Here is a 110174-nt window from a genome sequence, read left to right as displayed (position 1 = left end):
CGGTTTCTTGTTGTGGCTCTCTGACCTGGCCATTTTACATGCATACCACAACTTAATGCAACTTGTTAACGTATATTTCACAACAAAAGTTCGTGTATTATTCTCGAATGTAACCGGCGTCATCTCATTGTTTGGCAAGGGGTTCCATGGGCGGATCCAAGGGGGGGGGGGGACCAGGGGGACGCGTCCCCCCAAAAAATTGTTCAAGTGCCCTCAAAATGTCCAAGTGCCCTTTTTGTTTGTAGAATTTTTTTTTTTTTTAAGTAAACAATAATTATATTGTAGATAAATGAAATCAAGATTTTCGTGTACATGCGCAAGCTTGCAGATAATAATTTATGTGTCTGTGTTATTGAGTCTCAATGGGGCCCCATTGAGGTTCTAACGCGAGTGACGCCAATTTACTTCATTATTGCTAGTATATTATGACGTAGAACTGTAGGAATTCATATTAATTGTAAATATCAAAACTTGTAGTAAGGTGCCCTTTTGACGAGTCAATGTGCCCTTCTTTTTTGGTCCCCCCCTAAAAATATTTCCTGGATCCGCCCATGCGGTTCTATATATATATAACTGCTCCGCGCCTTCGGCGCTCGCGTTTGACGAGTTCCGTTTACATAAAATTTCGACACACACCCCGCTAATCATGCTGGTTACGGGCCTGAAGTTATATATACTATTCATAAGTTAGACCAAACATCAAATTAGGATCGTATCGGGTTGCATGGGTCTACCACTCTGGAAAAGTTGCTGCACTTTATGTTCTGTATAACCATGTACGTTATAAAAACGTGCCATACTTGCATACCATATCGATATATAGGACTACTCCCTATACTTGTAAATGTGTATTAAAGTGCTGATGGTATCGCTGACAATCTCGACCAATGTTCTCAGGTACAAAATACAAAATAGTAACCAAACACTATTGTACATACAAATATATGTTTACTTCAAACTGATCTTCATGTAAAGAAGAAGATGTCATCTTCTAAATTCTTCAACTTTGAGCCGCGTTTACTCGGCTTCTGAACCAAGCTAAGTTTTAAAACTTCGTAAATATCAGATATTATTTCAAGTGAAGTTGAATAAATGATAGTGAAAATAAAATAAAATAAAATAAAATAAAATAAAATAAAATAAAATAAAATAAAATAAAATAAAATAAATAAATAAATAAATAAATAAATAAATAAATACATAAATAAATAATTTGTGGATAGACATGTAACATTGATTAGTAGTTGTACGACTGTCTTTTTTTAATGAAACGATAAGGGGAAAATAGAGCTGTGATAAAGGTCTATGTCAGTATGTGAGTTAGGGGTTTTGTTGGGGTTTTTTAGGGGAAAGGGGAGGCATATTTTATTAAATTTTAAATACTGATACATGTGGAGAATTAAATATCACTGGAAATCCGCGTGAGTATATAACTATAATTCTAATTGTTAAAAGTAAAAAACACATTCCACTAAAGTTAATTTTATTGTATGAATCTTTTAATTTCGCGTTGTTAAAATACCCTTAACAGGCAGCTCCAGAGACTTCGTCTAAGGTAATGTTTCACTGCTTTTGGTTTTTTTTTTTCTTCTTTTTTTTCTTGTCCCAGATCACAAATATAGCAGTGTTAGGGATGGGAGCCCCAAATCACTGCTGTACATATAATAAATATACAACACATATATCCATACACAAACAAATACGTACACACGTACCCGGATGTCCTCCGATACATACACATATGTACATACATAGATTCACACATACATACACATACATATATGCAAAAAGGCATCAATGTAAGTGGGTACAAGAGTAGTAAATATACATACATGTAATTGGTTTAATCTGGGATATTATAAAGAGAAGAGAGAGGATAAGAAAGAGGAGAAAGAGGTAGAAGACGAGATAAGGTTATACGTGAGGTGTATGTTTATTTTTGCTTATTTTCCGCTATCTCCAAACAAGCCATAGACAAGAACAAACTTAAGCTAACATCATATATTTCATTTAATCGTTATCGTTAAATAAATTAGCCCATGGAGCCCATTGTTTATTAAACATTTCGTATTTGCAATTTTTATATAAAATAAATCTTTCTATTTCAAACTTTTGCTTCAACAGATTTTTAACAACGTTGATTTCTAATTATTTTTTTTGTATCTTAGTTCCATAAACATAATATTTTATGTTAATAATTAACCAGTTAAGGAAGTTAGATTTTTCGTTATTAATAATACCAAAGATAACATTATCTTTATTGAAATTAATTATAATACCAGTCTGAGTCAATATCCAGTTTTGAACTGCAACCCATAAGTTGTTAACTTTATTGCAATCGAAAAATAGATGTGGTATAGTTTCTGGATGGTTGTTACAAAAGCTACACATGTTTGACTCAACATAGTGAATAATATATAAGAAAGTGTTCGTAGCTAAGATTCGGTGAACTAGTCTATATTGAAACCATATTAATGTTGAATCCTGAGTGCTCTGAAAAGGAAGTAAATAATATTTTGCCCATTCACTTGATGAAAAGATAAAACCTTGATTGGTGTATTTAGCTTGCGATTTTGGAGTTATGGATTTAGAGTTTAATAAGTTGTACATATCCTTACATCCTCTTTGTCTTTTTAATAAATGATTAATTTTAAATGGAAGAATTGGGTTATTTTAACCATTTTAAATTTGTTATCTTTCAAATCATCTAAACTATATATGTACGTTTTTACTGCATTTGTGAAATTGGTGGATATATATATATATATATATATATATATATGTTTTTATGAACTGATTATATTTTAAAATATCACCTTTTTCGTCAATAAGGTCGTTTATAAAAACAATTCCTTTTTCAAAATAATTTTTATATAGAAATGGCTTACGATCAATGAGTATTCTATCATTCAGCCAACTATTAATACATAAAATATCATCTACGGTTTGAGGATTAAGTTCTTTCTCTGTTTTTAGCCAGCTAAGTAGGGTATCTCTCCAAAATCTATTTGCAATATTTAAAAAAAAAATTGTTAAATAATAGTCTCCGTACTTTAATATCTCCTTTGTTGTTATACCAGTAACATAATTAAATAGGTTTACCCATTGTGAATTACGTATAAATAATCTTCGTAGCCATGAGCATTTTAAGGCAGTCATAAAATTGTTTAAGTTTATCATTTTAAGACCTCCAGCTTTATAGTCTTGAGTTATTAAATCACGTTTTAATTTTTCATGCTTATTCTGTCATATAAATTTAAAAAATAACGTATTTAAGTTTTTTAAGATCGTTTCTCCAGGATTAGGTAATGATATTAAAAGATGTGTTATTTTAGGTATTATTAAAGTTTTAAGAACAACTAAAACTGTTAGTTTTCTAATAGATCACAGTTTCATGGAGTTTTGTATTTCTTTTATTTTAGATTCATAATTAACTGCAGTAATATTTTCCAAATCTACTGAAAAATTAATACCAAGTAAATTGAATTGTGTTGCGCCCCAGTCCAATTTCCATCTTGTATGGTGGTAAACATCTTTAGAAAACTTTTTGCTCCCAATCCATATAGCTTTGGATTTTGAATAATTTATTTTTAGGTTTGAAATCTGTTCATAATAGTCTAATTCCATTAGTGTACTGAGAAGGGACTCGGTAGATCCATCTAGAATAAAACATGTGTCGTCAGCATATTGCGATATTAAATATTCTTCACCATCTATATTTATGCCTTTAATAGTTGGGTTATTTCTAATAATAATTGCAAGGATTTCAGCACATATAATAAAAATGTATGGCGATAGTGGGTCGCCTTGTCTGCATCCCCGTTGTAAAATGATAGGTTGAGATAAAAATCCATTTTGTATTACTCTTGACATAGAATTATTATAAAATGTTTTGATCCAATCTTTTATTGATGATTTAAAATTGAAAATATCAAGTGCTTTGTTTATAAATGACCATGATAATGAATCAAATGCTTTTTCGAAGTCTATAAGAAGTAGTAATCCAGGAATATTATTCAGTTCGGTACATTGCATAATATCATATATTAGTCTTATATTTTCTCCCATATATCTTCCTTTTACAAAACCAGTTTGGTCATTATCTATTATTTTTTCCAAAGTTTGCTTTATTCTGTTAGCGATGCACCCTGATGCCATTTTATAAATGCAATTTAGTAGAGTCTCCAGTTTTTAAGAAATTCCTTTGGTTTATTTACTTTCGGAATACATGTAATTATACCTAATTTTTGTACATTTGACATTTCTTTAATAGAATAGCTATAGTTGATGGCCCTGGTTATAAAATGTCGTAAATCAATCCAAAACATTTTGAAAAATTCAGCTGAGAAACCACCTGAGCCTGGACTTTTATTATCATTTTTCATGGTTTTAAGATATGACAGTATTTCTGAATAAGTCAATTCGCCTTCTAATCTATTAGCTTCTTCATCAGTTAGTTTATTAAATTTTAAATTATAATTTTTTTCAGTTATATCATTATTACTTTGTCCAAGTGGCGCAGAATAAAGTTTTTCATAGACATTTCTAGTTTCTTTCAAAATGTCTTCCTGTTTTCTAATTTCATTTCCATTATCTAATTGAATTCTTGAAATTAGTTTGCTAGAATAATTCCTAGATTCCATATTCCAAAAATATTTTGTTGGCTTTTCTCCTTCCTCTATCCATTTTGCCCGTGATCGAATGTAGTGGCCTTTTGAGTTTCTCCTTCCTCTATCCATATTGCCCGTGATCGAATGTAGTGGCCTTTTGAGTTTTTCCTTCCTCTATCCATATTGCCCGTGATCGAATGTAATGGCCTTTTGAGTTTCTCCTTCCTCTATCCATATTGCCCGTGATCGAATGTAGTGGCCTTTTGAGTTTCTCCTTCCTCTATCCATTTTGCCCGTGATCGAATGTAGTGGCCTTTTGAGTTTCTCCTTCCTCTATCCATATTGCCCGTGATCGAATGTAGTGGCCTTTGAGTTTCTCCTTCCTCTATCAATGTTTTCATTTTGTTCTAGCATTTTAATTTCCTCACATAGTTTAACTTCTAATTCGTTTCTTGTTTATCTTCAGTTTGTTTTGTATCTTCAATGTTTTCATTTTGTTCTAGCATTTTAATTTCCTCACATAGTTTAACTTCTAATTCGTTTCTTCTTTTATTTTTAAAAGCCGAATACGAAATTGTCTTTCTTCTAATTTGCATAAGTAATGTTACAAGAAATAGTTGGTCATTTATTATAAATTGAATTTCGTTATCCGCAATTGATTTTAAGTTTTTAACATTATAAATTGGCACTGCATACTGACATTTTATTTCCCAAATGGTTTCTTTAATTATTTTGACGTATTCCTTACAAGTTAATAACGAATTGTTAAATTTCCATAGTCCCCTACCTTTTTTAATTTGATTAAATTTAATATGTAAAACTACACCAGAATGATCGGAACGATAGCTATTTTCAATTAAATTAAATTATTAGTTATAAGAAAAAAATCTAATCGAGCTTGTTTAGGTGGATTTCTTTTTCTCCAAGTATGTCTTTTAAGATTTGGATATAGTTCTCTAAATGGATCTTTTAAATCTAAAATTTCCATAGTTTCTGTGATTTGTTTTTGTGACTTTGGATGATTGACATGTAAATAGTTTTGAGTGTCTAGATTTGTATTTAAAACCAAGTTATAGTCCCCACAAATTATAGATTTATCATTATCCAGATCTACAATATTGTCAAAAATATTTTCATAAAATGTTTTATTGTCTATATTTGGTCCATATATGTTTACAAGTGTAGTCTTTTCACTTTCTATTGTTAAATCCAACACAATAAAATTGCCAGAATTATATATTTTGATTTTGTGTATTTTGTACTCAAAGTTATTATTAAACATAATTGCAACCCCACGCGCGTTTGCCTTATATGAATTAAATATGCATTTATATCCCCACTGAGTTTGTATATATGGTTCTAATTCTGTTGTGAAGTGGGTATCTTGTAAGCAATATATATTAAACTGTTTGCATTTTAAATAATGCAATATGTCCTTACGTTTTTCCGAATCCCGAGTCCCTGACAGTTAAGTGTTAAAATTCGTAAATTTGCCATAATGCCTTTATTTTTGTTTTATTTGAGCACTTCATTATTGTTTTAACTACAACGATGGAAATTCCAATTTTATATGGTTTAGTGTATAACTTGTTTAGAAATAGCAGGTAATGAATTTGTAGTCGAATACACCTAACCTTGTTCCAGTGGATAAGACAGAAAACAGTGACAAACAAGGATACATAACAGAGGTATACATGACGACAGTGTGTAGAGTATAAATGAGAAGAGAGAACAGAGGAGTGAACAAAACAGCTTAATGGAAGAGGTAAGAAAAACAACATAAAATTATAGAGAGGTAGTAAAGGTAGTACTATACCAAATAACTTCCGGCTGGGTCAAAGTTCGAGGTGCACCGAACTTTTGATAGAGAAGTGAACACCACAAGTCCTGTGATTGGTTATAAATGTGAGTGTGTTGGTTGTAAAAAATAATAGTTTCATCTGGGTAAAATAAATGTGCAATTTTATTTCATCTAGTACCAATGTGTCAAGTAGCCTTGTGCTTGAAACATGTATGGGGTACCTGTAAAAAAAAGTACTCAAATTTTGTGCGAAACTAGGGTAGTCATAGACGCTACCCGTTATCTCAGAAACGAGCAGCTTGACCCCCATTTTTTTCTGATTCACTTTAAGTGTAAGGGGTGGTAGTATTTATATCCGTGGCGTTTATGTCGGTTGATACGTTGCAGGTAGGAGTTTTAGCCGCATATGTTACTATTGTCGTCTATGGGATTTGATTTGGTAGTATACACCCTAAACAGTTTCGTGATTCCTTGTCCCAGGCCATCAGAGGATACTAGAATATCAAGTTACTAAAATAACAATAATAGTAATAATAATGATGATGATGATGATGATGATGATGACAGCCATGGTATCTCATTGTTTAAAGGTATTCAGTATCGGCCTCAATACGCCACAGACTCAAGCTCTGTTGTTAGTGTGTCAGTATATTAAAGAAAGCGTTCTCCATGGCATAGAGCATTGTGACTAAGTGGCCCGATGTGTTGCTAAAATGACACGTTTGGCGTCTGTGATCCGCGATCGAATACCTTTAAATGTTGCTTATATATATGCACATACATGCATATTAACTTAACTATACATGTATATCTATTCAAATATATACAATTATTCATATGCACGCCAATACACATATTCACGTAGACGAAAATGACCAGTATTTGGTCTTAAACCATTCCGATGTAAACTTTAGTAGACCGTTTTTCGCAGCCATTTTAACATCTTATACGAAATATGTACGTTAGTCGCTAGAGATTCACAGCTCCTACGAAGCTACTCACGACGCTCATGACAACTGTCGATCATGCCCCCCCCCCCCCCCATTTGTATACAGCCTCGATACCGTCCAATTCGGCAAGGGACGGTACTCTTCGCGCAAATGCGCAATGGGAATGTGAAAGAGGTCCAAAAGTGCACCCTAAAAAGGTCAGGACAAAATAATTAAGCTCTCCTCCCGCCCCCAGTATGGTGTCGTTCCATATACTATGAAACGTTCAGAGCAAGCTGTTGTAGCGCACGCCTGTCCTGGGCCATATACTAGTAGTATTAGTACTATATGTATATATATATATATATATATATATATATATATATATATATATATATATATATATAGTTAGGACAGAAAGAAAGAAATGTTTTATTTAACGACGCACTCAACACATTTTATTTACGGTTATATGGCGTCAGACATATGGTTAAGGACCACAGAGATTGGTTTACACCTACCCATTGAGCCTTGCGGAGCACTCACTCAGGGTTTGGAGTCGGTATCTGGATTAAAAATCCCATGCCTCGACTGGGGTTCGAACCCATTACCTACCAGCCTATAGACCGATGGCCTAACCACGAAGCCACCGAGGCCGGTATGGTTAGGACAGCGAAAGCCCCCTAAACAGGACATACTGAGTTCAAGTAACGTATGTCCTTTTTTTAGGGGTACATGTATATGGTTTAGAGATAATAGTATTCGTGGTTTATAACGCGTATGATGAGAAATTGCATGCTGTCCGTTGAGAACCAATCTCGTGGGAAACGTCAGCCAGTCAAAACTGCGTATTTAAATACACTCCAGGTGTGTATGTGTGTGTGTGTGTGTGTGTGTGTGTGTGTGTGTGATTTCTAGTGGGAGTCACAGCCTCTAAAGGTGGGCACAAGCCATATCTTAATCTTTATTTATATAGAGTAGTACAAAAAACCTATATTTTTTACCTCAAGTATCCCTCTCCACCGCACCCCTATGGGCCTGAACTGGCCTCGGTTGCGCAGTGGTTAACCAACGATGTAAGACCACGACACCGATTGCTCTATCACTGACACCTACTATCTAACAGGAAACATGTTGGTTTCAAAATCCTGATGAGCGATATGTAATTCTAGTCAGTTGAAACTTGATTACCAACTAGTTTAATGCTTCAATATTGTGTAGCGATCTCTGAAACTTGCGTAGCGAATCGTGACGCGATAATGAGCAAAATGTTGAGGCTCCCTGTCTAACATGGGCGTACATGGGGGGGGGGGGGGGGGGGGGTTCGATGAGTTCGACCGAACCCCCCCAGAAATCGCTTTTTTATAATTTAATATATCTGACATTGATATCTGACATCATTATATTTACTCAGCATAGGAATATATGCCCAATATCTCTGCAATCTATTTTGAAACCCCCCTTTTCAAAACTCAACATAGAAATATATGCCCAATATCTCTGCAATCTATTTTGGAACCCCCCTTTTCAAAATCCTATGTACGCCCATGTCTAACCATTAACCCCTCACCCGGATAGACAGCCCCAGATAGCTGTTCGAGTGCCCAGGACAGCGGTGCTTGAACCTTAATGGGATATAAGCACCAGTTTACGTTTAGCCTTGCATACCACACACTCTGTTTGGTTGCCTGTAAACATCAAGACATCGGCACGTGTTATCGCAGTGTGGATATTGACCTGTTGAGTGGAGCTTCCACACACGACCAGGGAAGCGTTTACAATGTTACGATATTTATGCGACTTTCTCAGTTTAACAGTGGTTGCAACATGCATCATCTTGAAAGTGCCACAGATACTGTCAGTCAGTAAAGCCAAGAGCAGTAAAGGGGTCAGTCTCGGCAGCGTTCTGCTAGAAGAATGTGGGTAAGTCCTGCCGACTCTTTGCAATGGCCTAACAACAAACGTACTGTTGTCGAAAAGTGTTCACTTGTTCTCCGTTCAGCAACAGGAAGCAGCGCAGAAATTCGGGTTAATGTGAAGTGGAAATATCGAGCGTTGTTTATACACCGTCGTAACTGGCCGGTTGTGCGCTCATTTGAGTTACGATATTTCGTAGGATCGATAATTATCAATGGGCCTATATTAGTAAGTCCAAGGGCAGATCAAAGGGAGAAAACCAGGGGGGGGGGGGGGCCTGTTCCCCGAACAAATTCCAGAATGTCAGTCTTTTAATGAAGTGCCTTTTCAGGAGTTGGGGGCGGAACTTACCCCAGTGGTAAAGCGCTTGTCTGATGCGCGGTCGGTCCGAGATCGACCCTCATCGGTGCCCATTTGACTATTTCTCGTTCCAGCCAGTGCACCACGACTGGTATATTAAAGCCCGTGGTATGTGTTATCCTGTCTGTGAGATGGTGCATATAAACGATCTCTTGCAACTGACAGAACAGTGTGCCGGGCTATATGTAAAAATTACCAAATGTTTGACATCCAGCAGCTGATGATTAATAAATCAATGTACTCTAGTGGTGTCGTTAAACAAAATAAACTAAATTTTCAGGAGTTGGTGTATGTGCTTCAAACTTTGACTGAAGTGCCCTTTTTAATAGTTGGTACAGGTCCCCCTTTGCCCTTAGTCCTCTCGGGTCTCCTTAAGATATTTCCTAGGTCCGTCCTTGAAATCTGTGGTGTGTACTGTCCTGACTTGAAAGTGCGTAGATACGTCGTCGCTAGACCAAACTGTCTCAATACCTATGTTAAACACCAAACAGCCGTACTTTAAATAAAAAATAAAAAATGTGTTTGTGTCGTTAAGCGGCCAATACACGATCAGTATTATAATTATGGCACAATATACAATACGTATTGTATTGACAATAGCATTGAGTTTATAGTGGATATCGGCGGTTTGCACTTGTAAACTATTGAAGAAATAAAGTCGGATTGATTTTAAAGACGATAGTTTCTATCCATAGTTCGAGCGTTCCCTTCATTAGTGGTAAAGCGCTCGCTCGATGTGAGGTCGGTCTGGGATCGATCCCTGTCGGTGAGCCCATTGGGCTATTTCTCGTTGCAGCCAGTGCACCACAACTGGCATATCAACAGCCGTAATATGTACTCCTCTGTCTGTGGGATGGTGCATGTAAAATATCCCTTGCTTCTAATCGAAAAGCGTAGCCCACGAAGTGGCAACAGCGGGTTTCCTCTCTCAATGCCTGTGTGGTCCTTAACCATATGTCTGACGCCATAATAACCGCAAATAAAATGTGTTGAGTGCGCCGTTAAATAAAACATTTCCTTTCTTCCTTCCTTCCCTTCATCTAATAATATTGAATTGTTAGTACAATCTGACTGACATCCGCTCAACTGGTTACAGACGTGTCACACATTTTAATCAGATTGATGTCAATATATTAAGTCAGTATTATTGATAAAATATGAGGGTTGTTTTTAACGAAACATTGTTATTATGTTATACAGGTATTCAATAATGCTGACATATCAGTTTGCAATGGAATATCCAGTTTCAACATATTGTGAATATGGATTTCTAGTTTTACAAGGTAAGTTGAAATTAACCAATTTACCTGTTTACATTATTTACTTATTATTAATTGTTGACTACTTGAATTTTTTTTGAATGGAATATAAAAATAAAAAAATAAATAAAAGGTGCATGTGCATATTGATTTTTACTACATATATTTGTATAAGTCGACTCTATAATGACATGGCCCAAGTGAGGTCCGGGGTAAACGGGGTTGGGGGGTGAACCACCCACTCCAGGGCGGTAAGATTACATGTTTGTCCTGTTACATAAACATAAACGGCCGAATTTACGAAGCCCGTTTTTCTTAAATGCAGGTGTTTAAGCATTCTGAATGTATGTAGTTACACACGTGTAAGTCGTAAACAGGCTTTGTAAATGTATGTAGTTACACACGTGTAAGTCGTAAACAGGCTTTGTAAATGTATGTAGTTACACACGTGTAAGTCGTAAACAGGCTTTGTAAATGTATGTAGTTACACACGTGTAAGTCGTAAACAGGCTTTGTAAATTCGGCCCAAAACCTTTAAAGCAGAGGGGGAGGGGCACGGTCCAGCACTCCTATATACTCTTCCAATTCACCTATCCATTTTATGCGACTGAAGTGTTCAAACACTAGGCTAACAGTGGTTAAGAAATACTGCAATCGGTGTTCGTCATGGGAAGATGAGTGATCACCCTCTCTCCTCCACACTCACCTCGTGCACTCGGTGTTCGCCAGGGAGGGTGAGTGATCACCCTCTCTCATCCACACTCACCTCGTGCAATCAGTGTTCGCCAGGGAAGGTGAGTGATCACCCTCTCTCATCCACACTCATCTCGTGCAATCAGTGTTCGCCAGAGAAGGTGAGTGATCACCCTCTCTCATCCACACTCACCTCGTGCAATCAGTGTTCGCCAGGGAAGGTGAGTGATCACCCTCTCTCATCCACACTCACCTCGTGCAATCAGTGTTCGCCAAAGAAGGTGAGTGATCACCCTCTCTCATCCACACTCATCTCGTGCAATCAGTGTTCGCCAGGGAAGGTGAGTGATCACCCTCTCTTATCCACACTCATCTCGTGCAGTCAGTGTTCGCCAGGGAAGGTGAGTGATCACCCTCTCTCATCCACACTCACCTCGTGCAGTCAGTGTTCGTCATGGGAAGGGGAGTGATCACCCTCTCTCATCCACACTCATCTCGTGCAATCAGTGTTCGCCAAGGAAGGTGAGTGATCACCCTCTCTCATCCACACTCACCTCGTAACTGAATAAAACACGACTGTTCAAATATCTCTCCTAACTGTATATCTATTAGATCTCTCTGTAACGGGCAGTTCAAAACCGCTTTGGCTCGTCTAGGTATGATCAGGATACGATCTTATATAAAGTATATATTATTATAGCACGTTTAGTTCACTAGAAAACACAACAAAAACACAATACACTTTGGAATCTGTATTAACCTACGCTGACAAATGTACTGCCGCAGTAGTTAATTAATAACAACAATAATAACAACCCAGAACTGATCACTTAATTAGTTAATCTCTAGGTGTCTAGTTTACACAATATGCTAATCACTTCACCGTGACACAACACCCACACGTGTGATAATTGAGAAACGCAGCCAGGGGAACTTAATTAATAAAGGAATTACAGCTCTATTCCTAACTGGTTAATTTTTAATTAACCCTTACTACTCATTCAGTAACCGTGTAACGCAGAATTAATACTGGTACCTATCACAATAAAGACAATAACCTACAGTTTACCTAGGTCTTCTAGGATGACTGGCTAAGCTTTATATTACCAAATACTCGTATAAATATAGAACAGTAAGACTACGATTTACTTCGTCAGATGACCGAAGACACTGTCTAAATAATATTGGTATAATACAGTATTAAAATATTTAAAGTCACATCAATCACATCAAGGTTATACAACAGAGCAGAAATAATATATTTACCAAAGTCCAAACGGACTAACGTTCCCTGGTAGCCGTCCTTTTTGCTTCTCCCCATAACTCTAAAACACTAGCTATTTATTATAAATCGAATATCGCCTGGGGGTACATCGCGGCACCGAATCTTATCATGTGAGTTTCCACCACAACCAGAGTCGGTATATTTTCCTCTGATCGTCAGACTGACTGACGCCGATCGTCGCCAAATCACGGTTGTAAAAACCGCACTCGCGGAGGTATTACGTAACTACTCGCCACATTGCCTCCGCACCTGCTCTGGGTGTGTATTAGGCGTACAGTTCGACGACCGTCGCGCAAAGGTATTACGTAACAAGTTGCCCATCTGGCTAAGTGCATTTGGAACCGCACACGGTCTTCTAAAACAATTAATATCGCCCCAGGCGAAAAGAAATTAAGAGCATGTACCGTCACAAGTGTTCGCCAGGGAAGGTGAGTGATCACCCTCTCTCATCCACACTCACCTCGTGCAATCAGTGTTCGCCAGGGAAGGTGAGTGATCACCCTCTCTCATCCACACTCATCTCGTGCAATCAGTGTTCGCCAGGGAAGGTGAGTGATCACCCTCTCTCATCCACACTCACCTCGTGCAATCAGTGTTCGCCAGGGAAGGTGAGTGATCACCCTCTCTCATCCACACTCATCTCGTGCAATCAGTGTTCGCCAGGGAAGGTGAGTGATCACCCTCTCTCATCCACACTCACCTCGTGCATCCGCCAGGGAAGGTGAGTGATCTCTCTCATCCACACTCATCTCGTGCAATCAGTGTTCGCCAGGGAAGGTGAGTGATCACCCTCTCTCATCCACACTCATCTCGTGCAATCAGTGTTCGTCATGGGAAGGTGAGTGATCACCCTCTCTCATCCACACTCACCTCGTGCAATCAGTGTTCGCCAGGGAAGGTGAGTGATCACCCTCTCTCATCCACACTCATCTCATGCAATCAATGTTCGCCAGGGAAGGTGAGTGATCACCCTCTCTCCTCCACACTCGCCCCGTGCAATCAGTGTTCGTCATGGGAAGGTGAGTGATCACCCTCTCTCCTCCACACCTCGAAAGGGTTAATAAATTAGTTTTGAAACTTCATGTAATTGCTCGTCTAGCACCATTTCAGAAGAGTTACCTTCAGCTCGCTCTAATGTTGCTCATAACGAAGACAGGACATTATCAAAATACTAAACAAAATAACAAGCCAATAGGTGTTGAAACCTGCTTTATAATGCCAACATATGATATCTCAAAATTTCATTAACTCTGGACGTAATGCAGTCCTCCAATAAAGGTCCAACGGGCCGGGCTTATTCATCAGGTCAGGTCATAGGGTTTTACGTGCACATTCAGAGCAAGCCTGTCATGGACGCAGGTGTCGACTCGCGCCGGTATTTGTGGTGTATTTTGAATTTTATGTCCCATAGGATTGAGTCCAAAAGGTAAAAAATGTATACAATTTTCATGAAGTAATTTGGCGCATGATTTGGAACTATTCATCGAAAGTAAACTTAAGGAGCTATTTGAGTAGTTTTGACTTAGTTATATATTCCAAAAGTGGACTTTTGTATTTAAAATCACCTGACCCTTTAACCGCACACCCTAAAATGTTAAAAACCTCTCACTCTTCACGGTACTTGGGTCAAGTTATAATATTGTGTATCACACGAAAATTCATAATTTCGCATTTCGCAGATATGTTTTTCAAATGTTGCTGAAGCAATTTATTAATTTCAATAAAAAAGATAACGGAGATATTTGCATAATTAGTGCTATTTGAACGTTTATTATATGCGTGAACTCATTTTATTTCTGTTAACGAAAACTTCCATTCTATTACAGATTTAACACTCATCTTATTAATATTGCATTACTCCAGTGGAGTCAAAGTAAAATTTTTGCCATTGTTTGCCATGTATCCTTTTATTTAGTTTGAACTGTGATTAGCTGTGCTAGGACCCTAACTAGAAGAATAGCGTGGGAACACACTTTCGCCACAAGAAAGTACAGCACAGGTTCGTTTCGCATAAAGACGTCGGGTTTCTTCGTGTAGCGTTGGTACTGGTTAACAAAATGTAAGTTTAATGTCATGACTGGACTCAAGAATAATCAACCTAAAGCTCTGAAACATCAGATTTAGGAAAACAAATGTGTATTTTAGACACAGTAGCTTGCGACCATTTAGTTGTCGACGATTGCCAAAACATTACATAGGGTTTCCTCTAGCGTTCCCCTACATGTCAATATCAATAATCTGACAAAATCACCTTAAAGGTACATTTCACTATTTTTACATGTGATAAATAAGTACGTATTCTTTTGATAAATAACTCAGAAATATCGAAATTTTAATGTGCTTGCCGCACGCTGTGTGAACAGAGTTGCGTTCAATACTGTACTATAGTCCTGTTTTGTTTTGTTTTTTAAATTCCAAAACAATTTTTACTTTTCTTTTTATGTCAAATCAAACTGAAATTATGTAAAAAAAAAAAAATCGTGGAGGCTGAGAAGGACTATCCACAGATTCCCGATATTGAGATGAGATGAGTGGCAGTCCTCCTACAAGCAAGTTAGTGTTGATGTATCGTCCTGGGATGTAGCGGTCCTCCTACAAGCAAGTTAGTGTTGATATATCGTCCTGGGGTGTGCCAGTCCTCATACAAACCAAGTTAGTGTTGATGTATCGTCCTGGGTTGTGCCAGTCCTCATACAAACCAAGTTAGTGTTGATGTATCGTCCTGGAGTGTGCCAGTCCTCATACAAACCAAGTTAGTGTTGATGTATCGTCCTGGGTTGTGCCAGTCCTCCTACAAGCAAGTTAGTGTTGATGTATCGTCCTGGGTTGTGCCAGTGCTCATACAAACCAAGTTAGTGTTGATGTATCGTCCTGGGGTGTGCCAGTCCTCCTACAAGCAAGTTAGTGTTGATATATCGTCCTGGGTTGTGCCAGTCCTCATATAAACCAAGTTAGTGTTGATGTATCGTCCTGGGGTGTGCCAGTCCTCCTACAAACCAAGTTAGTGTTGATGTATCGTCCTGGGTTGTGCCAGTCCTCATACAAACCAAGTTAGTGTTGATGTATCGTCCTGGGGTGTGCCAGTCCTCCTACAAGCAAGTTAGTGTTGGCGTATCGTCCTGAGGTATGGCAGTCCTCATACAAACCAAGTTAGTGTTGATGTATCGTCCTGGAGTGTGCCAGTCCTCCTACAAGCAAGTTAGTGTTGATGTATCGTCCTGAGGTGTGCCAGTCCTCCTACAAACCAAGTTAGTGTTGATGTATCGTCCTGGAGTGTGCCAGTCCTCCTACAAGCAAGTTAGTGTTGGCGTATCGTCCTGAGGTATGGCAGTCCTCCTACAAACCAAGTTAGTGTTGATGTATCGTCCTGAGGTGTGCCAGTCCTCATACAAACCAAGTTAGTGTTGATGTATCGTCCTGGGTTGTGCCAGTCCTCCTACAAACCAAGTTAGTGTTGATGTATCGTCCTGGGTTGTGCCAGTCCTCCTACAAACCAAGTTAGTGTTGATGTATCGTCCTGGGTTGTGCCAGTCCTCCTACAAACCAAGTTAGTGTTGATGTATCGTCCTGAGGTGTGCCAGTCCTCATACAAACCAAGTTAGTGTTGATGTATCGTCCTGGGTTGTGCCAGTCCTCCTACAAACCAAGTTAGTGTTGATGTATCGTCCTGGGTTGTGCCAGTCCTCCTACAAACCAAGTTAGTGTTGATGTATCGTCCTGGGTTATGCCAGTCCTCCTACAAACCAAGTTAGTGTTGATGTATCGTCCTGAGGTTTGCCAGTCCTCATACAAACCAAGTTAGTGTTGATGTATCGTCCTGGGTTGTGCCAGTCCTCCTACAAACCAAGTTAGTGTTGATGTATCGTCCTGGAGTGTGCCAGTCCTCCTACAAGCAAGTTAGTGTTGGCGTATCGTCCTGAGGTATGGCAGTCCTCCTATAAACCAAGTTAGTGTTGATGTATCATCCTCGGGTGTGGCAGTCCTCCTACAAATAAATAAGTTAGTGTTGATGAATCGTCCTCTGGTGTGGCAGTCCTCCCATAAACAAGTTACTGTTTATATATCGTCATCGGGTGTGGCAATCCTACAAACAATTTTGTGTTGATGCAATCGTCCTGGGGTGTAGTAGTCCTCTTACAAACAAGTTAGTGTTGACGTATCATCCGGGGTGGCAGTCCTCATATAGACGAAACATCTGACAGTGATTAATGGAAACTTTAACATTACACCTGTCTTTAATTAAGCCTTCCACTCTGTTTAGTAACAGTTTCATCCCAGCTTTTGGCCTTAAAGTTTGATTATTTATTTTTGTATGCATTTATTTATTTATTTATATTGTCGTTTCCTTAACAGCTGAACAGTTACTTTGTTTGTTGTGTTGCTATTGCGTTTCGATTTCTACCCGACGTTTTACTGACAACTGTTATTGTGAGTATGTTCAGTAGTATACAGTATCATTAATGGTTTTCATTCTTTAGTTTTCATACCTCGTTAAATAAATACGTTCTTTCCTTTCTCTTTTTTCTTTTTTTTTCAGTTTATTTATAGAGTACTGTGTATGTGGGTATCATGTATACCAAACAATTGTTGACCTGTTTAATAATAATATTAATAATAATAATAATAATAATAATAATAACTATAATAATAATAGTAAAACACTTAAAAACACAGTAAAAAACAAAAAACAAACCCCCCAGTAAAAAAAAAAAAAAAAAAAACCACACAAAAATTGAGAAGAAAATAATAATAAAACCCCAAAACAAACCACCCCACCAACAAACAAACAGCAAAACCAACAACAAACAAACATTAAAACAACAAACAAACAGCAACAACAAACACAGAACAAAACAAACAAAACAAAAAGAAAACACCACTTTATGATAAATTAATTTTAACGTGTGTTACATTACAAATGTTAATTGCCAATTTATTGTGTTCCACGTTGTTCGTTCAGAGTTTGGTGACACCCATCAGTGCTGGCAGTAAGCTGATCCAGATAGCAGCCATCCTCAAGAGCCAGGATGCCGGAAGTGTGAGTCCAGCCACGTGGGCCATGGCGTCATACACCACAATCGGTTCGTTCACTTTTAACTGACTGCGTCCACAGACGTCATTATGCCCAACTATGCCAACTATTACTGATAAGGCTCAAAATAAGAGCATTTCCAACACAAGTTATTATCACATAGATAATAAAAAACACCTTTTATGCCCTTGCGTACATTTGATTGCCAATTAATTATATTTTATAAGTTATCAGTTGATTTTTTGAAAACTTATTAATAATTTTGTTTTATTACATTATAGTTAGCAATATTAACTTAATTTGTTTTAATATGGTTCAAAATGTAACTGAAAATTTTAACGATATATATCGTTAACATTTTCAGATAGTTTGTTATAATGGAACAGTTCGTTTTAAATAGTATGAAATGTTTCATATTTACAACGAGTTGTTTTTAAAATGTATCTTAACGAGCGAAAGCGAGTTTGATACGTTTTTAAACAACGAGTTGTGAGATAAATGGTATCTAACGGACACGAATGTATTATTCTATTTCTTACATATGCTAAAAAACCAGTTTTTTTTTTTTTTTAGCAAATGTTAACATCATTTTCGACTAAAAGTTAATTACAACCATTGCACTTATATCTAACATACGCATCACAGACCCATGATTGTCAGGTTAACTATACGTCACAATGTAATCGATTTCTATCGTGTACTTTTTTCATTGGATTTATGGGAGTGGTGACCTGGTCACCACCTAGAAGCAGCCAGTCGTATGTCTTAAAATTGTTAACACGTACATGTGTAAACAACCATGTGTAACAAAAAATAACGCATGGTGTTCTCACCAACGGGTGTGTAAGAATTTTTTTATTATAATATGGTTTAGATTTAAAAAAAAGATTTAATACATTAACATGTTTTAATTATTTTAATAATATGATGTGGTTCCATTTTGCCTTATTGCTTGTTTTCATATGCCATAATTCGTATACATTTTTCATTTGTTAGATCTATAAAATTATAAAGCATAACTTCCTTCATCAGGAACCTGACATTTTACAATAACAAAAACATATCAACATTTTAATTTAAATTGACATTCTCGTTTTCTTCCAATTATAATATAAAGCAGTTCGTACATTTTACCGTTGTTTGTATTATGATTTTTACAGTTCATAGCTTGACCACTGATGTTCTAACACGATGTGATTCACAATATGTACTCTACAGTTGGCTTCAATATGACTATTTACATATACTATTTACAGTTCATAGCTTGACCACTGATGTTCTAACACGATGTGATTCACAATATGTACTCTACAGTTGGCTTCAATATGACTATTTACATATACTATTTACAGTTCATAGCTTGACCACTGATGTTCTAACACGATGTGATTCACAATATGTACTCTACAGTTGGCTTCAATATGACTATTTACATATACTATTTACAGTTCATAGCTTGACCACTGATGTTCTAACACGATGTGATTCACAATATGTACTCTACAGTTGGCTTCAATATGACTATTTACATATACTATTTACAGTTCATAGCTTGACCACTGATGTTCTAACACGATGTGATTCACAATATGTACTCTACAGTTGGCTTCAATATGACTATTTACATATACTATTTACAGTTCATAGCTTGACCACTGATGTTCTAACACGATGTGATTCACAATATGTACTCTACAGTTGGCTTCAATATGACTATTTACATATACTATTTACAGTTCATAGCTTGACCACTGATGTTCTAACATGATGTGATTCACAATATGTACTCTACAGTTGGCTTCAATATGACTATTTACATATACAATTTACAGTTCATAGCTTGACCACTGATGTTCTAACACGATGTGATTCACAATATGTACTCTACAGTTAGCTTCAATATGACTATTTACAGTTCGTAGCTTGACCACTGATATTTTAACATGTTGCGATTCACAATATTTACCCTACTGTTTTCTTCATTATGACATGATTGCTATATTATTTACAGTTCGTAGCTTGACCACTGTGGTTCTAACTGGAGACGTGGCCATCTTGACAAACTTCGCTTCTAGTGCCACCCTTAACCTGTTGCTAACATACCTGGTACTCCGCTACAGACGGACGGACAAGAAAAAGACGACATAGGCTGTTACTAGCTGCTGCCTTTCACTACACATTTCTGAATGCTCGAATAAACATTGGTACTGTATAACAGAGAATGGAAAACTAGATAATAAAATATTTTACTGTTATGTTATATGTGAGCTTATTTTAAAATTAATTTCCTTTTTGCCAAAAGGTGGCCAAATTTTGATAATAGTTATAGTCAATGAATTATGGATTAAAAGAAACAAAAATTGCATTTCGAAAAACGAGGTTTCTAGATATATTGTATTAAGTCCAGTGTGAATGGTTAAAAGTTGATGACATTGGTTTTTGTGTTCAAAATTGTCTATATAACACAGTCTGACAGGCATATACAGACAGAAATAGACTATACAGACAGACAATAATATAGATCACACGAGAGAGAGAGAGAGAGAGAGAGAGAGAGAGAGAGAGAGAGAGAGAGAGAGAGAGAGAGAGAGAGAGAGATATTACCGAAATTGTAATATGAAATACTGAGTTAAAAAGGAGACTTTTTATATTTGTCTTCACCCCACCTCTTCCTCCAAAACCCCCAAACAACAACAAACAAACACATATTTTACTGTTAGTCAATAACTATTTTTATTTTACGGACATTACAGACACAGACACAAAGTACAATATCATTATTCAGTGACGTAGCCAGGGGTGTTTGATGATGGAATGCGTTTATTTTTCCTTTGTTTATATACAGCCAAAATTAGTGCTGTTTCTTGTTTTATTATACATTTTAAAACGAGACCTAATATGGTGATGTTTTAACAATGTATTTGGACCTACCCGGCTATGCCACTGCTATTATGCATAAATGCTTTCATATTATATCAATTAAAAACATTCGCCGCTAATAAGAGAAGCAAATCGTTTAACTACGTTTATGTTAATAGCATGTTACAGTGACAGTTAGTTCCTCTGTAGTACAAGACTAGTTGGACCGAAAAATACAGACTTAAAAAATAAAAGTATGCAGAACATTTCCGAAGATACATGTAACATTAGAGAGACGTTCATGTTTTGTTTTTTTATAGCCATTGTAAAATGTTTTCGCATAATAGCACCTTTTTAACCTGGAATTTACCCCCCCTCCCAAAAAAACCCCCCAAAAAACCCCCCAAAAAACCCCTATTAGACCGAACATACGTTTTGACCACAGACATCCTAGTAAAGAACGTCCAGGTCTGTTTATCAACACACCGAAACACATTCTATAGTTTGCACGTGCATCACGCAGTTGCCCCGTACACGTGCGTGGGATGTCATTCTCGATTTTGACAATTTCCAGGAAGGTCGATTAATCACTGTAGAACATTATTTCTGTCAATCCTTTTAATTCTGTTGATCATACAGTTGTTATTATTTTGTTTTTAGTCATTTTCATTGTTTAAATTTGCGATTTACTGATTAAAAAACCCGTCAACTTTCAAATTTCACTTTTGAACCCAATCGTCCTTCAATATCTTTGGTGGTCATAACACCTACTGTAATACTGAACTACCGGTTGTAATGTTTGCCCAATTAATTCACTATTATCGTATAACCATTCCCCACAGCTAATATACCTTACAATTTTGGCAATTGTAAATTCTTATTAGAGTTCCCTTACTTTTTTTTGAAGAGTATATATATATATTCATATTCATACACATTTGAAAAAATTAGAATGCCAAATCCATTATGAGCTTGTACAAACATGAGGACAATGTGAACTCAACAGGTGTGCCTATGCGCTAATATTATTATTGAAAATGAAAATACCATATCATTTTAAAATCCTTGAAAAGCTCTGTTAGTAGAGAGCATGTTACCATGGCAGCGCAGTCAGTCAGGAACATCCCTTTAATTTTATGTGCCTCTCCCCATCCCCCGTGAAGCAGTTCTATGTCATAGAAAAACCAAATACTAAGTGAAGTAAATGTGTTGTTGATATTGACTAAATATCGACATCCATATTCTTTCACGTAATGAAACTACATTTCTAATTACACTGTATTCAGATATATGAACATTTGAACGAATGGAATGTAACAGAGACTAGAAGAAGTAGATAGTAGAAGTCGAGCAAAGAAAGGCTACAGACACGATGTTTTTGTTCCTGATTTTAAAACAGGATTTCTGTGTATATAATATGAATAATGACACGAATATATTCGCATTAAGGACTGTAAGCGTTTGTTCTAGTCAATAAACTCAAAAGAACACAGATTACCGTGAAACCACACATATATGTAGAGTGTTCTTAGTATGTTGCCATTAATATTAATCTCGTATATTTGATGACCATTGGGTTCAAACCGTGGACTGTCAAGTATAATGCGAATCGACGAATTAGATTTGAATCCTACACATTGACACGTTGCATTTGTATGTATTTTATAGCTGACTTGCATACAGGTATGAATGCGTTAAACACCTTGGTCATTTTGTTTAATAACTTAAATGCCAACCTATTGTGGTGGTATGTGCTGTCCTGTCTATGGGGAAAAATTCATATAAAAGATCCCTATCTGCTAATGGAAAAATGTAGCTGGTTTCCTCTCAAGATGATTACTAGTGGTGTCGTTAAACAAAACACACTTTAACTTTCAGTATGATGTGATGCCAATAATGCGTATTTTAGAATAAACGTTAACAGACATTAATTATATACACGAGACATACAATAAACACTTATGTGACTAGATTTGTGCGTAGGGATATTTAAAGGTATACACTAGGACTACAACACAGAATACGAACAGAAGGCACATCCCAATTATGGCAATAACACCATTAACATATCAGTGAACAAAACACTTTCAATTTGTGTATTTCATGCTTAGCAATTAGGAATATAGCTGAGGTTTTGTGTCGTCCATTGCCACACATGTCCCCCATTCGTGATATTTTGGCCGGTCGTCATACTATTAATAATACTGTATTCGGTACTTACATTCAAACAGTACTGGGTTAAGGTCTGTACATATTTATACACTGACGTGCTAGTGACAATTGGTGTGCATGTATGAGATAGTGATACCGACTGGTAAATACTGAACTGTAATCCGCATAACTAAGGTTGACAATGAGTGTTCACTGCTAGTGATGTTACACTGATCGATTGTAATCGAAAATTGATCCGTTTGGCTCTACCAATTTCATGATCGATTATATAAATCCACAATCGATTATATGGGAACATTTTAACAATAATTGTTCCTCCAGTTTAGATGAAGGAATAGATGTATATTAGTTGGTTGTTTTCATATGGACATACACAAAAATATTAGTTATTAAAGGTAATATTAGCAGTTTGTAGGGTCTATGCTGATGTATATTTCTTATAATTCAAATCCTTTTTAAGTTTACACAATTCTAGCCGCTTGTGTAATCGAGAGCTGATCGGTTAGAGGCAAGAAATTATAACCAATGATCAATGATAAAATCCCAAACACTATTAAGTACATTGTGTACTCTCACAAGCACGGTAAAGAATCACACACATCGGGTGTCTTCTCCTGCGATATCATAATACAGACATCCCTGTGGTCAATACTGTGGTTATATGTTATGGTGGAATATCCAGTAGATATAAACACTGAAGAAAGAAGCAACAGTACTGATGATGAAGCAAGACACCTATCGAGGTCAACTCTTCGAGCAAAGTCAATACTATGTCAATCGCATCTATTGACAGGGGATTTGTTTTTTCATTCCGTGAGTGGGGAAGGGAGATATTATACTGTTCCAGAAGTAAATGTCATTGTGGCTTTTTCCCTGATGAATCTCGTAGTACTCAGAGCAATGGTCTTGATTTTGTGTAAACACGGCACCAACTACCCATATGATAGTAGGCCCAAGACAGCTATGTCAGTAGGTTTGCTGAACATGTCCTTCTGCCTATTCTCCCGACTTAGACCAGACACAGTGAAAATCCCTGATATTATTTGATGAGTGCAGGACACAGATACTCTTTCACCCACAAGGCTCTGTAATGCTCGATGATATTGGTAGTGAGAAAAATGGCAGTTTCAGTTAGCAGATCATGATGCAATATGAGAGACATTCTTGTTGGTCTGTTTGTGATTTTGTGAGATCAACAATAGATTTTAACTAATGAAAAAGTCAGCATTTGTAGGGTGAATGTTAGCCCACAGTAAACCATCTCACGTTAACATAAATGAGTAGAGAGTGTTGACACATTAATGGTAAATGTCAACAATTTGTTTCGTGCGACCTTCCCGAGACCTCGTATGATCCAGAATGTTTCCTAACCAATGATTGTGATTGAGTAGACGAGGCTGGCTTTCGCTTCCGGATGTGGAATATCCGTCTGTATTCTTTCATCACCTACAAAAGTACAATACTGCTTTGTTAGACTGTTCGACAGAGACAATCCTACAACATTAATTATGTCTACAGTTCGCAGGGACATTGCAGATGATAAAGTTATTTCCGAACTATTTAAAGTTTAATCAATATCTCACATTTATTTTCGTGATCAAATTTATTACATTCACCTCGTTACGTTAAAGTATTATTACATAGCCAATATTTAGCATGTGATATTTTGTTATTAAACATTAATTAGTCTATGCATTTTCTAGGCACATATTCATTGGGGAGCGTATGCCCCGTTTTGTTAGAAAAACGTTCTTTTATTAATACTTATCAAACTCCATAAAACAAATCCAAGCATGTTTCGTGCACCATTAATAAAATCCCGTATACCCGTTTCATAGAGATTTTTGCAACTTAAAATTAATTTAAAATATATTACCTCATTTGTTTAATGCGTTCGTTTCTCTCTTTTTTGAGGGGACACAACTCGAGTTGGAATCTGTTTAAATTTAAAAAGGTTATTCCCCTCTATGACAGAGTAAAGCTAGTGATGTGTGTAACTGTGTTACTCCCTTTATGACTAACAAACGCTACTGTTAGTGTTACTATGACTGAATCAGAATAACGCTACTGGAGTGTGTCACTATGACTGAATCTGAATAACGCTACTGGAGTGTGTTACCTTCCTGTTGAGGAGACAGTGGAAGCAGAAGATGAGGAGTCCCTGCAGACTGTTGAGGACGGTGAAGATGTAGGCGAGCGCCACCGTGGCCTGGCTGATATAGAAGTAGCCGAAGATCCACGTCAGACCCAGCATCACCTCCATCGACAGCGCACCCTGCACCCACGTCCTAGGGCAAAGAAAAACAATATTTGTTTAAAGTGCTTTTTCTTTAATCTGCCGATTTGTCAAGCTGTAACGCATGTCAGATTCTGGATAAAGTTACAGTAGAGTGAAACAAGAGTCTGATACGTTGAATCGGGGAAATACTCTCTAAAATAGACTGAAGATCTTCTCCATAACTTTTATAAACAATACAATTAAGTAATGTCTGATATAAATGATCAAAAACAGCTTTAATAGCGAAAAATACGCCGTAGTGTTTAAAAACTAGGGTCTGTCACTTTAATAATTTAGGCATATTATTATATTTAAAAAATTTTTTTTTATTCCAGTCCCTCATTTACATGACAGACAACTCATGCTGAGGACAAAACATGAGTCGTGGACAGCACCAGCACATGACATAATTATTAGATTTTAAGTAAACTTTCATATTAATATATGTAAACTATACGAATCATGTAAACAAAACAAGACAAATAATAACACAATGGTTTACAAATGTAATAATAAAAAAACTGTTATGGTTTTTGTTACTCTAGGTTATCGAAGAGGGATTAACTACCGGAATCAACATAATAAGTATAAATAAATAAATAAACTAATAATAATAACAATTTTAAAAAGGTAATACAAAAGAAGAAACAAAACACAAAAGACTGACACACACACACGCACTCACACCCCCACCACACACACGCACACACATACACTCGCTCACTAACTCACATACATATGTATGTAAACGTAGTTACTATTTAAAAAACGCTTTATATTTCATATATATATATATGGTATTTTAAAAATATTAAATTCCTGTGCAGTCTTGCAAAGTTCTGAGGTACTGCGATCCTATGTTACTAAGATTTCATGTTTTAACGTATGAACTGTTGGTCGGGGGGGGGGGGGGGGGGGGAAGAGGAAGGTGTAACATACTTATAAATAAATAAATAACTGAATACTTGAATTATCAAGTTATGTTTTCAAAGAGAGAATGGTACATGGACCACTTAGTAAAGAATTTATTGATACTGTTGTTACTGAAGTATATATGTTTTTCTACAATGTATCTTTGTTTAATTTGACATTTAAAATGTGTAATCTCTAGCTGTATCTTTTGGACTTTACATCGATATATAAAATATTTTGCTGAAAGTAATAAGAGATCAATGACGGTGTCTGTCATAATGTTCTTCTTATGTCCGAATATAACAAGTTCAAGACAGAGTTTTAGGTTAATTATATGATTACAAGATGCCAATAACCAATTTAAAAATGTATTCCAGAATTCTTGAACAATATCACATTCCCAAAAGAGATGTATTATAGATTCTTTACTTTTATAACAAAAGCTACACGCTTCACTATCCACAAGTTTCAACTTATAGGCAAATGTGTTAGTCAATATTCTGTGTACTATTCTATATTGGAACCATCTTAACTTTGTTTCCTGCGTAGTTATAAATGGTTTTAGATAAATAGTAGACCAGTTAAGCTCCATGGTGAAATGACATTGTCATTTTGCCATAGCGGTATTTTGATTATCAGAAAACATTAATGTATAATAAAATAATTTGGAGCCTTTCAGGACAGAGCAGAGTTTACGTTGAACAGGCGAGTCATCTAAAGATATGTTTGTCTCCAGTCGTGTCATTTACAGTTTCTTTAAGTATGACCTGAGTGAATTAATGACTCCGTAGTATTCTAAGAAACACACATTTAATTCGTATAGTTCATTAAATTCTTTTAAGTTATAAAATTCACCTTTTTATTGATAAAATCGCAAATCTGAGAAATACCCTTTTCTGACCATTTCCGTTTAAACAACGTTTCTTGTTTATTTATATATGGGAAGTGCAAAAAACTGGTTCTGATAAAAAGTCTACAAACGTTGTTACTTTAATAGCTACAGAGGAATCATAAAAAGCACTAATACAGTCTTTTCAAAATAAACTATTTATATTTTTAATGCATAGCTTTGGAAAATAATTTCAAAATAAAGCTAGATTACGGGAAACATACAAATAGAATTGGTTTCCATTTAGGATCTTTTGTCTTCAGTTTCCGTATCCATGTAATCTTCAAAGCTTTAACATAGCTAAATATATCTATCATTCCAAGACCTCCCTCTTTAACAGGTTTGCACAGTTGTTCTTTTTTTATCTGGTGTTTGGTTCCATACGAACTTGAACAGTATACTGTTTAATTCTTTCTGAAATGATTCAGACGGATTTGGTAATGTTAATAACAAGCAGCTAAGTTTAGATATTAAAAGTGCCTTTTTTACAGCTATTTTAGTTAACGGTATTAAATTTAAAAAAGTGTAATGTAACGGTAAAAAGGGAATACTAATGCTAAATATTTTACACTGCCTAACTGGAGAATCAGTATCCTTCCAAATAGAGATGTACATGTACCAAACAAAGACTGTTGTTTATACCCACCGAAAGTTGGCCGAGTCCTTCTCCTTGGTGTTCATGACGTATTCCGAATGACGACACACCATGCTCATGGTGTAGACCAGGATAACAGCGTTCGCCTGTCACAGAACACACTTAATTACAAACCAGCACACAGAACATCTAATCATTACACGCGTACAACGTTAAACTAGATATACAGACACGCGTACAACGTTAAACTAGAGATACAGACACGCGTACGTTAAACTAGAGATACAGACACGCGTACAACGTTAAACTAGAGATACAGACACGCGTACAACGTTAAACTAGAGATACAGACACCCGTACAACATTAAACTAGAGATACAGACACGCGTACAACGTTAAACTAGAGATACAGACACGCGTACAACGTTAAACTAGAGATACAGACACGCGTGGTACGTTAAACTAGATATACAGACACGCGTACAACGTTAAACTAGATACACAGACACGCGTACAACGTTAAACTAGAGATACAGACACCCGTACGTTAAACTAGATATACAGACACGCGTACAACGTTAAACTAGATATACAGACACGCGTACAACGTTAAACTAGATATACAGACACGCGTACAACGTTAAACTAGAGATACAGACACCCGTACAACGTTAAACTAGAGATACAGACACGCGTACAACGTTAAACTAGATATACAGATAACAGATGCATTATTTCAATATAAAAACGAATATAGAATGAAAAACAGTAACAAAATAACACAAATGAACCAATATTTTGTGTTCACTTGCCGTCTAATCAAACATATTTTATACAAACAATAGCCTCAGTGTTGGCAGCGTGATTAAAATATATAATAACAATACACCCAATAAATACAGGTGTATCAGTGTGGGCAAGATATTATACTGTTGGAAAGAAATAAGGGACTACAACCAAAACCCTCATCAGTAGTGTTAGTGGAAGTCAGTCTCACATTCCTGACATCCAATCGCACATTACATCTCTGTATTTACATTACGATGCTAACAGTGAATTAAATTCAGTCTCCCATACCAGGAGTTCCCTGAATTTGTTTTCTCTCAGAATAAAGTATTAGGCTGGCCAAATTAGACAATGGTGGTCATACTACTCTGTTATTGTGGTTGTCAGCGATGCATTTTGGAAAAAAAACCCACATTGAAGTAAATGTCCCAGACTCTACGTATCTTTATGCATGCGATACAAGCCCGCTGTTTTGAGAACGAGTCACTCACCAGGAGTATGACCGCAACAGGACCCGCGAAACTCCATATGAAGTAGTGTTCTGTTGTCAACCAACAGCTGAAAACATACACAATAATGTCAGATATTTTCAGTACAAACCAAACACAATAATTATGAATATGTTATATATGTATATAGCGCACTGAGTTAATTTATATTATATAGAAAATAATACATGAGTGGCTGCTATATATCATTTATTTTAAAATGTTTGTAACGAGTGAAAGCGAGTTTGATACGTTTTTAAACAACGAGTTTATTGGACACGAATGTATTATTCTATTTCTTACATATCCTCAAGAAACCAGGTTTTAAGCAAAATTTTAACATCTTTTTTGACTAAAAGTTATTTACAGCCTTTGCACTTATAGCTAACTTACGCGTCACAGACAAATGATTGCCAGCTTAACTATACGTCACAGTGTAATCGATTTCGATCGTGCTGTTTTTTATTGGATGTATTGCATTAGTGACGTGGTCATCACCTAGGAGCACGTACATGTGTTAACAACCATGTGTAACCAAAAATAACGCATTGCCTTCTCACCAACGGGTGTGTAAGAAATTATATTATACCCATCTGTCTGACAGTCTATCTGACTATCGTGATACATAATATCCGATAATAACCCAGTAGATCAATGGATTGATCACTATACACATATTTGTACAACAGGCAACAACATTACCTAACCAGTGGTGGACCCAGTACTGTAATATATAATATATATAAGTGTTGTGTGTGTGTGTGTGTGTGTGTGTGTGTGTGTGTGTGTGTGTGGGTGTGTGTGTGTGTGTGTATATATGTATATGTATATGTGTATGTATATGTACATATGTACATATGTACATGTACATGTACGTATGTACGTACGTACGTACGTACGTATATGTATGTATGTATGTATATCTATGTATATCTATCTATGTATATTTATCTATATCTATCTATCTATCTATCTATCTATCTATCTATCTATATATATTATATAAAAATTAAGAAAAAACAAGACAAAAATGGGATGTGAACCATCTCTGAGTTTCCACTGGTAACCGTTTTGTTAAAATGCTTCACCGTTGACACTTTTTCCATCAATATACCAGAAAGCTCTACAAACAGTTTTTACAATGTTGCCACACTCGTAGTACACACTGAACAGCTGCACGTTGCTTTGTGTTTTACATACTATATCAACAACGGGGTTTAGAAGAACGTGTTACACGTTAGGAATGACTCACTATAACTCCGTCCCGTATCCCTGGTGGTACGCCCCAGCAGACACAGCTACCACTGCGGCGGGGCCACCTGCAATGTTGCAAAACCAATCGTGTTAATATATTACATTATATTGATAATTAATATAAATTAGATTTGTAGCTTTTAAACGGCTTGGGATGTGGCGGAAGAAACGTATTCAGGTTTTGATACTCTGCTTTCTACTGTTGTACCACTAAATAATTTGATGCGAGTGCTTAGCATCAAATTCCATGATTATTCAAGATCAAAAAATGCAGAAGACGAAATTCCGTACAAGGGATGTTCTACCGAAAATTAAATGTGAAAACTGTAAATCCCGCTGAAACCATTCATGGTGTCACGTACATTATGTTATTAGTCAGTGGAGATGAGGTATACACCAATCATCCGAATGAATGATTGATTACCTTGTTTATAATCTGCAATTAAAAAATAACACCAGTCCTGTGAGAGTAGCAGTCCTCCTACAGGCAGTGCAGGAAGGATTAGGATATTTGTATTTTTTGCACAATTCTTTAGACTGTGTTTTTACTTGACTATTGACTTTTTATATTGATGTTGATCGTCACTTTATTTCTTTGGATTTACCATAGTTTGACACCCAATAGCCGATGTATTTTTCGTGCTGGGGTGTCGTTAAACATCTATTGTATTCTATTAAAGAAATAACACGGATGGGTATACGGGCATGTCTTAAAGCTGCACTCTCTAGGATAGACTTTCCACATCCAATTGTTTTACCGTTACATACCATTCGTTGACATTCTTTGGCTGCACTCTTAATACAGGCCACACGAAAATGTATTATTTTTCATTTCAACGCTGGGGAGCGGAGCGCTATCCGACTGTTTTATTTTGAAGTATTAAAACATAACATCATACGTTTATTTTAGATGAAAGCAGTTGACAATAATGAATTCAAACAAAGAACAATTATCTTGATTGCAATGAAACCCATCAAAACCGGACCATCTTTAAATCGGAATTCCCTCAAAACCAAATAGTTTAACAATGCCTTTTAAAGTATCAATACAGAATATAACCTCTTTAAACCGGTCTTTTTTACTTTCTTATGTGGGTGTCCGGTTTAGAGAGGTTCAATTGTATAACATACAATGTACTGACTGTTTCAAAACACTAACAACTTTATTGTTCTAGTATCCTGATTTCTTTGGAATACACTGTCTTCAAACACGTGGTGTATGGTATAATATGATATGGATGTTTTTACACACACACACACACACACACACACACACCCACACACACACCCACACACACCCACACACCCACACACACACACACACACACATATATATATATATATATATATATATAACGACGTTGACGTCGCTGTCACTTACCGTAAGCGACCATGTAGTAGTACGGAAGTCTTGACTTGGCAGCGTCGAACACCTGCGTGAGCATGAACACCATGTGCAGCCCCTCAATCAGCATCCACGTGAACATACACAGGAAGAAGTAGTGCAGGACGGCGGCTATCAGCGTGCACGCCAGCTGGCAACGAGAAGGAAATATTAGTGTTACTAACGTCTAGCAGAACTGACATATTTATTAACACACAGTATCGCAGCGCCCAAAACAACAGAGGGCGCAGATGTACAAATAAATATGAACTGTGCGTATATTTCACAAATCGTATCTTTTCCCTCCAGTTTGTATACTGTTGATGTGTAAAATGTTCTATGTTTAAATAATCATGCTTTGTAAACATGTTTTTATATGAGACCAGACATACATATAGCCAGGAAGGGATCCAAAGGTTGATTGCTGCGGGTGCACACCCTTCGTCTCCAATATCGAAGTTCCAGGTAAATCCATTGTTTAGCAAATGTTTACCTGTTTAGTGAAGGTCGGATGTAACATAGTGGTCGGCAAGGTGTATCTGGATTATATTTGGTTGAATTTTTATATTGCATATTATTAAAGTTTTGAAACGAAATGTTGGGATTTTTAAGATTATTTGAAATAGAAAATTAATATATTTTATACTGCATTATATTTTCAAAATTATGATGTATGGAAACCCTCGCTAACAATTCTTTGATCGGTCCCTGTATAGCCGCCAAACGTCGGTTCATGTCTAAAGAAATTCTTATTTTTTAATATTCGTTTTTCAAACTGATGCATAAAACACATGTTCACATGACGTACAGACACCATTTTATGAACGCCATATGGGATTCATTAAAAAAACCCAAGTTAAACTGATGGGATAATGTAAACTCTCACGTATCGGCGTTTTCAATGAGAAAGCATTGTCCTGACTGGTTGTGTGCAAATGTAATCAAGATGCCAAATAAAGATTGCTACTTGACCTGCTTTCGAGCAGTTGTTTAGGAAGTATTGTTTACAAAATTTTAATGACTTTATCAACTTATTCATGTTATTGGGCGGTTGCCGTGACGTAATACGACCGTCAGTGGCGGATATCCTGGGCGCAGAATCTGATCCTCGCCCAGATAGTAACAGACCAACCTACCGCCTCAGTATTTTCTAAATTTAAAACACCATGATTGTTTAACGCAGATTACCAGGTACTAGTTACATAACGCACAAGAAACAGACTGTACTTTATGTGAAGGCAACCATGCTAATGTTATCTCTTATCGTATTGAGTGCGTCACGTGATTCGTTTTTATCAGGGAAAACAGTTTTTGCACAATATGTTTATTTTTCTCAAACGACGAACAGTGGACAATGGATCTTGCATGGAGTATAACTATAAATGAACTATGTCTGTTATTACTATCTTTCTACCATCACCCACCTACAAAATAGAATAAGCCAGTGTATATCCTCCATGAATTTTTAGTCCCTACATTGTAACTGCATAAAGGTTTTAGAATAATATTCTGTATTTGCAGTATTATTCATTATACTGAAGCCACGTGAGTGTAAAGCAATGTAAATGTGGCAATTATATTCCATGGAATAAACTTTTAAAAAGAAAAGAATGAGCCAGTGTCTGTAACGTTAAATCTAAGTAAAACATGGCGGTTAATTTACGTTCTGTCATTGTTGATGGTCCATGACAATCTTATATCACAGCTGCGAATGTTGGAGTGTTCTAGGAAGGAGGATGTAACTGAAGAAAAAGGCACCTACAGTATTTTAATGTAGGCCAACACTAACATTACAATCCTTCCAGAAACACTCCGCTTACTGAGATATTTCATCTCTCCAACTAAAAAACATAAAGGCATCATATCCACTCTTGAAACACTGGATTTTCCGGGCATGTCTAAACGTGGATAGGGGTGCGCACCCCAGCTATCCAACCTTTGGATTCGCGCTGAATATTATGATGAATAACATTCTAGTGCAGTCGGAAACTAAAGAAAAAGAGTGTCCACACCCATCGTTTTATAAAACTGACTTTAGTTTTAAAACAAAGAAAGGCAGTTTTAAAATAGCTAGAAATTGCACACCAGTATCTGTACAATTAAACAATTTCCAGTAGGAACTTGCCACCGGCCCCGTTGCATGCAGCCTTTTAAAACAAAAACCACGCTAGAATTGTTCCTCCAACTCTTAGTTCAACATTATCTCTGAAGAGTCTGACCTCTGACATTCACTGAACATTTGCTTTTATAATACGGTTTTATTGGACCAATTATGATTACATCATATCAGTTCCCATGGTGATAAAGTTGACATTTTCCATGGAAACTGATATAAGCAGCGTATCACGACACCCATGTTGTACACATATACAGTTTAAGATAATGACATCTTGTATGTAATCGTTGTTCAAGAAAAGTGGGGTATCACACGGAATTTAAAAGATTAGAATAATGGCTATACCAGCAATGTTTAATTTAGCAAAGTTTCACAGTTTAGTGTTTAAACCAGAAGGGCCTTCCTCGTACTAGTTCCAACAGACAATGAACCTTGCATAACTACACTAAATATAAGTGCGTGCATTTATTTATTAGGCATACGTAATAACATTTGATCAACTAAGTTTGACACCCAATAGCCGATGTATTTTTCGTGCTGGGGTGTCGTTAAACATCTATTCTATTTTATTGATAAACTAATCACTGCCTGAGTCATATAACACGCGTAAATACGCCTTGGTTACAATCACCCCGCCCCCCCCCCCCCCCCCCCCCATCCCAGGTTGTAGCATCTTCCACTAAGAGCGATCGATCCTGCGGCCCACTGCACCTCAGACGAGCGCTCTATCACTGAGCTACATTCCGCCCCCATAGAGTTCAAGGAGACTATTGTTCGGTGAACTGCAATATGAAACAATGATACATGTAATGGGATATGCGTACCGAAACCGGTGCTAGTACAGCCATTGTTAGTCCGGGAGTAATAGCTCAAAATAGTCCAACCCTGAAACAAATTGGTAACACGCTGAACTTTTCAGAAAAGTTGTCCTAGAGTTTGACAAACCACAGACTAAAAGTACCGGCGAATCCCTGAAGACCTAACACAGGAATTCAAGATGACTTCCAATATGGCCAGCATTCTCTATTTTAGCATATCTTTGCAAGCATACATAGAACAAAAAAAAGGAAGTTTGTTTTGTTTAACGACATGACTAGAGCGCACTGATTTATTAATTATCGGCTACTGGATGTCAAACATATGGTAATTTTGACACAGTCATATAGAGGAAACCCGCTACAGTTTTCCATTAGTAGCAAGTGATCTTTTATATGCACCATCCGACAGACAGGATAGCACATATCACGGCCTTTGACATACCAGTCGTTACATAGTACCAACGCAAAGAAAGTGTCGAAACACTGGTTTTCAGAAAATTTGAGCTTGTTTTACCAATTTGTTTCAGGTTTAACCTAAGGATCCTGGTCTATGTTTACAAGTTGGAGACGATCTTATAAATGACAATACAGAGTCTGTTAACAACTACCTGATTCTCTGTCCTGTTGATGCCAGTAAGAAACAGAACCTCGGCGAAGAACAGGCAAACCACTAGGTTCTTGTGGATACTGTTGCGTTCTCCTTGAATACTCCTGTGGAATATAATATTTGTTACTCATTGGAAATAACCGTAAACATCGTATTATACATGTGCTGTACATATTGCACTTACGAACTGTATTATTCCCGTATTAATGAACTAGTAAATCTGAAGGAAGAAACAGTTACTGCATTCAAGATCGTATATTGGTATAAAGCAGAATTAAAAAGATGTTTCGAGAAGGTCGTGATTGCTCCCATGAATCGCTGGTAGGTGTTTCGCTACAGGAGGAATGCCACTCTCCAGGGCGATATATCCTTCCTACTGCCTATAGGTTTGCCACTCTCCAAGACAATACATCCTTCCTACAGTGTCTGTAAGAAGACTGCCACTATCCTAGACGATACAGCTTTCCTACTGTGCCTGTAAGAAGACCGCCCTGATTCAGAACGATAAAACTTTCCTACTGTGCCTATAGGAAGACTGCCACTCTCAAACATCTTACTACTGTCTGTAAGAGAACCAACTATCGCGGACAATACATCCTTAAAACTGTCTACAAGAGGACTGCCGTTATCCAGAACTATATCCTTCATACTGTGTGTAGGAAGTCAACACTCCCACTCTATGACGATGCATCCTTCCTATTGTGTAGGATTGCCACTCTCCGAGTCAATACATCCTTCCTAACTGTCTACAAGAGGACTGCCACTCTCCGGGTCAATACATCCGTCCTACTGTCTACAAGAGGACTGCCACTCTATGGGTCAATATATCCTTCATACTGTCTACAAGAGGACTGCCACTCTCCGGGTCAATACATCCTTCCTGTCTACAAGAGGTCTGCCACTATCCGGGTCAATACATCCTTCCTACTGTCTACAAGAGGACTGCCACTCTATGGTCAATACATCCTTCCTACTGTCTATAAGAGGACTGCCACTCGCCAGGGAGATACACCGTCATACTGTCTACAAGAGGACTGCCACTCGCCAAGACAAAACATCCTTTCTACTCTCTGTGGCAGGGATGCCACTACCAAGCCTAGTTTGAACCAATTTACCAACTCAGTTTTTACATAACTTCTTGCGATAATCTCTTAGCTCTGTTTCATATGGAACACCAAAGTTATATATATTGCACTAAGTGAAAACATTAGTTACTAGTCAATATAAATTAGTTACTAGTCGAAATTCGACAAATGTGTTACACTAGCGTTGATAATTATGGTGTCAGCTACTTACCCAAAATATGTAAAGGTAAAACCTCTCACCCGAAATATGTAAAAGTTATCGACTACTTACCATACATATGTAAAATGAATCAGTTACTTACCATACATATGTAAAATGAATCAGTTACTTACCATACATATGTAAAATGAATCGGTTACTTACCATAAATATGTAAAATGAATCAGTTACCATAAATATGTAAAATTAATCAGTTACTTACCATACATATGTAAAATGAATGTTACTTACGATAAATATGTAAAACGTATCAGTTACTTACCCCAGACACTGGAATGTGAGCCAGCAGACGAAGAGACAGATCATCGATATGACACAGCCGACCAGTGTGATGAACTGCAGGATGGCTGAGTGCACCACGTGCATCTGCAACACAAGGTGAGTTACATATTATGGAGCAGGAGCCAGGTCAATCGAGGCATTTATAAAGATATACAAAACTACATAAATTATATACAAAAATACATAAAAGACCACTTCTATCAAACAGCTACCTGTTTTATAACGGTCACCTTACTAATTTACTAAATCATCTATATATATTTTGTACAAAATTACCTTTATTCACCATCACCACCACCACCATCATCATCATCACATCATCATCATCACTACTATTATCAATATCATCACCATCATCATCCTCGTTCTCATTATCATCATCATCACCACCACCACCACTATTATCACCACCATCGTCATTGTCATCATCACCACCACCACCACCACTATTATCACCATCATCATGACCATCATCGTCATCATCACCACCACCACCATCATTATCATAATTTTCACCACCACCACCATTATCATCATCATCATCACCACCACCAGTATCACTATCATCATCATCATCACCACCACTATCTTCACTATTATTAACATAAAATAATACTAACAACATTTGAGCAAAAACCCCATCTCCACCCATATAAAACGGCATGCGTGTTAAAATAAATTGTTATAGCAAATCATTCACAAAGCTTTACTAAGACACAGCTGTTGATATGGGAATCTTTAAGGGGCGAGGAGGAAAATAGATGTCCCATAAAAACTTTTATCTTGCAGCTTACAGAAATACACATGTTGATCGTGTGTTTATAAAACTGTAAAGTGTAGGCTCGAGGCTTTCATAGACTATTTCCCATACAATAGCAGGTACTATTTTATTTATAGGATTTCAAGAGGGTTTTTGTATAAGCACGAACCTAAATTACCTGCAACAAACAAACAAAATCACTCAGCCTTACGTAGATAGTTATTTAGGAGACAGTCTTGGAGTTGGGTATGAGAGGCGGTGAAAACAACAACAAAAACATTTTTAAAAACCACACCCAAAAAACAACAACAACAACTAAAAACTAAACACACGAACAAAAATAATCTAAAAAAGAAACCCTCCCCCAGAGAATGTCCCAAACTCTTCAAAATAACCAAAGAGAAAAACGTACAACAAACACAATTCTCGCCTCTTGTACCCTCTCCGATAACCTAAACTGCCAAGCATAGTCTCATTGTACATCTGCTGGCCGTCCTATCACAACAAAGCGTCAAGATGTAGTTTTTCTTAAATAAAAAACTTGCTATTTCTGCCGCCATTTCGCGGCCAGCAGGACCGATTATCCGCGATACGACAATCAGTACTTGCCAAAGTTTATCTGCTTCTCGATAGCTTCTGTTTCGTGAACAAAGCAACTAAGACTTATTGGAAGCTCCTGTCTGTAAACACTAGTAACCGTTTACGAATGTCACTCCATCACACGTATGGAAAGAAACAAGATGAGACCCAGTAGCCAAAGAGCCCGCCTCAAGTACACAGACAATTCTAAGAAATGCGTAAAACAGTTTTATGGGTTACGCCACATTCAATTGTAAGTAACCCATTTAATTTTTACGGAACCGGTTAAAACCAAGTATTTGAAAATTAAAATTTATTTTGTTTAACGATACCACTAGAACACACTGATATTAATCATCGGCTATTGTATGTTAAACATTTGGTAATTCTGACACAGTCTTAAGCAGAAATTCACCACATTTTCCCATGGATAAGCAAGGGATCTTTTACATGCAACAAGGGATCTTTTTTGTGCACTTTCCCACAGACAGGATATCACATACCACGGCCTTTTCCCGCAGTCTTGGGACACTGGTTGGGACGTGGAAAAACCCAGTCAGTGAATGGGTAGACCCGAAGCATCATGATCATGATCATGATCATCATCATCAATTTGTAGCCGATATGCTAACAGACTGATTCACGACGTATGGAATCAAAACAAAAAAACTATTATCAATGTCCAAATCGTTTAAATGTATTATACTAAAGACACAGACAAAAACGTATCATGTTTCAGTTAAGGGTGTATACTACCAAATCAAATGCCATTGATGATAATAGTAATATATGTGGCTAAATCTCCTACCTGCAGCGTATCAATCAACATAAACACCACGGATATAAATACTATCACCCCTCACCCTTAAAGTGAGGGTCAAGCGGCTCATTTCTGAGAGGAACAAATCCCCGATGAGATTCAATCCTACTATCTATCATAGGGACACTATACCAAAGTGACCACACTTCCATACACCATCATTACTCGTCATATAAATACTGTTATCTTGTCTATTTTTACATTATATTTGACCTTTCGACATGGTATGGAACAGAAAGGTATATTAGTTTAACACCTAAACACGTTTCACACTAAGCCTATTCATACGTTTATTTAGGCTCGAATAATAACAGTGATAACAGTTTGCGAGAGAGAGAGAGAGAGAGAGAGAGAGAGAGAGAGAGAGAGAGAGAGAGAGAGAGAGAGAGAGAGAGAGAGAGAGAGAGAGGGAGAAAGAGAGAGAGAGAGAGACAGACAGACAGACAGACAGAGAGATAGGGGTGGGGGTGGGCTCTCTGCTTAATGACAGCTGGTCAACTTTTAAACTAGGACTATTTGGTGTCTAACGTACGTGATTAGTTCGACACTTTGGTGTATTATGGTTGATATCTAACAAGTGCTGCAACACAGGCTACTCCTAACGAAAAATCATCTAGGAACTTTTTATATGCTCTTTCCCATAGGCGAGACAGTGTATACCACTGCCTTTGATGTACTAGTCGTGGAGAACTGGTTGGAACGGAAACAACCGAGTCCATGGAGATCGAGGCACCCTCCGAACGATCACCCTCCGACCGATCGCGTCTCACCGAGGATTCGGCACATATCAATGAAATACACCCGTATGTGACTGTGTGTTACACAGGTGTAACAATGATCCGATAATACAGCTGCACACACGCGAACATGGAAACACTCACCATATATTACATATATCTGCAGCTACATCTATGTTTATTAACATTCCGAAAATATTCAGTAACCCATGCATATGCAAACAGAAAAGATAACTTGTTTTTGTGATGTATGCATGTGCAGGGCATAAACAAAAACCGAAGAGGTAATTTGTGTGTGATGTATGCATGTACTGAAGATGTTTTTGTGATGTGTATATGCATTTACAGGTGTACGCCTTGGCATATAGGTCAGGTGCTGTTTTTCTTTCCGGTAGAGATCTAGGCAATGATGACATTGAAGATTAAAAAGTCCGCTCTCTTCCAGAGACTAGCTGCCATGTGGTTTATGGTTTATGCAGGAATAGACTGTTATTTTTTTTATAACAGCCACCAAACCTTGTTTTCTTAAGGCATAATTTTCACATTTATTAGTGTGCTCGTCGATTTGAACAGTCGAGAACGTGGGAAACACGTTTTGGCGTATTTTGTTGTTGTAGCCAGCCGTATCAGATTTGGAAAAGCTGACGGAGAATGTGTGCCGAATTTACCAAGCCTGTTTATGTCTTACACGCGTGTAACTACAGACATCTACACGGATTGAACACCTGTTTATGTCTTACACGCGTGTAACTACATACATCTACACGGATTGAACACCTGTTTATGTCTTACACGTGTGTAACTACAGACATCTACACGGATTAAACACCTGTTTATGTCTTACACGCGTGTAACTACAGACATCTACACGGATTGAACACCTGTTTATGTCTTACACGCGTGTAACTACAGACATCTACCAAGCCTGTTCATGTCTTACACGCGTGTAACTACAGACATTAACACGGATTGAAGAAAACACGGGCTTCGTGAATTCGGCCTTGTTTGTCTGGCAAAACCAAAAGCAAAGTTTAAAGCAAAGCATATTAGGTACGAAGCTCTTTTTCACTTTAGAACTTTCTCTGACTGGTCCCCTCTCTCGTCTAAACCAGTGCTCCACGATTGGTACATTAAAAGCTGTGGTATGTGCTGTGCTGTCTGTGGGAAATTTCATATGAAAGACCCGTTGTTGCTAATGGGAAATGTAGCGGGTTTCCTCTCTAAGACTATACGACAGAATCATCAAATATATAACAACCGGTAGCTGACGATGAATAAACCAATTGGCCCTAGATGTGTCGTTAAAGAAAACAAACTGACGTTTTCGCTTAGAAATGCCTCTATAGTGTAGCTGGAGAAACGTTTTAACTGCCCATATCTTACAGTCTTGATACCCGACAACCTGTTATAAACCCACACAAAAGTTCAAGTCTGTTTTGTTTAATGAAACCATTAGAGCACATGTATTTATTAATCATCGATTATTGGATGTCAAACATTTGGTAATTTTGACATATAGTCTTAGAGAGTAAACCGGCTACATGTTTCGATTAGTAGTAAAGGATCCTTTATATATACCATTTCACAAACAGGATAGCACATACCACGTCTCGAACGAGAAGTAGCCCAATGGGTTTACCGACAAGGATCGACCCAAGACCGACCGCGCATAAAGCGAGTGCTTTACCACTGGGCTACGTCCCGCCCCAACCCCCAACCCACACGAATGCGTTTTATTCCATGAGTATAGTTAAAATCAACCGTAATACCCCCACACGAATGCGTTTTATTCCATGAGTATAGTTAAAATCAACAGTAATACCCCCACACGAATGCGTTTTATTCCATGAGTATAGTTAAAATCAACAGTAATACCCCCACACGAATGCGTTTTATTCCATGAGTATAGTTAAAATCAACCGTAATACCCCCACACGAATGCGTTTTATTCCATGAGTATAGTTAAAATCAACAGTAATACCCCCACACGAATGCGTTTTATTCCATGAGTATAGTTAAAATCAACAGTAATACCCCCACACGAATGCGTTTTATTCCATGAGTATAGTTAAAATCAACCGTAATACCCCCACACGAATGCGTTTTATTCCATGAGTATAGTTCAAATCAACCGTAATACCTCCACACGAATGCGTTTTATTCCATGAGTATAGTTCAAATCAACAGTAATACCCCCACACGAATGCGTTTTATTCCATGAGTATAGTTCAAATCAACCGTAATACCCCCACACGAATGCGTTTTATTCCATGAGTATAGTTCAAATCAACAGTAATACCCCCACACGAATGCGTTTTATTCCATGAGTATAGTTAAAATCAACAGTAATACCCTCACACGAATGCGTTTTATTCCATGAGTATAGTTAAAATCAACAGTAATACCCCCACACGAATGCGTTATATTCCATGAGTATAGTTAAAATCAACCGTAATACCCCCACACGAATGCGTTTTATTCCATGAGTATAGTTAAAATCAACAGTAATACCCTCACACGAATGCGTTTTATTCCATGAGTATAGTTAAAATCAACAGTAATACCCCCACACGAATACGTTTTATTCCATAAGTATAGGGGCGTTTTATTCCATAAGTATAGTTAAAATCAACAGTAATACCCCCACACGAATACGTTTTATTCCATAAGTATAGTTAAAATCAACAGTAATACCCCCACACGAATACGTTTTATTTCATAAGTATCGTTAAAATCAACAGTAATACCCCCACATGAATACGTTTTTCTCATAATTATGGCAAACCCCCCCAAAACAAACACCCCCCCCCCATATCAATTATACCCCACCCCCGCCCACACACAGACCAATCAACCATAATACCTCCACAATAGTGCGTTTTATTCCATAATTATATATTTAGTCAATATGAAGGGAACGCTGAACAGGTATATAATAATCAAGAACACATTAGAGGTACAGGGCGAATTCTATTTTACATTGTTCTGCAATCTCCATTTAGCAGACACACCAAATCATATTATTTGTTGGAAACATCCTTCTGTTTATAAGCAGATTCATTTTAAGATTGCAATCGTTCAAAATATTATGAAAATTCGAAAGTTTGGAAACTTCTTCAATGCCTGTGAAATAAAAAAACTACACTGTTCAATACTATTCGATATAACAGTAAGTCATCATCTGTAATCTATCTATCCTTAGCTCTGTTCTGTAACACCTGTCATATTTGTGTCTTCGTGTTATACCCACGAAATGCTTTTCCCCGTATGTATGCCTATAAATGAGAGTTTTGTGCTAATTAAAAATGATTGTTGTCGTGGTTTAGCACGCTGCACGGCTCACCTTGATCCCCTGCACGTCCATGAGAATAGCGAAGTTGGTGAGGTGGTCGGACTGACAGGTCACGTGTGTGCTGTTCCCATGAGCCAACTGGCAGCCTTCTTGAGACCAACTTCCGGGGTAACTGAGAATAGAGAAATTACACTTATGTCAACTTAAATAAAGAAAGAAAAATGAAAAAGTGAATAGGTGGGTGGGAGTAATAGACGGACGAGTCATGACCTGCATGTTTTACTACCCATGTTTATAGTCAAAGTGACAGACTCTAGTTTTTAAACACTAAGGCATATTTTACACTATTAGAGCCGTTTATTATAACTGAAATCAAATATTACTTAAACATTTATTTTTTAAATTATCCATTTCCGTAATACCGAAGTGTTTCTGGACATCCTGGTGTTTCTAATACCATTAAATGCATTTTTTATATTTTAAAAAAACCACTCGAGCGTCTGAGAAGTAACGGCTATGGATACAGTTATATGCAATTTTAAAGGACATTTCCCTGTATCAATCGCACAGACTCTTGTTTCACAGGTTTGTAGATTAACGAAACTTAGTGTCCATGTTGCAACTTTATTCAAATGTGTTACAGGTTTGTAGATTAACGAAACTTAGTGTCCATTTTTATGGGTTGAAACCTGGGTCTGCGACTTTAAAAGAAATGTTTTTTAATGTCCCAGGAAGTGCGTATGAACCGCCAGTTTAGTTATCTTCAATTTTAGTTCTCATTTATTAAAATAGAAGCACAGATAATATTTGTCCTCAGCTGCAGGTATTTTGCAGTAACTTCCGTAATAAGCCTACCAGAAATGAACGATGATACCTTATCGCTCAGATCCATATTGGAATCTTACCAACGTATACCACATGTTAAAAGACGTTTTTATAACCCTAGCGATTAAACGTGTATTGCATATGAGATAACGTAATACAGGTAACGGATAGGTACTTGACATATTTGGAGCAAAGCCACTTGGAGTGGAGATTTCACAGCTAAATAATTCAACCAGAAATCCTTTTTAATATATACATATAGAACAACCCACATCAATGTTGTGGAATTTCGAGATACGAGCATGGATTATGTTTTATATCAGAAGTTTGTTTTCTTCTAGATACGAGCATTAACTATATGTTATATAAACATTTTATTATTTTATTTTATTTATCCATATTTTGAATATAAATCATCTGATGATAATGAAATAAGCCCAGACAACCTAGCTATTACTTTATGCTGCTACCGTAAATCGTGTATCTTGACAGCGAGATAATATAATATTCACTAGGTACCGCTACTTACAGCAGTAACTCAACAGCGAGCGATGTATTACGGCCTTTTGTGGAACATGAAAAATATCTCGGTTGGTCTACCGGCGGTAGCATTTAGAGTTCTGTTCCGTACCAGTGTCAATGAGGAAGCACATTAGAACATGATTAACTTTGATACAAAGTATCTCTTCCGATTTGTCACAATGATGACACATAGTGCATACACGCTGTATTGTTACACGATGATGGCACATTGTGCACACACGCTGTATCCGGACAAGTTCACGTTTCCCATTAGAGCCAATTCTGAAATCATCGGGCAATCCACCATAATTATCTAGACCGCCCCTTTGAGTCATTACGAACATAGTAATCACCTATGTCATATACCGTAGTGGTATATTTTAGTGGGGAGAGTCGGGGGTGGGGGGTGGGGGTGGGGGTGGGTGGGGGACGTAGCCCAGTAGTAAAGCACTCGTTTGATGCGCGGTCAGTCTGGGATCTATCCCCGTTAGTGGGCCCATTGGGCTATTTCTCGTTCCAGCCAGTGCACCACGACTGGTATTTCAAAGGCTGTGGTATGTGCTATTCTGTCTGTGTGATGGTGCATATAAAAGACCCCTTGTTACTAATAAAAAAAAGTAGCGGGTTTCCTCTCTGACTATATGTCAAAATTACCAAATTTTTGACATGCGATAGCCTATGATTAATAAATCAATGTGCTCTAGTGGTGTCGCAAAGCCCACCACAAGAAACGTTTTGGCCCAATTATAGTTCAAGCTACTGGTGCCAGCAAAACAGGACGCTTCTGGCTTTGCCTAGCAACCATCATTTAGTTTTTCAACCTTTAGAGTTTCCACACCTTCAAACTGAGTACCATGAAGGAAGAGATTCCAATTCCGGAACAAATAATAATGAGTAACCATAGTCTTATGTTCCAATCTGGTCACAATCATGCTTTCATGAGGGTAGGTTAATGTCAACGGCTTAAATAAAGAAAATACGTCGAAGTGTTTAACAACTAGCGTGTGTTACTTATACGAGGAAATTAAAATTCTTTGTTAATAGTAGCTTGTTTGTAATTAGTTCGTTTAGTAATAGTTTGTTTTATTTAACGACACCACTAGAACACATTGGTTTATTAATCATCGGCTACTGGATGTCAACCATTTGGTAAGTTTGACATATAGTCTTAGAGAGTAAATCCACTACATGTTTCCATTAGTAGCAAGGGATCTTTTATATGCACCATCCCACAAACAGGATAGCACATACCACGACATTTGATAGACCTGTCGTGGTGCATTGAATAGGACGAGAAATAGCCCTATAGGCCCAACAACGGGGGTTAATTCTATACCGACCACGCATCATGCGAGAGCCATACAATTGGGCTACGTCCCGCCCCTGTCGGAAGCAGATACTGTAGGTAACCGTTAAGCATTTCTCTGTAAATAGGCTGTACGATACATGTAACTGTAAACTACAATTCGTTACTACCGTTAAGAATTTCTCTGTAAATAGGCTGTACGATACATGTAACTGTAAACTACAATTCGTTACTACAAATCAAACTGTGATAACGCACCTTTAAACAACACTTATACTTCCGAAATATCGCTTCACTTATAAGTGACTGATTATATTTCTAAATGTCCATGCAGTGACTTGAAAGGAGTAAATTCCGGTGTGAGACTATTTTAGAAAGACTAATCTGCAAACTCTATGGTGTTATATCTATTACGTAAACAAGTGTAAACAATTGCTTAATACTGTAATTAAAAACACTTACTCTTCCATATCCCAGAAAGAACAGAGTGGCATCATTTTAGGCGGTAATTTCTGCAATAATAATAATGATAAAAGTTATAATGATGATGATAATAATAATAATAATAATAATAATAATAATAATAATCATCATCATCATCATCATCATTAATGTAATTAAAAAATAACTAAGAACAACAATAATTGCAATAAATATCACAATAATAAAATAATAATAAAATAAATAAAAAAATAAAATTAAAAATAACATGCATGCATGCATACATACATACATACATACATACATACATACATACATACATACATACATACAGGATGCCTGGATAGCTCAGAACGCATCGTGGTTATTCAGCAATTTGCGGCCGATTCGGTGCCATAGGTTCGAGTCCCAGCAACGGCATGGGACAATTTGTGAGACCAGAAAGGATTTAATTATCCCCTGCGCCAGTGCGTTAATATCTATGTATGTAACAGTCAACCTCGACATACATACAATATATAGATATTCATACATCAATACATACATACATACATACATACACATTTTTTTAATAAAACAGATATAAATTATGACAACGCAACAGCTTTGATGACCACAAAATAGCACAACGCATTGCAGTATAACCCTGATGCATAACCAGCTAGATTTACAACATCAATAATTTACAAATGTTTTGTAGTGGGCCTAATGTGCAATCCAGTTGTTCGGTGTGTCGGTTCTCTCTCTCAGCTACGAAAGGGACAATTTTTTCTAGGTAAGACCAGGAATCCAGGGTCAGATCCACGAAATATTTTGCCAGGGAAAAGGGCACATGAACCAGCTCGTCAAAAGGTCGTCCCAATAAATAAAATTAATTTTAAAAGAGAGGAAAAAACCCGAGTACTTGAATATTTTTAGAGGGGAGGCGTCACTTGGCTCCTTCTTGGATCCACCCCCTGGGATCCGTGTATGCGTAATCGTATTTTCAGTCTGTGGAAAAATAAAGTTTTTTCTAAACAAGAAATAATATATTAATCTCCTTCGTCCCTTACCCCTCATTTACAGATTGTGGATCCACTCTTGTGTGACTGTGCGTGGCAAGTATTTGAGAAGCTCACCTTGACCAGCCTCATGGTAAAAGTGACAGGTTCCACCAGTTTGATTCTTTCAGTGCCCAGTGATATGCTGAGGATCGAACTCGCAATCTTGTTGGGTTTCGTGGAATCCTTGTCTCCAGACGGTGTCGAATCGTCCAGCAGATCGGCCATCTTGTAATGTGTCATAAAGACAACTTTAGCCAAACCGTCTGCAAAATAACAACTATGGTGAAGAGGACATATCCAGGAACCTCAGATGTATAATACATAGAGGATATTTCATGTGTTTAGTCAAATATGATTTATATCTCATCGAGTGAAGTTTGCAATCGTATCTCATGAGTCGCGCTTGTCAAATATGATTTATATCTCATCGAGTGAAGTTTGCAATCGTATCTCATGAGTCGCGCTTGTCAAATATGATTTATATCTCATCGAGTGAAGTTTGCAATCGTATCTCATGAGTCGCGCTTGTCAAATATGATTTATATCTCATCGAGTGAAGTTTGCAATCGTATCTCATGAGTCGCGCTTGTCAAATATGATTTATATCTCATCGAGTGAAGTTTGCAATCATATCTCATGAGTCGCGCTTGCGACAAGTGTGATATGATTGCAAACTTCACAAGATGAGATATAAATCATATCTGACAAAAAACATAACATTTTCTATTTATTGTATAACTTTTCGCAATTTACTTTTGTTTTTTAAATGCCAACAGCAAAATAGTTCCGGCTTTCTTACAGTGAAGATAATACTTTCTACAGTGACGATAACACATTTTAGAGTGAAATGGTGAAATTTTCACTTTAAAATTTGTTATCGTCACTGAGTGACTGATGACACTTTTATTTCACTGATATTTTAAGATATTTACACTAAATGTTATATAAGTTGTAATACGTATTTATCTATAGATTATGCCTTCCAGTAGACACATGTGTAGGAATGTATGCAGGAGAAGGTCTGGACTGTTGGGAGCAACGTTTATGGGGGTGGGGGGGGGGGGGGGGGGGGGGGGGGGAGGGGGCGTGTTAGAATTATGCTCCTTCCGAAAATATACTTAAAACCCCCCAACTTGTGGTTTCGACCCCAAAACCCTTCCCCTGCACACACAGATAAATAAAAAATAAAATCACTGAAAAATTTAAAAGGGGGGCTGCATCTAGTTCAGTCGGTAGAGCACCTGCGATGCTTGCGTCATAGGATCGAATCACCTCAGCGGACCAATTATCTGATTGGGTTTTTCCCAATCACAACACGTGCATCACGACTGGTATATCAAAGGCCGTGGCACGTACTATGCTGTTTGTGGGGTGGTGCATACAAAATATCATTTGCTACTAATGGAAAGATGTAGCGGGTTTCCTCTCTAAGACTATTATTAGAATTACCAAATGTTTGACATCTAATAAACGATGATTAATAAATCAATGTGGTCTTATGGTTTTGTTAAATAAAAACAAAGAAAACACTTTCTCTATTGAAATCACTTTCGTGCAGATAAACAGTATTGCATATGGTAATACCAGATTCGTATTCGTCATGAATGATACAGTTTGTATTACACACTTTTAAACGTTTGTATTACACACTTTTAAATGTTTCTATTACACACTTTTAAATGTTTCTATTACATGTGTTTTGTTATATTACATACCTTTGCTGGCGTTTTTGAGAGAGGCTATTGGAATGGACACCGTGTTTTGTAATGATTCCTCATTGTAAACGACCTTCTTTACGTCTGAGCCTGATACATCCACAACTTCAATCTTCAAATCTTCAAATCAAGCAAATATATCAAAATATTGTCATAGATAATTGTGTCTGCGTGCATGTGTGTCTGTTTATATGCGTCTGTTTATATGCGTGCATGTGTGTCTGTTTATATGCGTGCATGTCTGTGTATATGTATGGTTGTGTGTCTAGTTTTATGGGTGCACGTGTCATAGATAAATTGTCCAATATGTGTGTCCGTACGTGCATGTGTGTCTTTTTATATTCGTGTACGTCTACTAGTGTATATATTCATGCATGTTTGATTCTTTTATACGTGTATACGTGTATGTGTCTGTATACGTGCATGCGTGTCTGTATGCATGTATCCATCCATGTTAATCCTTTTAAAAGTTAATTTATTAAAGACAATAAAAATCGTGTTTCTTAGGTACTTTATAAATTAACTCCTAACTTTACATTCACAATGATCAATATTTACTAGTCCAAACCGGCATTATGATGTGAGTTCGTACAGATTACACATTATGATGTGAGTTCGTACAGATTACACATTATGATATGAGTTCGTACAGATTACACATTATGATATGAGTTCGTACAGATTACAGATTACACATTATGATATGAGTTCGTACAGATTACACATTATGATGCGAGTTCGTACAGATTACACATTATGATATGAGTTCGTACAGATTACACATTATGATGCGAGTTCGTACAGATTACACATTATGATGTGAATTCGTACAGATTACACATTATGATGTGAGTTCGTACAGATTACACATTATGATGTGAGTTCGTACAGATTACACATTATGATATGAGTTCGTACAGATTACAGATTACACATTATGATATGAGTTCGTACAGATTACACATTATGATGCGAGTTCGTACAGATTACACATTATGATATGAGTTCGTACAGATTACACATTATGATGTGAGTTCGTACAGATTACACATTATGATATGAGTTCGTACAGATTACACATTATGATATGAGTTCGTACAGATTACAGATTACACATTATGATATGAGTTCGTACAGATTACACATTATGATGCGAGTTCGTACAGATTACACATTATGATATGAGTTCGTACAGATTACACATTATGATGCGAGTTCGTACAGATTACACATTATGATGTGAGTTCGTACAGATTACACATTATGATGTGAGTTCGTACAGATTACACATTATGATATGAGTTCGTACAGATTACACATTATGATGTGAGTTCGTACAGATTACACATTATGATATGAGTTCGTACAGATTACAGATTACACATTATGATATGAGTTCGTACAGATTACACATTATGATGCGAGTTCGTACAGATTACACATTATGATATGAGTTCGTACAGATTACACATTATGATGCGAGTTCGTACAGATTACACATTATGATGTGAGTTCGTACAGATTACACATTATGATGTGAGTTCGTACAGATTACACATTATGATGTGAGTTCGTACAGATTACACATTATGATATGAGTTCGTACAGATTACACATTATGATGCGAGTTCGTACAGATTACACATTATGATATGAGTTCGTACAGATTACAGATTACACATTATGATATGAGTTCGTACAGATTACACATTATGATGCGAGTTCGTACAGATTACACATTATGATATGAGTTCGTACAGATTACACATTATGATGCGAGTTCGTACAGATTACACATTATGATGCGAGTTCGTACAAATTACACATTATGATGCGAGTTCGTACAGATTACACATCATGATCTGAGTTCGTACAGATTACACATTATGATCCGAGTTCGTACAGATTACACATTATGATGTGAGTTCGTACAGATTAGACGAATGTGAATACAAAGACAATTTTCTTACCGATGTTGTCGTCTTTTCTAGAAAAGTTTGTTGGTTCAGCTATGTTATTAACCATCGTCATGGTGGCCGTTTCCATGGCGTTCAGCAGAGCTGAAGCAGATCGCACTTTGTCATTACTCGACATCTCCCGCCAGGTGTCCTGTTTTTCCTCAGACACGAGGTTGCTGCCGGCTTTCACGATGTTCTGGACAAAGACATAATTCCAGACGTTAAAGTTGCTCTGTCAAATTTTCGAAATGGAGGATTGCCGCCAATATATATATATATATATATAATTATTTGGTTTATTTGTAATTGTTTATGAGCATATAGTTCAAAGTTTATTCATTATATTTTAAAACAAACAGTATATATAAAATATAATGAATAAACTTTGAACAAAATAAAAAATAAAAAAAAAAGAGAAAAAAAAAGACACCTCCTAACCACCCCAAAACAAACAACAACAACAACAATGTTAATGTGGGTAACAGATTGGTCAAACATGTGACGTCACATTTCTTGCGTAAATCCTTAAAAATAGTAAAATGGCTTGTTTAAATGGAGGTGGCAGTTTCAGCAGATATGACTGTCTATTCACGTCTGGTTCCTTACCATCACTATGCTTTTAACTGTTTTCACGTCGCTACTTTTTGCCTCACTGCCAGCGGAAGCGGAAAAACTGGAGATGACCTTAGTGGTTACCATTACATCCTCTGCTGTGACGTCATCCTCTGTGACATCAGCGAGAATTTTAGAAATATCCATCATTTGCTTGTCCTGCTCCTCTGGACTCGCTGTAGGACCATCAGTGACCTTCACCTTCAAATAAAGATGATGGAGAAAGCTATGAATTCCACAACCAGTAAGAGCAATATTTGTTTCGAGTCAAAACACTACGCATTTGTGTATGGTGTGTGTGTGTGTGCGTGTGTGTGTGTGTGTGTGCGCATGTTTAATATATATATATATATATAGAGAGAGAGAGAGAGAGAGAGAGAGAGAGAGAGAGAGAGAGAGAGAGAGAGAGAGAGATTGAGATTGAGATTCATGTTAGGGAAGCTGCAATGTATTAAAAGGTGTTCAGAGTCGTGCAGACTTGAACGATTTAACATTTTAGTAGAGCCTCTCCCCGACGCAGCTAAATGAGAGCAAACCAAACAGTTTTTAGGACTATCTACTGAAATAATTTATAAAAAGACATACGGATACCTCAGTTCTAGACCCGACTTGTGATCATTCAACAACACGTGTTGACGCAGGATTACCTTTTGTAGTAGACTGTTGAATTTCGGTGAGGCACAGTCTGCGAAATCTGGTTCTCCACGCCAACAGGTGGGTTTAGACCAGCATCTCCAGGTGGTTGTTCCTAAAAACCGCACGTGTACATGCTAAGTTAGGATGTTTGAAGAAAGTACAGGATAACTTAGTCAAGCATCTGAATGAATATCAACATATGCCAAAATAACATTATAATCAATAAATAATAAATAAATAAATATATTAAAATAAATAAATAAAAAACAAAAATAAATATATAATGTGATGTGATTTGATAGATTGATATGATAGTAAATGTGATAAGATACTATATGTCATATAGTACAGAATATCATATCATATATTATGTAAGAAAAACATGGTACGTAGCATACACGCAACAATAAAGCATCTTTTCAAAAATATTGTCCTGAGTTTGTTTCCATTGTAAAGTGTAAGAATTACAAATTAAATACATTTGTCATGTAGTAGCCTAAACCAGATTTTACCTTCCAATAATTTCGTACGTACCAACAAATTAATATTACGAAGTAAAATGAAAATCCTTACTGTTCATAAACATTAGCGCACGATCAAATATACTGAATACGGACTATGGTATTCGATAAAGAAAACATTATCTAGTACGTAATTGTAGTCGCTCAAAAGTCTGTTAGACGGAAACATCTTACAATGGTTGTGGTTTGTTACTGACCTTTCCCCTATCTGCAGGGTATTTCAGCTAATGAATTTTCGGGTGTCTCGAATAGTGCCTTTAATGATATCAATATTACCTGTGGTTTGTTCTATCATTAACCTGTACCTTTCCCCTATCTACAGGGTATTTCAGCTAATGAATTTTCGGGTGTCTCGAATAGTGCCTTTAATGATATCAGTATTACCTGTGGTTTGTTCTATCATTAACCTGTACCTTTCCCCTATCTGCAGGGTATTTCAGCTAATGAATTTTCGAGTGTCTCGAATAGTGCCTTTAATGATATCAGTATCACCTGTTTTTTGTTCTATCACTAACCTGTATCCTGTCTGCAGGGTATTTTAGCCAATGAATCCACGCGAGTCTCGAATAGTCACTGTGGTTTGTTCTATTACTAACCTGTACCCTGTCTGCAGGGTATTTCAAACAATAAATTCATGCAAGTCTCAAATAGTACCTTTAATGATATCAGTATTACCTGTGGTTTGTTCTATTACTAACCGGTTCCCTGTCTGCAGGGTATTTTAGCCAAGGAATCCATGCGAATCTCGAATAGTACCTTTAATGATATCAGTATTACCTGTGGTGTGTTCTATTACTAACCTGTCCCCTGTCTGCAGGGTATTTTAGCCAAGGAATCCATACAAGTCTCGAATAGTCACTGTGGTGTGTTCTATTACTAACCTGTCCCCGGTCTGCAGGGTATTTTAGCCAAGGAATCCATACGAGTCTCGGATAGTCCCTGTGGTGTCTTCTATTACTAACCTGTCCCCTGTCTGCAGGGTATTTCAGCCAAGGAATGCACGGGAGTCTCGGGCCAGTCCTGGTTGAACGCGTGAACTCTGGGACAGTTGGGAGCTGATGGGTCGTAATTCAAGAAGTTAGAACTATCGATTTGATAACATCCTAAAAATGGCGAAAGTCTCTCTTCCCACGTGGTGCTTGTCAAAAGGCTGACTGTGGTTCTAGCCCTGGACTTGGAATCTCTACGTGTAGTCATTGGCGTCGTCGTAGTTGATGTTTTCAGAGTCTGTGTCGTCGTAGTTGATGTTTTCAAGGTCTGTGTCGCCGTTGTCGCCGGTTTTGATGTAGTTGTTGCCTGGGTTGTGTGGTGCTCTGTTGGTGATGTGTTCTTCACTGTTGTCGTACCCAGAGTTACTGCAGGCGTTGTCGTAGGTGTTGCTGTCACTGCCGGAGCCGTCGTCTCAAGTGGTGGTCTGGTGGTTACTGCAGTAATCCATAATAGTACATGTTATGCAGGTCATTTGTTTTTGTATGAAAATTACGTTGTACAAGTACATATCTTCAGTATATTTAATATTTTAAAATTGTTTTTAATTTTAATTTTATTTTTAAAAATATGTTTTTCATATCAGCACACCAAAGAGCGAATGATTATACTCAGTGCCACCATTTGATGCGTGTGTGTGGTAATATTTGGCACTCTTGCATCAGTGAATTGTCCAAGCACGCCTGTCGTTGACACAACCTCGCCAGAAAGTTCTGTCCAAGACAGAGAATGAGAGGGAGAGGAGCGGGGTACATATTGAGCCTTGTTTGGTAATGGCTAATTGAAACAGAACACAACATTAAATATATACATTATATTATATATGTACTTTTTTATGTCCTTTCTCATGATATCGCTGGTTTTACGATATCGCGGCATTTGCTTTTTTGTTCTTTAGTTGTGATGACAGAAGACAAGTTGTTTTGCATTTTAATAAATGTGATGGACCGCCAAACCTTTTGTATTGTTTTGATAAGAAATCATGTGATTTTATTGACTCCCCTGTTTTGGCAAGCATCACCCGAGACTTACAGTAGCAATACAATTCAGTTCTGACTGCCATCGGAGTATCGGATTTTGCTGACTATGAAAGTGAGACTATACACGGTCAGGTGATTACTATATTTAGAATACTACTAGAAATGTTGGAAACATATAAGCATTATAAATATATTTTTTACAAATTAAAAAAATCCAAAACACAAAAACAACCAAACAATAACATGTTCTACTTTTGATTTTATTCAACAAATATTAATTATATAAGATAACTGTTGTATTTTTTATAATATTACGTACATGCAATAAGCATCAAATCAATAAATATACAAATAATTTTATTTATGAATTAAAAATAAAGAGAGTCGTGGTCTTCCGCTATAGTTACAGTATGAAATATTATAAGTAACATTCACAAAGCAAAGGAATCACCAAACAAACGTAGCGAACTACGGCCACTTAAGTACATCAGATATTCACACAAATAGAAAAAGCCAAAGATCTTTTATCAGAAGAGTGTGATCTCCTAGATGGGGGTGATTATGATGATAATGACGATGATGACGACGATAAAGGTAGTACTAAACCAAATAACTTCCGGCTGGGTCAAAGTCCGAGGAGCACCCAAGTTTTGATAGAGACGTTAACACCACAAATCCTGTGATTGGTGATAAATGTGAATGTGCTGGTTGTAAAAAAATTATAATTATTTCATCTGGTACCACTGTGTCCAGTAGCCGTGTCCTTGAAACATATATGGGGTACCTGTAAGAAAAACCTACTCAAATATTTTGTGCAGCCTCACCCCCATTTTTTTCTGATTTACCTTAAGGGTAAGAGGTGGTAGTATATATATCCGTGGTGTATATGTCGGCTGATACGCTGCAGGTAGGAGGTTTAGCCACATATGTTACTATTATCGTCTATGGAATTTGATTTGGTAGTATACACACTATAGAGGCATGCTAAGGTGCTGTAGCATTGTGAAATGGTCGAAATGCAAGTTTTGTCTTCACTGTACAGACACACGTAATATATTGTTCAGAGTAATGAGGCGTGGCTATATTTTTAATTGCCCACACTGCCTTGCAGAATAATAATTTATTAGTGTTACTGACTATTCTGTTAAAAATTTAAATATGAAATTACATTTCAGGCACATCGGAAGTAAGTAGACATTCAAGTGGGGGCTGACTGAATTCCGAGGTGTGGGGGGGGGGGGGGGGGGGTGTGTTACTACCAATAGTAACATTTACTACCAATAATATTTTTTGATTCAGAATTATTGGGGGGGGGGGGGGGGGGGGGGGGCATTTGTACAAGGAAAACGTTTTAAATTTAACCGTTACTACGTTTCGGTGTTATATTTGCATATTTATGTACAAAAATACCATATATAGAATTTTATCTTGTGAAAAAATCAAAATAAAATAATAATAATAATAATAATAATAATAGTACTACTACTACTACTACTACTAAACCCCCACCCAAAACTTGTTGATAGACAATATTTAACTTATAGAAGGGAAGGGGGATAAAGCAGATCTTAGATGGAAACCTTTACCATACCAGTTTGCTCTGCCCCATGTCCCCTCCGAAACGACACAAGCCATGACAATTAGAGGCACGTGTGTGTGTGTGTGTGTGTGTGTGTGTGGATGAGGGTGGGTGGTGGGGGTGGTGGGGATGGTGGTTAAACGTGAAATATGTCACCACGGTTTAATTTATTAAGGTTAAAATGTATTTAAGTAAAAAGGTCAATCAATATATAATATTAAAAAGTAATTAAAAGCGTAGTAGCAAAAAACAAAGATGAAATAAAAAATGTATTTGTAATGAGTAGAACTGAAACACAAAAAAGAAAAGATTATATGAGTTAAATGTAGGTAAAATTTAACACATGACACTAAAACTGAGGCACTGTCAAATGCCTCACAACCCAAGACCTGGTTTAGTCGCCTGAAAAATAAAAAAGAGTATAATTAAAATGGAAACAAAGGTTATTAATAATAGGGAAAGGAAGCTGAAAGATAAAATATAAAATGGTGAATGAGTTTCATTTTTTCCCCATTTCATTTCAACTAATACCACTCCATATTAAAGTATTTTGTACTGTAAGTAAGAAAGGAATTTAAAACTATGATCCAGAGTCGTGCCTGGCCTGAAATAACAGTAAAGTAAACAAACCAAGGAACCGTAATATAGAGACTCTGGAATCCCGTAAACAAATCTCAGACTGGCAGATAGAAGATTCCATATATAACGATAACTACAAGAGCTAATAATAATACATTATAATATGTCATATATCTAGCTTCAAAATTCGATGGACCTTTCTCCTTAAAATTAAAACAACTCACGTTTATATTTTTCACAAATGAATGGCCTCAGTTCTTGGCAGTTCTTGTCGTTCAGTTTGCCGTCAAACTTCAGCTCTACGCAGTGCTCTTTTCCTCTTCGGTTATTTGGTTCTCCTGGTGCCCATTGTCTATAGAAGTCGACATACAGAACAAGAATAGAAATCGACTCACAATACAACACTTGTATTGACAGGGATACGTGCATTGCAAGAACGTCGGAAGCAGAGTCACATGATGTATGTGAGAGAGAAAGAAGTTGAAGAAAGGTGGTAATCATAAAGATACTACAATCATACTGCAATGTAAGTTTGCAACACAAAAAGTAATGTCTTTCGAAATGCTGGTGGTATTGTGATCATTATTTAACAAAAGCTGTCTGTTATTAACTGTATAAACGAGTAAAAATAGTGTCTTCATTCACCATATGGGATAATGATAATTATGAAACAGACTATTGCTGAAAATAAGTCATGCCGTCAGCTTTATATTCTGTGCAACCATTTTGGTTGTGTTCGTGTCAATTGGAGATATTTGTTGACAGCGCAGAAGCCAGTTTTGTCCATTTTCATCAACAAAGAATACCTAGTCACTTTGATGACTGTAGAGATATGCTACAAGATTGTGTATTTGGTTCAAATGCAGTCTTTGAGCATAAAACGTAATACACGCATACTGTTATGTAAATTTTTCTGGGGAAAATGTTGGTTTACCCTTAAAACGTACCATTTGGTTTCATAGTTTCAAAATTATTGTTTTAGGTGATACTAAACAAATACAGATGTCATTTCTTTGTTTTTGTAAGCATTTTGGAATCTTGGATTCATGCAATAATAAATTTTCTCTGTATTACAAAGTGAATACCAGACTTGAAGTGCTTGCCATATAGAAGTATAAATTAGTCTTTGGAGAATATACGTAGAATGTAAGATATGGCCACTTCTTACTCTTGGCGGCCATTTTCCAATTGGCCAAATGTGTGGTCTCGGCTCATGAACTACTACATGTTTATGGCTAGGAACTGTAGGGACATGCACTTTACCTATTCACATCTGACCTCTGACCAGGGGCCGTGACGATTAACCACTCGACTGGCCAGCTCTATTTGACCGAGTTAGTGGCTATTCATTACTGACACTTACCTAACATATTTGCACCTCAAACGATCTGCACAGGCTGTTCTACGTGTTTTGTTTTTCATCCACATCTGTCTTTTATATATATATATATATATATATATATATATATATATATATCTTAATACATATATGTATCCATGTATCAATTAATCGGTATATCTCTATATCTATACCTTGTTTAACTTACACGATTCTATCACTGTGTTCGGTGCCATCTTCCCACGTCCATGCGCCCGTACCTCTCCTAAGCCCCACCCACCATGTGAGAAGGCCGTCCGAGGTTATCACTTTTTGCAGTTTTGAAAGCACTTTCTTCTGCAAAGGTATAATTACAAGGTGAATTATGAAGATATTGTGACATGCAGATATTACATCATACTATGAACAATTGAAAATGGTAATATGATATACTATATGTAAATTTGTGAAGATAAAATACGATGAATATGTAATAAAAGATAATAAAGATTATTATATAAATAATGCGTATGTCCAGCTTAGGTCAAAGCACGATGCCATCGGTATGCCAAAACGGTACAAGTATCGTCAAAACACAATTAAATTTAACAACATAACCAACGAGGTATTTTGATGCCTGTCAGGAAAGGGTATACTTTGGTAGAACATGACAAACTAATTCAAATTGTTGTGTTTACAGTGCAGCCTCTTATTAGAATAATCTACACCTTAAAAGACAAAGATATGTACAAATGCAGTTATATTAAATATCAGTAACATATATGCTATTGTATTTACTGTTATTTCGGTCAGTACGTTCCTCTACATTGGAGAATACATATTTAGTCTGAAGGCAGAATTAAAAAGGTTAAATTTTGAATTCATAAAAAACCAAGACAATTAAAGTAAACTGCCTGAGTAGTCTTAGGGTGGCACCCTGCTAATTAGACCTGGAGGGCATATTTCAGAAGTGGTCAACACCCGGCCCAAAAGTTCAAATTAGAAGCTCAAACTAAATTTTGCCTTCAATAAGTGTGTACATGTAAAAACAATCCTGTTTAAGCTACTATAAAAATTAGGAATACCAGAAACACATGGTGTACACATATTAATATTCTAAACATCAACATGCAATTGATATCCAGTTTTATTCATTAAAAGCCTTTGTCAGCAGGGGGCATGTTTGTAAGTCAGGAATGCCCTTTTAAAAGTCACGACTGTCATTTCTTAATGAAGTATAATAATGAAGAAAGCACTTTAAAATAGATATCTTGTTGTGATATAACATGTTCATTATAATTATACTGATGAAATGTATGAAATTTTATTTCAATCCAACACCAAAATATAATTTTCATCCGACAAAGTGCCTATAGAAGACAAAGGGTTAATCAGAGAAGCAAGTTTGTTAATCTAGATTTCAAACATGTTTTGGTTGTGAAAAAAATTTAGTTAATCAAAGTTCCCTCATATACTTTAGATAGAATGTTGCATTGAGTAAGTTGGCATCTTTGATTTCTATCAAATTCCGACACCAAAACTATCTAAACTTCACCAAGTCAAAATGGGTTAATTAAGGAATTTGTTATGTTTGGTGTTAATGCAGCTCCTCCTCTGTCTCCTACAAAACCATATTACTTTACTTCCTAATGTGGATCACTTAAAAGGAAGAGAAGGGCAAAGATTCAACTTCCGTCCAACACCAATACTAATATTTTGAAATATACCCTGGAGAGGTGATTAAAGGGACATTCCTGAGTTTGCTCCATTGTAAGATGTTTCCGACTAATAAAATATTTCTACGATTAAACTTACATATTAAATATATTTTCTTGTTTAGAATATCAGTGTCTGTATATTCACTTTGTTTCTGGTCGTCTTAATATTTGTAAGAAGCCCAAACTGGATTTTGTGTTCAAATAATTTCGTACGTACGAAAAAATAATATTTTAGGAAATAAAATGAAATTTAACCTAGTACAAATATTAGAACGGTCAGAAACACGTTTAATATACAGCCACTAATATTTTATGCAGAAAAATATATTTGATATGTAATTACACTCGTTAAAAAGTATCTGTTAGTCGTTAGCATCTTAAAAATTGCGACAAACTCAGGAATGTCCCTTTAAGTTCAAACGTGTAAACTAATACACAACCTATTGGATCATAAGGTATTTGTTATCCATTACCATCAGTATTTTAACTCTGAAACGGATATATCAGATATGTCTAATGTAGCCTCCTCATTAACGAGCAGATACGTCTGTTGAAGGTCAAGGTTGGTGGTAACCGATTTTTAACAACCGTTTACCTTGTGACTCAAACTATTTTTTTCATTAGCAAAGGACTCCTGTGGCTGGATAGGTTAGGTTAATGTCACAATGCATTAAAACTCCAATCTGTGCCTGACAGTGTTATTCCATTACTGTCGCTAAAACTGCTTTAAACATCTGAATGTGGATAGGTTCAGTGCATCATTATCTATATGTTATTGAAATGCATCTTTTACTACATTCTAGTCTACATTAACATCAAATGGCTAACAAAAGGAAGATAAAATATCTATGTTCAACATATGTTCGACCCTTTTAGATAGTGTATCAAGGATCTCAAAATTGAATTAAAATCTTATGTAATACAACAAAAAGAACAAACGGATAGGAAAGGAAAGGAGAAAGCAAAAACACAATGTCAAATCACACTTATAGTCTTGCGATTTGAACAATACAGCGTGTACTAGTAAACGTTGACATGCATTATCTATGATCATGCCTTTTCACTAGATGTTAATTCAACAAATTCCGTCCTTTACGGTAAATAAGCATTTTGAAATATTCAAGGTGTCATTCAAGATGGCCGGCAAAACACAGAACTGGCAACAAGTCGAATCTTTCATCACCTATGACAAAACTGTTGATGTCTATGACTGGGTTTATGGGGTTTCGAGGAATTTGCTATTCATAGGATATCAACTTAAATGAAATAGTTATAGCAAGAGAGACAAATACACAGACAAATGAGAAGGCAAAACAAACGAAAGATTAAAATAGAGAAAAGAAGACAGAAAGAAAATAAATACATCGTTTATAAGTAATTGCGCATATATGACTACATATTCAAATATATACCCACATATATTAATACATACATATACGCCCATATACATATCTAATGTGTGTGTATGTACGTATGTGTGTGTGTGTATGTACGTATGTGTGTGTGTGTATGTACGTGTGTGTGTGTGTGTGTGTGTGTGTTTATAACACATACTTTTAGATATAAATAAGACGTAAATTAATCAGGTCACAGTATCATGTTTACTGACATGTAAGCCGAAGTACTACGGCGACTCTCCACAATTGTCGTATATAAAAACATTTCAACATTAACTTTGCATTGAATGTTGTCCAGCGTTCTGAGAACAAAAAAAACAAAACAAAAAAAACGATAAAGTAAAAAACCCACCCGAGAATCACTAGATTATTTTTATTTATCTTGGAATCATTATATACATGGGCAAGGTATAATGATAAATTTCTATATTTTCGGTCATTGACCAAACTATAGGCCACATAATAGAAGCCAGATTCGACCGGCTTGCTTTAGGCTATATTCAGACTGGACTGTGCTCCAGTACTCGCCGATTTGGTTCTCTCTGCACATGGATACGATTTTCTAATAGATCTAACTAAATCTAAACAAAGGAGTGACAATATCACGGATTACAATTCATTGATGTACCCACCCGAGTTAGAAATAAAGGCAACAACAGAAAATATAATATCTGTTTCATACCATGATCTAAATTGAAAGAGGAAGATACCATAATATTGAACCAATAATAGAAAATATCACCATTGTAATAACGATGTTGAAGATGAATACCACTTCATGCTAGTTTACCCATTATTCCAAAACTTACGATAACAATGTATCAAGTTATACTACAGACGAAATCCTTCTGTCTTTAAATATACACAGCTGATGCAAACCCAAAACACTAACGATTTAATTTTTATTGGTAAATATATTTATTTGGCATACAAGTTACGGCAATGATCTGTTGTCTAATATTATAAAAGTTAATACTTTTCAGACGCGTATGTTATAACTTTGAATGTATTACTTCCATGCATGTACTTATTAAATATCTAATGGTTTATATGTTAGATCAAAAGTATGTGCTTCATTGTATGTAATAATTTAATTCTCCTGTGTGTTTATATATACTGTGTAAATATGTTGTGCTAATAAGCTTGTAGCTTAAAGCAATAAACGAATTTAAATTTAAATTACTGATGAGTAATTTAACACTTAGAATTGTCAATTGTCTCGGATTAAAGACCTTCGTTTCGAGAGCGAAGTTACTTTTTAGAAGTTATCTCAATACAACTTTATAATAATATGTATTAAAATATTAGCAAATATTAGTAACAATCCAAATAGACCAGTGAATAATTTAATAACAAAAGGTGTATACCCCTTAGATCATATAATAACGGTCATATTAATACTTCCATTATTCTGGGATTAAATCACAAGTAAGCTAAGTAAATGTGTGTGTGTGTGTGTGTGTGTGTGTGTGTGTGAGAGAGAGAGAGAGAGAGAGAGAGAGAGAGAGAGAGAGAGAGAGAGAGAGAGAGAGAGAGAGAGAGAGAGAGAGAGAGAGAGAGAGAGAGAGAGAGAGAGAGAGAGAGAGAGAGAGAGAGAGAGAGAGAGAGAGAGAGAGAGCGTTTTCCCCTGGTAAATAAACATTGCTTGAAAAAAGAAAGAAAGAAATGTTTTTTTTTTAACGACGTACACAACACATTTTATTTATGGTTATACGGCGTCAGACATATGGTTAAGGACCACACAGATTTTGAGAGTAAACCTGCTGTTGCCACTCCATGGGCTACCCTTTCCGATTAGCAGCAAGGGATCTTTTATTTGCGCTCCCCTCAGGCAGAATAGCACAAACCATGGCCTTTGTTGAACTGGTCGGTGCAAGTGGTTTACACCTTCCCACTGAGCCTTGCGGAGCACTCACTCAGGGTTTGGAGTCGGTATCTGGATTAAAAATCCCATGCCTCGACTGGGATCGGAACCCAGTACCTACCAGCCTGTAGACCGATGGCCTAACCACGACGCCACCGAGGCCGGTAAACATTGTTTGAAGACTGAAGCGAGGAAAGAAGAAACGGCCATGAATTGAAAGGATCATTATAAGTAGCCCAGATCTATGCATAAACTAACATCAAGAAAGCAAAATAAAAGATTCTCTTAAGTTCAGCAGATGCGTGCATACAAGCAGTATAATACAGTAATTTTTAAAACCAACAAAACAAAGCGAATAATCAAGACAACATCCATTCAGTCGTATTGGCAAACCATATCAAGTACCTGTTTGTCCAATTCTTTGAATACGCGCCTCTGTAATAAAGAACAACACAAATAATTTTCATTTCCTTTAGATGCATTGTAATGTATATATTTTGACGTTTTAGAACAACAAATATGTTAATTCTAAAATGTCTTTCCGATGTGACGTCACGCATCTGCTAATTAGTATATAAACTATGCACGTGTGAGAAGTACGTAAGATTGTTTAAAGGGACACACCCTAGTTACGTTTATTTGTTAACCATTACGGCGTTATTTTTCGCTATTAAACCCCATTTTTCACAAATAAAATTGCACTTTACTTACATTTTATTATCTAGAATACACATTTCCATTCACCTGAAGTGCTTTTTGGTAATCCTGATGTTTGTAAAACCACGAAATGCATTTTTTGCATTTTTTCACAAGACGTGTTGTCTAGAAAAAACCGTTAAGCAAGCGAGGTCCAATCTATTTTTAGAGGGGATATTTCCATTTCAATGTCACAGACGTTGGTATATCACGTGACCGTTATAATTTTGGTTCGGTTTGTTTTCTCGTGCACGGTTCGCGCAATCAACATCCGATTTGTTGGTGTTCATTTGTGAGATTTTTCTTCACAGTTCGTGAACATTTTCAGTAACAATAAAGTTCAGACAAGTAAGTGTCTCAATACAAAACGTTACAAACCCTTAAAACCAATAATTTTGCTAAGTCTTACGATATCTGGAGAGGGGATACAACCAGGACAGAACAGTTGGAACATGTCCAGGAGATGTGAAACGAACGCACCCCAAGTCTGTGAAATTTGTCGTGACGTAGGCATTGTTGTGCTTCGAGCGACATCTACCGGTGACATCAGAATACTAACTTTCAAAATTATTTCAAGCAATTGGGACATGGGGATTCCCATGGTATTTATCGATATAAAACCTGCTTTTTCACTCCATTTGATAGAAACGTGATCTAAGTGTGTTACAGGTTTGTAGATTAACCAAATTATAATTTATTTTCGCTGGATGGAACTAGGGTGTGCGGCTTTAAGTATTATTAATAAATAAAACATTCTGTATATAAATTCAATACAATGTCACTCTGTACACGCTGGCTTTCTGATCTACTTTGGGGGTCGCTGAATCAAAAATAATATTGGTAGTAAATCCTAAGGCAGAGATAATTTTTTCTTGTAGAATGCAGGAAACTGCATTTAAGGACATCACATTTTCAAATGTTTAAGGGGAGCATACCCCGAACCCCTAGCAACTTTGATTTGTGCCCTCGATCTGTCAGCGCCCCCCCCCCCCCCCCCCCCCCCGAAGAATGTTTACACGCTTCCGCCGTGCCTGAATTTCAGTGTCATTCTAGTATTTATTAACATTTGGATACTATACTATTCTTTGTATCATTTCAGTACAGTTTCGATACCATTTCATTTCATTTCATACGAATGTCTAATTTGATAGTTGAGTTGCACATTACCCTTTCAGCCATAGATGCGATAGAGGTCAAATCTCCGCCATCTTCTTGACATGCCGCTTTAGCTTCATCCCACGTCTTCTTCTCCGTGTCAAACTTGTAGCAGCCTCGGTGCACCTTCGTCCATTGACCAGTACATTCTATGTCTTCCGCCAACACTGAAAGTAGACAGTAATAACCAGTGTAAACTATATATAATAAAAACAGTGTTCGGCGCTTTAACACCAGCCTTTGTCACAACTGATATGTACAAATTGTAATATGGAAAAGCTACACAGATTTTGTTCATAACAAACTCTGCACTTAAAGCACAGAATGATTCGAATAAAAATAAAAAAAACCTGGCAAGACTCATAAAAAACGTTGCAGCTTTACAGATACCAGTACTCTTTGTATTACTTGGTGAATATATTCTGTACATGACACAGCTGATTTATAATAGTTGTCAGCTTATCCTGATGATGTTGATCTTCCAACCACTTCAAAATGTTTGTAATAAAGACCTCTATGAGGGCTTCATACATCAGAGTAAGACCTCTTACAGTGTCACGATGAAACTGGGAGAGACTAAATCGTAGACACTGAGAGTCGTCAGCCAGTGAGCGTCTACTGAATATTCATGATCAAACGGTTGATCGACATCGAGATTTTACGACATCGAGTAATGTTCTGGTGTATACATATATAAATTATTCCAACTGTAGATATTAATGTAACAAGTATTTAATAATATACAGTGTGCTTAATAAATTGTGTAATTGAATGTTACGTAGCGTATATCAATGTCGTTGTTTGTTGTTTTCCTGCTCTTCTTCTGTGGGATAATCCCGCCGATATTTTGTTGAATTTTACACCAGTGGTTACGGTTATCTAAACGTCAAAATTGTAATGCACGTCTGTACAACTTAATTTCATAAACAAATAAACAAACAACAACAAAAATCATTCAACAACTACAGAATGTATAATTTAAAATAATTACTGTATAAATGAGTACAGGTCAAACCGATTACAAAAAAATGTTGTCCACTACTGTTAATTATAATTATTTAATTATTTGTAATAACAATTGTCCTAAATAAAAATAATAACAACAACAACACAACAGTAGTTACGGTAGGTTTTTGGAAAATTATAAATTTAAGATTTCAGTAGGTTGGATTATAAATACATTATCTCACTACCAAGTACACATGAAGTCATCCACTGATGTAGTTAACAAATTACACACTTCTTGGCTAATGTCTATTTCCTCAAAGTAAAAGTCTACTTTTGTAGACACAAAATTAATCAATTATCTAAGTGATCAGAGTAGATTTCTGTTTCTTTATTTTTTTAAATATGATTTTTATTAAATAGATTTGAATAAAGTACCACTGAAGGTTCATTTACCTTTAATATAGATATACATACATGTATACATTCATGTATACATACATACATGTATACATACATACATACATACATACATACATACATACACACACATACATACGTGACAGTGTGAGTGTGTGTGTGTGTGTGTGTGTGTGTGTGTGTGTGTGTGTGTGTGTGTGTGTGTAACCGGCCTCGGTGGCGCAGTGGTTAAGCCATCGGACTACAGGCTGGTAGATACAGTGTTCGCAACCCTGTACCGGCTCTAGCCCATAGCAAGTTCTTAAGGACTCAATGCATAGGTGTAAGGCTACTACACCCTCTTCTCTCTCCCTAACCACTAACCAACTAACAACTAACCCACTGTCCTGGACAGACAGCCCAGATAACTGAGGTGTGTGCCCAAGACAGTGTGCTTGAACCTTAATTGGATATAAGCACGGAAATAAGCTGAAATAAATGTGTGTGTGTGTGAAATACATATGTATAAGTAAACACTTTTTTTTTTTTTAAATGACACCACTAGAGCACATTGATTCATTGGATGTCAAACATTTGGTAATTCTGACATAGTCTTAGAGAGGAAACCCACTATATTTTTTCATTAGTAGCAGGTAATCTTTTATATGCACCATACCACAGCTTTTGATATACATGTACCAGTGGTAGTGCACTGGCTGTAATAAGAAATAGCACAATGGTCCAATAAAAATGGACCGATCCTAGACCGACCATGCTTTACCAGTGGGCTACGTCCGGCCCCTCCAATTTATGTAGACACTGAAAATTAAATATGAATATGAATTATTCATCAACTATCTAAATGATCAGGGTAGATTTCCATTTTATTACATATGTGCATTTACATTTCCATTAAAATTATATTATTATTTTTTAAGTGGATGTGAATAATCTTACTGTATGTTTACTACCGATGTCAGTGGTAGTTTTCAGAAAAACAGACATGTAACATTTCAGAAGGGTGGATTTTATGATACTTACATGTATCTACTGAGGATACATGGATATCATCCACCGAGGGTAGTTTTCCTTTAATATGTTATATTACATTACACATATGTTGGCTAATGTATATTTCAGCTACGTAAACACCGTTTAATGTAGACATGACAATTCAATATGAATGTGATGGCTTAATCTATTTTAGTACCGAATAATAAGGAAGTTATTGTAATTTTCTCAATTTGGACCACCATATTATATGGCCCATTTAGTTAAATCTGAATTTTGATAGCACCATTGCCCTCCTTGGCTCCTACAAACATAGGGTAAATGCAATAATTTTTGTTTATCTGTCAATTTATAAGCAAGCTATAGCCATTTCCCTGATTTGGCCACCATTTTGTCCACCATCTTGGATTTTTCTTCAAGGGTGCCCACGTGGCACCCAGTAGATTATTGATGTGCACCAAATTGTGCAGACTTTGAACCCAAATTGGCATTTGGCTATTCACATTTTTATTTTATTTTTATTATAATAATAATTTAAAACAAAAATTGTTATAATATGGAAATCTACCCTGATCATTTAGATAATGGATTAATCCATCATATACTTATTTAGTTGTTAGTGTCTATATATGAAGGTGTTTACTTAGCTGAAATATATATTAGCTAACAAACAAGTAAATTAATATATACCATATTTTGGGAAAAGTATCCTCGGTGGATGATCTTGTAACCCCGGTAGTTAGGTACTATAAAATCCACCCTATTGAAATCTTAAGTGTCTCATTTTCCTAGAACTATCCCTAGTACTGATAGTAAACATAAAGTATGTTTATTGACAAATATTAAAAAATAGTAATAATAAAAATAGAAAAAAATAACAACTTGTTATAATTTGAAAATCTACCCTTATTAGTTAGATAATGGAAAGAAAGAAAGAAATGTTTTATTTAACGACGCACTCAACACATTTTATTTACGGTTATATGGCGTCAGACATATGGTTAAGGACCACACAGATTTTGAGAGGAAACCCGCTGTCGCCACTACATGGGCTACTCTTCCGATTAGCAGCAAGGGATCTTTTATTTGCACTTCCCACAGGCAGGATAGCACAAACCATGGCCTTTGTTGAACCAGTTATGGATCACTGGTCAGTGCAAGTGGTTTACACCTACCCATTGAGCCTTGCGGAGCACTCACTCAGGGTTTTGGAGTTGGTATCTGGATTACAAATCCCATGCCTCGACTGGGATCGAACCCAGTACCTACCAGTCTGTAGACCGATGGCCTACCACGACGCCACCGAGGCCGGTCTAAGGAAAAAGTACCCTCAGTGGATGATCTTGTTCTGTTGGTGGTTAAGGTACTCTAAAATACAGCCTATTAAATTCTTAAGTGTCTCATTTTCCTACAACTATTCCTAGCATGGATAGGAAATGTTTTATTTAACGATGCACTCAACACATTTTTATTTCTGGCTATATGGCGTCAGACAGGAAGGGATCTTTTATATACACCATCCCACAGACAGGATAGTACATACCACGGCCTTTGTTACACCAGTTGTGGAGCACTGGCTAGAACGAGAAATATCCCAATAGGTCTGACAGGGATTGATCCCAGACTTACCTCACATCAAGCGAATGCTTAATCTACTGGGCTATATCCGCCCCACTTTTACAAAAATAGAAAACGAAAATTACAAATAACAAATTGTAAATATACCCTGATCATTTAGATAATGGATTAATCCATCATATTCATATTTAATTTTCAGTGTCTTCATAAGAAGGCATTTATTTAGCTGAAATTAACATTACATATAAAATGGAAAATCTACCCTGATAAAATTGCAAAATCTACCCCAGTATATATAGTACATGTGCAGCTTTGGTGCAATCTAAAGAAAGAAAGAAATGTTTTATTTAACGACGCACTCAACACATTTTATTTACGGTTATATGGCGTCAGACATATGGTTAAGGACCACACAGATTTTGAGAGGAAACCCGCTGTCGCCACAACATGGGCTACTCTTCCGATTGGCAGCAAGGGATCTTTTATTTGCGCTTCCCACAGGCAGGATAGGACAAACCATGGCCTTTGTTGAACCAGTTATGGATCACTGGTCGGTGCAAGTGGTTTACACCTACCCATTGAGCCTTGCGGAGCACTCACTCAGGGTTTGGAGTCGGTATCTGGATTAAAAATCCCATGCCTCGACTGGGATCCGAACCTAGTACCTACCAGCCTGTAGACCGATGGCCTGCCACGACGCCACCGAGGCCGGTTCTGGTGCAATCTAAAGCCCTGACATTAGCCAAATATCATGTACCACATTGTTAGGTTAGTTGTTCGGTCAATTTAACCTCACCGTACCTGTAGGTGGTAGATTATGAATTAACGCACGATTATATATTCATTTTTACATATACTGTATATATATATATTCATGTTTACATATCTGATACAGACGTTAACCCCCCCCCAAAAAAAAAAAAAAAAAAAAAAAAAATACACCCACCCAAACTATGCGATATATTATATTATTCACGTATTATTAATATTGTGTCACGTTTACAAACGATTAACTTTACAGCGTTGTTTGTAGTCCGATACATCTGTCATAAACTCACTGTTACTCAGTTGCCGAGTTGACGGCAGGTGTATCGGACTACGTAGGTACGTCAAAACATCGGAAGTACAGATTAGAAGAAGAAAAAAACATTGAAAAACGCATTTGTATTACTTAATATTTTATTAAATGCTCGTTACAATAACACAGCTCTATATTTGACAAAATTTACTAGGGAATTAGGCCTATTCGTTCATATTTATGTTTATTTCCCGCGGAAACATATCAGACTAGTTTATGACATGGGGCGTGGCTTACAAAAAAGGGCGTAGCTTAAAATCGCATTTCGCGAGATGTTACATCCTGGTGGCTACGATTAAGTATTTCCCATGAAACGAGCATACTAGAGACGGTGGCAGGGGCAGTGTGTGTGTGTGTGTGTGTGTGTGTGTGTGTGTGTGTGTGTGTGTATGTGTGTGTATGTGTGTGTGTGTGTGTGTATGTGTGTGTGTGTGTGTATGTATGTGTGTGTGTGTGTATGTGTGTGTGTGTGTATGTGTGTGTGTGTGTGTGTGTGTGTGAGTGTGTGTGTGTGAGTGTGTGTGTGTGTGTGTGTGTGTGTGTGTGTGTGTGTGTGTGTATGTGTGTGTGTGTGTGTGTGTGTGTGTGTGTGTGTGTGTGTGTGTGTGTGTGTGTGTGTGTGTGTGTGTGTGTGTGTGTGTGTGTGTGTGTGTGTGTGTCGTAATATTATAGACTTGCATGTGTGAGGATACAATCAGACACTAAATATCAGGATCTAAAATATAAAGTAATGTTTTAAAATGAATTTGTATTAGTAACCAAGGCATTGTAATAGGGGACTCCCTTGTAATAGCTACAATCAAGCTGCTACGGCTAAAATTTTGTAAATCGTATTTCACCGTCGCTAAGAAACAGCATTATTGACTGGGAGACAGTCATATTGGAAGCGCTCTCTGCTGTTTAAACATTTATTAATACCCAAAAATTAATAAATGTTGTTTTTAAACTGTATTATAACATTTCCAACCTCAGTAAAGGCTTAAAATGTCAAACAACTGAAGAGAATAAAGACTCTATTGGAACTAGATACAAAAATATAAAAACAGAGGCGGCCATATTGATGACGTCATATACCATATTCCCCCACAGGTATTTTGGGTAATTTTCACCCAGCAGCTAGTCAGGACACACACTTTTCATAAAACCCATACAATTTGCTAGTAGTACGATAGTTGCCACTTCGGTCATTTTAAAGCACTTTTGGACCATCTCCTGCACGCCTATGACGGAAGCCAGGAAGAATTATAATATTTGTATGCATGCGTGTGTGTGTGTGTGCGTGTGTGCGTGCGTGTGTGCGTGCGTGCGTGCATGTATATACGTTTGAGTGTGCTTTTGCAGGCATGTGTCTGTGCGCATGGTGACTATGAACATGACATTTGCAATGTTTTTTATTTACCGCCACACTTGTTATCGGTAATGCAAGGGAATTCAATTGGTTTATTAGACAGTAATACCGACACTACACAATACAGTTTGTCATTGCAGTTGAAGACATTGCAACTATTCTCGGTTTTTGTAACATGTAATGTTGTTACCAAGAAACGTAAATACAATCATTTGCGTTACTAAATGAATGTTACTTGTAACGTATAAAATCGGTCACATTCTGACAAGATCATAAAGGCCAAAACAACCCGCATTGGGGAACCCAGTACCCCAGTTAAAGGTAAACATTAATAATACAACTTTAAACAAAACAACCCGCATTGGGGAACCCCGTACCCAAGTTAAAGGTAAACATTAATAATACAACTTTAAACAAAACAACCCGCATTGGGGAACCCCGTACCCCAGTTAAAGGTAAACATTAATAATACAACTTTAAACAAAACAACCCTCATTGGGGAGCCCCGTACCCCAGTTAAAGGTAAACATTAATAATACAACTTTAAACAAAACAACCCGCATTGGGGAACCCCGTACCCCAGTTAAAGGTAAACATTAATAATACAACTTTAAACAAAACAACCCGCATTGGGGAACCCCATACCCCAGTTAAAGGTAAACATTAATAATACAACTTTAAACAAAACTCTGGGGAACCCCGTACCCCAGTTAAAGGTAAACATTAATAATACAACTTTAAACAAAACAACCCGCATTGGGGAACCCCGTACCCCAGTTAAAGGTAAACATTAATAATACAACTTTAAACAAAACAACCCGCATTGGGGAACCCCGTACCCCAGTTAAAGGTAAACATTAATAATACAACTTTAAACAAAACAACAGCTCTCTACATAATATTATATCATTTTCAGAGGTCATAATAGATTTTTTTTAAACATGTAAAACAATGCCATACGCAGCCATGGTAAATTAAAATGTCATGTTTTGATAGGATAATAATGGTTTATCAGAACAGCAGAACTAGCGATATATGTTACTTTCATTAACTCAAGTAGATTACACAACCAGATGTTTGTTAAGATAACATGGTTGTTAGTTTCTTTTAGCTTTCTTTGCTAATGGCCATGTAGAGAAACCACACGATACCATTCTGTTGATGCGACCGGAATACAAACAGCAAATCACAAAAATACAACAATTGAAAACTAATTTAAATCGTGTGAAAACCAATCCGTTTAAAGGGACATACCCTAGTTTTTAAACACTGAGGCATATTGTTTACTATTAGAGCCATTTTTGATAACTGAAATGATACTTTACTTAGATTTTATTATTTAGCTTATTAATTTCCGTACATTTGAAGTGTTTTTGGTCATCCTGGTGTTTTTAATATTACAAAATGCATTTCTCATATTTTTAAAAACGCGCGTGCATCTGAGAAGTAACAGTTATGGAGTCGAGTTTTAGTCCATTTTTAGAGGGTATTTCACCATGTCAAAGTCACAGACAATGTGTTACAGGTTTGTAGATAAACTAAACTTAGTGTTAAAGTTTCACGGGTTGAAACTAGGGTCTGTCCCTTTAAGTGTGGGGCGCATACCAAACGCCCGCTCCCCATTCTCTAATTGGTTTTGAAGGGCAGACACAACGTCTGATAAATGATGGATGTCACAACGATTACAGCAGTTTTAAGACCCGAATTCAGTAACGGGCAACTCTATTAACGTGCCCCTATCCACAAGGGTTCAGGCACGCCCGCCCCGGATCTAGCCTCTGACTTCGCCAGTGACCACCTCCGGGGCTCGAATTCAGTAGGTATAGATTCAAGTCGCACCACGTTTTATCATCTCCGCGGACACTAACAACTCGACTGTTGACAAGCAAATAAAGACAAAACGAGTTGAGCAAAGCCAAAAGGCTTGTCGGCAATAACATAGCATAACTGTATGGAACACATGCCTCGGTGAGTCCCTCAGCTAAATGAATTAAATTAATGACATCCCAGCGAAAAACATGAAAATATGAGATATGCCAAACAAAGGTACGTATATGAAAATGATTATTTACATTAAAATAAACTTATATAATTGCGCAAACACTGTAAAAAGAGCTGTGAAAAATACAAATGTTAATATAGTAGGTGTTTTTATTTGTTTTGTTTATATTATATATAATTATAGTTATAATTAAATGAAACGTCACGCGTTTAACTTGTCGATTGTATTTTATGAATTATCCAATAAAATTAACGATTTGTTTTTGCCAGTAAACTAAATCGTTTCGTTGTAATGTTTTCGGCATGTAGTGCAAAATATAATCTTTACATTTCAAATAAATAAATAAAAAAATAAAATAATAATAATAATAAAAAATAAAAATAACATAAAATAAAATAAATAAAATAAAATAAAAAATAAAATAAAGTAAAGTGATTGTTCTGAATATTGTTACAACATATTTGTAACCTAAAAAGCATAATTTATTATTAAATTTACAATATGTTAACATTTTCTTGATTATATAAATATATTTGTATATTTTATGCATTACTCGTAACCTTGATTACTACAATAGTCATTCTGGGTTTTGTCTACAATAATTATGTAACAAAATGTTAAATAATTAGGTCAAAGGGAATTCAGAATGTCTTTAACGATGAAATGATTTCTATTTGAAGTAGTTTATATGTTTTATTACTCAGATGTGTTACTTGTGAGTAGATAAATTCACTGTATATTAAATCTCATTGGTTGCAGTCTCAAGAGAAACCCTTCAAAAGCGCAGACCCAAGTTTTAACCCGTGAAAATGGACACTAAGTTTGGTTAATCTGCAAACCAGTAACACGTCTGGATAAAGGTATAACAGAGTGAAACTAAAGTCTATGACGTTTTAACGGGAATATATAACGTCTAAAAATAGATTAGAGTTATGCTCGATAACCGTTTCTTCTCAGACGAACGTGCGTTGTTAGAATTATGAAAACATTATTTCGGGATATTACAAAAACTTGGATGATCCGAAATACTTCAGATGTACGAAAATGGATAATCTAAACAATAAAATATAAGTAATTTCTAATTTTAATTACTAAAACGGCTCTAATAGTGAAAATACGCCGTAGTGTTTATAAACTAGGGTCTGTCACTTTAACATGGCAGGAAGTCGTCATTATGAGACTTTGAGAGAACCCCTTTAACATATGGTTGTACCGACTGACATCTTTATGAGAGAGTTACTTTTCTTTACTGCGACTCGTATTGAATTGCACATTTTAAAACGTGGCCGCCTAAATGGAGAAAACTGAAGACTTTGTCTCCGCCAGTAGCACTTGAAGACAGCTAGGACTGACGCCACGGGCGGGCACGTTCTAACGAGTCAAGTCGATGTGTTTGAGCTGCGTTTAGTAATACTAAGTTACTAATTGGTCGACAGACACCTTTCCTTTAACAATAAACAACCCAGTTCTGAATAAGTTTGTTTATATAACGTGCAATCTAATTAATTGTGGGTACACCAATTTCCATGTTAATATTTGACACCCTTTGTTGTTATTTTTAGATCCAGATTGTTATTTGTTAAATTATCATGTAAGACGTTTTTAATTTATATCTCTTTAAATTTTGTTCTGGTAATGTGTTAACAATACAAGTGGTCAATAATTATAAAATGATTAATTTTCCAGTCAAAAACCTATATTTATGATATGTTTACACTAATGGTTCAAAGCCAATAATCCTGTAACTGACCCAAATCGTCTACTGCGATAAAGGGGCCTACTAAGAGTACAAACTGACACATATTAAGTAGTCTTTTGATAACAACCTTCAGTAAAAACCATATATAACCTTAATTAATGTATTGGTATTCCAATGGTTAAGCCATCGAACTTAAGGATGGACGGTACTGGTTTCGCATCCCTGTATCGGTTCCTAACTCATCCCTGCATCGGTTCCTAACTCAGATTAAATGTTTCAAAGGGAGTTATTAATCTACTACATCGAACTTAAGGATGGACGGTACTGGTTTCGCATCCCTGTATCAGTTCCTAACTCAGATTAAATGTTTCAAAGGGAGTTATTAATCTACTACATCGAACTCAAGGATGGACGGTACTGGTTTCGCATCCCTGTATCGGTTCCTAACTCAAATGAAATGTTTCAAAGGGAGTTATTAATCTACTACACCGAACTTAAGGATGGACGGTACTGGTTTCGCATCCCTGTATAGGTTCCTAACTCAAATGAAATGTTTCAAAGGGAGTTATTAATCTACTACACTGAACTTAAGGATGGACGGTACTGGTTTCGCATCCCTGTATCGGTTCCCAACTCAAATGAAATGTTTCAAAGGGAGTTATTAATCTACTACATCGAACTTAAGGATGGACGGTACTGGTTTCGCATCCCTGTATCGGTTCCTAACTCAAATGAAATGTTTCAAAGGGAGTTATTAATCTACTACATCGAACTTAAGGTTGGACGGTACTGGTTTCGCACCCCTGTATCGGTTCCTAACTCAAATGAAATGTTTCAAAGGGAGTTATTAATCTACTACATCGAACTTAAGGCTGGACGGTACTGGTTTCGCATCCCTGTATCGGTTCCTAACTCAAATGAAATGTTTCAAAGGGAGTTATTAATCTACTACACCGAACTTAAGGCTGGACGGTACTGGTTTCGCATCCCTGTATCGGTTCCTAACTGAAATGAAGTGTTTCAAAGGGAGTTATTAATCTACTACACAGAACTTAAGGCTGGACGGTACTGGTTTCGCATCCCTGTATCGGTTCCTAACTGAAATGAAGTGTTTCAAAGGGAGTTATTAATCTACTACACCGAACTTAAGGATGGACGGTACTGGTTTCGCATCCCTGTATCGGTTCCTAACTGAAATGAAATGTTTCAAAGGGAGTTATTAATCTACTACACCGAACTTAAGGATGGACGGTACTGGTTTCGCATCCCTGTATCGGTTCCTAACTCAAATGAAATGTTTCAAAGGGAGTTATTAATCTACTACACCGAACTTAAGGATGGACGGTACTGGTTTCGCATCCCTGTATCGGTTCCTAACTCAAATGAAATGTTTCAAAGGGAGTTATTAATCTACTACACCGACTTTTCTCTCCCTCACCAATAACAAATCTGTTAACTCCTATCGTAGACAGACAGCCCAGATGACGTGTGTCCAGTACACCGTGCTTGAACCTTAATTGGCGATAAGCACGTAGAGCGAGTTAAAGTAAATTTGGTGTGGAATTCTAAAAGTTCGATGTTGTGAAATACTTTTTTAATAAAAGGCAATCATAAATCAACATTTTTAAATCGGCAGCCACGTGTTATATAACCTTCAAAACGAAATAAACGTCGTGCACACATTTGTGTACCATCACTCCTGAGACAGCCGGGCACGTGAGGTCACGTCTGCAGGAAGTGAGAGTATGTGTACACTCTCTGATGTGAGAATGGCGCTATGTAGTCGGATGTATCGTCTTGAACGTCAACTGACAACGTGCCGCAGTTAGCACGGTTCTCGGTGGCCGACCGTTCAAAACAGGATGTAATCAACTTGTCAACAGTAACACCGACTATAACCATGCTTCTTTAAACGAGAGAACACTTCGTGAAATATTGAAAGATATCAATGAATTAATTACGTTTATCGACACTCCAGCACAAAAATACACATCTGCTATAAAAAAAAAATACAAAGAAAGGTAAGAGAAAAGTATCAGTGAAATAAAAGTGTTTTTATTAAGATCACCCGCTCGATGACTAAATACAAGGAAGATGGAAGGAATATTTAATTTAAAAACGCACATTTTAATTACGGTTATAATATGGCGTCGAGATGACGACACGTTGTCGCAGCCCAAATGTCCCAAATGCCCCAGATGTCCCAACTGGGACACCTGGAGTCAAACACCATATAAAATAAAGATATTAAACGCTACCTTGTTATGTTTGCTAAAAGGGACAGACCCTAGTTTTAAAACACTAAGGCATATTTTTCACTATTAGAACTGTTTATGATCACTGAAAACAAACATTACTTATATTTTATTGTTTAGATTATCCATTTCCGTACAACCGAAGTGTTTCTGGTCATCCTTGTGTTTCTAATACCACAAAATGCATTTTTCATATTTTTAAAAACGCACGTGCGTCTGAGAAGTAACGGTTATGGAATCGCGTTTTAGTCTATTTTTAAGGGTATTTTAACGTCACAGACTCTTGTGTCACTCTTTTGTATCCAAATTTGTTACGTGTTTGTAAATTAACCAAACTTAGTTTCCATTTTTACGGGTTGAAACTAGGGTCTAGGTGAAAAATATGCCTTAGTGTTTGAAAACTAGGGTCTGTTCCTTTAAACCATTCAACGTTTACTTTATTTAACGACACCTCTGGGGCATATTAACTAATTAATCATCGGCTATTTATCCATTTGGTCATTCTGACGAGTAGTCTTGAGAAGAAACCTGTTACATTTTTCATTAGCATCACTGGGTCTTTTATATGCATTTCCCCATAGGAAGGCACGTACATCGGCTTTATTATATCAGTCGAAGGCTCTGGCTAAACCATTTAAAGGCATGTGAAACTTTTCAAATTGCACGTGCGTGCGCAAACGAGTATGATTTCCACGCAGTTGAAATGCGATGAGTCGTAAGGTCGATCCCCTCGACGGAGTTATTGAGATTTCCTGTTCCAACCAGGGCTTCATAAATGGCATATCATAGGAAATATGTTTGTATGTATGTATGTATGTATGTATGTATGTATGTATGTATGCATGTATGTGTGTGTATGTATTTATGTATGGTTGTATGTATTGTATGTATGTATGTATGTACGTCTGTGTGTCTGTGTGTGTCTGTGTGTGTGTCTGTCTGTGTGCGTGAGTGTGTGTGTGTGTGTCTGTGTGTGTGTGTGTGTATGTGTGTGTGTGTCTGTGTGTGTGTATGTGTGTGTCGTGTCTGTGTGTATATGTGTATATGTGTATGTGTGTGTCTGTGTGTGTCTGTGTGTGTGTATGTGTATGTGTGTATGTGTGTGTGTGTGTGTGTGTGTGTGTGTGTGTGTGTGTGTGTGTGTGTGAGTGCGTGTGTGTGTGTGTGTATATAATAGTGTATGAACTAGAACCATACAAGACCTTAATTCTTACCTTGTTAAAATATTATTCAAAATCTTGCAGGTAAAGTGAAGATCAACTACTCTCAGCCCTCAGTTTCATGAAATCTTTGATAATGAGATTCCCGTAAATAAAAAAGCTCTAGTGTTTAATGGTGATGTTTTTTTTTATTTATATATAAACCATTTGGGTAAGACGTACACGTAAACGGTAATGGAAATAAAAAGTGTTTGGATTGTAAATCACCGCGTTAGGTCAGAGTCGGAACTTATCAAAGACTACGTAATCTAGGAAACGCAATCGCCGTCTGCAAGCACAGATAGCATGTGCAACTTGACGCCACTTCTGCAGCTTATCGTTCCCACAAGTCCAAAAGATAGCTTCCTGTTTTAGTTTTAATGTTGTAGCTCCCAGGTGTATATCGTTTTGAATGTTGCCCATTTCTGTGATATTAAATGTACTTACTGGAGACATAACTCACATACATGCACTTGCTTACTATTACCCTGCATTCATTCCTAACGCAAGGGGGCGGGACGTAGCCAAATGGTAAAGCACTTGCTTGATGCGCGGTCTGTCTAGGATCGATCCCCGTCGGTGGGCCCATTGGGCTATTTGTCGTTCCAGTCAGTACACCACGACTGGTATATGAAAGTCCGTGATATGTGCTGTCATGTCTGTGGGGTGGTGCATATAAAAGAACCCTTGCTACTAATGGAACACATGTAGCGGGTTTCCTCCCAAGACCATGTCAAAATTTAATAAATCAATATGATCTAGTGGTGTCGTTAAACACAACAAACTTTAATTTTTATTCCCAATGCGGAACGGGATTATGTCAACCGAGGAGATGGGTTTTGTGTTTCGCTGTTCCAGTATCCGGAAGCAATGCGAATCAAAAGGGAAAGTGTACTTTGTTTAATTAGTGGCTGTTCCGTGTCAAATTAACATATACTAATTATTGTAACACGTGGTTTTATATTCTGATGAAACAAACAGAACAAACACGTGTACTTCTTATCCCACAGATCGGGAGGGACGTAGCCCAGTGGTAAAGCGTTAGCCTGATGTGCGGTCGTGTTGTATCGATCCCCGTCGGTGTACTTCTTATCCCACAGATCGGGAGGGACGTAGCCCAGTGGTAAAGCGTTAGCCTGATGTGCGGTCGTGTTGTATCGATCCCCGTCGGTGTACTTCTTATCCCACAGATCGGGAGGGACGTAGCCCAGTGGTAAAGCGTTAGCCTGATGTGCGGTCGTGTGGTATCGATCCCCGTCGGTGTACTTCTTATCCCACAGATCGGGAGGGACGTAGCCCAGTGGTAAAGCGTTAGCCTGATGTGCGGTCGTGTTGTATCGATCCCCGTCGGTGTACTTCTTATCCCACAGATCGGGAGGGACGTAGCCCAGTGGTAAAGCGTTAGCCTGATGTGCGGTCGTGTGGTATCGATCCCCGTCGGTGTACTTCTTATCCCACAGATCGGGAGGGACGTAGCCCAGTGGTAAAGCGTTAGCCTGATGTGCGGTCGTGTTGTATCGATCCCCGTCGGTGTACTTCTTATCCCACAGATCGGGAGGGACGTAGCCCAGTGGTAAAGCGTTAGCCTGATGTGCGGTCGTGTTGTATCGATCCCCGTCGGTGTACTTCTTATCCCACAGATCGGGATGGACGTAGCCCAGTGGTAAAGCGTTAGCCTGATGTGCGGTCGTGTGGTATCGATCCCCGTCGGTGTACTTCTTATCCCACAGATCGGGAGGGACGTAGCCCAGTGGTAAAGCGTTAGCCTGATGTGCGGTCGTGTTGTATCGATCCCCGTCGGTGTACTTCTTATCCCACAGTTCGGGAGGGACGTAGCCCAGTGGTAAAGCGTTAGCCTGATGTGCGGTCGATGTGGGATTGATCCCCGTCGGTGGTGCTATTGAGCTATTTCTTGTTCTAGTCAGTGCGCCACGACTGGTATATCAAAGGTCATGGTAGGTGCTATCCTGTCTGAACGATTTTGCATATAAAAGAAAATGTAGCAGGTGTCCTCTTTAAGATTATGTGTCAGAATTACCAGATGTTTGACATCCGATATCCGATGGTTAATAAATCAATGTGCTCTAGTGGTATCATTAAACAAAACAAACTCTTTAGGACATAACTATTGTTAAGATAACCAACAAATGGAGAACGCACGCTGTATATCATATAGCTTATACTATACTAAATGAAATCCCACAGGCGACCAAGTTAACGTTTGTAAGTAAAACCACTATATGCAATATATCAACCAAACTATGACCCATAAATATCAGTACTACAACCCCTACCTCTAAGTATTAACTGAAGAAAATTGTACCTTTCATGGCTCATGTTCAGTATAACCAGATATTTTTACAATACCCCTAGTTCCGCTCATAATTTGAGTACTTTTTTTTTTTTCACAGGTACCCAATACATGGTTCAAGTACAAGGCTACTTGACACAGTGGAACTAGATGAAATAAAATTGCATACATGTTTTGCCCAGATGAAACCAACACACACATTTGTCACCAATCACAGGACTTGTGGTGTTCAATCCCTATCAATCGTTCTGCGCACCTCGAACTTTGAACCAGCCCGAAGTTATTTGGTTTAGTACTAGTACTACCTAATGCTTTTACCCAAGCCCAATGTTTTGAAAGTCAGCTGTTTGATTGAAGCTGAGCCAGCGTACATGCTAGGCCATTCTTATGTTCGTAAAGATACGAGAGTACATCGCCATACATTGCATAGACTCTGGAATTTGAAAAAAAGAAAAAACCTGACATTCTGATGGAATGCTGCCACACATGAATCAAGAAATCCGAAGCAGATGTTAAGGCCACGTATTTACTTCAATCATTATCATTAAGTCAATATCTTTAAACGGCAGTTTATCTTCAACATGCAGTTGATTTGACTTTGCTAGATATATATAGTGTGTATATATGTATGTTAGAGATAGATACATTTGTCACTATCAGGTCGTGTTAAAAGTTCACAGATTCTAATGTTGAATTCCGCACATCGAACTGTAACAAGATTCATTCATTTCAACTTATTTTTGTGTATATATCCAATTACGATTCAAGCACGCTGTCCTGGGCACACAACTCGGCTATCTAGGTTGTCTGTCGAGGACTGTGTGTTAGTGGTTAGTTGTTAGTGGTTAGTGAGAGAGACTACGGTGTAGTGGTATTACGCCTACCCAATGAGTTGTTAAAACTCGTTCTGGGTGGGAGCCGGTACCGGGCTGTGAACCCAGTACCTACCAGCTTTATGTCCAACTGCTTAACTAGGACACCGCCGAGGCTGGTTGCAACAGCAATGAGCAACCGTTTATTAATCGTGCATTTAACCGCTAAGGAAACGTCGTGGACCTCAGTTGTAGATATCCTCCCTCTGGTGTCAGGAGTCTCTGGATCGAAACACTTCAACGGAAGAAAGACCGGCCTCGGTGGCGTCGTGGCAGGCCATCGGTCTACAGGCTAATAGGTACTGGGTTCGGATCCCAGTCGAGGCATGGGATTTTTAATCCAGATACCGACTCCAAACCCTGAGTGAGTGCTCCGCAAGGCTCAATGGGTAGGTGTAAACCATTGCACCGACCAGTGATCCATAACTGGTTCAACAAAGGCCATGGTTTGTGCTATCCTGCCTGTGGGAAGCGCAAATAAAAGATCCCTTACTGCTAATCGGAAGAGTAGCCCATGTAGTGGCGACAGCGGGTTTCCTCTTAGAATCTGTGTGGTCCTTAACCATATGTCTGACGCCATATAACCGTAAATAAAATGTGTTGAGTGCGTCGTTAAATAAAACATTTCTTTCTTCAACGGAAGACGATAGTAATGTAAGAAACCAAATACTAGTAAACACGTAAACAAACAAACAGATAAACAAGTAAAATAAAATAAAATAAAATAAAATAAAATAAAACAAAGCAAAAACATAAAGAATAAAAAATAATACAAAATAAAATGTAACACTACATATACTTTGTTACTATGTGTCGGGGTGTAGTGTATAGTCGTTGTGAATGACGAATCCAGTTTAAAATGAACCAATCTGTTTGGAGTACACACTGGAGTAAAGAGTATACTCTCGAGTAGTTGGCCAATGACAGCCCGTGACACACTACGTAAGTAACCAGACACTAGTTTATAGGTTGGACTATACCAATTCAAATCCCATAGGCGACCATGTTAACGTTTGTGTTTAAAAACACTATATGCAATATATCAACCAAACTATGACCCATAAATATCGGTACTACAACCCCTACCTCAAAGTATTAACTGCAGAAAATGGTACCTTTCATGGCTCATTTTCGGTATAACCAGATATTTTTACAACACCCCTAGTTTCGCACAAAATTTTAGTACTTTTTTTTTACATGTACCCCATACATGTTCCAAGCACAAGACTACTTGACACAGTGGTACTAGATTAATTAAAATTGTATAAATTTTTAGCCCAGATGAGACTAATTTTGTTTACAACCAACACACTCACATTTATAACCAATCACAGGACTTGTGGTGTTAACTTCTCTATCAAAAGTTCGGTGCACCTCGAACTTCGACCCAGCCGGAAATTAATTGGTATAGTGCTACCTCTACACGAGATCAGCTGCTTGTCGGTGTTTAGCCGAAATACATGGAACACTGTAATTTGAGCGCGGAATTTCCAGTTTTGGATTATTTAAACAGTCGTGTCTTAACAATGATTTTGTCTAAGAGCCAGGCGAGTTTAGTGTACCTACGTGACTCGCATTACAACCAGTCAGACGACTGACCTGTAGTGACCTTGACGACCATTGATTTACAAACAAGGTAATAGTGTATTATGTGTTCTGTCTTATGCCGTGCAGTTATTCTTATTATCTCGAACTAACGTGCACACTCAATCTGTGTAACCATATTTTATATTGGAGGTGTTGGGAGGGACATGTCGTCTATGAGTCGTGTTATGGGACGACAGGCAAATTTTAAAAGGTGGTGAGATAACACACGGTGGGCTAGCCTCCATCCCCACCCCCTGGCTAGGCCAGTGACAACGATTTATTTCGTATAGTTTACACCAATATGTCTCATGTGGTTTATTTCGTACGGTGTACATAAACCAATAATGGTGAACTATTATATGTATCGCCAGATAGAATATACAACCATTTCATTTGTCAGTACATGCGCTGACGTGTGATAAATACTCGCTTATTAACTCATTCATGCTGTTCTGAATACAATCACTCGTGGCAAAACACTATAAGATTAGCAACGAAAACACAACATCTGGTGGGTTTGGCAGTACAGAACCGCGGGACGCCATACGAAGATAGCTGTCTGACATTTCAGCCCACAATGAATGCGTCAACGCTTTGGGAACCTGACTCAAAGACAAACATCCGAGGGAGATGGCTAGATCTATACAACCACTAGGACTATCAGGAGTCCAGAACAAATAAACCATTTCCTTAACCACCTTTAGTACCACCGAATCTCTAGTTGTAAAATACGATTTATGTTATCATGCAATAAATTTTATCTTATCTTATCTTTATCTGTCAGAGATGGTGAATTTTACCGCAGACCAATAGGTTTGTAATCAAAATGGCAAACCCAAGACGCTGACCAAAACCACATTACAATAATATTCACGTGATCATTGATGATCGCATATTATATGTTGCACCAATTTGTAATGGAATGTAGGGCGAGAGTATCCTGGTTCATGTACATGGTTTGCATTAAAAGAAAGGAATGTTTGTTTAGAAGTTTATTTTGAGTGAGACAGGAGACTGAAACTCGATGCCATCGTATAGACCAATACTTGCAAACTGGTTGGGATGGACACTGCTATAATCCACCTCAAACGTCAAGTCTTCTACTTAATATAGCTGCTGATGGGTTCGCCATTGACAGAGTTGGCTACAGTTGTTTCGCTGTAACTTTCCAAATGCCACGAATATACAATATACTAATACACAAGTAATATAACATTATTACTATTTATAGGATGTTACAGCTAAAGAATACTACGTGAGTGTGCGTTAGATTTCATTTATCTTACAAGTTGTTCCGAAACGTGTCTAACGAACGAAAGCGAGTTGGATACATTTTTAAACGAGTTGTAAGATAAATGGCATATATGGGAACACGAATGTAATATTTTATTTCTTGTATATATACCCCCACCCCCCCAACAACAGCAACAACAACAACCAAAAACCACACATATACACACACAAAACAGATCTTTTTACAACCGAAAATTATTTACCGCGCTTGCAATATCCGTTAACTTTAAACTGAATATCTTTACACTGATAACACACATTATGTGTGATAACGCCGTGGGATATCACAAATTATTGTAAGGCATGATGTTCTTACCGATTAGTCTGTAAGAAAAGGTATTACTGGGGACTGAAAAGACAGTAATATATTTAACGACATATCAGCACATACCAAGGCATTTGATACGTCAGATGACGAGAAATAAAGCACGTGAGTGTAGAAATCTGTTCTATTTAAAGCGTATGTGCACAAATAATTTCCAAACGTTTTGCGTTATCGTGCAAGATGCACATTTAGATTCCCTACACATTTTAAACGATGATGTTATCAGAGTGTAAACATTCTTCGTTTTACGATCTTACTCACGCAGCGTGCGCAGTCTCGTGTTACACGTGTCAACGTCCTGAAACCGTTCTAAAACGCACACTGCCTTGGTTTACTAACCACTGCACAACGTGTTTATAAATCTTCGTTCATGTATTTGAACTCGCCGCTCATTAACTCGGTAAAAAGCCAAGCAACGTGACTCAGAGTGCAGATATATATCTGCCGATGTTGTGTGATCGTAGACTGTGCAAGTGTTAACACCACGGTGGCAGTGAACTAAATCAGCCAAATAAGCGGTTTGTTAGAGTGTAAAATGAGAAACGCTAAAATGTGTTTAACAGAACTTCAGACTTGCAAACTTGATGTTACAATGTTTAAACACCTATATATTATATGTTGTTACCCGAGTGTAAGACAAAAAAGAAAGAAAACAACACCAACCCCTCAAAAACCCACCCACCCCACAAAAACCAACAAACAAAACAAACAAATAAATAAACAGACCCACAAAACATCGAAACAAACAAAAACAAAACAAACAAAAAAAACCCATAAACCCCCAGACAAACAAAACAAAAACAAAAAATCATTAAAAACATCCCACCAACAAAACAACGACAAACAAACAAAACCACAAACAACAAGAAACAAAATACCCTACACACACACCCTCCCCAACAACAACAACAAAACCAACAAACAAAAACCTCCAAAACCACCAACAACAAAACAAACAAGAACAAACCAACGGTGTATTTACTAAGAATACTGAGGGCGGAATTTACGCAGTAGATACACGCGTGTAAGCCATAAACAAGCTTTGTAAATTCGGCTCTGAGTGTTTTTCTTAAATTATGATAGATAAATAGAGGTGAATGCAGCATAATATGATTTGATTTACTTCACTGCCACCTTCATGAACTTTTATATCTGTTTATGAAAAATGAGTCGGTTCATCGCTCTCTCGAGGATGCCGAGTTCCATTTGGTGACGTGAAAACTAATTTCGACAAAACACCGTCTGCCCCGGGTTGGGTTCCCGGCTTTCCAGAGATCGAACTCCGGGGCGGACATGCTCGAAACTTACGCAACGCAACGACAAAACACCCAACCTGGCATAAACATATTATTAAAGGGACATTCTTTGCTGCATTGTAAGATGTTTCCGACTAATAAAATATTTCTATGATTAAACTTACATATTAAATATATTTTCTTGTTTAGAATATCAGTGTCTGTGTATTCAATGTGTTTCTGATCGTCTTGACGTTTGTAAGAAGCCCAAACTGGATTTTGTCTTCAAGTGATTTCGTACGTACGAATATTTTTTAGGAAATAAAATGAAAATTAACCTAGAACGATCAGAAACACGTTTAATATACAGTCACTAATATTTTAAACAAGAAAATATATTTAATATGTAAGTTTAATCGTAGAAACATTTTATTAGACGATAACATCTTTAAAAATTGCAGCAAACTCAGGAATGTCCCTTTAAACAGAGATAGTACATACATATTATTATGAAACGAATGTCATGTTACACTGTCATATATTCTTCTAATTTGTTTCAGTGCAAACTTGAAATAGTGTAATGAATTTAGTAATGTGTTTAGTGAGATAGATATATTAAGTAGGTCGGCTTCAGTTATTTGGGTTTTTGTTTTACTACATTCACCCTTACGGGTCCAAATGAAATGTACTCTTTTCACCTATATAACAGTTAATATAAAAACGAAATCGAAAACAAAACAATGTCGGCCTTTTTTCTAGATAGGGTCAGGCCCCGGAAAGTTTGTTTTAGTCGTTAGGTGATGAGTGAGAAAAACGTCGGTGTAGTGGTCTAACGCCTTCATATAAAGCTATGCATTATTCAGGCCAGACTAAACGTTACACAGTTGAAACTATACACTACATTATAGTTGTCCAACTGTGATGGATGGGTAACGCTTGATGGCGGTGTATCAAGTATAAATATGTATTTTTAAGAAGGTGTTGAGACATGCACGTCAGAGATCAAAGACACATTATCGCAGTGTATACACGAGGGCGGACAGACCTCCGAGAGAACCAATAACGATTGCGGAGCAGCCAGTCTATCGCCGTTATGGAGTGTGCTAACATTGACTGTGATTATTACTGGAACTGATGGCATGTTCAGGAGGAGAGCGCTCGGCAACAGTTTGACTGGTTTTCAGTCTATCCTATCCTCAGTACATACATTTAACGTTAGGCGTATAAACCAGTCTAGTGCATGTCCGCGAGCGCTCGGTCTTCTGGACATGCCTATGTCTGCTACTGCTCTATTTCGGATGCCTCCATTAGATATATTCCTGGATATGCCTCATGTCTGCCACTGCTCTATTTCGGATGCCTCCATTAGATATATTCCTGGACATGCCTCATGTCTTCCACTGCTCTATTTTGGATGCCTCCATTAGAGTTAAATATGCCTCGAGCCAACGCCATTTCCCCTCACGAATGGCTGGGTCTTAGTTACATGTAAACTGGAACATATCAACATTACATATTACAAGATTCATGCATCTGAACTACATTCCTTCGTTTTAGTGGTTTTAGCACAATGTCGCTGCAGTTGTAGCTGACACGAGAAATTGTATTAGTTAAACTTTATGGAAGTGAGAGAGAGAGAGAGAGAGAGAGAGAGAGAGAGAGAGAGAGAGAGAGAGAGAGAGAGAGAGAGAGAGAGAGAGAGAGCAGTAACTCGGAAATGGCACGTTTGATAACATAATAATGTTTAATAACCATTTTTCATTTAATGAATGAATGTCGGTCCACCCCCTTGTATATCACTAAAGTATCATACCAGTGGCTAAGACGCTGGGATATCTCTGTGTTACAATTAAAGTGAGATTGTTTACTGATGTACAATTTATTATTCTGTCTTTTTTATATAAACCATTTCCCGTCTGTGCACGCCTCTCTTATGCCTATAAACTATATTTTTGGTAAATAGATAATGATTTTTAGAATTTGATTAAGACGCTAAAACGCACAGCTGAAAAGAAATTCTAGGAATAATTATTTTCTTTGGGCGGGTACCGCTAACATCTGAATTGCATTTGGTGGTCGGATCGCGAACAATGAAGCAGGCACGTCATTTACAGCGAGACTTCAGAAAGAGCTCATACTCGGCAGTGTTTTAAGTCGAGATCGTGCTGTTTGATCATGAAAGAGGGCTACAAAACCCTCAGAGGCATCACACTAGCACACGGTGCGAACCAAATAGAAAACACATGATGCACGTTTAGAATGTCAGAACGTCCTTCCGCCGATGGCAATAAAACCTTCAGATGCATGTGTTCGAAAACGTAAACCACAAGACGTTTCTCTCCAAAAAAATTTCTGTGAGAAACTAGAATAAAAATAACAAATATAGATGTATATCGTTCCACCCTTGAAATAAAGTGATGTGAAACCGAAAGAATCCAGCAAGAAAGATCGTATAATCTAAAACAACGCCATTATGCGTGTTTGGTTGCAACACGTCGCAGAGGGTCAAGATAATAAAAAAATAGTTAATAATATAAGAGAAGATATCCGATAATGGTTGTATACGTGGCCGTGCGGACGAGGCGGGGAGGGGCAGGGGGGAGAACTATATAATATAAAGTCCACTGTGCTGATTAACAATTAGTCTGCAAAACGCTTCAAACTACTGAACACAATATGAGATGTACGGAGTGTTAAAGTTTGTTTTGTTCAATGACACCACTAGAGCACATTGATCAATCGTCGACTTTTGGATGTCAAATATTTGGTAATTCTGACACGTAGTCATCAGAGGACATCCCGCCACATTTTTCATAATGCAGAAAGCGATCTTTTATATGCACTTTTCCACAGACAGGAAAGCACATACCACGGCCTTTGACCAGTTGTGGTGCACTGGCTAGAATGAGAAAGAAAACCCCAGTTGAATGGATCCACCGAGGTGGTTCGATCCTGCAACGCAAGCACCTCAAACGACCGGAGCGGGACGTAGCCCAGTGGTAAACCGCTCGCTCGATGCGCGGTCGGTCTGGGATCGATCCCCGTCGGTGGGCCCATTGGGCTATTTCTCGTTCCTGCCAGTGCACCACGACTGGTATATCAAAGGCCGTGGTGTATATACTACCCTGTCTGTGGGATGGTGCATATTAAAGATCCTTTGCTGCTAATCGAAAAGAGTAGCTTACGAAGTGACGACAGCGGGTTTTCTCTCTCAATATTTGTGTGATCCTTAACCATATGTCTGACGCCATATAACCGTAAATAAAATGAGTGCGTCGTTAAATAAAACATTTCTTTCTTTCTCAAGCGACCACTCAACCTACTGAGCTAAATCCTGGAGTGTGTCTTTTCTCTTGCTACCCCCATCCCATCCCAAATCCGTGATGGTGACTCTAACATCCCTATTTTTGGAAAAAGACGTAGAGGGGAATGTCCGAGTAACTCTCCATTCCTGAGGCCCATTATTGTTCAGGAATGGAGAGTTACGAGGATATTCCCCTACTTAAAATACATCACTAGATAATGACTTTATGTCTATTTATACATATCTATATTTTATCTATATTACGCTTAGTAACGGAGAGTTACGGAATCATCGCTCCATTACTGAAAAAATAATGGAGTGTTGAGACAATATAGTGGTGTCACAGGTGTGTTTTGACTCAGTGTAAAACCCATCACCCCGTCTAAACTTCCCTGTGCTAAACACGGGTAACATCCCTATTCAGTAAAGGTTGCAATTCAGATCTAATAACTACAATATGAGACACAGCATATACATTCTACAACGGTTATAAACCTGGTATTAGTAATTTATGCCGAGCGATTATGACGTATTCCTTGGTTGCCCCCGAAAAGGTTTTGTAAACTGGCTGGGTGTATAAATACTCGGCGAGCTCTGCCTGGGTATGCTGGCAAGATTGTTGGTTTGGTTTGCAGTATATGACACTATATTCAGCCAAGTTTACGTAAATAAAATTACGGTTTACGGTGTATAACAAAGTATACATTTTTATTAACGGATATAGTTATGTCATTGGTGTTGCACTGCGTAAGACGTTATTCAATAAAGGTCATATGACTCATACTCACGAATTAATAAGGCAATGCGCACTATGTTGTGAGCTGTTCAATCGCGGAATACAGTAAACGTCATATCGCAAACATCTAACTAAAGAATACGATACATGTGTGTGAAACGGTATCCCATTAGGGTTATATTAACATGTTGACAAATGCAGCACGTGTATGTGAGATGAGATCGAGTAACGATTACAATATTCACACGGACAAAGAATGCAGTGCGCCTATGTGAAACACTATCCAGTAAGTGTCGGATCTCTGGATGAAAAATGCAATACATGCATGCCATATTGAGTGATGGTATTCACAAGATTAGAAACAGCTAGATGGATTCCATTGAATGTCATGCCGAATAAAATCGCTGGAATGGGTGGGATAGGAGGCAGGTTTTCAACATGCAACACGAACAGAACAAAAACAACCATTTTAAGATTTGTCTTTGATTCAAATAATTGTCATTAGATATAAAAATGATATGCCTCTAATCTCGTTCTGTTAGCATTTCTCGATACACTCTAACACAGTTATGATACAGACTGAACAAATTTGTTTTGTTTAACGACACCACTAGAGCACAACTATTTGTTAATCATCGGCTAATGGATGTGAAACATTTGGTCATTCTGACATAGTCTTAGAGAGAAAGCCCGCTAAAAATGCATTAGTAGCAATGCATGTTTTATATGCATCATCCCCAAAACAGGATAGCACATACCACAGTCTTTGATATACTAGTCGTGGTGCACTAGTTGAAACGAGAAATAGCCCAATGGACCGGGCCCACCGCCTGTCATGGGCGCAGTTGTCGACTTATGCCGGCACCTCCGTCCAGGACAGGAAAAATTGGTGGTTTTTTGTTTGTTTCTTGTGGGTTTTTGTTTATTCACTTGTGGTGCTATTAAATTTTCAATGTCCTGTAGGATTCAGTCCAAAATATAAAAGCTTGCGCAGTTTTCACGAGGTAATTTGGCACATAATTTGGAACGTTTCATCGAAAAGAAATGGAGATATTTGAGTACTTTTGACTTAGTTTGCCGAACTGTAGCTCATACTGAAACGACTGTAAGTTGGTCTACACATACAACATGCAGTATAAGCTTTGACTTAGTTTGCCGAACTGTAGCTCATACTGAAACGACTGTAAGTTGCTCTACACATGCAGTATAAGCTTTGACTTAGTTTGCCGAACTGTAGCTCATACTGAAACGACTGTAAGTTGCTCTACATATACAACATGCAGTATAAGCTTTGACTTAGTTTGCCGAACTGTAGCTCATACTGAAACGACTGTAAGTTGCTCTACACATACAACATGCAGTATAAGCTTTGACTTAGTTTGCCGAACTGTAGCTCATACTGAAACGACTGTAAGTTGCTCTACACATGCAGTATAAGCTTTGACTTAGTTTGCCGAACTGTAGCTCATACTGAAACGACTGTAAGTTGCTCTACATATACAACATGCAGTATAAGCTTTGACTTAGTTTGCCGAACTGTAGCTCATACTGAAACGACTGTAAGTTGCTCTACACATACAACATGCAGTATAAGCTTTGACTTAGTTTGCCGAACTGTAGCTCATACTGAAACGACTGTAAGTTGCTCTACACATACAACATGCAGTATAAGCTTTGACTTAGTTTGCCGAACTGTAGCTCATACTGAAACGACTGTAAGTTGCTCTACATATACAACATGCAGTATAAGCTTTGACTTAGTTTGCCGAACTGTAGCTCATACTGAAACGACTGTAAGTTGCTCTACACATACAACATGAAGTATAAGCTTTGACTTAGTTTGCCGAACTGTAGCTCATACTGAAACGACTGTAAGTTGCTCTACACATGCAGTATAAGCTTTGACTTAGTTTGCCGAACTGTAGCTCATACTGAAACGACTGTAAGTTGCTCTACATATACAACATGCAGTATAAGCTTTGACTTAGTTTGCCGAACTGTAGCTCATACTGAAACGACTGTAAGTTGGTCTACACATACAACATGCAGTATAAGCTTTGACTTAGTTTGCCGAACTGTAGCTCATACTGAAACGACTGTAAGTTGCTCTACACATGCAGTATAAGCTTTGACTTAGTTTGCCGAACTGTAGCTCATACTGAAACGACTGTAAGTTGCTCTACATATACAACATGCAGTATAAGCTTTGACTTAGTTTGCCGAACTGTAGCTCATACTGAAACGACTGTAAGTTGCTCTACATATACAACATGCAGTATAAGCTTTGACTTAGTTTGCCGAACTGTAGCTCATACTGAAACGACTGTAAGTTGCTCTACACATACAACATGCAGTATAAGCTTTGACTTAGTTTGCCGAACTGTAGCTCATACTGAAACGATTGTAAGTTGGTCTACACATACAACATGCAGTATAAGCTTTGACTTAGTTTGCCGAACTGTAGCTCATACTGAAACGACTGTAAGTTGGTCTACATATACAACATGCAGTATAAGCTTTGACTTAGTTTGCCGAACTGTAGCTCATACTGAAACGACTGTAAGTTGCTCTACACATGCAGTATAAGCTTTGACTTAGTTTGCCGAACTGTAGCTCATACTGAAACGACTGTAAGTTGCTCTACATATACAACATGCAGTATAAGCTTTGACTTAGTTTGCCGAACTGTAGCTCATACTGAAACGACTGTAAGTTGCTCTACATATACAACATGCAGTATAAGCTTTGACTTAGTTTGCCGAACTGTAGCTCATACTGAAACGACTGTAAGTTGCTCTACATATACAACATGCAGTATAAGCTTTGACTTAGTTTGCCGAACTGTAGCTCACACTGAAACGACTGTAAGTTGCTCTACATATACAACATGCAGTATAAGCTTTGGTGGTGTTCAAAACTAAACATGCGTGACGAAATACGATGAAATGAATATTACACGTAAAAAAAACATTTCACACGTGTTCTTAATTTACTTTCTGCATTTTGAATGCGTCGAAGGGGCGGGACGCAGCCCAGTGGTAAAGCGCTCGCCTGATGCGCCGTCGGTCTGGGATCGATCCCCGTCTGTGGGCCCATTGGGCTATTTCTCGTTCCAGCCAGTGCACCACAACTGGTATATCAAAGACCGTGGTATGTGCTATCCTGTCCATGGGATGGCGCATATAAAAGATCCCTTGCTACAAATGGAAAAATGTAGCGGGTTTCCTCTCTATGACTGTGTCAAAATTACCATATGTTTGACATCCAATAGCCGATGATTAATAAATCAATATGCTCTAGTGGTGTCGTTAAACAAAAACAAAACTTTGAATGCGCCGAATTACTGTTTTAACTGTCTTAATTATGTAGAATCTGAAGAACATGTTCTTATTCACTGTCCTCTTTATGATGACATTAGAGATAATCTTTTTTAAAAGCAGTAGGTGCTGCAGTAAACTTTAGTAACCTTTTAGATAAAGAAAAAATGTCGTTACGTTTAAGCCACCCGGATATTGTTAGACTTACAGCCAAAAGTTGCCATCTTATTTTTTCACGTCGTCAAAGATTTTTTTATACATATATACATATTTTAGGGCTTTTATTTTTACTTCTTGTAAATACAATATTTTAAAAATATTTCTGATAGCCTTTTAATAGTTTTAAACTCCTTAGGAGTAGCTTGTGTACTTTTACTGCTGTATTATTGTATTATTACTGTTGAACTCTTGTTTTTATTTTAATCTGTACACAAGGTGAGACGTAAATAAAGAATTCGTCTGTCTGTCTGTCTGCGTTTCATTAAAACATTAGAAACACTTTTTATATCAGCATATGCCTGTTCAGAAGAAGGAAGAAGAAGGAAGAAATGATTTATTTAACGATGCACTCAACACATTTTTATTTACAGTTATATGTCGTCCACCATAATGTTTAGATAACGAGAGGAAACCCGCTGCTTCCCCTCCATGGGATACTCTTTTCGATAAGCAGCAAGGGATATTTTATATGCACCACCCCACATACATCTTACTGCATACTATGGTCTTTGATATACCAGTTGTGGAGCACTGGCAGAAAATGTGCTTCACCTTAACTGAATAAAAGGGATGGAAATAAACTGAAGCGAATTAAGTATGTGGTGATTATTCATTGTAGTCCAACCTGTGTCAAGTACCCACCAAAGAAAGTATTAACAAATGAACTGTGTGGCGATTATTCATTGCAGTCCAACCTGTGTCAAGTACCCACCAAAGAAAGTATTACAAAATGAACTGTGTGGCGATTATTCATTGCAGTCCAACCTGTGTCAAGTACCCACCAAAGAAAGTATTAACAAATGAACTGTGTGGCGATTATTCATTGCAGTCCAACCTGTGTCAAGTACCCACCAAAGAAAGTATTAAGTAATGAACTGTGTGGCGATTATTCATTGTAGTCCAACCTGTGTCAAGTACCCACCAAAGAAAGTATTACAAAATGAACTGTGTGGCGAGTATTCACTGTAGTCCAACCTGTGTCAAGTACCCACCAAAGAAAGTATTACAAAATGAACTGTGTGGCGATTATTCACTATAGTCCAACCTGTGTTAAGTACCCACCAAAGAAAGTATTACAAAATGAACTGTGTGGCGATTATTCACTGTAGTCCAACCTGTGTTAAGTACCCACCAAAGAAAGTATTACAAAATGAACTGTGTGGCGATTATTCATTGCAGTCCAACCTGTGTCAAGTACCCACCAAAGAAAGTATTAACAAATGAACTGTGTGGCGATTATTCATTGCAGTCCAACCTGTGTCAAGTACCCACCAAAGAAAGTATTAACAAATGAACTGTGTGGCGATTATTCATTGTAGTCTAACCTGTGTCAAGTACCCACCAAAGAAAGTATTAAGTAATGAACTGTGTGGCGATTATTCATTGTAGTCCAACCTGTGTCAAGTACCCACCAAAGAAAGTATTAAAAAATGAACTGTGTGACGATTATTCACTATAGTCCAACCTGTGTCAAGTACCCACCAAAGAAAGTATTAAAAAATGAACTGTGTGACGATTATTCATTGTAGTCCAACCTGTGTCAAGTACCCACCAAAGAAAGTATTAAAAAATGAACTGTGTGGCGATTATTCACTATAGTCCAACCTGTGTTAAGTACCCACCAAAGAAAGTATTACAAAATGAACTGTGTGGCGATTATTCACTGTAGTCCAACCTGTGTTAAGTACCCACCAAAGAAAGTATTACAAAATGAACTGTGTGGCGATTATTCACTATAGTCCAACCTGTGTTAAGTACCCACCAAAGAAAGTATTACAAAATGAACTGTGTGGCGATTATTCACTGTAGTCCAACCTGTGTTAAGTACCCACCAAAGAAAGTATTACAAAATGAACTGTGTGGCGATTATTCACTGTAGTCCAACCTGTGTTAAGTACCCACCAAAGAGAGTATTACAAAATGAACTGTGTGGCGATTATTCACTATAGTCCAACCTGTGTTAAGTACCCACCAAAGAGAGTATTAAAAAATATCCTTTGAATAAAAGTGGCTGCTTATTACAGGTTAGTTTATGCTATATTAGCTGTTTTGAAAGAATAAAATGTGGCTGCTTAATACAAGTGGCCGTTAGAGAAGATTTAACTGATTTGTTTTTGTTTCATATTCATGTGTTTATATGTGCGTGTGTATGTGTGTGCGTGTATGTACGTGTGTGTGCGCGCGTGTGTGTCTGTGAAAAGTTAAGTTTGTTTTGTTTAACGACACCACTAGAGCACAGTTATGTATTAATCGTCGGTTACTGGATATCAAACATTTGAATACAGTCTTAAAGAGTGAACCCGCTAGCCTACATGTTTTTCATTAATAGCAAGAAATATTTTATATACACAATCTCACAGACAGGATAGCACATACCCCGCCTTTGATATACCAGTCGTGGTGCACTGGCTGGAACGAGAAATAACCCAATGGGCCCACCGACGATCCTAAATTGACCGCGCATCAGGCTAGCGCTTTATCACTGGGCTACGTTCCGCCCCGCATTTTCTACCAATGCCGAAATAAGAGTTTGGAGTATGGAGTTTTTTCTTTTGTGTGTGTTTGCGTGTGTGTGTGTGTGTGTGTGTGTGTGTGTGTGCGTGCGTTCGTGTGACCGTGTGTGTGTGTGTGTGTGTGTGTTTTCTTTAAATATTTGTTTCTGTATAATATGCATGCTAATTTTGTTACCAATGCTGAAATAAAAGATTTATAGGTGTACATTTTCTGTTATGTGAGTGAATTTTTTCTTTAAATTTGTTTTTCTGTATATAATGATATAAATGTTCATTTTCTACCAATGCCGAAGATGAGGTGTATACATTTTTCTTGTTTGTGTGTGTGTGTTTGTGTGCGTGTGTTTTTATAATGATGATGTTCACCAAAGGGTGTGACATCTATGCACGATTCAAAATACGTCTGTCTAGAACAACTGTTGAGGTAACACGGCGACTGGAATAACACGAGAGAGTTAGTTTGACATGGAAATCCCTATCCACGCGTACGCTTAACACGCAACAAGGCAGTCAGGCGCCTCGAATTACAGATTTCAGAGAAACCAAGTGCATCTGTTGCAGCGCAATATTACCTTCTGTTTAAATTCAAAACCACAAAATAGGACACCAATAAAACAAAGTCCAACACCTCCCCCCCCCCCCCCCCCTCCCAACACAACATAAAACATTTTCTTGTATAATTTTTTTTAAATTAGATGTAGAAATCCATATCTCTTATTACATTTGTATTGGGCACCATTTGCTGAACGTGAATTTGACAAAGAATATTGAAGACGGAGTTAGCTGTTCGGCGCCATCGTGTTTAATCCCATGAGTCACGGGGGCCCGTCATCTGTCCTTGCTCGCCTAACGAGACCTTTGCTTTCGTTCAATCAATATCAGTGGGAACATAACGTGGTATTACGTAATTACATCGATAATGTGGCTTCGGCGGTAGTCACAGCATTTACGTATGGCAAAACACATTAAACAAGATTTTGTAGACTACCTCTATCCATTTTTATTATCCTCATTTATTATATATATATAAATCACATACGTGCATTAATTTTAGTACTAACATTTAGTTTATTTTAATTAAAAGCGTGTGTGTGATGTCAATACCACTAAGTAAAATGTGTTACACCGCTTTTCTAATCAAACTTAATTAAAAACTTGATTTTCTGCAGAGTGGGTTATATTTTATTTTAATAACAAACAAAAATTTAATGTCTTGAAAACAACAAAACCATTTTCTTTAAAACTAGGACTTAAATTTCACTTTTAAAAAATAATTAATATGCAATGAATAAACCATAAGAAATCGACTTACCTTTGTTAAAAAATAGCATACATCCCAGCGCAACGAACAGTATTCTTGAAGTTAATAATCCATCCATTTTTGTGTGTTTTAAAACGTTCTGTGCCTTGCGCAGTCTAAAGGTTTGTACACCACCAGACTCGGAGCTGGGATACAGTTACAGCCAGTAATTGGCGCGCTCGAGGAGCGACGTCACGTGACCAAGAGTTTACTACCGGGGGAGTGGTAACATATCAAACCTGATCTGTATATCGTTATCTAACTGATTATTTACAGAGAATATTTCTCTTTTAGGCACGACTTATATTAGCTCCACTTGGCTGGTGGAACGGTGAAGTAAGAGGCATATTACAACGTTAGGCGGACCCAAAGTGGTAGATACTAGGTCTGTACATAATGGCTGCAAGGGTGGGGTGTTTCTTTTCCTTTGTGTTGTTGTTTTTAAGGACGTCCAGTAATAGTATTATTACCAGAATAGTTAAGGGCGGATACTATGGAAGAAGATGTGTGCAATTTTGTCACGCCTGTTTGCTGCACATGTTTAAAACATACCTGCGTGGTTATTTGATATATCTTTTTTTTAATTTAAAATCAATATGAGTGTACATATCTGGGCCACTCCAACCTAGATCCCCTATATATTACTTTTTTATTTTGTACCACCACTACCACAACTATGACTACCACCACTACTATTACCATCTCCATCACCACTACGACTACTACTATTACTACCACTACTACTATCACCACCACCACCACTACTACTACTACCACCACCACCACTACCACCACCACTACTACTACCACTACTACTACCACCACCACTACTACCACCACCACTACTACTACCACCATCATTACTACTACTACTACTGCTACTACTACTACTACCACTACTACTACTACTACTACTGCTACTGCTATTACTATTACTACTACCACCACCGTTTTTTTTGTTTTTGTTATATGCATGCAAGAACACCCTAACTTTCCCCTGTAACCGCAGTGTGCAAAAACATTGTGCAGAGTGAAATTCTTAATCGAGGAGACCTGTCATGCTCCCCCGGAAAATACATTAAACCATTAAAATGTTAAGCCTACCCCCCCCCCCCCCGACCACCACCACCACCACCACCACCTCCCCCAATACACGCGCTTGAACCGTTCAGTGATAATACACTGGCTATCCAGACAACCGATTCAACAACAATGAAAAGAGACAAACATTGTGACAGTGAGAAATTCCGATCATGGTGAGGTATGTTATAAGCGACAGTTCATGCATTCATTTACATGCGAGATGAGTCGTCAGGAAGTATGACGTCAGAGAACAGACAGAATCATGTTCTCGGATGCTCAGTGATGTCTACGAGCATCTCATCCTGTATTGAAAGTAATAAAGACCGGTAAAGTAACAATTTTAAGACAATGATAAAACTGTGAAGTAAGAACAGCTACATCATATACAAAGCGTGTTTTAACAAAACTCGTTGGGATGAAAATTGGGGAAAATTGGAAATAGACATACAAACTTCTTATTTGATGTACTATACAAAGTTACATGCACAGTTGTTATCCCAATATTGATTAAATTCCCTTATATAGTTGATATAAAACAGTGGTTATAATTGTTTGAACCAACAAAAATAAAGGGGTTTTGGGGTGCAAATTGACATACTAGTATATCGTGGATTTAGCGAATTTTGTAAAACTATTCATCATATATGTGCAAGCTGAAATGGTTATAACGGAAAGCTAGCACAGATATAATCAATAGCCGCTGTGGTTTAGAAAATGAAAAAAGAAACCAGCTATACTGCAAAATATGGTGGCCGATTTGTGCCATGTCGCGTTTTGTCGCATTGCCGAATTTTCGCATTTTCACTTTGTATCGGTAGTTTTATCGCATTGTCGCACTATCGCCTTTGCTGTTCCAACTTTGTCGCTTTGTCACGCTTATAATAGAGGGCGACATGGCAACTATAGCATGGGCTTTTCTTTCCGATTATCCCAATATAATAGTTTACGCTGATAATTTACTTTCTCACCGACAGGACGATGTCCTTAATCAGCGAGGATGCACCATCTTGATTAGAACATATTAATTGATTATATATTATTTACTGCCACTAATTATGTTTTCCACCAATCAAATCGGATGTTACACAACGTTACTACAAATCGCACCGTGCGAACAGATCTTTAACACAAAATCTATAGAGGCTGTTACTCATCTGCACGCAGTAACATAACATAAAACATCGTCCTCTTTCGTTTGTTAAAAATATATTTATTACATCAGTAAAAACATAAAAGCTTGCTATACAGTTAATGAAATTGCTTAGCATATCAATTACGAACTTATCAATACAAAATAATGTTATTACTAAATCGTATTGCTGAACCAAAGTTTAAGTTTGTTTTGTTAAACGACACCACTAGAGCACCTTGATGAATTAATCATCGGCTGTTAGTAATTCTGACACGTTGTCTTCAGAGGAAACCCGCTACATTTTTTCTTTAGTAGCAAGGGCTGTTTTAATAGGCATTTTCCCTCATAGAGAATAGCACATAGCACGGTTTTTAACATATATACCAGTCATAAGGCACTGTTTGGGTATACCGAGGAGGTTTTGTTCTACGACCAACTCTTCAAACAAGCAATATTCTGGCTTAACCAATAAATAAAGCTAAACATATAACCGTAGAAAAAGTAGAAGCTTACATGGTGACTTTTCTCGAAAGACTAGTTTAAATATCAATCATCTCTGTGTAAGAAGTGAGAGATATGTGTTTAACGACACCTCGGAACATCTCTGTGTAAGGAGTGAGAGATGTGTGTCTAACGACGCCTCGGAACATCTCTCTGTACGAAGTGAGAGATGTGTGTCTAACGACGCCTCGGAACATCTCTGTGTAAGGAGTGAGAGATGTGTGTCTAACGACGCCTCGGAACATCTCTGTGTAAGGAGTGAGAGATGTGTGTCTAACGACGCCTCGGAACATCTCTCTGTACGAAGTGAGAGATGTGTGTGTAACGACACCTCGGAACATCTCTCTGTACGAAGTGAGAGATGTGTGTGTAACGACACCTCGGAACATCTCTCTGTACGAAGTGAGAGATGTGTGTTTAACGACACCCCAGAACATCTCTCTGTAAGAAGTGAGAGATGTGTGTGTTAACGACACCCCAGAACATCTCTCTGTAAGAAGTGAGAGATGTGTGTTTAACGACACCCCAGAACATCTCTCTGTAAGAAGTGAGAGATGTGTGTTTAAAAACACCTCGGAACGTTCCCAGTCCTAGTCTGAGCGTCTAAAAGTATCATATTGAATTTAAACGTTAGTACTGTGAGTTATGTAGGAAAGGAGGAAGAAATCTGTTATTTAGCGACGCAGTTAACACAGTTTTATTTAAAGCTGATGACCACACAAATAATTCCGCCACGCCATGAGCTACTCTTTTCCATTAGCAGCAAGGGATCTTTTATATGCCGAATTTCACAGATATGATAGTACACACCACGGCCTTTGTAGAATTAGAAATATGACTAAAGAGTTAAACGAATACATGACCAAATGCTTCTGGGCCCCGTTTTACGTATGGATTTTAGCGCCAAGATCGCTTCCTAAAACGGGGCCCTAAAGTCCCCACTAATGTCAATGAGTGTGCAGTGGCAATCGACCTTCTTACAATTTGGTAATTTCCCATTCCAGTCAGTGCTCCACAACTGATATATCAAGGGTCATAGTGTATGCTATCTTGTCTGTAGGAAAGTACATATAAAAGACTTCTCGCTGCAAATCAGTTTATGGTAATTGTCTGTTTCCTGTTTCGCGTGATCTCAGTGACCTTTGTTCTGGTAGCCGAAGTGTGTATATCATCATTATGGCATGGATTAGAGTATATAGTCTGCATGGCCATCTTTAATATTTTAGTACAAAATGTCATCATGTCCTTGCATGTGTGTTATATATTTCTTTCACATTTTATTTCTTCTGGCTATCTTTCTTACTTTAATATACTTTATCAACCTAAATTGTACCATACAAAATGCCTCACTCTTTTACAATCTTTTATAATAGATTACTTTGAAATTGAAAACCGCTAACACGTGGTACGGTGTACGAGTCACATGCCCACATTTCAACGTGTTTACGTGATCGAATGGTAAACAGTAGCGTGTTGGGGGTCGTGAACACTCGCACACGTTCGCAGTCTTCTATTGCTTGCGATCGCGATGCATAATCTCCCAAACAACTAGAGACCGGCTAACAATATTACTAACGTTGGCCATGAAACCGGCCTCGGTGGTGTAGTGGTTGAGCCATCGGCCGTAACACTGATATGTACCGAGTTCGCACCCCGGTACCGGCTCCCACTCCGAGTTTTGATGGCTTAGTGGCAAGGAATAGGGCCAAAACATCGACTTTGCTCTCGCCAACCAACAACAGCTAATCATTAACTTACTGTCCTGGACAGACAGCCCAGTTGTGTGTGTGTCCAGGACAGCGTACTTGAACATTCATTGGATATATTGTACCTTATTTAATATGTTTCAAAGGCGCAGTAGCCTTCTTAAGTAAATACAGATTTATTTATTATTTGTTTAATTTTTAATTAATTTGTATTATAGCGTATTTGTAATGTTTTTGTTTATTTTTGTTTATTTCATATTACAATATGATTTTCAGACGTATAACATTTCGAAGTTTATTATTAGAATTTTAATTCTTATTCTTATTATAGTAGATGTTAATATATTATTATTAGTTGTAGTTGCGTTATTATTAGTAGTAGAAGTAGTACTAGTAGCATTAATATGATGTACATATATATTTGTTTTCTCTATAGTCTTATATTATGTAACATTATTTTTAGAATCATGTAATAAGTCTATTTAGGCTAGGTGGCAATATATGTTATATTTGTATTGTATAATTTTATATTTATTTTCATTTGACACTTTAATAAACAATTAAATCATGTAAGCACGAAAATAAATGGACGTAAGCATTCTACATAAATTGACGATCATGACCAGAAAGGAAAGGAAGGTATGCTTTTGGAAAACCTATCACAAAGTTGAACTGTTTCTCTAACGTATGAAACATACACTAATTGTAAGTATTTCATATGTTTGGGGCTTTTCTTTCACAGACAGCACAGTAAACGCCATTATATTATCGTTGATGCTTTAGTCAAGGAGCACATACTGGAGTAATAACATGATCTTTTTGTCAAAAAGTTGAGAGTTGAAGCACACTGCCGCACTGCCACACTTTTTAGAGTACAGAGCAGAATGAAGATAAAACCAAAGGATTCACTGGCTTAGGATTCTGAAGAGAAATAGATATATTTAAACCAGCTATTTTTCCATCCAACACTCAAAGACTTAACTTGTGTAAGTGATGCTTGCCACAGAAACATGTAAACATGTTCGATTGGGGATTAAAGTTGAATGGATCAGTCCAGCCAAGGGCTACTTCCTTCTTAAGGTGTAATTCAGAAATACGAAGAACCGGATAAGACTTGTGTTTCGAGAGCAGCATCCTATGTGTACAACTCAACGTGGTCCTCATTCACTCGCACGCTGGCAGTAGCTGTATTAAAATACTCTCACATTAATCCGGACACTTTCGATAAACTGATCAAAATGGATTATGAACAAGTAGCTAGGTGTCAACTTGAGAGATGTATTATGCGGATTAGCATTATACACAGAACGGCAAATGGGGAGGAAGATGGAGAGAGAGAGAGAGAGAGAGAGAGAGAGAGAGAGAGAGAGAGAGAGAGAGAGAGAGAGAATTAATTTCAGAGATAGAGATAAAGGCAGACATTGCAAGATAAATTAATTTTTTTACAATGGATCTGATCTCGGTTGTGTACTGCAGTTAGCTACCACAAATTGGGCGTGACAACGAACCTTGTGGTCCAGTGGTCGTTCTGCCCTGGTAGTTTGCCAAATTGGTCAGCATCACAGGCTAAGTATTAAGAAATGTTCTAAAAATGTGCCATAAAAAGTGGATAATTGTTCCGTGAAGATTAATAAGGGGCGTTATATTGTCGGATGAAAACTAATAGTTTTCACAACAAAATATACCGTGCTTACAGTGACTGTTCTCATTTTAAGTTGCACGAATCTTCTCTTCTCGTTTAGGGTATGGGCGTTTTCCCAGGTGACCGGTGCATCTAGAACCGTGGTGTCTACTATGATGTGTGTTGGAAATCTCACATAGAAGGCTTGCTGCAGATCGAAACGTGTAGCCTACGATTGCGAAGACAGCCGGCTTCTGCTCTCACTCTCAACACAGGGTGTGACATAGCCCAGTGGTAAAGTGCTCGCTTGATTCGCGGTCAGTTTGGGATCGACCCCCGTCGGTGGGCCTATTTCTCGTTCCAGCTAGTGCACCACGACAGTCCGTGGTATGTGATACCCTGTCTGTGGGATGGTGCATATAAAACATCCCTTGCTACTAATGAAAAAATATAGCGGGTTTTCTCTTTAAGACTATATCCAGTAAACAAAACAAACTTTTCTTCTTCTTTTTTTCACTCTCTAGCCCGAGTGTTGCTGTTACTATGTTATGTAAACAGAAGCCGTCGTTTAAAATGAGCTATGGTACCGATATCGCTAAACAAACATTCATTTCCATTTTGATTTATTTATTAATGTTCAAGCACGCTGTCCTGGGTACATATTTCAACTATACAGGCTGTCTGTACAGCATACATTTTAGTTATTAGTTTTCAGTCGATATTGAAAAATAAATCGCTTTACTGGCCTTACCCCTTCCTAGTGTACGGTGAATTTATCCTGGAATACAACCCGTCGCTATGGTACGAACCCAGTACCTACCAGCCTTCAGCGTTATGTGCTAATAAAACCCGTCGCTATGGTACGAACCCAGTACCTACCAGCCTTCAGCGTTATGTGCTAATAAAACCCGTCGCTATGGTACGAACCCAGTACCTACCAGCCTTCAGCGTTATGTGCTAATAAAACCCGTCGCTATGGTACGAACCCAGTACCTACCAGCCTTCAGCGTTATGTGCTAATAAAAACCGTCGCTATGGTACGAACCCAGTACCTACCAGCCTTCAGCGTTATGTGCTAATAAAACCCGTCGCTATGGTACGAACCCAGTACCTACCAGCCTTCAGCGTTATGTGCTAATAAGCAGCGAAGCAAAGAAGAAAATATTTCGTTTAACAACGCACTCATCACATTATATTTACGGTTATTTGGAGTCAGACATATGGTTAAGGACCACACATATAATGAGAGGAAACCCGATGTTGACACTTCATGGGCTACTCTTTTTGATTAGCAACAAGGGATCTTTTATATGCACCATCCCACAGACAGGGTAGTACATGCCACGGCCTTTGATATGCCAGTCGTGGTGCACTGGCTAATAAGCATCGAAGAAATAAGACCCTACTGTCCAAACAATTCTTACAGCTCATTACTTTGATTTTGTCTTGTCTTAAAAGGACAGTTTTGTTGAACGACACCACTAGAGCACACTGATTTAACAATCATCGGCTATTGGATTTCCAACATTTATAATTTTTGACATATAGTTTTAGAAAGGATCCCGCTACATTTATCTATTAGTAGCAAGGGATGTTTTTGTATATCATCATCCCACAGACAGGATACCACATACCACGGACTTTGATATACCAGTAATGGTGCACTGGTTGGAATGAGAAATAGCACCACAGAATTAAGACCGGTATTGTTTTTTTCTTGTCGTTATTCCTATTACACCCAGGTTAAAAAATTAAATTAAATTAAAATTGATTAAGCATTCATTTGATGTATCTTCTCTTAATGACAGAAGTCAATACTATCGGTCCTTCACCCCCCCCCCCCCCCCCCCCCCCCCCCCCATCCGCTGACCCTATATGTATTCTCCTTACCACCCTAAACGTAGCTTCCGACCTTTCCGAAAGCAGTATGCGCACCGCTGGAAAGATATGTGATATCTGGTTATGGATAGACACTACTTACAATACGATAACATATTAACGAAGTCATTTATCTAAACCAGGCTAAATAACGTGCTCTGCCCTGTAAGATATATCTCTCATTAATTACAAACATGGCCGAACTTAGCGGGGGGAAATGTCTACAAAACTGACCGAATTCGACAACGAAATATCGGCATTAAACTATGTGCTTATGACACCCCTAATCTAGACTCAAGACTAAAGGCTGGTGACACACATGTATATATTATATTCGTTAACATCCATTTATCGCATCTCGTCTGTCGTCCGTAATAAAACGCGTCCGATAACGGATAATTTCGAACTAATGTTTTTTTTAAATAAAGACCGACACATATGTCCGTAACGTTTATTTGTTTTAGTATGCCCAGTATATAGAGATTTACGACAAATGTATTTAAATAGAATATACTATAGATGGCTAAATGATATCTTGTGATAATCCTACAGTTGAATTAAATTTAGTCACATTTGTACAGTTTGTAACACAGAGACGCCAGTCACTGCTGCTCAAACGTTACGTGATATCTGTTCCTCACAATTATAACCTGAATTTTATTGTATTTTTTGTACTGCTGGTCCCTAGTCAGAAATCGTGCTCGCAATGAGCGTGCTTGAACATTAAATTGATATAAGCACGTTAATTCCCGACATCTGACCTGACAGTCATTTGTGGGCATACATACATACATACTGCTATAAGTGCTAATACTTAAAGGGACATACCCTAGTTTTTAAACACTAAGGCATATTTTTTACTATTAGAGCCGTTTTTAATAACTGAAATCATACTTTACTTAGATTTTATTGTTTAGATTATTCATTTCTGTACATTCGAATTGTTTTTGGTCATCCTGTTTTTAATAGCACAAAATATATTTCTTATATTTTTAAAAACGCACGTGCGTCTGAGAATTAATATTTATGCAGTCGAGTTTTAGTCTATTTTTAGGGGATATTTCACCATTTCAAAGTCACAGACTCATGTTTCACTCAATTTTAACTTTATCCAAATGTGTTACAGGTTTGTAGATTAACTAAACTTACTGTTAATTTTCACGGGTTGAAACTAGGGCATGTCCCTTTAATGCAGTGGAAGTTCTTCTACCACCGGTGGACCCTTTATCACCAAGATACACAACTGTTAATTACACTGTAGTATTACCCCAGCGGTCACTCATAACAAGGGAAATATTTTCCATATTTTCTTAGTGAGAAATATTCTGCATTGGTATAACGTACACTATTATTGGACGATTTGATTAGTAACAACATCGGGTACTGGAGGGTGACTGTGCCAGTAACATAGACGAACAACTTTACAATTATAGTTCATGGCAGCACAAGGTCTCGAATTTGTTAAACGTCGTCTGAACTCTGTCCTGTGCAAAGATACGAGCTTGAATATATCTCAGTGGGGGATCCAGCATGAACTCGAGCATGGGTCACGAGCTTGAATATATCTCAGTGGGGGATCCAGCATGAACTCGAGCATGGGCCACGAGCTTGAATATATCTCAGTGGGGGGCCACGAGCTTGGGTGGGGGGGGGGGGGGGGGATCCAGCATGAAATCGAGCATAGGTCACAAACAGCTGTGAGTTGGCGGAAAGGGAAGGTGGGGGATTATTAATTTTTCATATTTTTATAATCACAACTCACAAAAGGCAGGCAAGAATTTCCTAGCCTATATGGTAATCTTCCACAGAAATATCTAGTTGACTAATTACATTTTGTGGCCCTATGGATGAAATCTTGCAGTCCCTCGGACATTTCTTGTAGAGCCTGGGGGAAGGGTGTGGCGTCATGGCCACCCCTAGTCACATTATCCCTCACTTTATATATATTAACCTGTCTTACAATCCTAACATAGTATACTAGGGTGGAGGTTTGCTTGAGTGCACACTCTCTCTATAAACACCTGCAGGCTACTCGAGTGTTTCTTGATAATGATTTTTTAAATGTATTTTTGAATTTTCCCAAATAGGATGGAGGAACGATCCATCAATACCCTGGCGTAGATTGAGATCAACAATCATCGACTCGAATATGTGGACAAGTTCGTTTATCTTGGCAGTATCCTCAGTCTAGAAGGAGGTACAGATCAAGATATCAAAACACGATTAGGAAAGGCCAGGTCAGCTTTTGCAAAGCTATAACAGCTGTGGAGATCGTCAGTGTACTCCCAAAGAACAAGACACAAAATCTATCAGAGTAATGTCCTCTCTGTGTTGGCGCATCACTCAACAAGACACCAACAGACTTTCCAGATTCCACAACACCTGAAAGTGTGCTGGCCCAACATCATTTCCAACACCAGAGTCGGACTACACCAAACATCGAAAAACGAAAACATCTATCTAACTCTAAAGAAGAGAAGGTGGAAATGGTTTGTACATGTCTACAGAATGAACAACAGCCTTCCAGCAAAAACAGCTCTCACATGGACGCCTGAAGGAAAAAGGAAAAGAGGCAGACCAAACACCACATGACGTCGGATAATGGATGAAGAACTAAAAAATGCTGGACTGACATGGACAACAGGAGCCAGGAAAGCCCAAGACAGAGTAGTTTGGGGAGATCGTGTGCGGGCTTTATGTGCCACAAGGCACTAAGAGGATGAGAAAGTAAGCAAGACAGAAAGGGGATTTGGGGCTATATAACACCTCTTTTATCCACATTGCATTAAATTCTATATGCCCCATAGCACGACACGACTCATAGATAGTGTGGGTGCTCACCCCCTCCTCATGTAGGTGGTCATCCAATATAAAATCCTGGCTACGCCAATACCTACACTCTCCAACCTCCAACGTCAACGATCCTGATAAACAAACCAACAGTAAAACAAACAATGAAGAAAACAAACGCTTACCGGTAGCCTACTTTTGTTGATATCTCCACTCAACACAATAGGTAGCATTTGTCATCAGGTAATATTTAGATCCATGAACATTTGCCATTTATACACATTTAAAATAAATATGCTTATCAAATGTCAAACAGCGATTCTGTTCTCACATTTCTGAAGGTATACCATATTGAGAAAAATGTACGTGCTATTGCTTTCACACCAATGCGCATATTAAAACGTACAAGCATTGTTGACGTCACGTCAAACGGTTGTTGACGTTTCCGGCAAGTTTCGTAACTTAACGGAAAATATCGAAATACTACTGAAAAGTGAATGGGCGATCTGGTAGGTATGCGTGGAATACTATCATGTTTTTATTTCTTCATCCACCCACACCCGTAGATTCGCGCCTGTATCTCAACAGCTTTGTCGTTCAGATTAGCTAAACCGTTTTGTTAAATTAATTTGCTGTAGCCCGACTATTCCTTTTAATAGTGGCTTGGTTTAATACATTTCATTTGGAAATTTTAGTTTTACAAGGTACATGTGCATCTAAAATAAAAGCGAGTGGGAGCGACTGTTATACGTTCCCCATATTACGACATTTACATTTAGTTTAAAATTAGCCATGACCTTTCTTATTACAGGTTAATCAATCACACTACTTCCAATAAACACATCGAAATAGAAAGTCACATAAAGAGAACACTTTTGTATAGTTTTATGTATATAAACAAAACATCACAAACATTACTAGTGTTTTTGTAGCTATATTAATGTTTTGCTGTACTAATTTGTGGTGCGGAATAACATAGTGATACATTGCCAACAGTAAAATCGACAATGCCGATCAAATGGGCTGATTAAGTCATAGCATACCAAAACCAGAGCAGGGGCGCGTGGCTCATAGTTCGAATGAATGAATGAATGAATGAATGAATTTTTAACAACACCCCATCACGAAAAATACATCGGCTATTGGGTGTCAAAACTATGGTAATGCAAACAAATAAAGTGATGATCAACATCAATATAAAAAGTCAAGATTTAAATAAAAACACAGTGTAAAGAACTATGCAAAAATACAACTATCACAGATAGACACTGACTTTTATTCAACATTTTAATTGTATCCCGAAGAAAACAAAGGGATCTGTGCTGTATTGGCCATTCTCAAAGAGAATGTTACACCTCTGCACCACTCATAGTTCGATTAACATTATTGCTAGTAATATGGAAGGAAGGAAATGTTTTATTTAACGACGCACTCAACACATTTTATTGACGGTTATATGGCGTCAGACATATGGTTAAGGACCACAGAGATAACGAGAGAGGAAACCAGCAGTCGCCACTTGGGCTACTCTTTTCGATTAGCAGCAAGGGATCTTTTATATGCTCCATCCCACACACATGATAGTACATACCACAGCCTTTGTTACACCAGTTGTGAAGCACTGGCTGGAACGAGAAATAGCCCAATAGGTCCACCGATGTGGATCGATCCTAGATCGACCGCGCATCGAGCAAACGCTTTACCACTATGCCCCACCCCTGCTAGTAATATAGTAGTACACTGTTTGTTTGTGCATATACTTAAAGATCGTCCGTTATTTCTTTTACGCTCATCGGGATTTTATATTGTGGGGAGTAGGGAGGGAGGGGCAACCCGCACTGTATGTATGCAAGATTTTGTATTGTGGGGAGTGGGGAGGGAGGGGCAACCCGCACTGTATGTATGCAAGATTTTGTATTGTGGGGAGTGGAGAGGAAGGGGCAACCCGCACTGTATGTATGCAAGATTTTGTATTGTGGGGAGTGGGGAGGGAGGGACAACCCGCACTGTATGTATGTATGTAAGATTTTGTATTGTGGGGAGTGGGGAGGGAGGGGCAACCCGCACTGTATGTATGTAAGATTTTGTATTGTGGGGCAACCTGCACTGTATGTATGTAAGATTTTGTATTGTGGGGAGTGGGGAGGGAGGGGCAACCCGCACTGTATGTATGTAAGATTTTGTATTGTGGGGCAACCTGCACTGTATGTATGTAAGATTTTGTATTGTGGGGAGTGGGGAGGGAGGGGCAACCCGCACTGTATGT

At 37.5% G+C, this 110174-nt stretch overlaps 2 protein-coding genes across 4 annotated transcripts; one reads left to right on the top strand and one right to left on the bottom strand.

Annotated features, from left to right (window-relative positions):
• Positions 1 to 9023: 9023 nt before the first annotated feature.
• On the top strand, positions 9024 to 20141 carry LOC121375859 (solute carrier family 66 member 3-like). The gene is made up of 6 exons (XM_041503532.1): positions 9024 to 9263; positions 10818 to 10900; positions 14681 to 14753; positions 17216 to 17282; positions 17815 to 17935; positions 19898 to 20141. The coding sequence occupies exons 1-6, from the start codon at positions 9121 to 9123 to the stop codon at positions 20032 to 20034; spliced, it is 624 nt and encodes a 207-aa protein (XP_041359466.1). The 5' UTR covers positions 9024 to 9120; the 3' UTR covers positions 20035 to 20141.
• A 1409-nt stretch (positions 20142 to 21550) lies between these two features.
• On the bottom strand, positions 21551 to 108281 carry LOC121374213 (adhesion G protein-coupled receptor L3-like). 3 transcript variants are annotated; one of them, XM_041501208.1, is made up of 21 exons: positions 108094 to 108281; positions 64684 to 64838; positions 63226 to 63255; positions 58071 to 58198; positions 56748 to 56875; positions 53361 to 53822; positions 51889 to 51989; positions 51236 to 51442; positions 50642 to 50825; positions 48672 to 48791; positions 47032 to 47219; positions 45935 to 45984; positions 42871 to 42991; positions 36612 to 36715; positions 35046 to 35148; positions 31501 to 31654; positions 30118 to 30184; positions 28869 to 28935; positions 27643 to 27737; positions 25037 to 25205; positions 21551 to 24363 (listed from the first exon to the last, which is right to left on the bottom strand). In XM_041501208.1, the coding sequence occupies exons 2-21, from the start codon at positions 64693 to 64695 to the stop codon at positions 24229 to 24231; spliced, it is 2625 nt and encodes an 874-aa protein (XP_041357142.1). In that variant the 5' UTR covers positions 64696 to 64838; positions 108094 to 108281; the 3' UTR covers positions 21551 to 24228. The 3 variants fall into 3 exon arrangements, with proteins under 3 accessions (XP_041357142.1, XP_041357139.1, XP_041357140.1); XM_041501205.1 differs by lacking the exon at positions 108094 to 108281 and adding an exon at positions 97210 to 97928; XM_041501206.1 differs by lacking the exons at positions 63226 to 63255; positions 108094 to 108281 and adding an exon at positions 97210 to 97928.
• Positions 108282 to 110174: the final 1893 nt, after the last annotated feature.

This window comes from Gigantopelta aegis, chromosome 6 (assembly GCF_016097555.1).
Source record: "Gigantopelta aegis isolate Gae_Host chromosome 6, Gae_host_genome, whole genome shotgun sequence".
NCBI lineage: Eukaryota > Metazoa > Mollusca > Gastropoda > Neomphalida > Peltospiridae > Gigantopelta > Gigantopelta aegis.
Note: the sequence above shows the minus strand (reverse complement) of the source record. Positions and strands in the feature narration are given on the sequence as shown.

Bases quoted from the DNA above. Each gene is read 5' to 3' on its own strand.
- LOC121375859 (XM_041503532.1), top strand. From the start codon at position 9,121: ATGTTACGATATTTATGCGACTTTCTCAGTTTAACAGTGGTTGCAACA. The intron at 10,901-14,680 runs GTAAGTTGAAAT...ATTCTATTACAG, and splicing joins TGGATTTCTAGTTTTACAAG to ATTTAACACTCATCTTATTA. The intron at 14,754-17,215 runs GTATCCTTTTAT...ACAGCTGAACAG, and splicing joins TTTTTGCCATTGTTTGCCAT to TTACTTTGTTTGTTGTGTTG.
- LOC121374213 (XM_041501205.1), bottom strand. From the start codon at position 97,276: ATGGATGGATTATTAACTTCAAGAATACTGTTCGTTGCGCTGGGATGT. The intron at 58,199-63,225 runs GTACTTGATATG...ATACCTTTGCAG, and splicing joins TCAAAGAATTGGACAAACAG to AAGAAAGTGCTTTCAAAACT. The intron at 36,716-42,870 runs GTGAGCCGTGCA...CTTGTGTTGCAG, and splicing joins TGGACGTGCAGGGGATCAAG to ATGCACGTGGTGCACTCAGC.